The sequence below is a fragment of the Rana temporaria genome, chromosome 1 (genome assembly GCF_905171775.1).
Source record: "Rana temporaria chromosome 1, aRanTem1.1, whole genome shotgun sequence".
NCBI lineage: Eukaryota > Metazoa > Chordata > Amphibia > Anura > Ranidae > Rana > Rana temporaria.
The window spans coordinates 526,901,117-527,045,295 of NC_053489.1; the positions used below are offsets into that span (position 1 = coordinate 526,901,117).

Consider the following 144,179-nt stretch of genomic DNA (forward strand, 5'->3'; position numbering starts at 1 on the left):
TTCTACAGGTGGAGAAAAGGCCCGGAGTCTCTCATGTCCTGTGGGGATATGATTTCCGAACCTCATTAAGAGGTAAAAAAGTGAAGTATAATAAATGGGTGCGGTAAAAATGGTTACGTACAATGTACGTGGGTTAAACAACCCCAGTAAGCGGTATCAGGTACTACAGGAGATGAAGAGATTCTCGGCCAACATAGTGTTTCTCCAGGAAACTCACCTAAAAATAACATCAAAAACTAGATTAAATTCAAAGGAGTTCCCTACATGGATTCATAGCTATTCCCCTAATAAAAGAGCAAAGGGAGTAGCAATAGGGTTCGATAGAAACACACGGTTCTCCCTAGAAGCTACGGAAATAGATCCCGATGGAAGATACCTGTTTATCAAGGGTACTATTCTGAATATAAGATACACATTGGTAAATGTATATTGTCCTAATGTAAGGCCGGCTGTCTACCTGAGAAAAATTTTGAATAGATTAGAATCTTTTAGAGAAGGTATGGTGATCCTGGCAGGCGACCTAAACTTTGTATTTGATTCACTGTTAGATACCCAACCCATCTCATTGAGATCGGAAGGGAAATATCTTAGAATGGTTAAACATAAATTACATCAAATGCAAATGGTGGAAGCCTGGAGAATCCTCCATCCAAAAGTTAAGGACTATACATATTTCTCAGTAGTACATGGGTCATACTCAAGAATCGATCATGTCCTACTAGATCATCGGCTGCTTGAAGGACTGATAAGGATGGAAATAAAATCTATAACACTGTCTGACCATGCCCCAGTGGTAATGTCTTTAGATTCAGGGGAGATCCCGGCTGGATATCCAGTGTGGAGATTGGATGAGTCCTTAATAAATAATATTAAGATAGCCGATGATCTAGAAAAGGACATGAGTATATTCTTCAAAGAAAATGATATTGAAAACATCGCCCCAGCCACGCTTTGGGAAACGCATAAGGCATTTGTAAGAGGGAGGTTGATTGCTGAAAAGGTTAAGAGGAGGAAGATTAGGCAGATACGGAAACAAACACTACTAGAAGAAATACAGGCTCTTGAACGGGAGCATAAAGTAGTGCAGGAAGAGCAGGTCCTAAGTGTTCTAAATAGTAAGAGAGAAGAGCTCCGTGACCTCCTTGAGCAGGAAACTAAATGGATTTTCAATAAGGTGAACAACAAATTTTATGCCCTTGGTAATAAACCGGGGAGACTGTTAGCAAGGACCATAAAACCAAGAAACACACAGAACTCTATCCTGAAAATAAAAGATAGAAATGGAGAAATGAGACATTCAACTAGTGAGATAACTAAAATATTCTATGATTATTACCAAAACCTATACAATGTTAACAAGGGGCAAGGGGATACAGAAGTCCAGAATAGAAGAGAAAAAATTAAACAATATTTAGAAAGGGTCAAGACCCCTGGCCTAGTAGAGGAAGTAATAAGTGATCTAGAAAAAGAAATAACAAAAGAAGAAATAAGTCAAGTGATCAGGAGTATCAAAATGGGGAAGAGCCCCGGCCCTGACGGGTTTACATCATTATATTATAAAAGGTTTGGGGGGATACTAGTGCCATTTTTTCAGAAGTACATGAACTCAATAAGGGGGGGCATGGTAATGCGGAAGGAGGCCCTGAATGCCCACATAACGTTGATAGGGAAGGAAGATAAGGACCCTGATTTGTGTGCCAGTTATAGGCCGATATCTTTAATAAACGTGGACATAAAAATCTATTCTAAAATCCTCGCTGAGAGAATAAAACCGCTCTTAATAGACCTTATAGATAATGACCAAGCAGGGTTTGTGCCTGGGAGAGAAACGAGAGAAAACATTCTAAGAGTTATATTTTTATTACAGAAAGCCAAAAAGAATAAAGAACCAATAGTATTCCTGTCATTAGATGCCGAAAAGGCGTTTGACAGGCTGGATTGGGAATTTATGCTAGCAAACCTATCCCATATAGGATTTGGCCCAAGTATGCTCAGGTGGATAGGGGCTCTTTATTCTGGGCCCTCTGCTCAGGTGAGGGTGAATGGTACCCTCTCGGACAGCTTTTCACTTGGTAATGGGACCCGGCAGGGGTGTCCGCTTTCGCCTCTCCTATTCGTCCTATCATTGGAGCCTTTACTGGAAACAATACGGATGAACCAGGAAATAGAAGGGATAAAATTGAAGAGAAGGGAGCACAAGATATCCGCATTTGCGGATGACATGATGTTATTCGTATCTAACCCCAGGGAGACACTGCCCAAAATAATGTGGGAATATGAACAGTACGGTGAGATCTCTAACCTTAAGATTAATAAAGATAAAACGGAGATACTAAGTATTTCATTAAGCCCTCAGGAGCGTAGGGAACTTGAGGGGCTCTATCCATTTAAATGGAAGCAGAGGAGGATGAAATATTTAGGTATATACTTGTCCAGCAGGGAAAGATATTTCTATGAAGACAATTATATACTATTATTGAACAAAGTAAAATCAGACTTAAAAGGATATAGTATAGACAGAATATCATGGTGGGGAAGGGTGAGTACTATAAAAATGATGATCTTGCCGAAAGTTCTTTATATCTTCCAAACACTCCCGATAAAAATTCCAGAAACATATTTTAAAATCCTGGATAAGATAATAGGAGGATTCATATGGAGGGGGAAAAAGCCGCGTATAGCAGTGGAGACTCTGATTAGATCTAAAGAGGAAGGAGGAATACAGTTGCCGGACTTCAGAAGGTACTATGAGGCGGCAGTATTGAGGAGGATTACAGATTGGGCGCAGGGTGAGGTTGGAAGCAAAAAAAAGTGGGTAGAAGTCGAAGAAAGTCTAAGTAAAAAAGAGCTGGGAAATATAATATGGGTACCGAGGCAATATAGAGGATTACCCCTGGATATTCCTGTAATAACAAAAGAAACTTTTAGAATATGGGATAAGATCTGTAAGAAAAATAAATTGCCCTATAATAGCCCGCTGCTGCCACTTACAGGTACGGATTTCTTTCCGCCTGGCAAGGAGGGGGGATTATATCGGAGGTGGGCAACTTCAGACACTTTAAGACTGAAGGATATAACAAAAGGAAATGAAGTGTGTCCGGTGGGAGAACTTCAAGAGAAATATGGACAGTACCCAGGAGATAGGTGGAGACACAGACAAGTCCAACATTTTGTTGGTACCTTGTCGAAGCCCTTGCGAGCTATGAATGAACTAAATCAATGGGAAAAACTTATGACCCAAGGAGAACCTGGGAAAGGGGGAATATCAAATCTGTACAAGATGTTGACACCCAAGATAGAGCTAGGAAAATTGAAAATGATAGAAAGCTGGGAAATAGAACTTAATCAAACTATATCCAACAAGAAGAAGAGACAGGTGTTAGAATACGTCCAGGCTACAACGATGGACGCAAAAGTAAAAGAAACCAATTATAAGCTACTTACTAAATGGTACTATGTACCAATTAAACTGCACAGAATGAATTGTGAGACGTCCCCCTTATGCTGGAGGGAGTGCGGGATGGAGGGAACTCATGCCCACATATGGTGGCAATGCCCCCTCATACAGGTATATTGGAGGGAGGTATTAGGCCTGATAAAAAAAATCAGTGGATATGAGATAAGATATGATCCATGGGAATGTTTGTTCCACACTACGAGTATGTCCAGGAAAAAGTATAGGGGTTCCTTGGTCCCGTTCTTACTGAACGGAGCCAAGGCACTAATACCTAGGAACTGGAGGGAAAAAAGAGCACCCTCGATAGGGGAATGGCTCCAAGAAATTGATAAAATGAGAGTGATGGAGGAGCTGTGGTCCTTTCAGGTAGAGTCGGGACCAAGATACGAAATGATTTGGAAGGGATGGAGGGATTTCAGGGCGGGGGGGAGGGAGGGGGGAGATGAGGGGGTAGGGAATGGAGGGGAATAGAGGAGACCGTTGTTGGGAATCCTTCTAGAATCCCCTTCTCTCCTCGCGTATGTTTTTTTTTTTCCTTTTTTTTCTTATCTATATTTGTCGGTGGAGGGGGTCTATACTTCAAAACATGGGTAATATGCACAATAGGGGGAAATTATAGCCCCTATAACAGAATGTCCTTTTTGTTTATATTTTTTTTTTTTTTTTTTTTTTTTTTTTTTTTTTTTGGTTGTTGTTTTCTTCACATCATAGGGGTAATTGTCTTATTCCCCTTCAGATCTTGGGGTTTTTTTTTTTTTTTCTTTTCTCTTTCTTTCTTTTCTTTTTTCATTTATATTTTTTGGTCACTTAGTAATATACACAATAAGGGGAATTAACCCCTATATTTTTTCACTATATTTAAGATGGACTTAGTGTCTATCTTTTTTTTTTTTTTTTTTTTTTTTTTTTTTCTTGGTCACTTAAGTAATATACACAATAAGGGGAAGTAACCCCTACATTTTTTCACTATATTCAAGATGGACTTAGTGTCTATCTTTTTTTTTTTTTTTTTTTTTACAACTCCCCTCCTGGCTTAGTACACTCATGTAAATACACAATAAGGGGAATTAACCCCCTAAATTTTTCACCATATTTTAGTAGGACTTAGTGTCTTTTTTTTTTTTTTTTTTTCTCCTCTCACAACGCTTTTTCGTTTTTAAGTAAATACACAACTAGGGGAAATAACCCCTATATTTTTCATTATATTGTAGGGGGACTTAGGGTTTCTCCCCTTTTTTTTTTTTTTTTTTTTTTTTTGGTTGTTGTTTTCTTCACATCATAGGGGTAATTGTCTTATTCCCCTTCAGATCTTGGGGTTTTGTTTTTTTTTTTCTTTTCTCTTTCTTTCTTTTCTTTTTTCATTTATATTTTTTGGTCACTTAGTAATATACACAATAAGGGGAATTAACCCCTATATTTTTTCACTATATTTAAGATGGACTTAGTGTCTATCTTTTTTTTTTTTTTTTTTTTTTTTTTTTTTTTTTTCTTGGTCACTTAAGTAATATACACAATAAGGGGAAGTAACCCCTACATTTTTTCACTATATTCAAGATGGACTTAGTGTCTATCTTTTTTTTTTTTTTTTTTTTTACAACTCCCCTCCTGGCTTAGTACACTCATGTAAATACACAATAAGGGGAATTAACCCCCTAAATTTTTCACCATATTTTAGTAGGACTTAGTGTCTTTTTTTTTTTTTTTTTTCTCCTCTCACAACGCTTTTTCGTTTTTAAGTAAATACACAACTAGGGGAAATAACCCCTATATTTTTCATTATATTGTAGGGGGACTTAGGGTTTCTCCCCTTTTTTTTTTTTTTTTTTTTTTTTTTTTTTTTTTTTTTTTTATAACCCCTTCCTGGTTTGCACACATAAGTTAATACACAATAAGGGGAATAAACCCTTACACTTTTTATTATACCTTAGTAGGACGTAGTGTGTTTCCTGTTTTTTTTTTTTTTTTTTTTTTTATATCCTCCCCCTCTCTTCTCCTGTCTCTCTCTCTCTCCCTCTCTTCTATATGTCCTCCCCCCCTCCACTCACTGTAGGTATAGGTTGTAAGGCCCTATCTCTGGGTATCTCCCAAGGAGAGTGGAAAGGGAAGGACTGGCCCTGGGGTGAAATGTGGGAGAAATACAGGCGCAGTACGTAGTATTGGTAGAAGAAGATATAGTTTTTTTAAGGTCTTTTCAATGAAAAGGATACACTTTGAGACCATATATGTCAGTCTGTATAGTGATTTTATGTTGTATTAATTGTACTGTTTTGTAAAAAATGAATAAAAGATATAAATGGAAAAAAACAAAAACAAAAATAGAGCGACAATTTTGAAAAAAATGCAATATTTTTTACTTGCTATAATAAATATCCCCCAAAAATATATAAAAAAAAAACATTTCCTCAGTTTAGGCCGATACCTATTTTTGGTAAAAAGAATCGCAATAAGCGTTTATCGATTGGTTTGCGCAAAATTTATAGCGTTTACAGAATAGGGGAACGTTTTATTGCATTTCTATTAATAATTTTTTTTTACTACTAATGGCGGTGATCAGCGGGTCCGCAGGTCCCGCAGCTTTGGACCGGGTCGCGCGGGCCCGTGACCCACGGCTTTTGCAGAAAAACGTGAGGAAGCCATGATGGAAGGTGGAGTGGAGGACAATTGTGAGCATAGAGGGGAAGGAGAAGAGGCTGGACGGTGAGAGTCTGGAGTGTGGTTTTGTGGGTTCTAATGGCGTTGCTTCCACTGGGCTCGGTAATGGGAGGCCAGGTGCCTTCTTAAGGCTGTCGTCCCTAGGTGAGTGTTGGGCTTACCACGACTTATGTGTTGACTGCAAAGGCTGCAGATGGCAACACTATTGTCTACAGCGGACACGTTATAAAAATCCCACACTGCAGAGCCATGGGCCAGCGTCCTGGGAGCGCCAGATGTGACCGTACATGGTTGATGGCTCGCTCCTGATACATTAGGAGTCTGGTTTGTCCCTCCTGTGCAATGTAAGTTCGACCTGCTTCTACTCCCTATCTGCTGGTCCATCTCTCCCTCTGAACTCCCCTCCTCTTCCTCTGTTGTGGGCACCCACGTGACGTCTGTAGACATGTCATCATCTACGTCACCCTTCCCATCACCAACAATAGAGATCTAGGAGTAGGCAGCAACAGCGGGCACCAACCTCCTTGGGCTGATCTGAGTACTGTCGTCAGACTGCTGAGTGCCGGCTGTTGCTACCTCCTCTTCCTGATCCAATGCCAAGAATTGATGCGCATCCGAAATGTCTTCTGATGGATCGGAAAATAATTCCTGTGACTCAAGCGGAGGGTATATGGTGGTGGTGTTGGTGGCGAGCCACTCAACCAAGTCTGGGCGTCCTTTGACGTAATCGAACGAACATTGTGCCACTTCCCACTTTGGCTCCAGCCTGGTGCTCCTGCCCTACCCCTACCACCCCTGCGGAAGGGACTGCCTCTTCCTCTGCCTGTCATTTTTTAAATGACCCTATGACAACAAAAGTCTCCAGAGAAGTATATAACAAAATCTGTCATTTTGGGGGGCCACAGGTTTATCGCACCAGTTACGAAACTTTTTTTCAGGATTTTTTTTTAATGTGTGTAGCAGAGGTAACGCAGTGAAAGAGGCAAATATTAAGTAGTAACCAAATACACCGCCAGTCACAATGCTGCAAATACAAATCCACTATAATTAGTTTTTTTATATTCGAAAGTATATTATAAGTGTATATTACACCTATATACTGCAGAGCAAGTAGCACTCCTATACCAGTGCTTGAAAGGACTTTTGTGGACCTGTTAGGTAGCGATTTGAGTCGCTAAAGTCTGTCCCTGCTGGAAACGCCAACCTCTCCCTACACTGACAAAAAGTGTATGAATGAATGTATTACACACCTATGTATGGCAGAGCAAGTAGCACACCTATACTAGTGCTTGAAAGGACTTTTGTTGACCTGTTAGGTAGCGATTTGAGTCACTAAAGTCTGTCCCTGCTGGAAACGCCAATCTCTCCCTACTCTGACAAAAAGTATATGAATGTATTAGACACCTATATACTGCACAGCAAGTAGCACACCTATACTAGTCCTTAAAAGGACTTTTGTGGCCCTATTAGATAGCTATTTGATTGAATACAGCCTGTCCCTGCTGGAAACACCAACCTCTCCCTACACTGACAAAAAGTATCTGAATGTTTTAGGGGCGGATCCAGAGTCTAATCTTGGGAGGGGCACTGCCAAAATTTCTGCAGGCAATTTGTAGGGGCAATGGCTGGTGTTGGCGCTTCAATCATCACGGCACCGTGGTTAATAAGCAGCCAGGTGGAGGGGGGGACAGGGGGGTTGCAGCCAGGTGGAGGGAAGGAAAAGGTGGTTGCAGCCAGGTGGAGGGAAGGAAAATGTGGTTGCAGCCAGGTGGAGGTGGGGACAGGGTGGTTGCAGCCAGGTGGAAGGGAGGACAGAGGGGTTGCAGCCAGGTGAAAGGGAGGACAGGGGGGTTGCAGCCAGGTGAAGGGGAGGACTGGGGGGTTGTAGCCAGGTGGGGAGGACAGGGGGGTTGCAGCCAGGTGAAGGGGAAGACTGGCGGGTTGCAGCCAGGTGAAGGGGAGGACAGAGGGTTTGCAGCCAGGTGGAAGGGAGGACAGGGGGGGTTGCAGCCAGGTGAAGGGGGGACCGAGGGGTTGCAGCCAGGTGGAAGGGAGGACAGGGGGGTTGCAGCCAGGAGAAGGGGAGGACAGAGGGGTTGCAGCCAGGTGGGAGGACGGGGGGTTGCAGCCAGGTGGAGAGAGCCTGTCAGCAACGGCTGATGGGGTCGGCATCAGCACAGCCTGCAGTGCAAACATTTTTTCAGGGGGGGGGGGGGCAATTGACATGCACAGCAAGGCAGTTTAAAAAAGCCTGATTAAAAAAAAACAAGCGCGTTTGACATGATTGTCTCGGGGGGGGGGGGGGCAATTGCAGTACAGTGGGCAGCCCTACATTTTCGCCCACTGCAAATGTTCCTATTAAAAATATGGGATCACAAGCAGGAGTCCTTGGACACTCAGGTTCTAATACCAGCAAAGGTAAAAAGAACCCTATTGTGGTGGAGGACAGTAGAAAATTTAACCAAAGGACGGCTGTGGACACTTCCCATTTCCCAGTTCCTTACCACAGACACAAGCGGCGTAGGATGGGGAGCGCATCTAGGCTCCCAGGTAACACAAGGGACGTGGGAAAAGGAAGAGAGGATGAGATCATCCAACTGGAAGGAATTGAAAGCAGTAGGGCTTGCTCTCCAATCCTTCCAGAAAGATTTGAAAGGACATCACTTATAGATCAGGTCCGACAATGCATCAGTCATCGCCTACATAAACAAACAGGGAGGAACAAGAAGTGGAACCCTGTGGGCGTTAGCAGAGAATATCCTGAAATGGGGAGAGAAAAACATACATTCTCTGTCAGCAGACCACTTAACAAGGGATTTAAACAGAGTGGCAGATTTTCTCAGCAGGAAGCAAGTGAGAGAAGGCGACTGGGCGTTAAACCAAGAGGTGTGCAAACAAATTACGCACAAATGGGGAACACCTTAGGTAGACTTATTTGCCTCAAGAGAAAACAAAAAATTCAGAGCGTTCTTTTCTCTGAAAAGAGAGGACAGGGTGCTAGGGGTGGATGCGTTGGCACAGAGGTGGACATTCAAAATATGTTATGCCTTTCCTCCACCAGCACTAATACCAGCAGTAATAAGAAAACTCTGCATAGAGAACACAACATTGATTCTCATAGCACCTCACTGGCCCAGGAGACCGTGGTTCTCTATGCTGAAAGAACTCGCTATAGAGCCCCCCTGGTTACTACCAGTCCAGGAAGATCTACTCTCCCAGGGCCCAATATACTGCCCCCAAGTGAAAAGGTGGAACTTGGCAGCCTGGTATCTAAGGAGCAGCTGCTGAAAGCAAAAGGGTTCTCAAGCCGCTTAATAGCGACTTTGCTAAAAAGCAGGAAAGTTGAGACACGCAACATCTACCAGAGAGTGTGGAAGTGCTTTAACAATTGGTGCACAGAAAACACCTTCAACACACAGAGCTCAGTGGCAGTTTTAGAATTTCTACAGGGTGGTGTAGAGAAAGGACTAAGCCTTAGTACATTAAAGAGTCAGGTGTCGGTTTTTCAGGAAAAAAGATTTGCATCCGATCCATGGATAATCAGACTCTTCATATCCCTGAGCAGACAAAAACCTATACAGAGTACAGTCTTTCCAAAGTGGGACCTGTCATTAGTGCTGCAAACTTTGACTGCAGACCCCATTGAACCACTAGAAAATTGCAACCTAAAGACGCTGACACTTTTTTTTTTTAAATACTCTTTATTGAATTTGCATGAAAAAACAAACAAAAAAAAACAAAGTTACATATTACAGCCTCTGGGCATACCCCGGCTGAGGTAACAACCATTAAAGGGTCACTAAAGGAAAACAATTTTTTAGCTAAATAGCTTCCTTTACCTTACTGCAGTCCTGGTTTCATGTCCTCATTGTTCGTTTTTGCTTTGATGTTGCTGTAATTCCTCTCTGTTCTGGACACTTCCTGGTTGTCTGTTTCCTGATCACCACAGTACTGGGAGATTTCTCACTGTGGTGACTAATCAAGGAGGTGTGATTACTGTGTGTCTAAAACCCCTCAGCACCAATCCAGTTTCGTTTTGCAAAACCTTCACTGCCCTCTATTGGCTCCCTGGCTCTGTACATCAGAGAACCAGGAAACAACAGCAAAAACTAAACTAAACTAAACTCTAGGTACATTATATGATTGGTTTTTATCTATTTTTAATCATTTTTAAAAGGAATCAGTTAACTATTATGTCTCTATACCCTGTAAACAGTCATTTGAGCAAAAAATGTTTTTCCTTTAGTGACCCTTTAAGACAATCTTATACATTTATCACATCTATATAACCACTACAACTTAAACTACTTGTGTCATTAAGATTGGGAGGATAGGGAGAGGATAGTGTGTCATGTATTTCAGGTGACCACATCGAGAGGAGCTGCTGAGGTTGAGGATAGCGCATTTAGCAGAACCGTCAGATAATGGCAAAACTAGGGCCTCACTCCTACAAAACTGATAGCTGAGATAGACAGTCAACGGGAACAATATCAATTGTGTTGCGATCGTGATGTTTGAATCAACCCATACGCTCCAAATTTTGTCAAACTTAGCTGGGCAGCATCTGGCGAGATAGGCCTCTTTGTACAGTGGCACCGCTGAGTTGATCAGCGATTTCCATGTATTCAAAGAAGGTACCTCTGTTTCCATCTAATGCAGGGGTCTTCAAACTACGGCCCTCCAGCTGTTCAGGAACTACAATTCCCACCATGCCTAGTCATGTCTGTGAATCTCAGAGTTTTGCAGTGCCTCATGGGATGTGTAGTTCCGCAACAGCTGGAGGGCCGTAGTTTGAGGATCCCTGATCTAATGAGTAGAGCCTTCCTAGCGTAATGAAATAGAAGTCCTATTAGCGCTCTGGTTGCTCGGCGGTGGGCCAAGGAGCCCACCAGACCAAGCACACAGACCGATACATTCAGGGGAACAGGAATCAAGGTCAAGGTTTCAATGAAGGTCGTGACCTCCACCCAGGAGAGCTGGATTCTGGGACAGGACCACAAAGACACTGACACTTAAAGCAGTCTTTCTGGTAGCAATTACCACAGCCAAAAGGGTCTGTGAGATAGAGGCCTTATCAATCAGACCCCCCTTTTGTCAGATTTTTGTGGACCACATCATTTTTAAAATGGATTTCTGTCTAAAATAGTCTTGAGATTCCATAGAGAACAAGAAGTTGTGTTACCTTCATTTTGTCCAAACCCTTCTTAAGAACAAGAAGTAAAGTTACATCATTTAGACGTCAGGAGATGCATCTTGCATTATTTAGAGGTAACAAAAACACAGAGGAAGATGGATTCCTAAGGCCTCGTACACACGACAGGACATGTCCGATAAAAACGGTCCGCGGACAGCGAACACGGTGACGTGGCCGCGCCGTCGCCGCGACGATGACGCGGCGACGTGCGCGACCCTGGAAGGTCAATGCTTCCACGCATGCGTCAAATCACTTCGACGCATGCGAGGGCTTTCGGCCGAGCGGACATGTCCGATGAGTCGTACAGACGACCGAACATGTCTGACGGACAGGCTTCCAGTGGACATGTTTCTTAGCATGCTAAGAAACATTTGTCCACTGGAAACCTGTCCGATCCACCGGAAAATTGTCCGGTCGGCCGTACAGACGACCGAACATGTCCGCGGAAACTGGTCCGCCGGACCAGTTTCAGCGGACATGTTCGGTCGTGTGTACGAGGCCTTATTTATTTTACATTCTGGAGCTAAGAAAGGGCACAGGGCCACTAGACGCACCATAGCGAGATGGCTAAGAGAAGCCATTGAACAGGCTTACAAGTTAGGATGCATACAGATCCCAGAAGGTATCAGAGCACACTCCACAAAGTCAATGGCAGCCTCACAGGCAGAAAGAGCTGGAGCAACGCCGGAACAAATTTGTAAAGCGGCGACATGGTCCAGCTTTGCCACCTTTGTAAGACACTACAGGGTGGATCTTTGGTCAGCTAAAGATCAGACCTTTGGATGCAAGGTCTTACAGGCTGTGGTCTAAGGGTCTAAGGGTAAGTGCTCGGTTATCCTCTCAGGTGGCTGTCCTGAAAGACGATTAGGGGAAAAACGAAGTTACTTACTGGTAACGTTCTTTCCCGGAGTCTTTCAGGACAGCCAGGTACCCATCCAAATGTATATTAAAAAACATAAGATTTCCTTACAGGAAATGTGATATAGTTATCTATTTGTATCATATATTCTTGTGTCTCCCCAGCGACTGGAGGTGCTCTTTAAGAAACTGAGGAGCCAGCAGGGCAGGAGGAAATTTATGGAAGGCTAGCGCAGTGTTTTCTACGGAGGGGAGGAGCCAAGGTCTCTCAGGTGGCTGTCCTGAAAGACTCCAGGAAAGAACGTTACCAGTAAGTAACTTTGTTTTTTTCTTTTAATCAGCTCTGTAAACAAACAGATCCTCGTTCTGTCAGGGGAGTAGAGTGAGATTGTCTGTTCCTAGTGATCAGGAACAGCAATCGCTTTCTACTCCCTGTCAGTCCACTCCCCCCACAGTTAGAAAGCACCTCCCTAAGAAACATTTAACGCTTTGCTCGCCCATGGTGTTGACCCCTTCCCTGCCAGCATCATTTATTCAGTAATCAGTGCATTTTTATAGCACTGATCGCTGTATAAATGTCACTGGTCCCAAAAAAGTGTCAAAAGTGTCCGATCTTTTCGCCGCAATGTTAAAGTCCCGCTAAAAATTGCAGATCACGGCCATTACTAGTAAAAAATAATAATAAAAATGCCATAAATATATCCCCTATTTTGTAGACGTGATATCTTTTGCGCAAACCAATCAATATAAGCTAATTGGGATTTATTTTACAAAAAATATGTAGTTTTTGGATATTTATTATAGAAAAAAGTAAAACATCTTTCTCTTTTTTTCTAAATGGATGCTCTTTTTTTGTTTATAGCGCCAAAAAATAAAAACCGCAGAGGTGATTAAATACCACCAAAAGAAAGCTCTATTTGTGAAAAAAAAAGGACATAAATTAAGTTTGGATACAGTGTTGCATGACTGCGCAATTGTTTGGTAAAGCGACAAGTGGTTAAAGCCACTGGCATTGCTATGGGGGTGCAGGGGGGGGCCGCACCAGGTGACACCCGCCAGAGGGGTGACACCGGGGCAGCTGCCCACTGCTTTACGCTGTACTATATTGCTTCTGTTTGCAGAGCTGCAGGGGAGCAGAGTGAGCAAGGGACCAAGCCGTGCGGGGGAAGCTGCCTGTAACACTCCCCCGTCTTGAGCTGTCCTTCTGGTATGTCCAATATATCTGGAGGCAGCTGGAGTTGGTCGGCGGAGCTGGGGGTGTGGCTGCCTCCTCCACTCCTCCCACAGACTCCTGCACTCTGGCTGATCCCGAAGATGGAGGAGAAAAAGGTGAGAACACAGCAGCCCCCGGTTGTCTTTATCTCCGGGCATGCTGTAAGTTACTGCACACTGTCTCTACATAGAGTCCTAACCTGCCCTATGACACCCCAACTTGCCCTATGACACCCCAACCTGCCCTTTACCACCCCTGCCTGCCCCTTACCACCCGACCTGCCCTATACCACCCCAGCCTGCCCTATACCACCCTAACCTGCCCTATACTACCCTGACCTGCCCTAAACCACCCTATATCATTTACAGGGGCAGTTTGGGGTGTGCCCTGTGACTTTGTGCTGCCTGCAAAGTGCTGGGCAGGATAGACAGAAGAGGGGTGACACCATGTTTTGCCGCACCAGATGACACCAACCCTAGTGACACCACTGGTTAAAGCTCAAATCTAGGTATTCCAACCACCCCTTGCCGTGCACCAGCAACATCTGCGAAAGACTGCGCAAGAAGTTCAGCTGGATTATTTAAAACTGGAGCTGGGCTTTAATTATGGTGATGCAAACAATATGCTATGGTATGTTATTCTATATTTTGGACCTCACAGCTGTATCCTTAAAGTATAAGTACTGTAAAGGCAGAACTTTTTTTGTTGAGTAGACAGATTAGAACATTTATCAGTTTTTTTCCTATTGCTGCCTGTGGGAGATTCACCCTCTCTATCTGTCATGTTTACCATTATCACCAAAAGTGAAAGAAAATCACAAATTTTAAGCTATCCCCAGAACATGAACAGAGGGGAAATCTTCCACTAGTTCTGGTGTTCCCTCACTTTAGAAGGATTAACTCTAACTTCCTGTTATGCTTATGGGACAGTAAAAAGATAACTCTTCCCAATCGGACACAGATGGCAAAAAATTAAAACCTGACAGAGGTGTAGCGCTCACCCCCGAAGGAGCCGCTGGTTAGATTTTGGGATGGCGTGTTACCTCTATGAGCGTCTAGGGGTAGATAGATGAGAGCAGCAATGATGGAATGTCCAAACAGCAGGTGTCTTTCTTGTGCTTTTATACTTGCCCAACACGGCAAACAATAAACTTGAGGTGGCCTCCAATCCCTCCATCGCTTCCCCCCCAGTCGTGAATCTGAGCAACTGAACTGAGGTGTCACTCAAATTCAGCTGCAGATCTCGTTGAGGGCCTACCACCCTCGCAATATGCTGCAACTGGGAGGCCAGGTAGTAAAGCCAGGGATTGGGCAACGCCAATCCACCGGCCTCCTTTGGACATTGCAGTTGCTCAAGTTTAACCCTAGGGGGTTTCGTGAGCCAAATCAGGGAACGAAAAATTGAATTAATGACCATAAACTTTTTCAGAGGGATAACTATTGGGGAATTGTGGAGAACGTAGAGTAACTGTGGCATAAGGATCATCTTTATCAAGTTCACCCTCCCAACCGGTGACAGTTTTAACTTGCTCCATACCTTGACCCGATTGCGGCAGCGATTGATCAAGGGGGTGAGGTTGAGACCAACATAGTCCAGTGGGCATGAGGTAACCTGAATGCCAAGGTAACGAAACGACTCAGAAACAGGGATGTCCAGTATAGTCCTTGTGGGCGCTGGGGGCCGACGGTCAAGCAAGAGGAGAGAGAGGACTTGGTCCAATTGATAGTCATACCCGAGTACTCCCCGAAACGTCGCACTACATTCATGGCCTCCGTTAGCGACTCGGAGGTATCTCCCAGAAGCAACATGGTATCGTCCGCATATAGCATGATCTTCTCATGAAGATCCCCGTATTGGAATCCCTGAACCAAAGGATCGGCCCGAATCATGGCTGCCCCTGTGTAGATCAAAAGTACGCCAGACCCTCCCTCCCTTATCGCCGCCACCGGGGATGAGTATAGGAGCTGGACCCATGTAATGAATCCATCCCCAAACCCAAACTTCCGCATCACCGCCCAGAGATACTCCTATTTGACGCTGTCAAACGCCTTATGGGTGTCTAGAGATAGCAAGGCTCTGTCCCCCATGTTGTCCACCCTAGATTGCATATTGAGAAAGAGTCTCCTCAAGTTTATCGCTGTTGATTTCTGCGGCATAAACCCGGATTGGTCAGAATGAATTATGGTGGAAATGGCCCCATTCAGTCTGACAGCCAGGACCTTGGCGAGAATCTTTATGTCATTTTGTAAAAGGGAAATTGGTCTGTAGGATCCCGGGTCAAGAGGGTCTTTGTCAGGTTTCAAGATCAGAACAATGTTCACCCTGGTCATAGACAGGGGAAGAGTGCCTTGTAGCATTAAACACCTTCAACAGGTGTGGGAGTATCAACTCCCCATATTGTTTGTATATTTCCACAGGAAGACCGTCATCTCCGGGGGCCTTCGAGTTAGGGAACAGGCTGGTCGCCATTTGTAATAAACCAAGGGTCAAAGGGGCATCAAGCATCTCCCTATTGGAGGCTGACAACATCGATAGTTAAACGGGGTCCAAGTATTCCGCCAGAGAGTCTAGCGTGTATGTTCTCTTGGAGTCATACAGGGAGGAGTAGAACCCCACTAGTTCGGAGAGGACTTGGTCAGGGGAGTTAGTCACCCCCCCACCAGAAGTGCGCAGCGCCCCTATAGAGGGAGACAACTGCTAGGCGTGGGCAATAGTTGCTAACATGTTCACCCTCCTTACAGAATGCCGCCTTTTGGAAAAAAACGTTTCCTCTCCGCCCCCGAGGTCGTGACCCGGTACAGAGCATCCTGCGCCGAGAGCCACGCCTCCCTATTCGTGTCAGATGGGTCTGCAATGAATGTGGCCTCCAGATTTTTCCGCCATCCGTTCCACCCCCTCTCTTTGTGCATTTGTCCGTCCCTTGATGGCCTGAATCTCTGTGATAAATAAGCCCCTCAGGACAACCTTAAAGGCCTCCCAAGTGACAGCCATGTTGTCCAGGTCAGCATGGATACGCCAATATTCCTCAATGCGGGCCTCTATGTGTTTGTGGGAAGGGAAAAGGCTCAGCCAGAAGGCGTTCATCTTCCATGGGGCCTTGGCCACCGCGGAAGAGGGACGCACCTCCAGGGATACAATCAGTGGAGAATGATCCGAAACGCTTCTCAGACCATACGCCACATCTAAAACATACCTCTCAGCTGCATGAGAACACACACAAAGATCTATCCTAGATAAGGATGAATAGCTTTTAGAAAAACATGAAAATTGTTTCTCCCCTGGGTGTCTAGCACACTCACCCCCCTTGAGTACGAGGTGTGAGTGGAATGATACGCCGTGCCCACCCACCGATATCCCAAACAGGACACAGAGTCAGGGGTTAAATGAGTCTCCTGGAGGGCACAAATAGCTGGCAACTGTTTCCTCATCAGAGATGACACCATAGTGCGCTTCAGCGGATCCTGCAGTCCCCGAACATTCCACGATAACACAGTAACTGCTGCTATCAGGGGGGTTGAGGCATAACTCCGGAAGGGGAAAAAACACCACCACCCCACCCACCCGCCTCCCACCCAGTTGAAGGTGCTGGAATGGTAATCCGGGCTGACAATAGGGACAGGGCAATCAACCAAGTGCCAGAAAAAAAATGTGATCTCCCACAGCTAGAAAAAGAAAAGTGGAAGTGGGCTCTGGAGTAGCCTGGAATCAGGTAGCAATCGGAGATGCACAGCCGTGCATCAATTAAACCTGCGGATCTCTCTCGTAGCAGGCCATTCGCCTGTAAAGGGGTATACTCCCATCTGCTCATAGGCCCTTTGTGGGCTCAAACTCTGGGGCGCCAACAGGCAGCCCCGGCAACCGTGGGACAACAGGTCCCTTAGATCTTCAAGGTGGCCAACAGATGTGGCAACAACTTCAACAATCATCTTCGCTGGGTGCGGTAGTAAAAGCATTTCCGAACTCGCATTGCAGAACAAAAAAAGAAGGGTATTGTGTGTTTCCGGCAGTGCCCTCGTCCGAGGAAGCAACTAAGCAGGGCAAATGGTATTCAGTCAGAGTGTCAATCATCTTCCGCAAGTGGTCTCCGAGCCTGTCGGAGTGCCCCTTCGTTAGCATCCAGCCAGTCCGAGGCATCAGCAGGGTGTTCAAAAAAGTGGGCCTGGCCATTCAGAATGACTCGAAGTCTCGCTGGGTACAGCATAGCATATGGTGCCTGCACCTTCTGCAGGCGTTTTTTTATTTCAGTGAACCGGGCATGGCTCTTTTGTACTGCGGCAGAAAAATCAGGATAACATGAGACCCGCGTGCCATTGAACTGGACATTCCTCTTTTCCCTGGCTAGTCTCAATATTATTTCTCTGTCTCTGTAATTTAAGAGACGGGCCAGGATCGGGCGGGGAGGGTTGCCCGGCGGGAGAGGCCTAGTTGGCACTCTGTGGGCTCTCTCAACCGCATATAAATGTGTAAAAGCGTCTTTGCCAAACACATCGGCCATCCACTGCTCCACAAACTGCGTGAGGTCCCGGCCCTCCACCTTCTCTGGTAGTCCCACTATTCGCACATTATTGAGCCTTAGGCGGTTCTCAAAATCTTCATGCGCGCATATCCACGGCCCTGGCGAGCCGCGAGGTAGACTGGGTTTCTCTGATTAGTGGGGGCAACTTGTCTTCTAGGTCACTAATCCTCCCCTCCGCAGCTGTGGTCCTCTCCCTCATTTTCTGTATGTCGTGCCTGATCAGGCCCACCTCCTCCTCCAAACTCCCAAACCTGAGCTGCAGGCCATTCACCGACGCTGTGCATTTGTTCACTGCCTTTAGTATGGCAGCAAGCATGGGCTGTTCTCCCCCCTCTACCTCAGTGTCATTGGCATCCCACATCAAGCTGGAGCTGCTCCCAGCCTGTTCTAACATGGCCCCTGCTCCCTGCACACTCTCCCCCTCCTCCATTTCAGTGTCACTGAGGGGAGCACAATCATCCAGGGGCAGCGTGTTCGCTATGCTGGGCTTCCCTGCCAGTTTCTGGGCATAGTACCTCATGTCTTTGGGGGGGTCCCTGGGGACCTCTTTAGCCTTTTTCAGGGTCTTACTCACCCCCTCCTTCACCTTGTCCCCTCCGCGCGCCTTCTGTGCTAATGGTGGAGCGGCGCCATCTTGGGAGTCCTGCCTCGAGCCGTCTTGCTTCTGTCCCCGGGTCATCATGCCCTCCCGCAGCGGTCAGATAGCATACATACAACCTCTCAGTGTCCGGGCACCCCGATCCCCGATGAATTGTCGGGGCCCTGTTGGATTGCCTGAATCTCTTGGCTCTCCTCAGGCTGACTCCTCACCGAACAGCTATCTCGGTTGGAATCTCTCCTCAGAACTTGGGAACCCAGTAGGTCACTGGGGCCCAGCCATCGCTTCAGTTGTCCTGGGCCAATGTGGTCCTGGAACCAAGAACTCCGCGTAGCACGTGCGCCCCGGCCTGGTAGGCCATATTGCCAGGGCCCGTGATGTGTGGTCATCCTAAAGGTGGGCGCCACACCCAGAACAAGAACTGGAATCTTGCCTAATGGCGTCCGCTCAAGAAGTTCCCTCCCCCAGCATGCCCCGCGAGGGAAAACCCCTCCTGATTGGCTGCTGGCAAGAGGCACTCCAGCCTGAACTCCACTGCCGCCCTGGGGTTGAAAAGCACCTCAGGAACACAGAATGAACCGACAGCACAGCCCAGCTAGAACAGAGGCCCAATTTGAATAAAATCACTTGGATGAGAGTTAACTAACTCTCTCATCCCCCTCTAAATTTAAAATAGCACCCGGACTGAAAGTACACAGGCGCTACAGAGGTTATAACCCTCCCTTACCCTGTCCAAAATGGAAAACAAAAGTTTTGCCTTTAGTATTACTTTAAATGTGTTTTAAATGTGTTTTTTAACATATTCATGGTGTGCCAGGTACAAACCAGTGAGTCTAAACATCTAAACTGCATCTCAATAGGCAGAAGAAAATGTCAACGTGACACCTGGTAGAAAGCTGGGGAATATTTTTTTAGACACATCCAAATTATTTTGCCATAGCTATTTATCCCGTGACTGCATCTCTGATTTCAGTTTTTTCTTCCTAATTCAGTTAAGCATGAACTGCTGGAATCCAGTACTTAATTCGCCGGGGATTGAACAGAGGTCATAGTTGTAGAATTTGACGCACTTACTTTTGCAAGAAGAGGAGACGTCTTCCATAGAGCTTGTTATTATTTTGTTTCAGTCTACTCCAATTCTTCTTCTGGGATTTGAAGCAAGCGTTTCATAAGTTCACTCTTGAGACCTTTTTCTTCCCGCATTTAATCTAAATATGTGGTTTATATATCTGCATTTTTTTTTACAGTGTATCAAGCTTGAAACTTTCAAACTTTCAAATAGGTACAAAAAAAATCTCTGTTAATTAGTTCCCTGGTGTCCACATAACCCATGGTGCTTATGTCCAACTTTTAAAATGCAGTTTTCTAACTCTACCTCCCAACTATGGTGATCTGACATGTACATCTGTGTTAACTAAATTATTTATGTTACTCGTTGTGTAATTAATTTATGATCCAAAATAAAATGAGACTGGATTAAAGGTAACTGTAACAGCCCTGGTTACCACAGTAACTGATATTGAGGTGTCCACTGCAGAAGAAGAGTACAAGTAATGCAAAGCCCAAATGCATCTAAAACTTTTTCTCTAGTTTTCTCATGTGACATGAAAGTACACACTGCATACACAGAACAGAGCTTCTAGATGTTTTTCCCTAACATATTTTTGGTTGTGTGTCACCATTTGAGGTATTTCCATCTACTGCTTGTCCCTCTGACTACCACGAACCAAAACAAGAAGTGTGGGGAAAGGAAATTTCCCCAACCTAAAACATGACAGAGGACCTAACCCTTTTCACTCTACCTAAAAAAAAAAAATTGGGCTTAAAAGGACAATCCATTGGACTATACTATAGGGATATGCCATTACTGACGTTTTAAGGTACAAGCTTTGGGGCATTTATACTTATCCTTACTTTTCTAAATGAGCCAATACAAGAATATAGCCAGTGACGTGTCTGGACACCTTGTATGCACATTCTTCTTTAAAAAGAAACTCAACTCTCAAAAATTAAATGTCAGCAGCTACAAATACTGTAGCTGCTGACTTTTAAGAAAAAGACTCATACCAACCCTTAGAGTCCTTCACTGTCTTCCTATAAACCGATTCTTAACTAGGCTTTGGCTCTTCAGTGCCATCATCTAGGTCAAGGGTCTCCAAACTGCGGCCCAGGGGCCAGATATGGCCCTTTTCCTGCCTTTATCTGGCCCTTAGGACACTATTTATCCCACTGATATGAGATACTATTCTGCCCTCTAACACCAAAAATGAGGCATAATTCATGCCACCAGCACCAACAATACCTATAACAACCTTTAAGGAGGGTTGGGCTCCCTCCAGTCATCTGCCCTTCATCTATCCATCAGCATACATGTGCTTCCACTGTAGAGACTCTTTAAATTTTAGACTTAGGGTCTGCAGAATACAGGGAGCTATGATGGGGCCTGCAGCTTATGCATGTATTTAGAAATGTGTGCAACTATACCCCTGTTTTTAACTGTTAGACAGGTTAATTTGGTGGTTGCTGGCTGGTTGGTAAGGTGAGCATGCAAATTCTATGGTTTTATTTGACATGTGTTTGCCCTTCCAGTGCTCCTTGCTGTGAAGACCAGTTATAGGTAGGGGCAGTGGCCTTTTTCTGCACCTGTCTGCCTGGTTGCCACTCAACAGGGCTTGTGACCAGACTCCATACCACCACTGGAAGGACTCCGTTGTCTACAATCTACAGCTTACTAATGCAGCTTCCTGGCATCTGCGCCCATCCCCCAGTGTCCTAGCAGTGCCTGTCTCCACTACCAGGGGTCAGTATTGCCAACCACCCGTTAATTTACGGGCAGCCCATACATTTCAGACCATTTTCGGGCTGCCTGTAAAAGCCCAATACGGGCAGCGGCGATCATAAAAAACACGGTTGCGGACCGACCGTTCAACTGTGCATGCGCCGTTCCAAAGCCTGCCGGGATCAGAAAAGATCGTACATGCTCGGTCGGGCGGCGCATGCGAAGTTAAGTAATGTCACCGCCTGGCGCCATTTTTAAATGAAAGACACTTGCACAGGCACAGTGAAAGCACAGCGACATTATGGCGGACACTTCGGACAATTTTGACACATTTTTGGGACCATTGTCATTTTCACAGCAAAAAATGCATTTAAAATGCATTGTTTACAGTGGAAATGACAGTTGCAGTTTGGGAGTTAACCACAGGGGGCGCTGAAGGAGTTATGTTTCACCTAATGTGTGTTTACAACTGTAGGGGGGTGTGGCTGTAGGAGTGACATCACCGATTGTGTCCCCCTATAAAAGGGATGACACGATCGATGCAGTCGCCACAGTGAAGAATGGGGAAGCCGTGTTTACACGTGGCTCTCCCCGTTCTTCACTTCCGGGGACCGATCGCGGGACCCCAGCGGCGATCGGGTCCGCGGGTCCCGCGGTCCCGGAGCTTCGTACCGGGTTGCTGGAGTGCACCGCGCCCGCGACCCACGGCTGGGTTCATGTACAGGACGTACCTGTACGTACATGTGCCCAGCCGTGCCATTCTGCTGACGTATATGCGCAGGAGGCGGTCCTTAACTGGTTAAACACATTGCTAATGGCACTAACTATATGTTTATAGTTTAGATATTGATATTTGCACTGTTTAGCATTGTCGTTTTAGGTACTTTTTTTGCAGTAAAAAAATGTGGCTCTGTCAGTAAATATCATGATTTTTGCCAGTTTAAAAAAATTGTTGACGTTTGTAAATGTTGGCGTCCTGCAAGTAAATTTCACTTCAAAGGGGTTGGCAACACTGCCAAGGGTTCTGGGACGGGAATTGTGCAAGAGGCCACCCTTGTCATCTCCGGCACCAGGACAGAAATTGAGCTAGAGGCCACCCTTGTCATCTCCAACACCAGGATGGGAACTGCGCTAGAGGCCACCCTTGTCATCTCCGACACCAGGACCGGAATTGCACTAGAGGCCACCCTTGTCATCTCCGGCACCAGGACAGGAATTGAGCTAGAGGCCACCCTTGTCATCTCCGGCACCACAGTCAGGTACACTAAGAAAACTTTCCTCCCACCTGCAGAAGATTAATGGCATGATCTCAGCCTAGGCAAAAGACTGGAGCTCGAAAAAGGTTTTTGGAACAATATAAGGTGGAGCTTTTGAAAAATTATACTATTACCATATTTTGTGACATGTCAGAAATGTATGTGCAGTAAAGTTACTGAAAGGTCCACTTTAATGTTTTATGTCTTTGTTTATACCAGGTTCACATTAAGTAGAAAATGTAGAATTTTTTTTTTTTTTTTTTTACCATGGCTGTTTTTCTAATTACTTCCTAGATTGAGTGCACAAGTGAAGTTGAACAACACAGAAACATGAGTTGGAGCTGCAGTTGCACCCGGAAACACATCTGCTTTCAAGAGATTAAATAGAACTCAGATTAGCATAAACTGAGAGGCTTGTCGGACTTTACAGCTGTTGTTTCATGGATCACATTAGTAGATCACTGATTGATTTTCCCTGTTGCCTGCTTTTCAAAGCATATCTCAAGCCCTTGTAATATTGTAAGTCAGGGTAGTGATGCCATCCAGCTTTTAAAACCGTATTTATTATCCATACTGTTCAATTATGCTTGAACAATCTATTATACCCAGTAAAAAAATAATTGATCTTGTTGTTTCACAAGGGAGAACCTACCGTGTTTCCCCGAAAATAAGACACCGTCTTATATTTATTTTTCCTCCAGAAATCACACTATGGTTTATTTTCGGGGGATGTCTTATTTTTTTTACCGGCAAGTATGGTACAACAGTATGGAGCCGACCTTACCGTATTTATGGGGCTGCCGACACCTCTCCGGTCACTTAGAGATACTGTGGAGCAGATAAGAAGGGCTGCACGACTTCTTTACAGCTCCTGAGCTCCGCACCAGTACAGTACGCCTATCACGTCTTGTTTTCCCGCCCGCGCCGCTACGCATACGACACGCCATCGCTATGTCTTATTTTCGGGGATTCGACACGCCATCGCTACGTCTTATTTTCGGGGGGGATGTCTTATATTTCGATCTTGCGTCGAAATCCCGCTACGGCTTATTTTCGGAGTACGGCTTATTTTCGGGGAAACGCGGTATGTTTCCAATGTTATAATCAATACTTCATAAGCCCATACAAACAAAGGAGAGCCCCAAAGTAAATAAACGCTATATTAATTAAAGTTAATTATTTAGCCATCCTGACTTGTACTTTCAAACTTGACAGGAGGAGAGAACTTTAACCTGTTATTTTGTTTAATAACTGTATCTTACTGTAATGAATACATTATTCTATAACCGTGTACTCTAAACAACAAATTTTGTATTTTTAGCAGACAAAATGATCAGATCAGACGAAAAGCATAGATGTAGGTTTGACAGATGCATTTATCAGTTTGTGCTATTTTGTGGATATAAACAAACACATTAACAGTACCCTGGGAAAAAGGAAAGTTGTACAGTCTGTCAACAGAGCAATAGATCATACCTTAAAAAGATGACTTGTACAGGTCTACACTATATGGGATGTAATTTGTCAATGACAATGCTGAAGGAATGAGCCAAATACATTTTCTACCTAATTTGTCAAGTCTTAATACTGTAATAAGATAGATCTGAGTCATGATGTCAGTCTTAGCTCTGGCACAGCAGGATTCAATTGTCTTTTGTTTTTTTTTGCGCCATTTAACACACTTTTTACCAGATCACGCAGACAGACATTTCTTCTTATTTGATTTGGGAAGGGTTAGAAGTGTTCTTAGGCTTTTATTTGCTGTGTGTTTACCTTGTTGGAATATTTCCGCTTTGTCAGTTAGGTACACAGTAGTAAAAACGCAGATGAAATTGCGCGCATTCCTGACCTTCAGAGATATGTGCTGCGCTTTAGCAAATGCACAGGGGTGCCATTAATTCATTTTTTAAACAGCGATTGAGGGTCAGGGACTTCTGAGCGTAGGGCAGCACATTTAAATGAATGGGCTGCCCTTCACACAAAACACAGCCACATAGGTCTCAACCAAGCCTAATGCCACGTACATACGGTAGAAATTTCCGACAACAAATGTTCGATGTGAGCTTGTTGTCGGAAAATCAGACCGTGTGTATGCTCCACCGGACATTTGCTGTCGGAATTTCCGACAACAAATGTTTAAGAGCTGGTTCTCAATTTTTCCAAAAACAAAAGTTCTTGTCGGAAATTCAAATCGCCTGTAGCCAATTTCGAGGCGCAAAAATCCTACGCATGCTCGGAATCAACTCGACGCATGCTCAGAATCATTGAACTTAATTTTTCTCGGCTCGTTGTAGTGTTGTACGTATCTGTGTTCTTGATGTTCGGAATTTCCGACAACATTTGTGTGACCATGTGTATGCAACACAAGTTTGAGACAACATTTCGTCTGAAAAAAATCCATGGTTTTGTTGTCGGAATGTCCGATCGTGTGTACGCAGCATTAGTAGATATGTCTTAAATCCAGGTACCACCACTGACGTTTGGTAAACTAAATTAATATATTTATTATATATTAATATGAGTTCATTTTATAATTTCTATTGTTCTCTGCTTTATAATTTGAGTGCTGGATTTTGGGCATACAGTAGAGAATTTGGAGGATTCTGTTCTGGCATTTTTAAATAATATTTTGAAGTTCTTATCAGCATGATAGTGTAGTTTTCATGGTAATAATAATTTTAACTCTGCAGATGATAGGTTAAAGCTTAGGCAGGCCATACATTATCTAATTTCCTTTAGCTTTACCAAAAGCCATATAATACGAGGTCAAACTTAGACACTTTAAATATGTATTCAATCAGGCAGGCCCTTGCACTACATAGTTGAAGGTAAATCTAAAGGAAATTTTATAAAAAATTATCTTGAGTATGGTCAGTTCAACCACTTAAGCCCCGGACCATTTGGGTGGCCACAGACCAGGCCACTTTTTGCGATTCGGCACTGCGTCACTTTAACCGACAATTACGCGGTCAGGCAACGTGGCTCCCAAACAAAATTTACGTCCTTTTTTTCCCACAAATAGAGCTTCTTTTGGTGGTATTCAATCACCTCTGCAATTTGAATTTTTTTGTGCTATAAACAAAAATAGAGTGACAATTTTGAAAAAAAGCTATATTTTTTACTTTTTGCTATAATAAATATCCCCTAAAAATGTATAAAAAAACGTTTTTTTCCTCAGTTTAGGCTGATACATATTCTTCAACATATTTTTGGTAAAAAAAATCGCAATAAGAGTTTATTGATTGGTTTGCGCAAAATTTATAGCGTCTACAAAATAGGGTATCGTTTTATGCCATTTTTTATTATTATTTTTTTTTACTAGTAATGGCGGCAATTTTTATCGTGACTGTGACATTATGGCGGACACATCGGACACTTTTGACGCCATTTTGGGACCATTGTCATTGATACAGCGAACAGTGCTATAAAAGTGCACTGACAACTGTAAAAATTACACTGGCAGTGAATAGGTTAACCAGTAGGGGGCACTGAAGGGTTTTAAGGGGTTGTAAAGGTAAAAAATGTTCTTCCTAAATAGCTTCCTTTACCTTAGTGCAGTCCTCCTTCACTTACTTCATCCTTCGATTTTGCTTTTAAATGTCTTTATTTCTTCTGAGAAATCCTCACTTCCTGTTCTTCTGTCTGTAACTCCACACAGTAATGCAAGGCTTTCTCCCTGGTGTGGAGTGTTCTGCTCGCCCCCTCCCTTGGACTACAGGACACTCTCTACGCTGCAGATAGAGAAAGGAGCTGTGTGTTAGTGGGTGTCCTGGCTCTCTTGTAGTCCAAGGGAGGGGGTGAGAACGACACTCCACACCAGGGAGAAACACCAGGGAGAAAGCCTTGCATTACTGTGTGGAGTTACAGACAGAAGAACAGGAAGTGAGGATTTCTCAGAAGAAATAAGGACATTTAAAAGCAAAATCGAAGGATGAGGTAAGTGAAGGAGAACTGCACTAAGGTAAAGGAAGCTATTTAGGATTTTTTTTTTGCCTTGACAACCCCTTTAAGTGTGTCCTAGGAAGTGCTTCTAACTGTAAGGGGGATGGGCTGTGTGTGACACGACACTGATCACCGCTCCCGATTACAGGGAGCGGTGATCAGTGTCCTGTCACTAAGAAGAATGGGGAAATACGGTTTATCTGTGACACAATATCTTTGTCCTTCCTTGGTGTAAACTACAGGGGGTCAACTACTATTGGTGAGTTTGGTCCTAAGGGGACACGGGTGAAGACATAGTTAGAACTGTTTGGAGGATACACATTATTGCACAAGTCACCTTATTTCAGAAGAAATTTCAGCAATTTCTGGATTGCACAAATTGCACTTTTATATTGGACTGCATTTTATGGATACAGGAACCTTCTTTATTTGTTGATTTATGATAGGGTTTGTTTTGTATATATATGTAAAGGATGTCTTAGGAATTGTTTGAAAGAGAGTCTTTAATATTCTTAGGTCAAGCACAGCTTATACACATATACACTATATAAATTTAAACTGTTATTGTATTATTGTAAGCCCAATTGAACCCAACTTTGTAGAGCCTTAGATATTACCAGTATGTCATTTTCATTCTAGTATATCCCATGAGCAGCTAATTTGTGCTGATGAGACCCATTTAACAGTGAGGCTGTGTGTGGTTACTCCCGAGGTATAAAGAACACTCCTCATTTAACAACTTTTTCTCCACTGAAAATAGAATACCGCTTTCTGCTGTTAGAGAGTAAAAAAAAAAAAATCACACTGGGCCCAATAATTTGCGCAGCACGTGTGCAAACATTCTATTGAAATCGTCCCTGTATGGAAAACTTTACACACAATTTTTCGAAATGTCTTCATTTTGGTTTCCCACAAAATTAAAAGACGTTAAAACAACTCTTCTGTTAAAAAAAAAAAAAAAGACGTTGAAACTTTTTGCAGGAGTTATGTAACTTGAGATTTGGCTTGTTGATATGTTTTCTTTTTTGAAATTGAAGAACCATTCCGCTTGAACACTCATCAGGATTCAATACTACAAAACAAAATACATATATTATATTTAGATTGATCTACTTTCAATATTCACTTTAGTACATGTTTTAAAGAGAGCAATAAAAAGACCATGTCAACAGACTCAAAATATTGCAGGTAAAAGCACAGAAAAATCAAGTATTACAAATGCTTATTTACAGCATTTTTTTTTTTTACGTGTATTTTTGTGTGTGTACTTGAGAGAGGAGCCGGACTGCAGGAGTTGGGAGTAGGCAGGCCTCCCCCAGAGGCAATCTGCCACCTTTCTCCATGCCCCGGGTGGCAATGGCGGGTGTGTGAGGGGGTCCTCCCACACAGCCCGCCCTACCTGCTCCGCTTTGAAGCCCAACGGGGGAAAAAGGGACTCCCTATAAGGGAGTGAGAGGATTTGCCCGCTCAACCAGCCCCGTTAGTCCTTCGCCTCTTATTTTTAGAGACCGCGTGGTCAAAGTGCATGCATGTTAACCCAATTTCAAGTGCGTGTAAGTGTGGTGGTTTTTGTGGGGGGGGGGGCATACTAAGCGCAGGCTTACCTCGCATAGCACACCCACCGGGAGCCGGGCTGAGACCACCAAACTCAATTCACATGTAGCCGAGACCGGGATCCGAACCCTTAGCTGCAGAGGTGAATGGCTTGTCAGCGCAGTGCCAATCGCGTTGAGCCACCGCAGCTCCCCTTTTCTTTTTCATGGTTTATTTTTCATTGCAATGTGCTCACTCCAGAAAGTGTAATTTCCCTAGTATAGTGTCCTCCATCTCCAACCCCCTTCTGTTCTGGAAGTGTCTAATTACTGTCTGTGCTGACCCAGCGACTCTGTCCCTTCCATCACATCTCTATATATACTGTAATTTTGTGTAGGGAGAATAGTAAAGGGGAATACCACAATTATTGTCATTTGAGAGTCTGCTGGTGCATACATCACATCCAAGATGGCAGAACCCAGCAGCAGTCTCAGGGCTTATGGATGTTTATGCAAGTGAGATACACTATATTGTCAAAAGTATTGGGTGACCTGCCTTTACACACATTTGAAGCCCCTTGTTATGCACTTGGGGGCTAAGAATATGCATGCATCATACATACTAGGGGGAGTACAACTGGGGGGATCTGTAGTGGAGAAGGATCTGGGGGTTTTGGTAGATCATAAGCTCAATAATAGCATGCAATGCCAAGCTGCGGTTTCCAAAGCAAGCAAAGTCCTTTCTTGTATTAAGAGAGGTATGGACTCCAGAGAGAGAGAGATATCATTTTGCCCCCCTGTACAAATCATTAGTAAGACCTCATCTGGAATATGCAGTTCAGTTTTGGGCACCAGTTCTCAAAAAGGATATCGGGGAACTGGAGAAAGTGCAGAGAAGGGCACCCAAACTGATAAGAGGCATGGAGGAGCTCAGCTATCAGAAAAGATTAGAATAACTGAATGTATTTACTCTTCAGAAGAGGAGAATAAGGGGGGATATGATCCACATGTACAAATATATAAGGGGTCCATATAGTGAGCTTGGTGTTGAGTTCACTTTACGGTCAACACTGAAGACAAGGGGGCACTCTTTACGTCTAGAGGAAAAGAGATTTCATCTCCAAATACGGAAAGGTTTCTTCACAGTAAGAGCTGTGAAAATGTGGAACAGACTCCCTCCATACGTGGTTCTGGCCAGCTCAGTAGATTGCTTTAAGAAAGGCCTGGATACTTTCCTAAATGTACATAAAATAACTGAGTACTAAGATTTGTAGGTAAAGTTGATCCAGGGTAAATCCTATTGCTTCTCGGGGGATCAGGAAGGAATTTTTTCCCCTGCTGTAGCAAATTGGATCATGCTCTGCTGGGGTTTTTTGCCTTCCTCTGGATCAACTGTGGGTATGGAGTTGGGTGTATAGGATTGTATTGTGTTTTTATCTTGTTTGGTCATTTTCTTTGTGGTTGAACTGGATGGACTTTTTTTCAACCTGACTAACTATGTAACTATGAACTTTAAAAGGCGTCCCAGTCTTAGTGTGTGGGGTTCAATATTGAGTTGGCCCACCCTATGTAGCTATAACAGCTTCAACTCTTCTGGGAAGGCTGTACACCAGGTTTAGGAGTGTGTCTACGGGAATATTTAACAATTTTTCAGGAAGCGCATTTGTGAGGTCAGGCACTGATGATGGTCAGGAAGGCCTGTCTGGCAGTCTCAGCTCTAATTCATCACAAAGGTGTTCTATTGGGTTGAGGTCAGGACTCTGTGCAGGCCAGTCAAGTTCCTCCACACCAAACTCGCTCATCCATGTCTTTATGGAACTTGTTTTGTGCACTGGTGCACAGTCATGTTGGAACAAGAATAGGCCACCCCCAAATTGCTCCCACAAAATTGGGAGCATGAAATTTTGTCCAAAATGTCTTGGTATGTAGATGTCTTAAGAGTTCCCTTCACTGGAACTGAGGTGCCAAGTCCATGCCCTAAAAAACAACCCCACACCATAATCCTCCCTCCACCAAATAATTTGGAGGGGTGGCCCAATACATTTGGCAATATAGTGTGGATGAGCGAGTTTGGGGTGGGGGAGCTTGACTGGCCTGCACAGAGTCCTGACCTCAACCCGATAGAACACCTTTGGGATGAATTAGAGCGCATACTGCCAGACAGGCCTTCTTGTCCAACATCAGTGCCAGACCTCACAAATGCGTTTCTGGAAGAATGGTCAAACCTTCCCATAGACACACTCCTAAACGTTGTGGACAGCCTTCCCATATGAATTTAAGCTGTTATAGCTGCAAAGGGTGGGCTAACTCAATATTGAACACTACAGACTAAGACTGGGATGTCATTAAAGTTCATGTGCGTGTAAAGGCGGGCGCCTCAACACTTTTAGCAATATAGGCCCAGATTCACAGCAGAGATACAACGGAGTATCTCAGATACTCCGTCGTATCTCTCAGAGTATCTATGCGACTGATTCATAGAATCAGTTACGCATAGATAGCCCTCAGATCCGACAGGTGTAATTGTTTTACACTGTCGGATCTTAGGATGCAATACGCCGGCCGCCGCTGGGTGGAGTTCGCTTCGTATTCCAGCATCGGGTATGCAAATGAGGTTTTACGGCGATCCACGACGGTTTTTCGCGTTCGATATGTCGTCGCTAGTCTAGTTTCCCGTCGCAATTTTAGTCGTGGTTTTACCTGCCCTAACTTTACACAGCCCACGTATGGGCTGTTTAAAGTATGGCCGGCGTTCCCGCGACGAAATTTAAAAAAAAATAATTCTTGCGTAAGACGTCCGGGAATACGAAAGTACGCTATGCACGTCGCCGTTTGAAAAAAATTATGTCACTTCGTGCAAAGCACGGCGGGAATTTCAAAACGGAGCATGCGCAGTAGGTTCGGCGCGGGAGCGCGCCTAATTTAAAAGGCACACGCCCCTTTGAATTACGCGGGCTTACGCCGGAGGCAGCCGGCGTAAGTTTTCATGCAAGTGCTTGGTGAATCAGGCACTTGCGATGAAAACTTGCGGCGGTGTAACGCATCTACGATACGTTACGCCGCCGCAGTTCTATGTGAATCTGGCCCTATATTACTACTTTTGTTGGTGTTAAAAGCCAATATATAGGTCAAAAAAGCACTGGTTTAGACATTTTCTACATATTAGACTTTCGTTGTCCCTATCGATTGTCCACCAGGCTGCTGCGGGAATGTGTCCTTTGCTGTGTGCTTAAAGATGTACCTCTTTATCATCTTGGAAATTTGGAAGGTATGATCCACCCATTGTAAAAATAAAAATATAGCTCTGGCTGCAAAAATTTTCCCCACTCTTGTCATGTGACCTGCAGAGTCACCTGTTTCAACATTAGTCCTCCTATTTATTTATTAATTTTATTTATTACAGCTATTGATATATGACTGTCAATACTGCATACTGTAGATTGAGAGCAGTCCCCGTCCTCGAGGATCTTACAATCTAAAATCACCATCTTACAAACATACATGCAACACATATTAGAATGGGCTCATTTTTGATAGCCCACACTGTATATATAGTATAGAAAGCTTTCCTCTTTTTTTAAGTTTGAATAAAAAATATTGAAGCACCTTTCTGAATTTCTAAAGGCCTGTACACATAATGGGATATTCCGTCAACAATTGTGTGATGGAAGGGTTTTGTCGGATAATCTGACCATCTGTATGCTCCATCGGACAATTGTTGTCGGAATTTCCAACAACAAATGTTGGATAGCCATGCTCTCAAATTTTCCAACAACAATTGTGTTCCGTCGCATTATCTGATCGTGTGTACAAAAATCCAAAGTACAAACACGCATGCTCCGAACCAATGCTAACCATCAGACAATATTAGCAGAAGTTGCCCAAAGGGTGGCGGTAAGGAGCTAAAAAAACACCTAGTTTTGTGTATGTTGGCTGAAAAAGTTCTGCAGTCTGTATGCAGAACACATTCACGGCCAACGCCCTTCGGACAAATATCCGCGGATTTGTCCGATGGAAATCCGATCGTGTGTACAAGACTTTACTGACACAAATTTGGGTTTGGAGCAGAGGTCTGTAGATATATATATTATATATATATATATATATATATATTGTATAAATTACTGAAAATACAATATCAGCATTATGCAGCATGGTTCATTTGAATACTGTCAGGAAGGCTAAACTATTGATCAAGACAGCAATACCAACTAATTATTTAATCAATATAAGACAGCGCCTCCAGCCTTCCACCGTGCCTTCTTAATAAGCATTAAAGGGGTTGTAAAGACAAAAATATTTTCCTCTTAAATTAAAGTCTGGCAGTAGCTGATAAAGTAAAAAGTAATGTTTTACATTATAACTAGTTTGATACCTGTTGAAATCGAGCTGTTTTATTCACCTCCATCACTCCTGAATCGTTATTCTCACTGACTTCCTGGTTTGCGGTGCGCATTTATTCTTGCTACATCACGGCCTAATGGGAACTTCAGTTCCCATTAGGCTTAGTCTCCATGCCTGTGAGGGATAAGAGAGCATCGTCACGCAGGGCTGTAGTCATAGGGAGGGGGTGAGCACATTCTGCTTTCCACCATGCAAAACGGCTCAGATGCTGGTGGAAAGCAAGAAGAGGAGAGACAGGAAATGGCATTTTCAAACCTGGATTACTGTATTTTGGAGGTCAAAAGGAAAAACGAGGTAAGTGATATTTAAATGCTCTAGCTTACAGCAATCAATTGATCTAATAAAAAACAAACCTTTAGTGTTCCTTTAAGTAAATTAAAGGGTCACTAAAGGAAATTTTTTTTTTTGCTGAAATGACTGTTTACAGGGTATAGAGACATAAAAGTTAACTGATTCCTTTTAAAAATGATTAAAAGTAGATAAAAATCAATCATACAATGTGCCTCTAGTTTCACTTTCACTTTAAACCGGCTTCATGTTTCTGTGAAGTAGAGAGACACACAGAACAAAAACAAACAAATCCAGGGCAGTGTTTTGTTTTTAAAATGAATCTGATTGGTTCTGGGAAGTTTTAGACACACAGTAATGACAGCTTAGACCACCGTGAGAAAGCTCCCAGTACTGTGGTTATACGGAAACAGGCAACCAGGAAGTGTGGAGATCACAGCAGAATTACAGCTACTTCAAAGCAAAAACAAACAATGAGGACATGAAACCAGTACTGCAGTAAGGTAAAGGAAGCTATTTAGATAAAAAAAAAAATCCCTTTAGTGACCCTTTAATTAAACATAACACATAGTGACATTTTTGCACAGTAAAGTTTTCGATGCAAGTATGGATTACGTAACAAGAAAACAAATTTCAAATTATTTACCGTCACGTTACTAACAATTATATATGTCTAATTTATCGAGATATACAAAATCACAGTTATATCAATAGCACATTGTTTTAGCAGTAATGAGTATAACTATAAATTGGGATTTAAGGCTTAAGAAGATTCCCTATTTTTCATTCAGTAGGTATAGTCACCACCATCTCGGAATAAAAGTAATCTAGGCTATGCTGCTAGACAACAAGGTCCACCCCAATCAGTCTCTCCCTTTGAATTCTCTGCAGTAGAGTGCGCGGATCAAGTCTATACTACTAGGTACAGTGACAGCTCGACTTAAATACTTATAGGTAGATTCAGTAACATTGCCGCAACTTTGCGGCGGCGTAGCTTAAGAAATTTAAGCTACGCCGCCGTAAGTTAGTGGGGCAAGTACATGATTCACAATGTACTTGCCTGCTAAGTTTACGGCGGCGTAGCCTAAAGCGGCAGGGCGTAAGGGCGCCTAATTCAAATGTGTTGGAGGGGGGCGTGTTTTATGTTAATAGTGCTTGACCTTACGTTTTTTTACGTTTTTTTCAAACTGCGCATGCGCCGGGCGCCTACATTTCCCAGTGTGCATTGCGGCTAAGTACGCCGCACGGGCCTATTGATTTCGACGTGGACGTAAATGACGTAAATCGCTATTCGCAGACGACTTACGCAAATGACGTAAAAAATTTCGAATCTCGAAGCGGGAACGGCGGCCATACTTTAACATTGCTATTCCATAAATTCCTAAATGATGGAAAAACTTTAGGCCTGATAATGGCTTACGGAAACGGCGTAAAAGTACTGCGGCGGCCGGGCGTACGTTCGTGAATCGGTGTATCTACTCATTTACATATTCTACGCCGACCGCAATGGAAGCGCCACCTAGCGGCCATCCGAAATATTGCAATCTAAGATAGGACGGCGCAAGCCGTCCTATCTTAGATATGTTTAAGCGTATCTCTGTTTGAGCATACACTTAAACATAAGTCGGCGTAGATTCTGAGTTAGGTCGGCTTATCTACTGATAAGCCAGCCTAACTCTTACTGAATCTACCTATTTGATTCCTTAAACCACAGGTGTCAAACACAAGGCCCGCGAACCAAATCTATTATATTGCAGCTTACCAATTCTTAGATTTGATGGTTGTATTAGTTTCCTTTTTTAGGAAATTTTCCTTCTTTCATATGGTGACCTGGCCAGTAAGTCTGTTTTTTTTCAATAGAAACGCTATCTTGCAGTTACAGGGATGACACAAACCATTTAACATTGACAGGGGTGTGTAAAACGATTTTATTTTATTTATATATGTAGAACCTTTATCCCCCCCAAAAAAATAGAGAAAAAAAAGAAGTTGCTGTAACTTGTTATAAAGTATTCAGTGGAGTTTGGCTTCATGTTGTTAGTCTATTTAAATCTATTAGAACATCTAACACTCCCCTTCCCCCAGACTGACAATGCCACTGTCCAAAGGTGCCCCTGTGTTCCTTCATCCAGAGTGGGAGCACTGTAATACAGGAGTTGTGTTACTGGCCAGATCACCAGGTGAAAACAGAGGACGAATAGACTAATGCCGCGTACACACGATCGGAAATTCCGACAAGAAAAACTTGGATTTTTTTCTGACGTACAACACTACGATGAGCCGAGAACAATTAAGTTCAATGATTCCGAGCATGCGTAGGATTTTTGTGCGTCGGAATTGCATACAGACGAAGAACTTTTGTTGTCGGAAAATTTGAGAACCAGCTCTCAAATTTTTTTTGTTGGAAATTCCGACAGCAAATGTCCGATGGAGCCTACACACGGTTGGAATTTCCGACAAAAAGCTCACATCGAACATTTGTTGTCGGAATTTCCGATCATGTGTACGCGGCATAATGCCCCTTTCACACATTGTTTTCACGGACGCTGTTTGCTCAGCGGGGATCGCTCCGTTGATCCCCTCTGCGCCGGTGGATGACAAGTCCATCTCTGCTCACTGTGGAGAGATGGACCCTTTCAGATCTCTGCTCTCTATAGGGGATCGGATGAAAACAGATCCACCTGTTATTTTTCATGTGATATGATCCACCAGATGGTTTTGAACACTATACTATTCCATGGGGTCCAGGGGGTCTCTGTCCTGTTTATTTGGAAATGGTTAACAGTCAATCAGAATAGTGGGGGAAAAATCACTCTAATTTGACTTCTCTCCATTTGCAGCAAAGTTACAGAGAACTTTCACTCTGTTAATAATTTGTGGAGTGCAAACTCAGTTTGTTAGCAGTTATGTAGGCTGATACAGTGAGAGTAGCTGATATAATAATGAGCATACAAGGTTAGAGGTTGGTGGGGACTGAGGGCTCTTAGAGGGTTTGGGGGCACTGTGGATCAAAATGGGAGGTTGGGTGGCCCCGTGGAAGCTGGGAGGCACTGTGGTAATTTAGGGAATCCTCAGCTATCTGGAGGCCAGAGAGAAAGAAGCTCAGCAGTGGTCCACTGCCTGATGGTTGAGAACCACTGCCCTAGACTATACTGATTTATATCAAGCAGTGATCAACTATTCATAAGAAATTCAATAGCTGTGATCGCAGCCATTTATGTAAAAAAAAATGTACCCTTCTGCTGCCATGTAGTGTGCCCTCTGTGTGCTATAGATCCTCTGTTGTCCCCTGCCTCAGCTGACTCTGTCATCACTCCATGCAGTACTACTCTCCCCCAGGCTTTGTGTGCCCACCAGTTGTTGGTCTTCCCTCTCACCTCCCCATCCCTTAGGCTGGGTTCACACTACTACACTACTTTCATCCTACTTTGCTCTGCTACATTGGTCCTACATTTATCCTACATTGGTCCTACATCCATCCTACTTTCATGAACAGGATACTACTTTGGTCCGACTTCAATGATACTCAATGGGCCTGAAGTAGGATCAATGTAGGACCAAAAGTAGTACAGGGAGCATTTTCAAAGTCGGACCGACTTGTGTAGGACGCTACAAGACGCTCTCATAGGGAAACATTGAACACAGAACAAAGTAGGATGAAAGTAGTGTAGTAGTGTGAACCCAGCCTAACTGGCAATGAGACCAGTGTCCTGGCACCATATCAGTATTATTGCTTGCTTTTCTGTTTAGGATGTTGAGCAATGAGATATTGGCAAACTTGCTTCTTATGTTTATTGATCTCCTTTAATTCATGAATGAGCACTGAATAGCATAGTTCCATGTTCAGTTTAGACCACAGAAATGTTTCCAGAGAGGCACAATTGGTGTACATACTATCACCAAAGGTCTTATCAACTGCCAGTGATGCTAAAAAACATAAATTAAAAAGCATATAGCGTAAATACACTCACATAAATACACAACCCCCTTCACCCACGTACTCGCACATAAAGTACACTTTGGTGATGTTCACTCCTTTGCAAAAATACACAAATATTTGTTATATATTACCTTATGCTTTAGATTTAGTAGGAATTTTGTAAGTTCTGAAAACTAATGATGAACTTAGTTTATTTTTTATCTAAAGAAATTTGGGATAAACATTTGTGCAACTATCGTACAACACATTAAATCAGCACCATCCTTTGTAGGAGAGGACTTGCAGGGGTTCTACACTGAAAATTGTAAGTCAACCTCTTCGTGCCTATGGGTAAAGCAAATCTTAATGCTTAAAGCGGGAGTTCACCCATTTATTTAATTTTTGCCCTTGTCCCCTTAGATTCCTGCTCGTTCGGTCTAGGGGAATCGGCTATTTGTATTAAAATATGATCCGTACTTACCCGTTTTCGAGATGCATCTTCTTCCGTCGCTTCCGGGTATGGGTCTTTGGGAGCGGGCGTTCCTTCTTGATTGACAGTCTTCCGAGAGGCTTCCGACGGTCGCATCCATCGCGTCACTCGTAGCCGAAAGAAGCCGAACGTCGGTGCGGCTCTATACTGCGCCTGCGCACCGACGTTCGGCTTCTTTCGGAAAATCGTGACGCGATGGATGCGACCGTCGGAAGCCTCTCGGAAGACTGTCAATCAAGAAGGAACGCCCAGTCCCGCAGCCCATACCCGGAAGCGGCGGAGAAGATGCATCTCGTAAACGGTAAGTACAGGTCATATTTTAAAACAATTAGCCGATTCCCCTAGACAAAACGAGCATTAATCTAAGGGGACAATGTGCTCTCTGAGGGTGAACCTCCGCTTTAAAGTGGAGGTTCACCCGGAAATGAAAATTTTTAACATTAGATTGAGGCTCATTTTGTCAAGGGGAATCGGGTAGTTTTTTTTAAATCTAAGCAGTACTTACCGTTTTAGAGATACATCTTCTCCGCAGCTTCCGGGTATGGGCTGCGGGACTGGACGTTGATTGACAGTCTTCCGACAGGCTTCTGACGGTCGCATCTATCGCGTCACGATTTTCCGAAAGTAGCCGAACGTCGGTGTGCAGGCACCGTATAGAGCCGCGCCGACGTTCGGCTTCTTTCGGCTACTCGTGACACGATAGAAGCGACCGTCGGAAGCCTGTCGGAAGCCTGTCAATCAAATAGGAATGCCCAGTCCCGAAGACCATACCCGGAATCGGCGGAGAAGATCGCTCTCTAAAACGGTAAGTACTGCTTCGTTTTTAAAAAAACTACCCGATTCCCCTAGACAAAATGAGCATCAATCTAATGTTAACATTTTTTTTTAGGGTGAACTCCCGCTTTAAGCACAATTTTGCAACTTTGACATGTGTTAGTAAAACTGTGCATATCATCACAACTACTTTGTGCATCCAGGTGGATTATACCTTTTTTTTTTTTCCAAGACGATTTGGGCTTTCATTTGGTGGTGAATGGTAATGGATATAAATGTAGAAGTAGTGCTGCGCAGCACTACTTCTACATTTATACTTACCTGGGTCTTGATACTACCTTCAGTGCTTGCTGCAGTACCCCAGCTTTTAGACTTGGCCAGCGCAGGAATATCTTTTTATTACTAAATGGTAATGGATCGCTCCTGATTTGGCGAAAAGGGAAAACTGTCCCAAAACAGTAAAAATGTCAAAATAAATAAAAAATGTAACTGTATATTTGTTGATACTACCATAACCTACCACCAAAAAACAACCCACAATAAATTCTCTTGCTCCTGATGATTGCAGCAATACCACGTATGTGTATGTTAGTTGTTGTTTGTACCCGTATTACAGCTCAAAAACAGTAGTGCACATTTCTAAAAAAATACTGACCCTGACCTTTGACCTTGACCCAAACACTAACCCTGACACTGACCTAGATCAAACCTTGATCTACAGTATGTATTTTTTTATTATTTTTTTTTTTCTTCACACACTTTATTTTATTTTTTATTTTTCTATCTCATCAAGGACAGAAAATGATACAATGTATCTGTCTCATCCATTCACAGAGACGGCAAACACGGGGGCGGGCTTCACAGTGACTGATCACTGTGATAGCCAATCAGAGGCTGGAACTGGCTTTTCCGGGTCCCGATCATTAGAACGGGGCCCGGGGGTCTCAGTGAGACCCCGGTCCCTGTGCTGGGAGCGCGCATGTGGCGTGCTCCCAGCACAAAGGGAGATATGCAAATACGTGTCCGCTTGGAAAAAAGCCCAGTCCAGTGGGGCTGCATATTTGCATACAGTCAGCGTGATGGGGTTAAAAATGATAAAATAGTGAAAATTTACAAAATTAGCCTGAGATATAAAATAGAGATCAATGCCTGGCAGCAGAAGGGTTAAAAATATCCCTCTCCTAGTTCAGATATAGATGGCTTTTTTTCCCCCACCTTTCCACTCTCATACTAACTGATCTATTTTTCTGTAATGTTGACTTGGATGAGCACGGAGATTGTTCCAACATATAAATCAGATGCTTTTATTAGTAAATTGATTATACTGAAAATAACCCGAGCTTTATCTGGCTGCAGATCTCCTTGGAAGATACTCAAAGCATTAAATCTCAGTAAGAGAATTGTCTATTGTGGAATGCCTACCCGCCTACTTATGATATAGTGCTGATGGTGCTGCCTGTAGTGTAGTTAAAAGATACAGTACATATTATTTGTATTTTATCTTTTCTGAATAAAGGTAAAAATAAAAGGTAAAAAAAATATGCCATTTACATTGCAAGTACTGGAGACGCCATGTTCTTATTGGCATTTCTGTCTGGTCCAGAGACAGCAGCACAATGCTAATGGAAGGATGCTATACAGGATGCAATTGACTGTGCACCAGCCTGTGCTCCAGCAATCTTTATAAAATAATTGCTTAGCAACAGGGGTGCGCTCTAGATGGAAGGATTGATTCTGTCCTTAATGAATCCCATGGAGGAGGTAGGAGGTTTGAAAATTGCCTGGAAATACAATGAGGGTGCCAGCCTCTCTCGTTGCTGTTTTCACAGACACAAAGCAAGGTCCTATATATCTGTATTTTGTAGGGTGATATAAAAATTGATGCATTTTATTTTTACTGAAACAAATAATATTCAAATTAATAGATAGAGATGTCAAGTCATAGTTAAGACTCCACTCAGGTAAAAATCTCAGAATCACCCTTACTGGTATTCTTGTTTCTATGACAGCCTACTGTGATTGCTCGACGCAACCTGATTGGGAAGGAAACACACAGAGAAGATCAAAAGCCCCAAGCTCACCTCTTCAGTATTTGAACATAACCTACTTATGGCACTGAGCTGGATACTGGTTCTCATGGCGGAGTCAAGGAAACAAGATGATCAGTAAACCTAGCCATAGACAAAAATGGATTTGACCATATATACTGTACAAAGAAATCAAATGGATTCATGCATCTAGATAACAGAGTGGATGGAGCAATCTCCCCTGTATTTAGACACCCACAGCACCTGATTGGATGCAGTCACTGTCCAGCCAACAATAGTCCTTAAAAATGTCAGTCAAATTTTGTTGAGCCAGGTGGTGATGATAGGGCCTCCTCCATGACAGCCAAATGAGACCTAGCTATTAATCCTTCAGGGTGGGTCCATGGCTGATTTTTGTACTTTGTGTCCAAAGGACAAGTTTAGGTTTATTAACAGATCCAGCAGTTTTTGTCTGGTGAACAAACAGGTCAGGATGTAACCTCATAACATCTGAGCAAGCTTTCTCCTACAACTCACAAGCAGGGTACTGACTTAAAGCGGGTGTTCACCCAAAAATCAACTTTCTGCCATTAGATCCAGCATACTCCAACAAATCTCATTCAGAAAGCAGGAAGTGGTGGAGAAGGTGCGTGCTGTCAGATCAGGAGAGGCTGCAGCTTGTGGTCCAGTAAAGAGAGAAGCTAGGACTGGAACGAGTCCGGCGCCTGTGGAGTAGGGTTGCCACCTCATCCCTTTAAAAAGGAACACATCTGAATTACACAGATTCTGAGGCTAATTTAATGCAGATAAGGCACCAAGTGAGTTTAATTACCACCTTAATCAGCCACAGAACCTGTGTAATTAATATGTGTTCCTTTTTAAAGGGATGAGGTGGCAACCCTACTGTGGAGATAGGTACCCTGTCTTATCATACTGCATCTGAGGGAGGATTTTCTGTGGCAGAGAGAAGCTAGGACTGTAACGAGTTCGGCGCTCGTGGAGATAGGCACCCTGTCCTATTACACTGTGTAAGTTTACATCCACTTACCTAGATAGAGGCTCCCTGGTGGTGACAGGACTATACCATAGTGTCTTTGCTTGTATTTCCCACATGCACGGCGCAAGATTGAGACCCACCAGACTCATCCATACACATCCCAGGAAAACACCCATCCACTGAGAGGTTGAATCAACATTTACTGTTTTGGCTTTATGTGATAGATCTGAGGTAAGCTGCTAGGATCACAAACGGTGTGGGCTGCACGTGTTCTGGATTCGCTGCGCTGCGTATTTTCACTGACCTGGCTCTGGAACCCTCACTTTAGACTATTCACCTACCTACCAACTTACTCGTTTCACCTGGATTCCTGGTTTTTCTTTTTGATGTGAAATTGGGACTGACACTGAACACTTACTGAATTGTATATCCATTTTGTTTTTTGTTTATGAATTTGTACCTTTTATGTATTCACTCACTTAGTCACAAGTGTGTAGGTTTTATTTCCCACTGTGTACATTACACTTTCCCATCCCTTTGCCCCTCGGGCCCATCTGTGCCCCCCCCCCCTTTCCCCTTTTCACCACACTCCCCCCACTTCACTAGTCCCTCCTCCTGCTATTATTGTTTGTTCCAGTAGCAGTTCCTCACAGCGCAGACATCATATATATTTTCTGCATTACCATTTTGTCTATTATAGGATAGACCTTCTTTTGTTTGCTGCCGTGTACACACTCCATTTACTATCCACGCCCCTCCCTCCTCCCCCCCCTCCCCCCCTCCCCCCTATTTTTAAGTCACTTATCCTAGACAGCGCAGGAGTTCCACTTACCACCAGATCCAGCATACTGCTGACATCTGCAGTATGCTGTTTTTTTTTTTTTTGTACTTATCGTTATATCAGCTGTTGTTATCCGGCTCCGAGCGGGGATTTCTGCGGGGAATGGGCGTTCCTAAGCCAAGCGTATTTGATTGACGGGCTGCTAAAGCGAAAATACCGTTAGTGACACTCGGGTGTTTACGGCACTATACGGCGCATGCCGTGTAGAGCTGACTGCGCAGGCGCCGTAAACACCAGAGTGTCACTTCTGGTATTTTGGGAAGGCGTGACGCGCTTTAGCACCCCGTCAATCAACTCCGCTTGGCTTAGGAACGCCTATACCCGGAAGGAATCCCCGCTCGGAGCCGGATAACAACGGCTGATAAAACGATAAGTACAAAAAAAAAACCACCATACTGCAGATGTCAGCAGAATGCTGGATCTAATGGCAGGAGGTCCACCCTTTAATTTTTTTTAAAAACATTTGAAAAAATAAAAAATGTTTTACTTACCAGAAATGGCTGTTGCTAGGCAGTCTTCCTAATCTGCCACTTCCTTCTCCGCGGTGCTCCTCGGTCTCGTCCTTGCGTTGCCTCCTGGGAAATGGGGCACACTGTCTTCTGGGACCTGTGCAAGTCTTTTTGGGTATTTCTCTACCAGCTTTGCAAATGAAGAGAGTGAAATTGTCGTCAATTCTTCTTTGCAAACTAGCTCAAGCTCTGTCAGATTGGATGGAGAGCGTCTGTGAACAGCAATTTTCAAGTCTTGCCACAGACTCTCAATTGGATTTAGGTCTGGACTTTGACTGGGCCATTCTAACATATGAATATTCTTTAATATAAACCATTCTATTGTAGCTCTGGCTGTATGTTTAGGGTCGTTGTCCCACTGGAAGGTGAACCTCTGCCCCAGTCTCAAGTCTTTTGCAAACAGGTTTTCTTCTTATGCCGCGTACACATGATCAGTTAAACCGATGAGAATGGTCTGATGGACCGTTTTCATCGGTCAAAACCGATCGTGTGTGGGCCCCATCGGTTATTCATCCATAGGTTAAAAAAAAATCTTGTTTTAAATTTAACCGATGGATTCCTAACCGATGGGAAAAAAACGATCGTTAGTAGGCACAACCATCGGTTAAAAATCCACGCATGCTCAGAATCAAGTTGACGCATGCTTGGAAGCATTGGACTTTTTTTCAGCACGTCGTTGTGTTTTACGTCACAACGTTCTGACAAGATCGTTTATTTTTAACCGATGGTGTGTAGGCGCGACAGACCATCAGTCAGCTTCATCGGTTAACCGATGAAAACCGTCCATCGGTCCGCTCTCATCGGATGGACCGATCGTGTGTACGTGGCAGAAGATTTCCCTGTATTTTGCTCCATTCATTTTCCCATCAACTCTGACCAGCTACCCTATCCTTTCTGAAGAAAAGCATCCCCACAACATGATGCTGTCACCACTGTGTTTCACAATGGGGATGGTGTGTTTAGGGTGATGTGCAGTGTTAGTTTTCCGCCATACATAGCGTTTTGCTTTTAGGCCAAAAAGTTCAATTTTGGTCTCATCTGACCAAAGTACCTTCTTCCACATGTTTTCTGTGTCCCCCACATGGATTCTCGCAAACTGCAAATGAGACTTCTTATGGCTTTCGTCTTGCTACTCTTCCACAAAGGCCAGATTTTCGGGTTCTTAAAAATGAAGTTTTTTTTTAATGTCATTAAAAAACGATCGTGTGTGGGCTTCAGAGCATTTTTTGGGTTCTGAAAAACGGGCAAATTTGTATTTCAAACATCCTCTATTTTTTCACAACGTTTTTAACGTTGTCGTTTTTCGGGTTGTAAAAAATAGTCGTGTGTGGGCTTTAACGACGTGAAAAATCCGCGCATTGCTCAGAAGCAAGTTATGAGATGGGAGCGCTTGTTCTGGTAAAACTACCGTTCGTAATGGAGTAAGCACATTCATCACGCTGTAACAGATAGAAAAGCGCGAATCGTCTTTTACTAACACAAAATCAGCTAAAGCAGCCCAAAGAGTTGCGTTATCTGAATGGAACTTCCTCTTTATAGTGCCGTTGTACGTGTTGTACGTCACTGCACTTTGCTAGAGAATTTTTTTTCACGATCGTGTGTAGGCAAGACTGTTTTAATGATCAAGTTGAAAAAATGTTGTTTTTTACAACCCGAAAAATGATCGTGTGAACGCGGCATTATAGTTGCCCTGTGGACAGATTCTCCCACCTGAGCTGTGGATCTCTGCAGCTCCTCCAGAGTTACCATGGGCCTCTTGGCTGCTTCTCTGATTAATGCTCTCCTTGCCCGACCTGTCAGTTTAGGTGGATGGCCATGTCTCGGTAGGTTTGCAGTTGCGCCATACTCTTTCCATTTTTGGACGATGGATTAAACAGTGCTCCGTGAGATGTTCAAAGCTTGGGATTTTTTTTTATAACCTAACCCTGCTTTAAAGCTTTCATCCGTTTGCGGATGAAAAAGGGACATACATTGGTCCCTATGTGATTGCGGGTGTCAGCGGATAAACATCCGCTGACACCCGTAATCACCCGCCTCCGCAAAGATCCTTTTTTTGTGGACGGAAGAAAACCCTATTTTTTCTTCCGTCTGCGGATCGGAGAGAGCGGAGAAAAGACAGGGCGGTCCCTGCACAGTGTGCGGGAACCGCCCTGTCAGCCGCCGGCTCAGCTGGGATATACGGAGCGATCCCCGCTGAGCTTAGGGACACACGGAGGCGGATCATTACTGATCCGCCCCGTGTGAAAGGGCCCTTACAGAACAGCTGTATTTATACTCAGAATAAATTACACACAGCAGGACTCTATTTACAAATTAGGTGACTTCTGAAGGCAATTGGTTCTACTAGATGTTAGTTAGGGGTATCAGAGTAAAGGGGGCTGAATACAAAAAATGTTTACAACAATTTCCTTTCCACTTCACAAATATGTGCCACTTTGTGTTGGTCTATCACATAAAATCCCAATAAAATATATTTACGTTTTTAGTTGTAACATGACAACATGTGGATGATTTCAAGGGGTATGAATACTTTTTCAAGGCACTGTATGTGCCAAAAAGCAACTACCAGGTTATAGATCCTATGGAAAATTAATTAAACTTATGTGATAAAGGTAATGTAGCAGTAGAAGTAGTCAGTCTACTAATAGCCCAGAATGTCACTGGTTTGCCTTTTTCACTTATGATAAAGTAGACTGGAGACAGGAGACAGATCAGGTTTTAATAGAAAAGTTGGGACTGTTTGTTTCACAGGATCAATGGGCCTAATCCTCAAAAAACTGGCGCAACGTAACTTTTTCCATTTAAGTTACACCGCCGCAAAATCTCTAACTAAGTGCCCGATCCACAAAGCACTTACCTAGAAATTTTGAGCGGTGTAACTTAAATCGGGCCGGCGCAAGGCTTTCCTCTTCTCCAGGGGGCGATTACCATTTAAATGAGGCGCGCTCCCGCGCCGGCCGTACTGCGCATTCTTGTGACGTCATTTTCTCGACGTGCATAGCGCGAAATTATGTTACGTCGGGCTTTGTGGATTGCGACGGGACAATAAAGTTGCGTCGGGTAAAAAAAAAAATACGGCGCCAAAAAAAGAATTTGAAATTTAAAAAAAATCGCGTCGCGAGCAAGAAAGGTTTGTTTTTACAAGGTGTAAACAGTTTACACCTTGTAAAAGCAGCCCTAATTTTGCGTTTGCAAAATAAAACTTACGGAGAAAAAACGAAGCTGAAAAGCTTCGTGGATCTCCGTAAGTCCTAATTTGCATACCCGAGGCGGCATTTCGACGCAAAATGCCCCCAGCGGCGGATGCGGTACTGCATCCTAAGATCCGACAGTGTAATTCAATTACACATGTCGGATCTTCGTCCTAACTATGGGAAACTGGGGCCAAATCTTCAAAGGAGATACGCAGGCGGAACTGCTGTTCAGCCTGCGTATCCCTGTGGCTATCTTTGGAAACGATCCTCAGAAGGATTTTTCCAAAGATAGTCAGAAGATCCGACATCTGTAAGACACTTACACTGTCGGATCTTAGGATGCAGTACCGCATCCGCCGCTGGGGGCATTTCGAGTCGAAATGCCGGCTAGCGTATGCAAATGAGTACTTAAGCAGATCCACAAAGCTTTTAAGCTTTGTGTTTTCTGCGTAAGTTACGATTTGCTTGCGCAAAATTAGGGCTGGTTTTACAATGTGTAAAGTTAGTACACCATGTAAAACCAGACCTTTTTTTCGATCGCCGCGTTTTTTTTTAAATTTTGATTTTTTTTTTTCGGCGCGTAACCTTTTTTTTACCCGTCGCAACTTTATTGTCCCGTCGCAATCCACAAAGCCTGGCGTAAATTACGTTCGCGCGCTGCCCGTCGGGAAAAATGACGTCACACGCATGCGCAGTACGTCCGGCGCGGGAGCGCGCCTCATTTGAATAGGAATCGCCCCCTCGAGCAGACGACTGCCTTGCGACGGAGGCACTTAGGTTACACGGCGTGTAATTTCTAGGTAAGTGCTTTGTGGATCGGGCACTTAGGTAGAAATTTAACGCCTGTGTAACTTAACTGCTGAAAGTTAAGTTAGGCAGGTTTTTTGAGAATTTGGCCCCTGATTCTGTGGATCAGTTCCATAGTTAGGACCAGGGATACGACGGAGTAACAGCAGTTACTCCGTCGTATCTCTTTTGAGGATTTGGCCCAATGTACTTAGTCCATGGAAGAGTGGCTGGTAGAAATGTGGAATGTGTGGAAGAACTAAACTGCTCTGAAAAGACATGGGGCCAAATTCTCAAAAATCTTGCTTAACTTAACTTTAGGGAGTTAAGTTACACTGCCGCAATTTTCCGAAATTAAGTACCGATTCTCAAAGCACTTACCCGGAAAATTGCGGCAGCGCAACTTAACTCCGTCCGTCGCAAGGCGTTCCTAGTTTAAATGGGCGATTCCCATTTAAATTAGGTGCGCTCCCGCGCCGGACGTACTGCGCATGCGTGTGACGTCATTTTTCCCGACGGGCAGCGCGCGAACGTAATTTACGCCGGGCTTTGTGGATCGCGACGGGACAATAAAGTTGCGTCGGGAAAAAAAAATACGCGCCGGGAAAAAAAATTTAAATTTAAAAAAAAAACGCGGCGATCGAAAAAAAGGTCTGGTTTTACATGGTGGACTAACTTTCCACATTGTAAAACCAGCCCTAATTTTGCGCAAGCAAATCGGAACTTACGCAGAAACCACAATTCTTAAAAGCTTTGTGGATCTGCTTAAGTCCTCATTTGCATACGCAAAGCGGCATTTCAATGAGAAATGCCCCCAGCGGCGGATGCGGTACTGCATCCTAAGATCTGACAGTGTAAGGCCGAGTACTCACGATCAAACATGTCCGATGAAACCGGTCCGCGGACCGTTTTCATCGGACATGTCTGCCCGGGGACTGCCCGGGGACTTCTGTTCGATTGCCGTACACACCATCGAACAGGGGTCCGCGCGTAAACAATACACGGGCGTGTCCGCGGTGTCGCCGCGTCGATGACGCGGTGTCGCCGCGACAATGACGCGGCGACGTGGGCGGCCTGCCTTTAAAAGGCTTCCACGCATGCGTCGAAGTCATTTGACGCATGCGAGGGATGGCGGGCGGCAGGACATGTACGGTAGGTCTGTACAGACGACCGTACATGTCCGGGCGGACAGGTTTCCAGCGGACTGTTTTAAAGCAAGTCCAGGAAACAGTTGTCCGCTGGAAACCTGTCCGATCCGCCCGAAAATGGTCCGATCGGGCCTACACACGGCCAAACATGTTTGCTGAAACTGGTCCGCGGACCAGTTTCAGCAGACATGTTTGGTCGTGAGTACGGGGCCTGAGTGTCTTACAGATGTCAGATCTTCTGCCTAACTTTGGAAAAATCCTTTTGAGGATCGTTTCCAAAGTTAGGCACAGAGATACGCAGGCTGAACAGCAGTTCCGCCTGCGTATCTCTTTTGAAGATTTGGCCCATTGTGCTGCCTCACTGAAATTTTTGAGCTTCGTCAAAGCTTAAAAAAATGCTTGTGTGAATAATTTTATTTTTTACATCAATATAAAAATCCACTGCAACACATTAATGAGAATGCTAACACCCACATAGTATTTCTTCAATGTGATATTCCTAGCCTTCTGCTTGGTTGGCTCAGCCCTTTGCCATCAAAATAGCTTAAAATGCTTGTTTAAACCATATGGGGATTGACAAGCTTAAACAAACTTTTTTTTTCTAACAACACCCATAAGTATGAACTCTAAATTTACTTTTTTTACCATGTACTCTCATTAAAGTGAGAGTACATTTTTTTTTATGTCACAATGTAGAGTATAAGATTTCCTATCATCTGTGCCCAGTCTTGCCACACAGAGTTAATCCAGCTCTGAGCAATCCTCTTTTATTGTTCAGTGAAAATTAACAGACTTCCAGATAAAACCCTGTCTAAATACCAAGTGCCTTCCTCTCTCCTTGCTTTGAGTAACAGGTTATTTACATATCTAGCTTGGACATGTTTATCATATGTTATGTTAAGTTTATCATAATATGAGGTGATCCACAGGTCATTGTATATTTCCAGGATGTGTTATGTGGGGGAGGGGTGGATTTCTCACTTTTTATATTGTGGATCACCTCATATTATGATCAACATAACATAACATATGATAAACATGTCCAAGCTAGATATGTAAATAACCTGTCACTCAAAGCAAGGGGAGAGGAAAGGACTTTGGGCCAGATTCACCAAAGAGATACGACGGCGTATCTCCTGATACGCCGTTGTATATCTGTTTCTATCTATCTATGCGACTGATTCATAGAATCAGTTACGCATAGATATCCATAAGATCCGACAGGTGTAATTGTTTTACACTGTCGGATCTTAGGATGCAGTACCGCGGCCGCCGCTGGGGGGAGTTCACGTCGTAAACCAGCGTCGGGTATGCAAATTAGGAGTTACGGCGATTCCCGACAGATTTTCGCGTTCGCTACGTCGCTGCTAGTCTAGTTTCCCGTCGCAAAGTTAGTCGTCGTTTGACCTGCCCTAACTTTACTTAGCAATCGTATTGCTGTTTAAAGTATGGCCGTCGTTCCCGCGTCGAAATTTAAAATTTAGCGTCGTTTGCGTAACACGTCCGGGAATACTGAAGTACGCTACGTGCGTCGCAGTTCGAAAAAAAATGACGTCACGGCGCGCAAAGCACGATGGGAATTGCGAAACTGAGCAGTAGGTCTGGCGCGGGAGCGCGCCTAATTTAAATGGCACACGCCCATTTGAATTGGCCCGCCTTGCGCCGGAGGCCGCCGGCGTAGGTTTTCATTGCAAGTGCTCTGTGAATCAGGCACTTGCGATGAAAACTTGCGGCGGTGTAACATATCTACGATACGTTACGCCGCCGCTCACCTACGTGAATCTGGCCCTTTGTATTTAGACAGGGTTTTATCTGGAAGTCTGTTAATTTTTACTGAACAATAAAAGAGGATTGCTCAGAGCTGGATTAACTCTGTGTGGCAAGACTGGGTACAGATGATAGGAAATCTTATACTCTACATTGTGACATAAAAAAAAAGAAATTGGGGTTTACATCCACTTTAACGTTGGGAAAAAAAAACTTATTACAAACAAAACTTAACTTTTTGCATTATAACACACAATGACCAGTGTTTCCCTTTTGTAGAATGGACCTGATTTCCACGGACAATGCAAGTTTTTAGAGAACTGTCATTGAGATTTTTGCATCTAGACATGCATTTTCTAACTATGACTACATTTTTAATAAAATCCTGTTTTTGTACAAATGTTACATTCATTCATTACAATTGCCATATATCATCTTGTCTAAGAACAAGTTTAGGAAGAAAAGATGTTGGAGGTATAGTGTAGTAAATGACACTTACCTCCGTGTTCCCTTTCCAGAGATTTATTGTACAAAGTGCAATTCCCTGTCAGCTGTGCTCCCCAATCTACTGCCCTTTACAGGCAGATAATTACATGTCAACTCCATAGATGTCTATGGGGATTTCACTGATAGCCGGGTCATCACAAAGCAGCAGACAAGGGAGCACAGGTGCCACGAGCTGCACTTTGAAGGTCTCTAGATTGGCAGCACTAAATTTCTAACACACAAACAATCCAGAGATCTCTTATTCCTGGACCTGCATTAAAATTAATATTTTTAAAGAATAATATTTAAGCTTCACTTAATAAAAAGAATGCCATGAGTTTCATGGTACTATGGTACTTCTAGACAGCCTCAGTAACTAGTTTCTGTACGTTGTTTTAGCTCTGCCTTGGAAAAGTATTTTTAAATATTGATTACTGTATGTGTATGGGTGGGTGTTATGGTCCCAGGCATCACATCTAAAGATGCTAAGACAGTGGTGCCCAACCAGTGGCCCGGGGGCCACACGTGGCCCGCTGAGCCCCCTGATGTGGCCCGCGACTAGGGTTGCCACCTCATCCCTTTAAAACAGAACACATATGAATTACACAGGTTCTGAGGCTAATTTAATTTAGATAAGGCTCCACTTGAGTTCAATTACCACCTTAATCAGCCACAGAACCTGTGTAATTCATATGTGTTCTGTTTTAAAGGGATGAGGTGGCAACCCTACCCGCGACCTCCTGCTCTGGGATGGCTGGTTGGCAAGCCCAGATTGCAGGTTGCCGACCTTCCATCTGAGAGCATCAGTGTTGTAAATAAAGCCGGCGGTAGAGGAAACAATAGGCTTTTCAGAAAGTGCACCACACCTGCAAGATATAATAGACGTCTATGAAAAAGTGCAGCTAACCGCGGGAAAACCACAGGTACATTGCGCCGCATTAGACCACAGACCATCAGTATAAAAGCAGCCTTAGGCCACTTTCAAGCGATGGGTCCGACCCAATCGGACCCTCCATTCACTTCTATGGATCGGCAGATGTAAACAGACTTTTGTCCGTTTACACCTGCCTACCTCCAATTCGATCTGCTAAAAAAAACAGAAGTGGATCTGTCCCCCTTGCTCTGATTGGATCAGAGGGCCCATAGAGTAGATTGGGCTGTGTCTGCTTGGCATATGCAGACTGGACACAGACCTGTCATCTGCCCACTCCACTCATTGTGGCCCGCGACTGGTTACTAAGGGCCAGATTCACAAAAGAGATACGACGGCGTATCTCCTGATACGCCATCGTATCTCTGTTTCTATCTATGCGACTAATTCATAGAATCAGTTACGCATAGATATCCATAAGATCCGACAGGTGTAATTGTTTTACACTGTCGGATCTTAGGATGCAATACCGCGGCCGCCGCTGGGGGGAGTTTGCGTCGTAAACCAGCGTCGGGTATGCAAATTAGGAGTTACGGCGGATCCACGACGGATTTTCGCGTTCGCTACGTCGCCGCTAGTCTAGTTTCCCGTCGCAAAGTTAGTCGTTTTTTTTGGTGTCCTAACTTTAGTCAGCAAGTGTATTGCTGTCTAAAGTATGGCCGTCGTTCCCGCGTCGAAATTCAAAATTTAACGTAGTTTGCGTAAGCCGTCCGGAATATACGGAAGTACGCTACGCGCCGTTCGAAAAAATGACATCACTTCACGCAAAGCACGGCGGGAGTTAGGAAACGGAGCATGCGCAGTAGGTCCGGCGCGCGCCTAATTTAAATGTTAGCCGCCCATTGTCCAAAGACATGCTGGTAGGTAAATTGGATCTTGTCCAAATTGGCCCAGTATATATATGTATATCTGTGTGTATGACTGTGTGTCCCAAGCGTGTCGTGATCCTACGGGGTAAAATGACCGCACCAGCCAAGCAGACACTGGCTGGAAAAAGCGCCTAGAGGCGATTCAGTTCGCATGAGTAGCGCTATACAAGTCATTCATTCATTCATTCATTCGATTAGGCCCGCCTTGCGCCGGACGCATTTACGATACACCGCCGCAAGTTTCCAGGTAAGTGCTTTGTGGATCGAGCACTAAACCTGAAAACTTACGGCGGTGTAACTTAAATGGCTTAAGTTTCCAAAGGCGCAATTGTACGTGAATCTGGCCCTAAATCGCCTTCAAAAGGTTGGGCACCCCTGTGCTAAGACATGCCAGCTAAATAGCAATGTACCCCTTTAAATAAAAAATAGACAACTATGGTACTATGTCAATTATTGTCCTGTTCTGCCGTTTGCTCTCCACTAGCTTTCCTTTAATGTTTCCATTTTAACTTATAATTCATAGTCACTTAGACAACACACTACCCTAGGAACACACAACTGATTTCTCACTTTGTGCACCTTTTTGTTACATGGTTATTCGTGCAAAAACAAAACAAGAATGTGATGCTGGACTACTCGAGGCAGGATGCTGTCTGCTTTACATGCAGAATTACTAATGAATGTAAAGAACACAAAATAAAAGGCATACAATTTTATGCTTCCTGAGCTACAAAATGTCTTGTGACCTCTCTCAACAGCTTTTGCACATCCTTCCCATTATAGTTATTTTGCTGCTTGCAGGCAGCAATTACCTAGAAATGTCTAGAGGCAGTTAGACTTGGGGGGGGGGGGGGGGATCCAGTGATATTCACCCATCACATCTTCAGGTAGCCATTTGATTTAAAGTTGTGTTAATTATCTGTAATTTTTTAAAGGGGTTGTAAAGGTTTGTTTTTTATTTTCTTAATAGGTTCCTTTAACCACTTCCGTACCAGGCACTTACGCAGCTTCCTGCCCAAGCCAATTTTCTGCGCTGTCGCACTTTGAATGACAATTGCGCGGTCATGCTACACTGTGCCCAAGCAATTTTTTTTATCATTTTGTTCCCACAAATAGAGCTTTCTTTTGGTGGTATTTGATCACATCTGCGATTTTTATTTTCTGCGCAACAACTAAAAAAAGACAGAAAATTTGGGAAAAAAAATAAAGTTTTTATTTTTTTCTGTTCATTTTTTTGTAAATAAGTATGTTTTCTTTTTTAATTACGGGCACCGATGAGGTGGCACTGATGGGAACTGATAGGTGGCACTGATGGACACTGATAGGCGGCGCTGGTATGCGGCACTGATGGGCACTCATAGGCGGCACTGATGGGCACTCATAGGCGGCACTGATGGGCACATATGGGTGGCACTAATGGGTGGCACAGATAGGTGGGCACTGGGCATGGATGGGCACTGAGAAGTGGCACTGATGGAAACTGAGGGGTGGCACTGATGGACACTGAGGGGTGGCACTGATGGACACCGAGGGGTGGCACTTGTTTATTTACAATTTTTCCAATCAATGCCCATGTTGCCAGTCAGTGCCCATTTGTGGGCACTGATTGGCATCTATTGTGCATATTTTTTACATGTGGATGGCCATGGGGGAAGTACCTGGCCATCCACATGTTTCCTCCAATCCCTGGTGGTCCTGGCGGCTTTTCTGTGGTCTAGTGTGGGCAACCGAGGGGGGCTGTGCTGATAAACAATCAGCGTGAACCCCCCCTGTCAGGAGAGCCGCCGATCGTCTCTCCTCTACTCGCGTCTATGAGACGCGAGTGAGGAAGAGCCGATCAACGGCTCTTCCTGTTTACATCATGATCAGCCGTGATTGGACACAGCTGATCACGTGGTAAAGAGCCTCTGCCGGAAGCTCTTTACCGAGATCGGAGATGCAGGGTGTCAGACTGACACCCCGCACCACCGATCGGCGCGCACCGGCATGAAATCCTGCAGGACGTCAACAGACGTCCAGTCAGGATTTCACACCCACTTCCCGGACGTCAATTGTCCATTGACCGGGCGGGAAGTGGTTAAGCTAGTGCATTGTTGGTTCACTTACCTTTTCCTTCCATTTCCCTTCTAAATATTTTTTTTCTTTGTCTGAATTTCTCACTTCCTGTTTCTCCTCAGTAAGCTTGCCCCCATCATCCATGGGGCTTAGTCAGACAGAACAGCTTACTGAGGAGGAACAGGAAGTGAGAAATTCAGACAAAGAAAACAAAAACAAAAAACATTTAGAAGGGAAATCGAAGGAAAAGGTTAGCGAGCCAACAATGTACTAGCTTAAAGGAACCTATTTAGAAACTAAAAAACAAACCTTTACAACCCCTTTAAGTAATTTTATTTATAATTTAAAGGTATAATAAAGGCATTTTTTTTGTTTTGTTTAAAAATAAAAAATATGTCATACTTACCATACAAGTTGGTGGAAGCATGTGAAGGTTGATGCACCATTTGATCTATAGTTCACAGATGGATATGTTCACTATTATCACTTTTTTTTTGTACTTTTATGGACTCATGGAATTTATATGATTGTCTTTAAAGTGATATTAAAGGCTTTTATTATTTTGTTTTTAAATAACAAACATGTCATACTCACCTGCCCTGTGAAGTGGTTTTGCACAGAGCTGCCCCGATCCTCTTCTTCTCGGGTCTCCCGCAGGCGCTCCTGACCCCTCCCTCCAGCCTAGTGCCCCCATAGCAAGCAGTTTGCTATGGGAAGACCCAAGCAGGCTTGCTCCTGAGCTGCTGCTCTGTGTGTCCACTCAACCACGGAGCTCAGCCCTGCCCCGCCCCACCTCCATCCTTCTCATTGGCTCACTGGCTGTGATTGATACTAGTGAGAGCCAATGGCTACCTCTGCTGACTCAGCCAATGAGGAGGGAGAGACTCAGGAGAGCTGAGGCTCTCTTGGAACATCGCTGGACCAGGATCGGTCTCAGGTAAGTATTGGGGGCATAGAGTGCATGAAGGTTAAAAAAAACTTTAGCCTTTTTTAACCACTTTAACCCTTTCACGCCGAGCGTACGCATATATGCAACCTCGGCTTTCAAGGGGTTATACCGGGATGATGCCGGTACCGTTGTTTAGAGCCGGCGATTGGCTATCCAGACATAACAACCGATGCGGCTGAAAGCCGGAGGAGCGGGAGGGGACATTTCCCCCCCCCCTCCCGCCACCTCTCACCACTATTTACTCGGCGTAACATCATCTTTCCCATTGTGCAAAAAAATTGGGCAAACTTTACGTTTTCATTTTTTTAAAATTTATGAAAGTTAATTTTTCCCAAAAAGTTGCGTTTAAAACACCGCCGCACAAATACTGTGTGACATAAAATATTGCAACAATCGCCTTTTTTATTCTCTAGATTCTCTGCTAAAAAAATATATATAATGTTTGGGGGTTCTAAGTAATTTTCTAGCAAAAAATACGGATTTTAACTTGTATACACCAAATGTCATAAATAGGCTTAGGCATGAAAGGGTTAATCCCTAAAAATAGCTATAATTTTTAGCTGGTGTGAAAATAAATAACACTTAGATATGTTTAATGTGTATTAAAGCTATATTTGAAAAACAGAAACTGAATCATACTATTTAATTATAATGTTTATTTTATCCATAGTTGTCTAATAAATAAAGTTTATATAGAATTTTTTTATATAATGTGGCAAGGAAAGGTGAGTTAAGAACCAAGGCCCAGATTCACAAAGGAGATACAACGGAGTATCTCAGATACTCCGTCGTATCTCTCAGAGTATCTATGTGGCTGATTCATAGAATCAGTTACGCATAGATATCCCTAAGATCCGACAGGTGTAATTGTTTTACACTGTCGGATCTTAGGATGCAGTACCGCGGCCGCCGCTGGGAGGAGTTTGCGTCGTAAACCAGCGTCGGGTATGCAAATTAGGAGTTACGGCGATCCACGACGGTTTTTCGCGTTCGCTACGTCGCCGCTAGTCTAGTTTTCCGTCGCAAATTTAGTCGTCGTTTTGGGTGCCTTAACTTTAGACATCAAATGTATTGTTGTCTAAAGTATGGCTGTCGTTCCCGCGTCGAAATTTAAAATTTGACGTCGTTTGCGTAACACGTCCGGGAATACGGAAGTACGCTACGCACGCCGCCGATCGCAAAAATTACGTCAGTTCGCGCAAAGCACGGCGGGAATTTAGAAACGGAGCATGCGCAGTAGGTCCGGCGCGCGCCTAATTTAAATTGTACCCGCCCATTCGATTTGGACCGCCTTGCGCCGGACGTATTTACGATACACCGCCGCAAGTTTCCAGGTAAGTGCTTTGTGGATCGGGCACTAAAACTGAAAACTTGCGGCGGTGTAACGTAAACGGCTTACGTTACACGGGCGCAATTGTACCTGAATCTGGCCCCTAGTCCAGTCAGGTGGGTTCAGGCTAGAAGCCTAGCTTGTTCCTAATGCCAATTTAGCACCTTACTAATATAGTCCCTATAAAGTCAAGAGCCCTATAATGGAAAATGCAAATAAAAGAGTAAACAGACAAGACAAAAGCTGCAAAGGGAGACATTGCTAAAGACCGATTGGCTGTAGGCAACCAATGTGACATCTGCCACTCTGCCAGTCAATCTGAGCAAGATTTTAGATATGCATGCACATCTAAAGGGATTCTAATGTGCCATAACCATCAATGATATCTTCATCTCAGATTATTTTAAGGGCATGTCTGTTTTGAGACATAGCCATCTAGTGGTAGCCAATTGTAAATGCATGTTACCTTGTGTTGAACTTATTTTCCTCTTCTAGAGTGGACAAGCGATGTTCTGTAATTAAATTTAAAAAAATTTAAACTCCGGCAGACAGAGAAGTAGAAATATGCTAAGTACGCTGTAAGCATAGAGATTGCTTATACTCAAATCTGTGAATGAAACAAACTAAAATATACAGTGAGTTAACCAGAATTGCATCTAGTTTATTATTATTTCATACACTGAAAAGGTGGGTCCAGGCCAGAGGAGCAAGGATCGAAAATTTGATATCCTGCTTCTGCTTTCCTGCTATACATACTTATTTATTAGAATTCTACAGTTTTGCAAGCTTTTGGTAAGCACTAGTAGCTTTACAGAAAATTCCTATCACAAAGATGTCTATAGTAATATGAAAGTTTATATACTGACATTCCAGAGGACATTTCTACGCTTATATTTATCAGAAATGCGTTAAAAAGATAATTAGTCTTGGGGTGCTTCCGGATACTATAGACAAATACACGAAGACGTTCCTGCATGAGACCTTGTTCTCGGTGCGGAAGGTCATTGCTCGGAGCTGGATGCGACCCGTACCCCCTAGACTTGTGGAGTGGAAGGTGGAGGTCAATAATAATCTTCATGTACATTAACAGGGAATGCCCGACCAAATATGATAAAATTTGGGACCGTTGGTTACAGGACCCTGATACTTGTACGTGAGGCACCACAGGTCTATGTTGCCAGATGGGTGGCCTACACCTGGCTGGGGACTCCGATGCGGGTCTGGAGTACCTGCATGGTGGGCACTAGACTGCTCTCTTTGTTTGCCCTGTGCATTGTAAAATGTCTCTTTGTTGGCCATGACACCGGCTTTGTACTGTTGGTATTCTGAATGCTGCACACCCTTATATCATCATTGACACTTTAGATGTATGTAATGACATGTATGCACTCTCTGTTACAATAAAGTTGTTTGGGAAGGGGAAGAAAAGGGAGAAGAAGAAAAAAAAAAAAAAGAACACTCCACTACCGAATCCGGCTATGTTAAATGTCACATTTTTCATGCTAAAATTCATGTACAAATGCTAGTATGATTGTACGACTGTTACTTTTGATTATATATAAAACTTTGTTTCGAAAAAAAAAAAAATTAGTCAGATAAGTTATATTCATACAAAACCGTTTACCAAACCTCTCCCCTTGCCCTGCTTATCAAATTTTGGAACAAAGATGCAAGTGTGCTTTGATATTGCTGCGCATATACCAGATCAGCCAGGGATCAGCCATTAAGAACAATGGTCACCTCTGTCTCCAGCTTGGTGCATGTTTCCAGAATGTAAACTTTCTCCATGTAAACTATTTTCAGACTATGCTAAAAGATATATACACCGCCTGGCCTTGAACAGGTTGCAAAAAGTTTGATTTGTCTGTGGTCTGTGCATGCATCTCTTGTATGATAACTAAGGTGGACAGAGAATATTGTACTTTGTATGAACGTACATCTACTGCTTAGAAGGACAGATTATAGTGGAATTAACCTGCAAACATAAAGTTCCTCTGCTTGTACAGGAAAGCAGTAAATACCTTGTGGTTAGGTTAGGTGGTCAATAAATAATGGACGGTAACTGGGGTCAAATAATCTTTTGAGGTCTCTGTAAAGAACCACATCAATCCCTAATCTTGAATGTGAAGTGGCTAGTTGTGACACTAGTGTTACCCAGGGGTAAATGGTCAACTCTCAGTGAGAGCTGCTATGAGTTGTATCTATTTACTATGTTATTACTAGACTTTTTAACCAGCTGCTTTGTGTTTAGTGTCTGTGACTATTCACTGTTGCCCTACTGGGAAAGATATACTGTACATATGTGTTAGAGAGCCTATCAAAAGACCCACCTCGAACTCTGTTGGAGAGCCACTGAGTACGTCCCTCTTAAACTATGTTGTAGAGCTTGTGAGTACACCCCCACTTAAACTCTGTTAAAGAGCCAGTTCATTCACCTCACTGTGACCATTCACTGTTGCCCTACTGGACAAGATATTCATATGTGTTAGAGATCCAGTCAGAAGGCCCACCTCAAACTCTGTTGGAGAGCCACTGAGTACGTCCCCCTCAAACTCTGTTGGAGAGCCACTGAGTACGTCCCCCTCAAACTCTGTTGGAGAGCCACTGAGTACGTCCCCCTCAAACTCTGTTGGAGACCCAGTGGCCCGGATTCAGATACATTTACGTATCTTTCGGCGGGCGTAACGTATCTCATATACATTACGCCGCCGTAACTTAGGGCGCAAGTTCCGTATTCAGAAAGAACTTGCGCCCTAAGTTACGGCGGCGTAGTGTAAATGTGTCGGTGTAAGCCCGCCTAATTCAAATGTGGATGATGTGGGCGTGTTTTATTTACATTTTTGTGACCCCACGTATTTGACGTTTTTTTTTACGAACGGCGCATGCGCCGTCCGTGAACATTTCCAAGTGCGCATGCTGCAAATTACGCCGCAAACTGTCAATGCTTCCGACGTGAACGTAACTTACGTACAGCCCTATTCGCGAACGACTTCCGCAAACGACTTACGCAAACAACGTAAAATACGACGCTGTTTGGTCGTTTCCGACGTCCATACTTAACATGATTTACCCCTGCTTTATTAAGGGTAACTTTACACCGGAAAAAGCCTTACGTAAACGACGTAAAAAAATGCGCCGGGTAGTCGTACGTTTCTGAATCGCCGTATCTACCTAATTTGCATATTCCTCGCATAAATCTACGGAAGCGCCACCTAGCGGCCAGCGTAAATATGCAGCCTAAGATACGATGGTGTAAGAGAATTACGCCGGTCGGATCCTAGGGAAATCTATGCGTAACTGATTCTACGAATCAGTCGCATAGATAGAAACCCCGCACACTCAAGAGTTACGACGGCGTATCCGGAGATACGCCGTCGTAACTCCTATCTGAATCCGGGCCCCAGTGAGTACACAGGAGAGCCAATGAGTACACAAACCTCAAAGTCTGTTTGAGAGTCAGTGAGTAGAGCCACCTCAAATTCCGTTGAAGAGCAAATAAATAAACCCACTTCAAATTCTGTTTGAGAGCCAATGAGTGAACCCACTTTAAACTCTGTAGGAGAGCCAATGAGTACATTAAATAGAATCCTATTTAAAGTGGTTCTAAAGGCTCAAGGTTTTTTACCTTCATGCATCCCATGCCAGAAGCGCCAGCAAGGGACCCAAGAAGAGGAGGATTGGGGAAGGTGAATATGAAAGTCTTTAATATCACTTTAACCACTTCCCGCCCGGCGGGTTTTTACGGCCACAGTGTGGCTCTTAATTGCAGGGAGGCCGTCTATATACCATAATATCGCAATCCTGACAAAATTCGCAGATCGCCGCCATTACTAGTAAAAAAAAATAATTAAAAAAATGTCAGAATTCTATCCCCTATTTTGTAGCCACTATAACTTTTGCGCAAACCAAGCACTATACGATTATTGATATATTTTTTTTTTTTTACCAAAAATATGTAGAATACATATCAGCCTAAACTGAGAAAAAAAATTGTTTCTTTTTTTAAAATGGGATATTTATTATAGCAGAAGGTAAAAAATATTGTGTTTTGTTTTCAAAATTGTCGCTCTATTTTTGTTTATAGCGCAAAAACTGCAGAGGTGATCAAATACCACCAAAAGAAAGCTCTTTTTGTGGGAAAAAAGGACGTAAATTTTGTTTGGGAGGCACGTCGCACGACAACGCAATTTTAATTTACGCAGTGCTGAAAGCTGAAATTTTGCCTGGGCAGGAAGGGGGTATATGTGCCAAGTAAGCAAGTGGTTAAGTGTGTTTAGCGATTGCATCCTCATAGAGACAATCATATAAATTCAATAAAGAATAATTCCTTGTAATGACAATTCAATTATAAATTTAAGAAATCATTAATCTATAAAATATGATAATAGTGAACATATTCGTTTGTGAGCTTTAGATCCAATGGTGCATCAACCTTCACATGCTTCCACCAACTTGTGCTTGCACCATCAATATGCACTTACCAGATTAACAGACCTCTCTGTACAAAGATCAAATCACGTTAATCAAATAAATCCTCAAGGCTGGTGGCTCAGAAGAACTTTGCTGCATTTGGAAAACATCAACCTTCATCTTGCAAATTGTGAGTATATTTTTAATTTTTTGATAAACGGATCAGATTTTACTACACTATGGGGCTTGTTTCCCTTCCATTTCACTGAATGGCATATGGGGAATACTGGAAACATAAAAAAGTTTGCCTCGTCTTGACAGTAGTCCACCTTTGTATGAAAGTTGGTGTTTTCCAAATGCAGTAAGGTACTTCTGAGCCGCCAGCTTTGAGGATTTATTTGCTTAACATGATTTGACCTTGCTACAGTGGGGTCTGTTAATCTGGTAAACGCATATTCATGGTGGAGGTGTTAGCGGCACAAGTTGATGGAAGCAAATGAAGGCATCATTGGATCTATAGTTCACAGATGGATATGTGCACTATTATCACTTTTTATGCATTTATAATTTATTGAGTTTATATTATTGTCATTATGAGGATATAATAGGGCAAAGGAATTCTATTTATTTTGTACCAAGGTTTAAGGTATTTGTGAATGCAGCTGTTGTTTTTGTGGTCAGGGATTTGTGTGATACAAAGTATAGAACTTTAGCACCTAGCTCAATTTTCTAAGTTCTTTTAACATCAACTTCAAACTCTGTTGGAGAGCCAATGAGTACGTTCACCTTAATCTCTGTTGGAGAGCCAATGCGTACGTCCACCTCAAACTCTGTTGGAGAACCAATGAGTACGTCCACCTCAAACTCTGTTGGAGAGCCACTGAGTACGTCCACCTCAATCTCTATTAGAGAGCCAATGCGTACATCCACCTCAGTCTCTATTTGAGAGCCAATGAGTACGTTCACTTCAAACTCTGTTGGAGAGCCAATGCGTACGTCTACCTCAAACTCTGTTAGAGAGCTACTGAGTACATCCACCTCAGACACTGTTGAGTGTCAAAGAACTCATTATTTTGCATTTTCTGCATTATATCAAACCATAATGAGGACAGTATTCATAAGAATATTATTGTCCTGTATTATGATTATTTTAAAGCGGGAGTTCACCCGAAAAAAATTTTTAACATTAGATTGATGCTCATTTTGTCAAGGGGAATCGGGTAGTTTTTTTAAAATCGAAGAAGCACTTACAGTTTTAGAGAGCGATCTTCTCCGCCGCTTCCGGGTATGGTCTTCGGGACTGGGCGTTCCTATTTGATTGACAGGCTTCCGACAGGCTTCCAACGGTCGCATACATCGCGTCACGAGTAGCCGAAAGAAGCCGAACGTCGGGGCGACTCTATACAGCGCCTGCGCACCGATGTTCGGCTACTTTCGGAAAATCGTGACGCGATGTATGCGACCGTCGGGAGCCTGTCGGAAGCCTGTCAATCAAATAGGAATGCCCAGTCCCGCAGCCCATACCCGGAAGCGGCGGAGAAGATCGCTCTCTAAAATGGTAAGTACTGCTTCGATTTAAAAAAAAACTACCCGATTCCCCTTGACAAAATGAGCATCAATCTAAGGTTAAAAATTAACTTTTCGGGTGAACCTCCACTTTAAGTACTTTAATTTAGTCTTTATTAAACATTTTCTAAAATACATGTTTGGGAGGTTGTGAACAACCTGAAAATTACATAATGCAGGGGTTGATAAGCTGGGGGGTTTGGGGACTCCAGGTCTATATGGTAGAAATTCATGAAGAATTTGGTATATAAAGAAGAAATACCTAGCTGCAGTCTGCATCCAGTGTAGCACAAATGTGATAAACTGCATCATTTAATAAGCTTAATGAGTTGTATACAGATGACAGATGTATTTTAATTACCCCTAACATGATTGTAATGTGTATGAACATTCATTTACAAGATAGATATATTGGAAATGTGTTTTGTTTTTTTCTTCTGAGATTCAGGTTATGAATCACCAGGAGCCACTAAGTGCTAAAGTTCTATGAGCAATAACTTGCCATAAAGAAAAGTACTTGCAGCACACCATGTTGTCCTATTATCTGACAAAGCAGAATTACAGGCCTCTGGAGAGATAGACAGTATAAAAGCACATACCTAAGAGACAAAAATGAAAATAATGTATCCATAGGAATCAATGTGGAGGATGAGAAGAATAGAGCACTCTGAGAAGACATGAAAACAGCACATACCCGGCCTGGTACATAAAGACCAGGTAGAATTTGTGCAGATGCGTGAAGCCCTGGACAATACGATTCAGACTCTGAATTTAGTCCATTTGGTGGCCTCATCCCGAACCCCATGTGTCTTTCTAGGGACAGATGCAGAAAAAGCTTTTGATCGCATAAATTGCAATTTATGTTCCTGGTATTGAGACACATGGGGTTCGGTAATAAGATGTTACAATGGATTTTGAGTGATTATACCCACCCGACTGCCCAGGTCAAAGTGAATGGAGTACTTGTTGTAATATTAATATAGATGGGTAGGTATTTAAAATATTATGTTTTATATATATATATATATATATATATATATATATATATATATATATATATATATATATATATATATATATATATATATTGTATGAGTCCAGCATATACAGGCCAGATTTCAAGGTTACACATCAAAAGGTGTTTGCCGACCAAATCTTGTGGCCAAACGACACATATCAAAAAGGTACAGAGGACCGTTTGATGTGTTAATCTTATCTAAGATGACCTAGGTGTGTGAGAAGGCCTGGTAAGGAAGGAAGTATTTATTGATGGTAATTAGACTTGAGGGAAGTTTTCATTCAATGAAACAGTTGATTGACCTGAAGGAACCCCTCCCTTTTGAGTGTGAGACCATAATTTGAGACACTCAAGCTGGTATTCAGGTAGTGTAGTCTTGTCACTATGATGAATATTGCACAGGTCTAGGAAAAGATGGGATTCTGAAATACTCTGTTGGATCTTTGTATCGTCTGTGGACTTTGGACTTTGTATGTTATTGGAAGTTAATTAAATTTGCGTTCTCTGGAGAGCCTGGTGTGAGTTGCTGCGAAACAACTTAATTTATGGTCATACTAACATCTAAAATATTAATTATCTGACCGGACTACTGGGCACTATACATACACCATACTAGATCACTACATTTATTGGACAAATTAGATCACTACAGTACTGTCCCCTTTTTTTAAGTTATCGAATGGGACAAGACAGGGGTGTCCGTTATCCCCACCTTTATTTGCTTTGTCGGTGGAGCCCCTATTGAGTAGGATCCGATTGAATCCAGATATTAGGGGGGTGTCTGTTGGAGGTACAGAATATAAGATTTCAGCATACGCGGACGATATGATGTATAATCTGACCAACCCAATGGTATCCCTCCCTAATCTGCTTCAAGAATTGGAGACATATGGGAAGTTAGCAAATTTTAAGATTAATTACCTAAAGTCTGAAGCGATGGGAGTGGCAATTCCCAAGGGAGAACTGAAAACTTTGAAATCTAACTATAAATTTAAATGGACAGACACAGCTTTGACGTACTTGGGGACCTCCATCCCGGCAGGTCGAACACAAGTATATAAGCTTAATTTTTTACCATTGTTAGCCAGGGTGTGGATCCTCCTGGATGGATGGCAGAAGGGGTTCCATTCCTGGTTAGGGAGGTGTAACATTATTAAAATGAATATCTTACCGAAATGTCTGTACCTTTTTCAGACACTCCCCATCGCTATACCTAAAACATTTTTTAAACAGGCACAATCTTTGTAGCAGATTCATATGGGCAAATAAACATCCAAGAGTTAAGGGATGCACATTGTCATTATCTAAATGAGACGGAGGTATGTCAGCCCCAGACATTTATAGATACTATCAGGCGGCTTTATTGGGCCGTCTGATCGACTGGAGTAGACATAGTGAAGAGAAAATATGGCCAGGGCTGGAGCAGGCTCAGTGTGGTAGTATGCTCCAGCGAGCAGTATGGTGTTATAGGGAGCTCCCGAAAGATATGAAGAGGCACCTGTTAATAGGCCCTACTCTTCAGATGGGATATGGTTTATTTGCGAAGGGAAAATTATTAACATTAGATTCACCTCTTTTCCCCATATTGGGGAACCCACAGTTTATACCAGGATTAATGAAGGGACGTTTTAGTAAACTGGTAGAACAGGGGCTGTTTCAAGCCTCTCATTTTGTGAAGGCGGGAGTATGGCCTATGATTCAGGAGATGATAACAGGAGGCACACCCTATCACTTGGATTTTTGGAGGGCAATGCAACTGAGGCATTTGTTTAATACGTTGAATTTACCGAGCAGATATGAGCGAAAGTTAACAAAGTTTGAGGAGTATTGTAACGGGAGCGGAATGCTTCAACACACTGTCCAAAATTAGCGAATTGTTGAATACCCCCGCCAAGGATTTTCGATTACCTTCCTTTAACAGATGGGAGGTGGAGCTGGGCAGGACCTTTACAGAGGAGCAAAAGAATAAGATACTACGAAATGTATTTGAGTCCTCAGTCTGTGTAAGGATGCAAGAGATGAATTTTAAAATTTTATCTCAGTGGTACAGTTTTAAATAGATGTTATTCAGATATACCAGATAGATGTTGGCGGTGTTGGAGAAAAGGAGGGACATTAATACACATATTCTGGACATGTCCCAAAATACAAGGCTTCTGGAAGGAGGTGCGGGAAATAGCACAAAATTTTAGCGAGGAGGAGTTACCAGGGGAGTGGACATTTTACCTGTTAGGCCTCGTACACACGGACGGACTGTCCGATGAAAACGGTCCGCCAGACCGTTTTCATCAGACATGTCCGCTGCCGGATTTTGGTCTGATGGTTGAACACACCATCAAACCAAAATCCCCAGGACGATGACGTTTGCGACCCTGGAAGGTCAATGCTTCCACGCATGCGTCGAATCACTTTGACGCATGCAAGGGCTTTCGGCCGAGCGGACATGTCCGGTAAGTCGTACAGACGACCGAACATGTCCGATGGACAGGCTTCCAGCGGACATGTTTCTTAGCATGCTAAGAAACATTTGTCGGCTGGAAACCTGTCCGATCCGCCGGAAAATTGTCCGGTCGGACGTACAGACGACCGAACATGTCCGCTGAAACTGGTCTGCGGACCATTTTCAGCAGACATGTTCGATCGTGTGTACGAGGCCTTACAGGAATTGGATATCTCGGTCAGACGGTATAAAAAGTCTGTAGTCAGTCATCTCTTGAATGCAGCAAGAGCCTGCATCCCAGTTATGTGGAAGCAGACCCAGCCTCTGTCAGTAGGGATGTGGCTTAAATAAGTAGAACATCTGAATAGGATAGAGGATTTGGTCTGGATCTCTCGGCAGAAACGGGGGGTCTATATGGAGACATGGGCAGAATGGAATCGTTTTAAATATTCAGAGGAGGGGAAAACTCTCATAGAAGTAAACTGAATAGAGGAGGAAGTGGAACCTGGGGGTGCGGAGGAGAGGGAGCGGTTGCCTGGGGGTTTCCCTTTTTTTGGGGGGGGGGGAAGGGGGGATAAGGGGTAAAAAGGCTAACTGAAACAGAATGAGATAGATTAAGAGAGGGGTAGAAATCCCCCCCCCCCCCCGGCTCGAGGACAAGAGGAGTCCTTGAGGGGAGGGGGACTAGATATCTAAATGTTTAAATGTGTGTATTGGGTAATCTTAAGGATTAGGAATTTGAGTAATATAAACAGGAATGGGCCAAGGACAGTCAATAATATGAAGAATTAAGAGACTGCAGAGGGTAGGGGACGATATATGATGAAAGGAAGGTATAAACTGAACCTCTGATGTTGTCATTGGTATACACCTGTAATGTTTGTTCATCTTTTTCTGTTCTCTGTTTGTTTTAAAATCAAATAAAATAAAAAAATAAAAAAAAAGGTTGAAATGTAAGACATACATACTATTTTTCTTTATGTTGTTCATCCATTTGTCTAGATCTTCCATCTCGATTTCCATTACTGATGGGGTATCTTCTTCAAAGATAGGGCTGGGACATGGAAATAAATAAAAAATGTGTTGATTCTGAATAATTCATAGAAATCCACACAGGTCTTGAAATGATTTAGTTGTATGTCTTATCAACTGTAGATACTGCCTCAAGCAGAGGAAAAGATGCTCATACGAGGAACTACAAGAGAAGAACCTTTAGCTGTACATGTGAAGATATATAAAGAGATGACCTTTTTTTTTTCCTGAATTTACAAAATCCATGTGGTATTGTAATGAAATACAGATTGACATGTCAAGGGACGCAGCTATTATTTAGTGAGCAAATCACATGAGCACCCCATAGGCTATGGACCATAATTCTGGCTTAACTTCTCACTCGCAAAGAAAGGATTTGGAGAGTTGGAGAGACAATTCCGGCTTGGATGATTATTATTACATCTAATTTTTATGTCCTAATGTTAGCTATGTAGATTATGTTATGTTTCTGCTTCTTAAAAAATAACCGAAAGCAAGTACAAAATGGAGTATATTGCAGTTTACCGATCCTTATATTCGGTGCATTAGTTTTCTTTCTTAGGATAAGAAAATTTTCAGCAAGTATAGAAAATGCCTGTTGATCTTGCCTGAATTTCAATGTGCTTGGAACTTCCTGTGCAATGAACTGTTTATCTTAAAGGGGTTGTAAAGGTTTGTTTATTATTTTTTAAATAGGTTCCTTTAACCACTTGAGGACCACCGCACGACGATATACGTCAACAAAATGGCACGGCTGGGCAAAGGGGCGTACATATACATCCCCTTTAAGAGCCCAGCCGTGGGGCACGCTCGCGACCCGGTCCTCTCCTCCGTGACCGTCCCCGCGAGAACAGCGGACCCGATTGCCGCCGGTGTCCCGCGATCGGGTCACAGAGAGGAAGAACGGGGAGAGGTAAGTGTAAACAAACCTCTCCCCGTGCTTCCTTTTTTTTATAGGTAAATTTTATTTATTTTCAGTACACAATATACAACAAAAAACAAACACATACATGGAGCGAACATCGCCCATTTCATTACAAACAACTGTTAGCTGGTAAACATTTGAGATATGCATAGCAACCAAAAAATTCTATGTCAATTTGCCCAATAAGGACCAAGGGGCAGATTTCAAGGAGCAGGTGGTACGGTGCTCTCAGAGATAACCCAAGGGCCCCAAACCTTTAAGATTTTTTTCGGGCACCCTCTAGCCTCATATGTCAGCTTGTATAGCGGTATAGCATGGTTAATGGTAGTAAGCCAAAAGGCTATGGTGGGTGAGGATTGAGACTTCCAATGGAAGGTTATCGATTTCTTAGCATAGAACAATACTATCCGCAAAAAGGTTTGCATATTCTTAGATATACTATCATCATCATTATAGCCCAGTAAACACCTCAGGTGATTACATATATTGGGTAACTGTGTTAGGGAGCTAATGAAGGCTGTGACCTTTGACCAGAACTTTCTAATCAGAGCACAGTCCTACATCAAGTGAAAAAATGTGCCATCAGCCATGCCGCATCGGGAGCATAATGCAGAGGGTAATCTATTTAGTTTGAACAGTAAGCATGGTGTAAAGTAGGATCTGTATAGCAATTTAGTCTGTATCACCTTGTCACAGGAAGAAATGACAGAGGGGATCTGAAGGGGAAGAACATCCTGCCAGATGTCCTCCGTCAGCTCAGGGATGTCAGCTCTCCAGCTATTGGCCACACTGCTAAGCCTATGAGTTGTGGAGTGTAGAAGGGACCCATAGTATGTGGAAACTAGTTTGGTGTGAGAGGAGTCAGTCAGTAATTGTCCCAGCGGTGAGAGTTGAACAACTATACTTTGGAGGCCGAACTGCGTTGCTGCAGTATGGCGTATCTGCAGATAAAGGAAGTAGGCTGTGCGGGCTAGATTATAGTCTCGACGAAATTCCTCAAAAGGACGAAACATGCTGTCCGAGAACACATGCATAATGATTTTCACCCCCCCCCCGTTTTGACCAATATCCCCCATCAGATCTGCGGAAGAATTCTGGTAGATTCGGATTCCCCCATAGTGGGGTGTTTGGCGAGTACATATTACTGTCAGTGGAGGACTGTAGTTTAGTGAGTCTAAAAATCCGTAGAGTCTCCCTGTGCTTCCTAGTGTGGCTGTCACTGATCGTATGTTCCCTGTGTTAGCGCACAGCCATGCCCCCCCCCCCACAGTAAGAACACTCCCTTTAGGGCACACTTAACCCCTACAGCGCCCCCTCCTGGTTAACCCCTTCACTGCCAGTGTCATTTTCACAGTAATCAGTGCATTTTTATAGCACTTTTCGCTGTGAAAATTACAATGGTCCCAAAATAGTGTCAAAAGTGTCCGATGTGTCCGCCATAATGTTGCAGTCACGGAAAAAATCACTGAGCGCCACCATTACTAGTAAAAAAAAAAATTATTAATAGAAATGCTATAAAACAATACCCTATTTTGTGACTTTTGCGCAAAGTAATCAATAAACGCTTATTGCGATTTTTTTAACCAAAAATATGTAGAAGAATACGTATCGGCCTAAACTGAGGAAAAAAAAGTTTTTATATATTTTTGGGGGATATTTATTATAGCAAAAAGTAAAAAATATTATTTTTTTTTTCAAAATTGTTACTCTTTTTTTGTTTATAGCGCAAAAAATAAAAACCGCAGAGGTGATCAAATACCATCAAAAGAAAGCTCTATTTTTGGAAAAAAGGACGCCAATTTTGTTTGGGAGCCACGTCACACGACCACGCAATTGTCAGTTAAAGCGACGCAGTGCCGAATCGCAAAAAGGGGCCAGGTCCTTTACCTGCATAATGGTCCGGGTCTTAAGTGGTTAAGCTAGTGCATTGTTGGTTTACTTACCTGTTCCTTCGATTTAAATGTTTTTTTTCTTTGTCTGAATTTCTCACTTCCTGTAAGCTTGTCAATATCATCCGAGCTGTTCTGGCTGAGGGTTATTCAGCGTGCTCGCCAGGGCTCAAGTCCTGCGGGAACGCGTGGGAACGGAGTTCCTGCACCTTTTTCACAGCAGGAACTCGGTTCCCTTTGCAGGACTAGAGCAGCCAAGCCGCCCGTGCCAATCCTTCACTAAGCGGCGATGCCCAGCTTGAGTCACTGTCAGGGGCAGGCAAACCTTAGTAATCCTTTATGTTATCGCGGGATTTAGAAAAAACATGCGTTTAGTAATTATGCATATGAGCGTATCATTTATTTTTTTTGGTGGGGGAGTGGATCTTGGGTGGGAGTTCCCTCACTTTTTTCCCCAGGACTTGACCCCTGGTGCTCGCCCCCTCTCTTGGGACTACACCCCTGCTGGGAGATGCTGTGAAAGTTAACAGCGTCTCCCGGCAGGGATGTAGTCCCAAGGGAGGGGGCGAGCACACTGACTAACCCCCAGCCAGAACGGCTCAGATGATGGGGGCAAGCTTACTGAGGAGGAACAGGAAGTGAGAGATTCAGACAAAGAAAAAAAACATTTAGAAGGGAAATTGAAGGAAAAGGTAAGTAAACGAACAATACACTAGCTTAAAGGAACCTATTTAGAAAATAAAAAACTAACCTTTAACAACCACTTTAAGCAATATTATCAATTTCCCCACTTATTTTTTTGTGATCCACAAAAAGCCTACTCCCTATATAATACAAATAAGTAGAGAAGAAGGTGTTCCATAGTCCTAACACTAATTGTCTTAGGCTAACAAAGCTGCTCCACAATAGAAACAGTACAGCAGTACAGTGATTGTTATCACCATGGCACAGGAAGGGGGCTACCGGCAAGAGCATCAGGTGACGATAAAGAAAAAGGTCTAAGGATTGCTAATCTGTAATATATTTTTGTTATTGGATTTATATACACTGTATTACCAAAAGTATTGGGACGTCTGCCTGTATACACACGTGTAATTTAATGGCATCCCAGTCTTAGTCCGTAAGGTTCAATATTTGGTTGACCCATCCTTTGTAGCTATAACAGCATCAACTCTTCTGGGAAGGCTATCCACAAGGTTTAGCAGTGTTTCTATGGGAATGTTTGACCATTCTTCCAAAGACACATTCTCTGCTCTAATTCATCCCAAAGGTGTTCTATCAGGTTGAGGTCAGTCAAGTTCCTGCACCCCAAACACGCTCATCCATGTCTTTATGGACCTTGTTTGTGCACAGGTGCTCTGTCATGTTGGAACAGGAAGTGGCCATCCCCAAACTGTTCCCACAAAGTTGGGAGCATGAGTCCAAAATGTCTCGGTATGTTGACGCCTTAAGAGTTCCCTTCACTGGAACTAAGTGACCAAACCTAACCCCTGAAAAACAACCCCACACTATAACCCCCCCTCCATCAAATGATTTGGACCAGCGCACAAAGCAAGGTCCATAAAGATGTGCATGAGTGAGTTTGGGGTGGAGAAACTTTACTGGCCTGCACAGAGTTCTGACCTCAACTCGACAGAACACCTTTGGGATGAATTAGTGAATGGAGACTGTGAGTCAGGCCTTCTAGTCCACATCAGTGCCTGACCTCACAAATGAGCTTCTGGAAGAATGGTCAAACATTCCCATAGACACACTACTAAACCTTGTGGACAGCCTTCCCAGAAGAGTTGAAGCTTTTATAGCTGCAAAGGGTGGGCCAACTCAATATTCAACCCCATGGACGAAGACTGGGAAGTCATTAAAGTTCATGTATGGGTAAAGGCAAGCATCCCAATACTTTTGGTAATATAGTGTACAAATATCCACACAGTTTCAACAAAACTTTCCATATTCTGTGTAATATATTTATAGCCTAAGACAGTGATGGTGAACCTTGGTACCCCAGATGTTTTGGAACTATATTTCCCATGATGCTCATGTGCTCTGCGGTGTAGATGAGCATCATGGGAAATTAAGTTCCAAAACACCTGGGGTGCCAAGGTTCGCAATCAATGGCCTAAGATCTTAAGTGCCATCTAGTGGCAAAAATACCACATTATGAGGTATTTTTAAAACTTACATATTACACCAAATATGGCAAGTTTTGTTGGCGCTGAACGATTGTTTGTCGCATTTTGTTAATTGTTTAATGCTGTCACAATTATCTGTCAGAGGATTGTTTTATAGAATGTTGCATTTCTGTATTTACAAAATTTACTGCACTGAAGAAACTGTAAAGACATTTTATTCAATGGTCATCCAGGGCATGATTTCAAGCCAATGTTTATTGTGCATGTATTTTGCCTTCCCTGGTTTCTCCTTTCCCCCCTCATCAACATACTTTGTTTTTATTATATCTTTTTTTTATATGATGTTGTCACCAGATCCCTGTGCTTCTCTATGTAATGCAGGCAGATCATGGGAGGGTCTAGCTAGCTCCCTGGAAACACTACAGCACCCTGTTTCAGGATGCTGGCTCTTCGGAAGAGTTTTGCAGATATCATAAGGCCTTAATGGGTGAATGCCAGTGTGGAGGAGTAGGTGATCCTAGGCAGGCTGTTCTTGCATTTTGATTTCCCTAGGTTGAGCCTCCATGATTGAAAAAACTGAAATATAATAAATGAAAGGGGCGGGCCTGGGAGAATAAGGCCCCATTTCTTATATGACATATGATGGCAGGTGTTTGGCATATGTGCAATTTATTGTTCTATACACATAAGGCATCCCATTAGTTTCAATGGGCTGCCCTATGCATAACCAACACAACAAAGTAGCTCATGCACTTCTTTTAGCTTGAAGCTTTGTGCATTTTTTAGCAGCACATTTTGCTGTGTTTGTAAGGAAAAAAGACATGTGTCTGCTTGCGCCGTTTGGGGTGCAATTAACAACGAATAGCATTACAGACATGTAAATTTGCTACTTTGGCACATTTGTTACACATTGGGTAGCATGGAAAGATGCACAGGTGCAAATAAGGCCTAAAATAACTGATCAGACAAAAATGTCTGTTCACGCTCCACTAGGTGTGAACGGGGCCTAGAGAAAAGTAGGAGGGAATCCCTAATGCGGCACATCCACTTTGTGTGATGCTGATAGAGACCAGGGCTCAAGTCCTGTGGGAACGCGTGGGAACGGAGTTCCTGCACTTTTTTCACAGCAGGAACGCCGTTCCCTTTGCAGGACTAGAGCAGCCGAGCCGCCCGAGCCAATCCTTCACTAAGCGGCGATGCCCAGCTCAAGTCACTGTCAGGGGCAGGCGAACCTTAGTAATCCTTTGTTACTGGCCGCTTCCTGTATATGGATTCATCATGTAGTGTGCGGGTATTCCGTCACTTCCTCGATGCCGCAATGGCTCCTGGGAGCTTTTGTCATTGTTCCCAGGAGACATTGCGGAGGTCTGCCACGAGTTATCGCGGGATTTAGAAAGAACTTGCTTCTTTCTAATTATGCATATGAGCGTATCATTTTATTTTTTTGGTGGGGGAGTGGATCTTGGGTAGGAGTTCCCACACTTTTTTCCCCAGGACTTGACCCCCGATAGAGACAGGGCTGGACTGGGACAGAAATTTGGCCCTGGACTTCATCCAGACTGGTCCACATTGACAGGTCTCTCCCATGGCAGCCGGGCAACTCCCACACCCCCTTCCCCAGCCACCCAAGCCCCCTCTCCCTCTTCACTAGCCACTAGCCGTTCTACTTTTATTAGAGTAGAACGGCTGGTACTGGTCCTCTTATAGGCAGTACCAGTGGGGAAGCTAGACATTATTTAACCCGGGGCAAACAATCAGTTCCGTGCCCCCCTTATGGGACAAGATTAGGCAGAAGTGAGAAACTCCCAGGCCATAGCTGTTGAGTCAGCTGTCTGTCCCGTCCCCCCTCTGCTCCTCTGTCGTCCCCCTGCTCCTCTGGTCCTCCCCCTGCTTCTCTGTTCCCCCCAGGTGAACGCTGCGGGGAGGGAGAGGAGGTGAGCGCTGTAGGAAGGGAGAGACAGAGGAGCAGAGGGGGGTGGCATTCCGCTGTCACTGAAGCCGGCCCACTGAGCCATCGGCCCACTGAGCTGTCGGCCCACCGGGAAACTCCCTGTAGTCCCAATGGCCAGTCCATCCCTGGATAGAGACAACCTCTGCCTGGCATCCCGCCAGGCCACGTCACCAATGCATTTCACTTTGCCTCCCTGCCCGCTCCAGAGCTTAGTCATGGGGATGGAGATCCTATGTGTGTGAGGCAGTATAAAAGCATCATTGGCAGTCACTAATAAGGGCTGGCAGGTGCATGTAATTGATCATCCTGGGCTGTGAAGTGGGGATGATGGAATTGAATGTGGAAAAAAGTAAAAAAAAGCAAAAGGAATAAGGATGTGCGGGGAGTGAAAAAATGTAAAGTGAAAATCAATATAAGGCTGGAAAGTTGTAAAAATAAACAATGTGAATGAGCGATAATGATGAATGGTGCAAAATATACAAAAACCTGGGAGGATTAAAACCGTAGTGAGAATGGGGGTAAAAATATAAATATATAAACTTAAAATAAAATATAAAAAATAAAAGTGAATGTTTAGAATAAAAAATGTAGAAAACAGATATAGATATAAATGTGAAAGATATAATAAAAGATACATTTAAAAATAAGAATGTAAAGAGAAACAATAGAAGAAATGAAGGTGTATAAAGAAAGCCATAGCAGCATTTATATAAAAAAATTAATAACACTACATTTAAAATGCATGATACAGGAAGTACCCCCCCAGGAAAAAACATAAAAAACACATAAAACGTAAAAGCATGAAACACACATGAAATGTCCACTTGTCGTGTGGAGCAGCCCAGTGTTGGTAAAACAATCATTTGTATATAAGGTAAACGCCATAAACAAAGTACAACAGAAGGGAGAGGCTATGCTGAGCATGACTGGAACCTGACACAAAACCTCTGGGCAAAGGAACAATTCCTGTTCTGTCTTGTAAAATACAAAAGGGTGGAGGACATAACACACAGGGAGTGCATTTACAGAGAGCCAATCCTTCCAACATATAACACACAAATCTTATTCACCTTTTAATATCTTCTTTTGGTGGGTCATCTGGAAATAGAAAAACATTTTTTTTTAGAAAAGATAACATTCAAAAAATCTGAAACATAGAATAGTGATGGCAGAAATAGAACCAAGAAATAGAAATAGAACCAAGCGGAGCATCGAGGCTGTCCCATTATTTCTTTTTCATTTCTTGTTTTACCTTTTTGTCTGAGTATAGATCTATATATGTCCAAAGCATGTTTTTATTCATTTATTGTTGACTGACTCACTGCCTCTGCTGGAAGTCTACTAAAAGCATCAAATGCTCTTTTGGTAAAATAATTCTGCACTTTTCCATATTATTATCCATATTTAATCACTTCCCGACTGCACTATAGCTGAAAGATGACTACAGCACAGTCCTCCCAGAACCCTGCCTCCCATGGGCCCCCTGGGGTGCGCTCCATGACCGATGTGTGCTTTGGACACAGCTGATCACAGTAAAGGGCCAATCACAGCAGCCCTTTACCATGTGATGAGCTGTGTCCAATCACAGCTGATCACATGTAAACAGACTTGCCGTCATCAGTGCCCTGATTATCTGTGCAGTTTCATCAGTGCCTATCTGTGCCACCTCATCAGTGTTCCCTCAGTGTTCCCTCATCATCACACACATCACACATCGATGAAGAAGAAAAATGACTTATTTGCAAAATTACAGAAAAAAATGAAACTAAGAAAAATGTTCTCTTTGTTTTCAAAATGTTCAGTCTTTTTTTATTTGTTTAGCAAAAAATAAAAATCCCCAGTGGTGATTAAATTCCACCAAAAGAAATCTCTATCTATCTAAAAAGAATTAATACAAATTTCATATGGGTACAGTGTTGCATGACCGTGCAATTGTCATTCAAAGAAAAGCTGAAAAGAGGCCTGGGTAGGAAGGGGGTGAAAGTGCCCATTATTGAAGTGGTTAAAATCAGAAGTCCAATCAAACAGAGCTTCTCAAGCACTGCTCTATACATACAAATGGCCGCTGCTGACACCGAATTACATCCTGAACCCCACATGTCTGCAGCTTTATGTTGCCATTAGTTCTACAATACATGCAAACTAGACAAATCAGGGCTCGTTTACACTTGCCGTTATAACCACTGCAAAGTCAATTTTTTACCATCTCTGTTGCATTGGGGAGATTTCTCTTCATTGCCCGTCCCAGAGTCAAAACTCGAAGTGAGAGAAAAACCCTCTAAAGTGATGGAATCCTTTGTTGTCATCAGGGTCATAAGACTAGTGTGCCCATTGGAAGGTATCCCCACTATTCCTGTTTTGGGGACAATCCATAATTTAATTTTTTTAATTTCACTTTTAGTATTAAAGTTAAACTAATACTTGTGTGGGACCTTCCTTTTAGCACCCTGGTCTCGGTTCGAGACAGACTGGTGCAATTTAAAATTGTCCACAGGGCATATTTCACCCCACACAGACTTCATAAGATGAACCCGGTGCATTCCCCGGAGTGCTGGAGATGCAGCGCCTCTCCCGGCGACTTCTCCCACATTTTCTGGAAATGCCCTGCAGTGAAACAGTATTGGGAAGAGGTGCTAGAATTGACTAATAAAGTGGCGGCAACTCAGCTGCCCCTGGCAATGGAGGTCTGTCTCTTGGGTATCATTGAAAACATTGTCTCATCATCCGCCAAGCGTACATTGATCAGCCTGCTCCTTTTTTATGCACGTAAGAATATTGCTATGCACTGGAAGAAACCCACGCCCCCCTCCCTGGTGCAGTGGAGACGTCTGGTTAACGCCAGCCTCCCCCTGTACAAAGACACATATTTTAATCGAGGCTGCCCGCAGAAGTATGACAAAGTCTGGCGAGCTTGGTTGGCGGAGTCCGAAACTGCTGGCTAAACGTTTCATGCAAACCTTATTTCTCTCATTTAGCCTGAGTCCTACTGTTGGTGTATGTCAAACTATTGTGTCGGCACGCGGAGATTGTGTCATGTCAGTGACTGGGTGCGCCCCCCTGCTCCCCAGCAGTCCTTACATTTGTTATTGAAGCACACTGTAACAATGAATCGTAACGCATATTCTCTTTTACACTGTATGCACATTTGAGCTGTGTAACTCTCTGTCCTATCTGTTTTATTTTCTTTCTGTACTGTCTGAAAACTTTAATAAAAACAATTTGAAAAAAAAAAAAATAAGTTAAACTAATACTTACTTCCAGTGTGCAGTTCGTTTTGCACAGAGTGTCCCCGATCCTCCTGTTCTGGGGTCCCACAAGTGGCTCTCACGGGTCCTCCCCGCAATAGCTAACCCCCTCTGGGAAGCTCTCTCCCGAGGGGGTTACCTTGTAGGCGCGCTCCCGTGTAAAAAACTCCTTGTCCATAGACGCCGAGTGTAGGACTCGGTCCCCCCCTCTGGCAACCGCATCACTGGATTTGATTGACAGCAGCGGGTGCCAATGGCTGCGTTGCTATCAATCTATTTTAATCAACGCTGAGACTCAGTGGAGAAGAGGACGCTGGGGATGCGCACAGCAGGTGAACGGGCTCAGGTAAGTAAAACGGGGGGGGGCCATGTTTGCCAGGTGTTTTTTCACCTTAATGCATAGGATGCATTAAAGGGGTTGTAAAGGTAAAAAAAAAAAACAACTAAATAGCTTCCTTTACCTTAGTGCAGTCCCCCTTCACTTACCTCATCCTTTGATTTTGCTTTTAAATGTCCTTATTTCTTCTGAGAAATCCTCACTTCCTGTTCTTCTGTCTGTAACTCCACACAATAATGCAAGGCTTTCTCCCTGGTGTGGAGAAAGCCTCTTGAGGGGGCGAGCAGGAGTGTCAGGATGCCCACTAACACACAGCTCCTTTCTCTGCAAAGTAGAGAGTGTCCTGACCCTCCTGCTCGCCCCCTCCCCCTCAAGAGGCTTTCTCCACACCAGGGAGAAAGCCTCGCATTACGGTGTGTAGTTACAGACAGAAGAACAGGAAGTGAGGATTTCTCAGAAGAAATAAGGACATTTAAAAGCAAAATGGAAGGATGAGGTAAGTGAAGGAGGACTGCACTAAGGTAGAGGAAGCTATTTAGGTAAAAAAAAAAATTACATTTACAATCCCTTTAAGGTGAAAAAACACAAACCTTTACAACCCCTTTAATGGTAAACAGGACAAATGGAGAGGGTGATTCTCTGTAACGGGAGAGTGCAAAGTGGCTGATAAAGGGAAAGTGTGGAACGAGCAGGGCCCTCTGATTCTTCCTGTATTAAATTGTATTGTAATTGTACTGTCTGCCCTCAGGCACAGGAAGAACATGCAAACCCCAGGCAGGCAGTGTCGTGGGTTGGGATTCGAACCAGTGAACCTTTTTACTGCTAGGCAAAAGTGCTAACCACTACACCACTGTGCTGCCCATTAGGGTGTTTTAGGGCTGATCTGAGTTCTGAGAACACAATCAAATCAACCTGAGGTCGGAAATGTATTAGGGCTAATCTGAGGTCTGAGCACAATCGAACCAACCTGAGGTCAAAAATTTAGCTGACTTTTAGCATAAAAATTATTTTTAAGGTAGGGTCAGGTGATCAAATAAAGATGAGTACTACATTTTAAATTAGACCTATGCTCAGATCTAAAGACAGCAATTCATGCAAGTATGTTTGGGAAAAAAGAAGCATTAAAAAAGGAGTTGATTGGTTGGAGGCCTCTTGCACTCTGACAGAAAAAATACAGCATTTGTTACCATGTAGCATTTTATTTATTTTTTGAACACAGGTACATTGTTGTCTATGGGAAAATGCACACAGCTTTTCAAAGATCTGTAATGTAGCAATGCAATCAGAGCTGTAAAATCAAATAAAATTAAAATCTTATATTTGAGTGCAGTGCAGTGATTTACGCGTCAAGTCTGAATCAGCGCTTAGAGGACAAAGAAAGCAATTAGCACCAAAGAATATTTTGCCCAATTCCCCTCAGTGTATGTAAAGAAATATGGGTGTGGAGCTAAACTAAATTTAAAAAATTATTTACCATTCTTCAGTGCAAAAAAAAATTAAAAATACCGAACAAAATTCACAAAAAAAACATAAATGTGAAAAAATATTGCACAAATATGAGACCAATCAATAGTCCATATATCATTTAGGGTGACCACATTTCCAAACTACCATTACCTTTCCAAAAATCAGCTTGTGCTGTAATGAATTACAGCACAGTGATTGGACACAAGGCGGGATTTATGATTTCTCCAATCACAAGCAGGGGGCGGGATTGTGCTCCTCCAGGCAATCCCAGCCACGGAAAATACTGTCAGTGAGTAAAGCGGTGATGTGGCATCCTTTTTTGGGGGCATCACATTGGCCCTTGGGGGAGGCTGTGTCAGTTTCATTCTGGGACACTGTATTGTCCTGGAATGAATGTGCCCGGGACAGACCTGCAAAATGCGGGACTGTCCCTGGAAATCCACTGTGCCAAAATCATGGCCAGCACTCTGCAGAACATGTGGCTGCCAAAAGTTATAAGCACTCTATGTAATCACCCAGATGACAACAGCTGTCTCATGAAAGCGGTCCCTGTAAACTGATCCACTGACCAGATCTTCACAGTCCAAGGTGCATGAATATAGAGTGTGGCTGTATAAGATAGATGCTTACCAAACAGAGCCAGATATAACCTCCATGGTGTAGTATTTATGTAATATCTCCACATGCAGTATAAAACATAGGTTAAAAAAAACAAACAAAAAGTCGTCAGTAATCCATGTGGTGGCATGACGTCAGCACTCTAAAATCCACAAAGAGTAAGTTACGGCGGCGTAGTGTATCTCTCGGCGCGCAAATTCAAATCGGCGGGTAGGGGGCGTGATTCATTTAAATGAAGCGCATCCCCGCACCGAATGAACTGCGCATGCTCCGTTTCGAAATTTCCCGCCGTGCATTGCGCGAAATGACGTCATTTTTTTAACTTAGACGTGGACGTGTTTTGCGCTCTTGCGCTTTCTCAGGGGTAAAAAAAACAAAACATCCATGTACAAGAGGCCTAATTATATTGTGCTTCCAAAAAACATGCTGATAGGAAGAGAGAGCACAGTGGCAGATGACTTCTCAAGTCTGCTGATTCTCTTTCACTGTCCAGTCATAGCCCGGGAAAGAAAAAATTCCTAGTTGTATTACTTAACTGGAGTAGAGAAAAGTCAGGTCTCCAGGTAAGCACAGTTTATTGTATAAACTAGCCCTGAACTAATCCTTTAAATATATTCTAAGACATGTAAAAGCTGGCTGCATGTTTTGCAAATTAACTTCCAGCCAAAAGATTGGGGGCAAATGGATAATCATAAAGGGAATACATCACAGTTGTGTGTACATTTTCTTTCATTATGATCAGAGCTTAAAAACATTTTTTTTTATATACTAATAATAATAATAATATTATGCTGTTTTCTATCCAGCCAGTAGATGGAGCTCCAGTTTCCTTTACACATGGAAAGCAATTTCAGCTATTGGATGTGCTAAAATAAGCCCCTAGGGCCAGATCCTCATAGCGAGTACGCCGGCGTATCTACTGATACGCCGGCGTACTTTCAAATTACCCGCTTGTATCTTTAGTTTGATTCCTCAAACCAAGATACAACGGCATCTGGGTTCGATCCAACAGGCGTACGGCTTGGTATGCCTTCGGATCGTAGATGCAATAGACGCCATACTGCAGCATCAGTGTTGTGAATGGTGGTGGTAAAGGAAGAATACACAATAGCACTGCTGGAGTGTTTCCCCCTATCTACCCTAAGGCTCCATGCACACAGAAGCTAAAAAAAGCTATAAAAAACGCCAGTAGCTTTGCAGGGAGCCTTTCAACGTTTTTTTAGCGTTTTTGTAATAGCGTTTATTAGCGTTTTTCAGTGTACATTCTTACCTCTGCTTACAGATTTAAAACAGAAGACATGGCACCATGTTTCTTTCTCAGCAACTTATAGTCTACTGAGATTGGGCAGGGGTGCCCTAATTGGTCACCCAGCGCAGTCTCATTTACATACTTTGAAAAAAATGTCACTGATTGTGTATGCAATACATGCTACAAAAAAATTACGTTTTGGAGAAAAAATAAACAATTCCCTCGCAGAGGAGCTATGCTCATACTGCACATGTAAACTGCTAATTTTGTCTTGGGCTGAATAGAAAGCTTATACTTACCTAATCCTTTGTTCCATCGGAAACCGGTGCTCCCCTGTGGGCCAGCAGTGGACTGTTCCTGGTCTATGGAGCCTGCTCTGGGCTTGATGATGTCAGGAACAGTCCACAATTCATGACTGCTGGAGCACTGGGGTGCTGGATCGGTCTTGTTCAGGGAGTATTAGGTAAGTACCGTATATCTCCTTTTTCCTCTCCCCTAGACAAAAATCAGCAGTTAACATGAGCAGTGCGGGCACATCCCCATTTTTTCCTGGAGATGGGCTTTAAGAACTGTTGACAGGCTGACAGCAGGTCCCAAGAGCTTTACCTGTGGGTATATGTCCAGCTGCAAAAACCTCTAGGATGCACAAGGTTAAAGCTAGCTAAGCTAAGGACAGCCAGTTATAACTGGGCTTATGTAAGGGCAAATTAGAAGTGAGAAATGACTAGAGATCTAACAAATATGATCCTTTAAACAAGGGGTGGCCAACCAGTGGCCCGGGGGCCACATGTGGCCCGCGGAGCCCTCTGATGTGGCCCACGACCTCCTGCTCTGGAATAGTGGGTTGACAAGCCCAGATCGCAGGTTGCCAACCCGCCATACTGCAGCATCAGTGTTGTGAATGGTGGTGGTAAAGGAAGAAAGCGGCTGCGGAGCTGAGCTCCATAAGCCGATGCTTTCTCTACAGCTAGTCTATGACAAAGTTAAGCTAACCCGCAGGATAGACACAGGTGCATTATGCTGCACCCGAGTTGTGGGTAAACCGCAGCACATCAGGGTGAAAGCAGTTTTAGGCCCTTTTCACACGATCAGCCCAACCAAATGGGACCCTCAATTCACCTCTATAGAGCGACCGATGTCCGTTTAGAGTAGCCGTGACCTGTCATCCGCCCGCTTCGCTCATTGTGGCCCACGACTGGTTACCAAGTTGCTTAAGTGGCCCTCGCTCTTCAAAAGGTTGGGCACCCCTGCTTTAAACTAACTGTCATTACTTTAGGTTCACTACACTAGGCTATAACAATCGTTATTTGCAACTATATATATATATATATATATATTAAGCAACTAGAGTAAACGAGTGCTGAAAGTAACAGTCCTGTGGCTAAATATAATGCACATTATGGCAATAACCCATATGTTATTCTGTAGCTTAGGGAATGAAGCAATTGTCTCCAAACAGCTGAGGGAGTATACCAGTATCAGATAAGAGAGCCTAGGATCAATAATGCTAGGTTAAATGATTATACATATTTAATTAGTAAGCCTACACAGTGATAATTTTGTAAGGCTAAATATTCAGATTTTTTTTATAAGACCAACCCTTAATAATTCTCTTTGACATGCAAAGCTGCAATAACCAGTACTATCATGACAAATGCAATTGACATGTTTTTAATAAACTGTAGAGTATACCTTTTTCAAACATTTTCCTTCTTTTGTGCCTGATGATGCAAAAAATAAGAGGTAATAGAAGAAGCAGTATTAGAATGGGAGAAGCACATATGAGGATAGTGTTGAGTTCCAATGGACTCTCAGATGGGTCAGTCTCTTCAATATCTGTGTCATTTGTACCATTTGTACCTCCATACACAGTATGAAATACAGTAGACGCTGCACTTGGCGTAAAGGGAAGTTCTGTGCTCTTCAGATCTGTTTCGTAAGTCGGATCTGTGGACATCAGCCTCCCTGTAAAAAATAAAATGATTCAGAAGGTTTGTTTCCTATACATGCAAGCATGGTTTTACAAAGAAATATGTGGTAGATTATTGGGCAAGAGAAAATTTGGCTTAATCATGCTACCCAAAGCTGGAGGTTAGATAAGCTGTCCAATCTAGTATATTACACCAAGAGTTGATTTGTACTTCCTGTTTCTGTATAACTTTATGCTTTCGGAACAGGCTGATCAGATAAAAACACAGGGGCAATAGTCATAATCCGCTTCAACTAGGTGTGGACTATGCAGTGTGTGTGTGTGGGGGGGGGGGGGGGGCATTCCACTGCAAGGAAGGGTTTTTAGATTTCCTGGAGTTGGTCTTTTAAAAATGTAATTCAGTTTTCTATGTGGGGACTGACTGTGGCTGGAACCCCAATTTGCACAGTTTATTAACAGAAGGAACTACTCCTTACAGCATGTGTCATGGACTCCCTCTGACTTTTTTCCCCTTCAGTCTGCTACAGGGAAACTTTTTACTGCCTTACCCACAATCTACAACAGGTCACCTTTTATCCTTACCATAACAGGACTTCCTTGTAACTTATCCCCCCACCTTTGCTGTTTATGTCTAGGGTAGAGCTCTTCCATGATTCCGTCCACTTTTTGGTAAAACAGATGAATTATGGGAATATGGCCCTAGGCTAGATAGCACAGCTCCCCCTCCCACCTACATCCTTTGGTTCTACGTTGATAAGGATTGGACCAATTTTGCTATCCTGCTGCTTTACTAGAGGAGCATAAAGAATGCATGTGGATGTGTTGGCTCTTCTTGCTAATCTCTAAACCAATGTTTCCCAGCTCCAGTCCTCACCCCAACAGGTCATTTTTTTCAGCTTTCCATTATTTTCCATAGGTGATTTGATCAGTTTCACTGCCTTAGTAATTACCACAGCCATTTCATCTGAGGGAAATCCTGAAAACATGACCTGTTGGGGCACCTTGGAGGACTGGAGTTGAGAAATACTGCTCTAAACTTACTTCATTCATTGTGGTGGAATGAAGGCTGCATAATGTGTTCACCTTGCCTAGCGAGAGGGTGGGATTAGTTAAGCCCTGTACACACGATCGGATATCTGATGGAATCTAATCCGATGGATTTTTTTTGTCAGATATCCGATGAAGCTTACTTTCATCAGTCTCACCTACACGCCTTCAGTCAAAAATCCTACTGTGTCCAACGCGGTGACGTAAAACACTACGACGTACTGAGAAAAATTAAGTTCAATGCTTCCGAACATGCGTCGACTTGATTCTGAGCATGCATGGATTTTTGACCGATGGACTTCCACACAGACGATCGTTTTTTTTTCTATCGTTTTTTTATCCATAGGAAAATTTTAAAACATGTTCTATTTTTTCACCGATGGGGCCCACACACAATCGGTTTGTCCGATGAAAACGGTCCATCGGTCTGTTTTCATCAGACAAACCGATGGTGTGTACAGGGCTTTACAAGACAATAATAGGATTTTTATAACAGCTTACCTGTAAAATCCTTTTCTTGGAGTACATCACGGGACACAGAGCTGCATATTCATTACTATGTGGGTTATAGAGTCTACCTTCAGGTGATGGACACTGGTGTAATCAATTAAACAGGAAGTTCCCTCCCTATATAACCCCTCCCCTACTGGGAGTTCCTCAGTTTTTGTAGCAAAGCAATAAGTGTCCCAATATCCCCAAACAAGAGGGGTGGGAGCTCTGTGTCCCGTGATGTACTCCAAGAAAAGGATTTTACAGGTAAGCTGTTATAAAAATCCTATTTTCTTTATCGTACATCACGGGACACAGAGCTGCATATTCATTACTATGTGGGATGTCCCAAAGCAATGCTTACTGAGGGGAGGGAGACACCAACAACGCAGACCGCCATCAGACGTGAGGACCTATAATGCTGCCTGCAGCATACTGCGCCAAAAAGCTGCATCCTCTTGCCGTCTTATGTTCACCTGATAGGAGTTAGTGAACGTAAGCACAGATGACCAAGTTGCGGCCTTGAAAATCTGCGTCATAAAGGCTTGGAAATGCATTGCGCATAAAGCGCTTACCATCCTGGTAGGGAGCACCCCCACAAAAAAAACAGGGGGAATCCTACTCTAACCACAAGCCTGAATAATAACCTGATGAATCAACCTTAAAAACAGTTGATTTTAGACGCTGCCTGCCCTTTCCTGGGGCCTCCTGGTAGCGCAACAACATCAGTTTTCCGTATCCGAGCAGCCACTTCAGATAGGCCTAGACCCTTCTTACTCCAACGAGAGAGAGAGTGTAACCATTTTAATAGCTGACCTGAACACTGCCTGCCCATCTAGGGTCTTCTGGCAGCCCAATAAAAACGTCAGCTTTCTATATCTGAAACCTCTCAGGTATTTAACTGCTCTCATCTCAATTGAGAGAAAAGCAATAACCTTTCCTTCCGTGAAACAAGGTTTTGAAAAAAGGGAAGGTAAGAATATCTAGATTCAAATGAATACTAGATCCTTCTAGTAAATAAGGTTGGGTGAGGATGAAAATCACTCTACTTGTAAGAATAATTGAGTATGGCTCTATACCAAGAAAGTTGCCAATACTGAAACTCTTGGAGGCTACCACAACCAAGAACACCAATTCCCTTGTTAAAGGATGAAGGGAAATATGGTGCATCGGCCCAAGGAGCTGACCCTGTAAGCCGACAAAACTAGAGCCAATCCTCCGAGCACAAGGGCGACCTAACTGGTGGACTTATACAAGGGGTGACGTGCATAACAGCTCGGACCAAAGAGTGTGAAGTAATCGACCTTTGGAAGCAAGGCCGAGATCGGATCCTTGGTATAACTTAAGGCTAGCTCCGTCTCCTTTCCAAATGTAGGAAGGCAGGAATTTTACCTTTGACAAACTTCCACAGATGCCACCATCTGGTTTCACACCAGGAACATGGGCCTTCCAGACCGTAGGCTATCTGGTCCTGGAGGCCAGCTCTCTTGTATGAATCAAGGGAATTGCCGCTGATTCTGAAAGCCCCGATCCTCGAGAATGTGGTCTATAATAGCCAGACCATTAATTCACCTGTTGCAAGGCAGAATGTAATACCCCCTGCAAAGTAGGCCTGGACAAGATGTAAGGGACTGTGGGTCCTCTACTACCACCCTTACTGTTCCTGCACCGAGAGGTCGTCAGGGTTATGCCGGAGTAATCAGGCCAGCTTCCGTTCTCCTCTAAATGTTGCATAGAAGCCACAAAAGTCGCGGCACTGGGGGGAGAGACACAACCAGTGACAACTGGTCCCCCCCCTCGGATTAAAAACACATCTGCCCCGCATGCGGGTGGATCCTTTATCCTTGACCCCAAGCTGTTCAATCTCTTGTTGAGCCTGGACGCCAATACATCTTATGTACAGGGTACTATTTCTGTGACATTTGGTCAGGAAAACAGTCGGGGTGTAGAGGTCATTCTCCTGGAGACACTTGTTGACGGCTCCAGCGAATCGCCTGTCCAATTCTGCATTTCATGAAATGACGAATGCCAATAGGCAAGGCACAAGCTCCTCCTTGGTAAATTAAGTAAATCACTAGTATGGCATAGTCTGATTGTACTCTGACAGAACCAACCTGCCACCTGAACGTTCAGGCCCCTAAGCCAGATGCTCCATCGGTAGCTCTAGCTGACAGATAAGGCTCCCTTGGAGCTTGACTACTTCCCCTGGGCCATGGTCTCTTCCTGACCTGGCAAACCCTTTTAGTTAAGAATCACCAAGAGGAATTCCAGCATATCTCTGGGACCGGGTTCTTTGGATAATGCTAGGTCAAGATCCACTCTTTCTAGGCCGACAAAATACTGTTTATAACAGCCCTGAATAAAAGTTAGTATAGGGAACTGTCTTGAATGAAGCCAGCATCTTCCCTAGTGCCTTAATCAAAAGGCCAAAAGTAAGGAACTGTTCCTTGCCGTGACCACATAGACCAGTTTTCTTATAGCGATGGTCTTGTCTGAGGCCAAAAAAAAAACTCTCCTTTTTGGACTGTGCCAAACATACCCAGCTTCTTGTCAAATGAAAGAATGTATCTTTAGAGTTCCAGATACTTGACCATGCTGGACACCCTTAGGTCCAGCCATGCTACTGACTGACCCATCAGCAGGAGTTTGCTTCGGTATGCCATTACTGCTATACCCTGGGCCTACAGACCTGCTAGAGGCGGGCCCTAGCACCCTGACAACCCAGGCACGGAGGCTAACCCAAAAGGGCAAGACCACCAACTGGAGATAGTGCTGTTCCCCTGCGAAACGCAGACAACCTCTGCAGACCCAAGTAAATAAACACATATGCGACTGGCTCCCCATGTGTGTATGTGGCAAGTGTTAAAGCCATATGCCTCAATGGAAGTGTGTGTACATGGCAGCGTGTGTTCCTGGAAGCATGAATTCATATAAATATGTTTTAAGAAAAACATGCATATAGCATGTGTGCTCTGGAACAAGCATCTTGCAAGCAAGCATGCGATATAAACGTGTTATGCAACAATGTGCAACATGAACCCATGCAGACACATATTTCTATGCAAACACAAGGAATCCTGTATTGCTTAATTAGGCCGCCATGTACAACTTTAAAGTAATCATGCATCCTTATGCGATTCAGCATCTTCCATGCGATCAACATCTTATGCATTTTAAGCACTACTGTGCGGACAAGAACCCTTGTGTGACCAAGGACTCTTGTGTGACCAAGCACCCCTGTGCGATCCAGCATCCTTATGCACTCAAGCATCTTAATGCGACTTTAGGCATTTCTGTGAAACAAGCCTCTCTATGTGATCAAGTATCCTTGGGTAATCCAGGACGCTGTTGATCCGACAACCATGTGTGATCCAGCTTATTTTTGCATTCAAGCATCTTTAAGCGATCTTTAGGCATTCTTGTAGAAACAAGCCTCTCTGTGCGACCAAAATATCCTCGAGTAATCAAGGACTTGGGTGATCGGGTAATCATGTGTGATTCAGCATTTTTATGCCTTCAAGCCTCTTTATGCGATTCTAGGCATTTCTGTGGAAACAAGCCTCTTTGTGTGACCAAATATCCTTGGGGAATCAAGGACTTGGGTGATCAGGTAATCATGTGTGATTCCAGCATTTTTATGCATACAAGCATCTTTATGCGAACTTAGGCACTTCTGTGGAAACAAGCCTCTCTGTGTGACCAAATATCCTTGGGTAATCCAGGACGCAGATGATCAGGTAACCATGTGTGATGCAGCATCTTTTTTGCATCCAAGCAACTTTATGCGATTTTAGGCATTTCTGTGGAAACAAACCACTTCTGTGTGACCAAACATCCTTGGGTAATCAAGGATTTGGGTGATCAGGTAACCATGTGTGTGTGATCCAGCATTTTTATACATACAAACGTCTTTATGCGATTTTAGGCCTTTCTGTGGAAACAAGTCTCTCTGTGTGACCCAATATCCTTGGGTAATCCAGGACTTGAGTGATCAGGTAACTAGCATCTTTATGCACTCAAGCATTTCTATGCAACTCTAACAAACATGCAACACCATACAGACAGAAACATGTATCCTTATGCGATCCACAATAAAACATGCTTTGTTACTTGTTTTTATCCCACATGCATTCCAAACTCATGTATCTTATGCAACATGCGGACTGGTAAAAAGGAAGTTATCCTCTGTAGATGTGCGTTTCCTCAATTAAGAGACGTTAGCAATGTGTACCAGCAACTGTGCATCCCTCAGATGTGCATTTGGTTAGCCTGAAGCCGACACCAGGCTGAGGACCATATGGAGGTCTTACTAGCCACCTATAGGAAAACCTCTCTTTACACTCTAAGGAGAAGATAGAGGCTTTGGCCGAGTAGGCAGAGGGAAATTATATGCAGCATGAATCTCTGAAAAGACTGCAGGTGCAATCAGAACCTGTAGGGCTATTGATAGCTTCTCCTCGTTAGGCTGCAGCTCCTGTCTCCTGTCCTCTGACAGTGAACCTTCATCCCCAGCTCTTCTAATCCCTTTGTTTAAGGATTAAAGCAGGAAAAGGGACCCCCCCCCTTTTTTTTTTTTTTTTTGCTTCTTGTGAGGATGCTGCGAACATAGCAGTTAACCTCTTGTAGAACAACAAATGTGATGCAAAAAACAAAACACATGCAGAGTGGCTGCAATGTTGGGGGAGGCTGCATTGATTGCCTGACAGGTCTGATGGCTCAATCTGTGAGCTGTCTCTACAGGGGAGAATAAGGGGCCACCAGGTTCAGGTGGCGATTCCTTTTTATATTCCTACCCCTGACCTTATTCAATGGGGAGACCAAAGTCCTAAGCTAAAAGCAGAGGAGCTTAACCCAGGTGCATCAACAGCTGAACATAGTCTGGCAGCAACAATGCCTGCTAATCTGCACAGCTAGATGCGGAGTAGGCGTCTTAGATGAATCTGTATCCAACTCACACAAGGTGCTTGCGTTTGTGTCCCCCTAGCTTTACAGAGCTCTGACGTCTGGGCCTTTTTGAAGAGCCCTCTCTGCGACTGCACTGAGAGGGCGTGCGACATGGTAGAGCCTGAAGCTGAGGAAGTGGGACGCACAATAGACCAGCTAACACTTAAGCTTCCGTCTTTGGAAAGCATGGTAAGCGAAAACATCAGGCATGTCTTTTACTGCCCATAGTAGTGGAAAAACAGATAAGACTTGCAGCTACTCATGGAAGACAATGCTTTGCATAGGATTAAGGGCATTTTTTTTTTTTTATGTACCAGCCCCTTCAAGGGGAGATATATGGGTACTACAGCCATCCTGTCTGAACAGACATAGTGGCCCAGGCTACATGCCGGCTAGGGGAGGTATATGGGTGCCCTGAGCAATCCCGTCTCAAAAGACATTGTGGTTTACCTTAGACACTGATGAAAAAACTGAGGAACTCCCAGTAGGGGAGGGGTTATATAGGGAGGGAACTTCCTGTTTAATTGATTACACCAGTGTCCATCACCTGAAGGTAGACTCTATAACCCACATAGTAATGAATATGCAGCTCTGTGTCCCGTGATGTACGATAAAGAAAACCTATATTATCAGCCAGAAGGATTAAAGTGACCCAGTCTATCCCTCAAACAAAACTAACTGCCAGGTCCCTGCAAAAGGAAAGCTGTGTGGTGGAAGAATTCCCTTGGGCTTTGTACGCAAATCCACACCGCGCCAAAATGTGCACTTTTTTTTTTTTTTTACAGCGTCTCAATGCAAACAAAGCACCAAACAATTCCTTTGTGCTTAAAAGCACGTTTGTATCAAGCTCTTTGGTACAAGGAATGTGAAGTACTTCATGGCACCAGGTAGAATCAGAAACAATGCTGCTTCAAACTGGAATCTCAAGCTTCTGTGGCTGGGCACAGAAACTCAGGTTATTTTATTCAAAGGAAACCAAAGAATAACAAAGCAGGGAGTGATGGCCCCAACAGCCAATCACTTCCCTTAATACAAAATCACATGACAGGAAATGACAAACAGTAAAAGGGGAGGGCACTCAAAGAAAGGCAGGGGGAGGAAGTGCACACACCCCATCTTAGCCAGCATGGAGCACAAACAGATATTGTTCAAAGTAAAACAATATCTAAATTAAGATCATTCTACTTGTTCTTACAGGCTTGAGACAATCTGCAGGGACACTGCCACTGCTGTTGTCAATATACGGTACAAGTACACCGACAAGGCAAATATCAATGTCAACTCAAACAGATATGTATCCATAAGGGGATAACGAAGTCCGCAAGAGAGATATAATAGGTTTCTCTCGTTATGCGGACTTCGCTTCTCTAATGTGTATAGTCATTGGAAAGCAAGCAGTCCAGCGCATTGCGCTTGATATCTACTAACCAACAAATGCCCACACACAAAGAGAACACGTTTCAATCCCATAAGAAGGTTTTCATACTGACCGTTTTTAACGCTGGTCTCGATTCAACCCAATTGCGCTCTGCTAGAGCGCTCCCCGATTAAAAATCAGACCCAGGGAGACAGATGATAATCTATAAAACACACATCCTAGAATAAAATGTCCACATATATAAAAAATTCCACAACAGCTATTATACATATCTCTGTGGCATTTCTCCTGCCCCCTTATGGTGAAGTGCTGCAGCCTCAGTCAGAGTCTTCAGCATTTGACACTTCAGGTAGTGTCAGATGCCTGAGTCCCCCACTCTGTGTTGTGGCTCCATCCTCCAATCCCTATGACACTGTAGGGATGAGCTTCGAGTTCGACTCGAACATTGCCTGTTCGGCGAACAACGAACAATTTGGGGTGTTTGCGGCAAATTCGAAAAGCCACAGAACACCCTGTTAAAGTCTAAAGTCTATGAGAGAAATCTAAAGTGCTAATTTTAAAGGCTAATATGCAAGTTATTGTCCTAAAAAGTGTTTGGGGACCTGGGTCCTGCACCAGGGGACATGTATCAATGCAAAAAAAAGTTTTAAAAATTGCAGTTTTTTTTCAGGAGCAGTGAATTTAATAATGCTTAAAGTGAAACAATAAAAGTGAAATATTCCTTTAAATTTCGTACCTGGGGGGGTGTAAAGTAAGCATGTGAAATAGCGCATGTTTCCCATACTTAGAACTGTCTCTGCACAAAGTGTCATTTCTGAAGGAAAAAAAGTCATTAAACCGGACTCGCGGCTATAATGAATTGTCGGCTCCCAGCAATTCAGAGAGAATTCATTTATAAAAAAAAAAAAAGCGTGGGGTCCCCCCAAATTCAATTACCAGGCCCTTCAGGTCTGGTATGGATATTAAGGGGAACCCCTTATTCGAGCACGTAACCTGGCCAGCCGCAGAAAAGAGGGGGGACAGAGAGCGCCCCCCCTCTCTCCTGAACCATACTAGGCCACATGCCCTAAACATGGGGAGGCCTCATCCCCACAACCCTGGCCATTGGTTGTGGGGGTCTGTGGGTGGGGGGCTTATCAGAATCTGGAAGATCCCTTTAACAAAGGGGACCCCCAGATCCTGGCCCCCCCTATGTGAATTGGTAATTGGGTACATTGCATCCCTACCATTTCATGAAGGAAGTGTAAATAGTTGTAAAAAACCACACACACTCACCGTGGTAAAAAGTCCTTTATTAAAAAAAAAATAATCCAGCGGTGGTAATCCACTCGGTCCCAGCTCCCCGCTCCAACGTTGTCGGTATCCAGCGACGGGTGATCTCCTCTCTGGTCCAGCGATGAGAAGATTGTCCGGGATCCAGAGCGCAGCATCGCCGGCCGCCTGTCTCCACCGGAGACAGCCCGGCGAATGACGCTGCTGAAGCTGTGACATTTCTTATAAAGGCGAGGCGGGGCCACCCGTCACGTGACCCCGTCCCTCTCTGACACACCCTCTGCTACGTCACTAGAGAAGCCCAGGCTTCCCCTTGCATCAGAGGGGCGGGGTCACGTGACGGGCAGCCCCGCCTCACCTTTATAAGAAATGTCACAGCTTCAGCTGGGAACGAGTGGATTACCACCGCTGGACTTTTTCCACGGTGTGTGTGTGTTTTTTTTACAACTATTTACACTTCCTTCGTGAAATGATAGGGGTACAATGTACCCCATTACCAATTCACATGGGGGGGGGCAGGATCTGGGGGTCCCCTTTGTTAAAGGATCTTCCAGATTCTATTAAGCCCCCCGCCCGCAGACATCAACATTAACATGGGGACAAGGGTCTGAAATGGATATTTGGGGGGAACCCCACGTCATTTTTTTTTAAAATTGACGAAGGGGTTCCCCTTAATAACCATACCAGACCTGAAGGGCCTGGTAATCGAATTTGGGGGGACCCAACGCTTTATTTTAATTTATTTTTTTATGAATGAATTCTCTTTGAATTGCCGGGAGCCGACAATTCATTATAGCCGCGAGTCCGGTTTTAAATAACTTTTTTTCTTTCAAAAATTACACTTTGTGCAGAGACAGTTCTAAGTACGGGAAACATGCGCTATTTCACATGCTTACTTTACACCCCCCCCCCAGGTACGAAATTTAAAGGAATATTTCACTTTTATTGTTTCACTTTAAGCATTATTAAATTCACTGCTCCCGAAAAAACTTCAGTTTTAAAACATTTTTTGCATTGATACATGTCCCCTGGGGCAGGACCCAGGTTTTCAAACACTTTTTAGGACAATAAATTGCATATTAGCCTTTAAAATTAGCACTTTAGATTTCAAACTTTCGAGTCCCATAGACTTTAACGGGGTTCTAAAGTTTGCACGAACGTTTGGTGTGTTCGCAGGTTCTGGTGCGAACCGAACAGGGGGGTGTTCGGCTCATCCCTATGACACTGCTGTGTCCTGTACTGACAAATTGGTTGGAGGAAGAAGCATGCAAGTGGCTAGTGGTGTCGAATACTGAAGATTTCAGTGTTTGAACACAGTTATAAAAGAAACAGTCTGCCAGAGAAGAGAGTATATTTGCACTTCTATTGCAGGGACCGGACAGTCGGTATGTTTAGGTGACTGATAGAGTCACTCTAAATTATATGGGCAATAACACTGAATGGCATGCCACAAAATGTATTCTTAATTCCCACGGGTAGTCATTTTTTTTTTTTTGCTTAGCTTGTTTTGGTTGAACAAGACTGATACAATACTGGTTATCACTTACCAGCATATATATAAAAAAAAAATAGAGCTATAACTTTGTTTTCTTCATTGTTGAGGCAATTTGCTACAGTATTATAAGGTAGGATCAGATAATAATTTTTAACCCATTTTGTTCCTAATTTTCCAGCACTAGCATGAATTATCTGCAGTGATAAAAGTTTACAATGTTTTTATTGCCCATTTGGAAATATGGACATCCACAGCACACAGGAGTCTGCAAACATCTAGCATCACCTACAGATTACTGTAGACGAGAGCTGCTGAGCACTGTAAATATCAAATGTCAGGATTTTTATTTTATTTTTTCAATTTAGAGTCCCCAATCAGTGCATTGAGGCTTTAGACAATTATAGAAAGGATCTCATGGCAACAGAACAACAAAACAAGCAGCAAACGCTATTTAAGCCAGAGTAACCTAATAATAATTTATGAAAGGAAATGTTTGTCACAATTATGTCAATCTAAGATAAAGTTGCGATTGTGTGAAGATAATATTTTACTTCCTGTCCATTAATTCCACTAAATAACACTGCATGTGGGGGTGGATCAGCCATGACAAGGAATGCAGTTGAAAGGAACATGTTAAAACTGAAGTTTTGCTGTGGCACTTTTTACATGGTCACATTGCTCCTATGTGAACCAATGTAAGTATGTAGGTGTCATACCAGTGGGATCCCAATGAACATCACTTTAGAAGGCACCACTACTCCAGTGATCTCCTGTAGCTTCCAGATCCCATGCTGAGAAGCTGCCCTACTGCTTACTGTACACAGGAGGTACTGGCGCCAGTCAGGGAACATTTGCATTTGCTCAATGAATTCAAATTGTTATCTTATTGGATGAGGCAGAGATCATGATGTCACTGCCTCACCTCTCCACCTTGTTCACGGGACCCGAAAGCTAGTGCAAAACACAGAGGCAGTACAGCGATTTCCAACTTCCACAAAGAACCCACAAGTATGGCACATAAATACTAATTAGGGCTGTTACTGATCAAAATGTTTGTGTTCGATTAATCGATTTATTTTTTTAATCGATTAATCGACTAATTTCGATTAATTATAACGCACATACAAATCCAACTACTTTTAGCTGATCTCCTTGCAGGCTGATTCCCAGCTACCAACCACTGGAAAAATGGATAGCAGGATACAAAAAACACACAAAGGCAGTGCTCGATGGGAATAGCATTAAAACTTTTATAGTCATCAAGTAGGTAACAAAATAAATATTGCACTGGAGATAAAATCGATGCAGCTACATAAACTGTAAAAATGGTGCGAGTAATACCAAACGGTAGCAAAAGCAGTCATAAAAACATGTAGCCAAGTATGATACTGGTATAAAAATGTGTACAACGATGCCACTGCTGAATCCAGATGAGGAGGGGTTAACATCAGTCCTTTGGCATGTAGATGTCCCGTGAAGGGAACTATCACACTTCCCTCTATCAACCTGGGATTCTACAACCATCCACTGGGAGTTGTAACAGCCCTTGCGTGCAGGGCCGCCATCAGGAATTATGGGGCCCCTTACACAGCTTCAGGCATGGGCCCCCTGGAGCAGAGAACCGGGGGGGGGGGGGGGTGCTGCCGCCTTAAATTGAGAAGCGGGAGGGGGCTGCCGCGGATTGAGAAGCGGGGGGGGCCTTTACACAAAAATGAAGAAATAAAGAAAAAAATATATAAAAAAAGGGGGGTAGCCATCCGGGGCCCTGGGGACCTCTGGGCCCTTTAATAAAAATTAAAAAAAAATATAAAAAAATATATATATTCTTTTTTTAAAAGGGGGTTGCCATCTGGGGCCCTGGGGACCTCTGGGCCCTTTAATAATATATATATATATATATATATATATATATATATATATAAATGTATGTGTGTGTGTGTATGTATATATATATATATATATATATATATATATATATATATATATATATATATATATATATATATAAAGAAATTGCAAAAAAAGGGGGTTGCCATCCAGGACCTCTGGGCCCTTTAATAAAAATGAAAAAAAGAAACCTCTGGGCCCTTTAATAATAATAATAATAAAAAAAAAAAAATATATATATATATATATATATATATATATATAAAATTAAAAATAAACATTTATGAAAAAAGGGGGGTTGCCATCCAGGGCCCTGGGCCCTTTAATAATAAAAAAAAAAATATATATATATATATATATATATATATAAAAAAAGGGGGGGGTTTGCCACACATGGGGCCCTGGGGACCTCTGAGCCCTTTAATAATATATATATATATATATATATATATATATATATATATATATAAATATAAAAATATATAAAGACAAAAAAAATATATATAAAAAAAATATATTTTTTTTTATAAAAAAAGGGGGGTTGCCATCCGGGGCCCTGGGGACCTCTGGGCCCTTTAATAATAATAATAATAATAATAATAATAATAATAATAATAATATTATATATAAATGGGGACCTCCGGACCTCTAAAAAAAAATGGCTCTTTATTAAAAAATAAAATAAAAATATATATAAAAAATATTTTTTTTTATAAAAAATAAATAAAAAAAGGGGGGTTGCAATCCGGGGCCTCCGGGCCCCTGGGGACCTCCGGACCTCTAAAAAAAAAAATTGGTCCTAAAAAAAAAAAAAAAAAAAAAAAATTTTTTTTTTTTTTTTTTTTTTTAAAGGGGGTTGCCATCCGGGCCCCTGGGGACCTCCGGGCCCCTTACAGGTGTAATGCCTGTACCCCCCTGATGGCGGCCCTGCTTGCGTGTGGCAGATAGTAAGGTCCCGCCGGCATGCAGATATGAAGGCACAGCAAAGGAGCCCTTCAGATGGACACGGCAAGCCCCGCCGGTGTCCGTGACGTCACCGGATCTCCGACGAAACTCCCTGAAGGTCCGGAAGCTGGCGGAGAGGTGAGTACCAATCAAAATAATTTTGATCGATCCAAAAAATTTGGATCGATCAAAAAAATTAAAGATTAAATCGATGAATTAATAGTTAATTTCCACAGCCCTAAAATACTTACATTGGTCCAATTTGGGCCAATAAAAACTATGTAAAGAGTTCCATGCCTAAACTTCAGCTTTACCAAATTTGGGGAAAGGCATCAGACATTTTTTTCTTGTTGCTTATTTTTAAGCGATTAGGGCCAGATTCACAGAAGAAGTACGCCGGAGTATCTGCTGATACTCCGGCGTACTTTCAAATTTGCCGCGTCGTATTTGAATCCTCAAACCAAGATACGACGGCTTTTGGCTTCGATCCGACAGGCGTACGGCTTCGTACGCCTTCGGATCGTAGGTGTAATACTTCGGCGCCCGCTCGGTGGAGTTTGCGTTGTTTTCCGCGTCGGGTATGCTAATTAGCTGTTTACGGCGATCTACGAAGGTACGCGCGGTCGTCGCATTCTCTTACGTCGTCGCTAGTCGGCTTTTCCCGGCGTAAAGTTACAGCTGCTATTTCTTGGCTTATATTTAGACTTGCCATGTTAAAGTATGGCCGTCGTTCCGGCGTCGAATTAAAAAAAAAAAAAATTGCGCAAGTCGTCCGTGAATAGGAAAGGACGTAACGCACGTCGCCGTTCAAAAAAATGACGTCGGTGCGACGTCATTTTCGCGCAAAGCACGGCGGGAAATTTGTAAACGGAGCATGCGCAGTACGTTCGGCGCGGGAACGCGCCAAATTTAAATGATACACGCCCCATATGAATTAGGCGGGCTTGCGCCGGACGGATTTACGCTACGCCGCCGCAAGTTTACAGGCAAGTGCTTTGTGAATCAAGCACTTGCCCGTAAAACTTGCGGCGGTGTAACGTAAATGCAATATGTTACGCCGCCGGAATTCTACCTGAATCTGGCCCTTTGTATTTTAGGTTCAATGGCCCAGAAGTGGCTTAAATGTTTAAAAAAATACTGTGAAACATTTGTAAACCAAGTACATGGATTGATTACACCCAAAAACTATTTTCTTAATTTCAGATACAGCTAGTAAGGCCCCGTACACACGATAGAATCCATCCGCGGATCGGTTTCAGCGGATAGATTCTATGGTGTGTACATTCCTGCGGATATTTATCCGCGGAAATTTCCCAATTCCAGCAGATAAAAATTTGTAGACATGTCTACAAATCTATCCGCTTGAATTGGCTCCCGCAGATCGATCCGGTGGTCTGTACAGACTCACTGGATCGATCCGTCCGAAGGGATCCCCCGCATGCGTCGTAATGATTCGACGCATGCGTGGAATTCCTTTTATGACAGCGTCGCGCACGTCGCCGCGTCATCATCGCGGCGACGGCGCGACACGTCATCGCGAGGGGATTTCGGCGCGGATTTCGATCCGATGGTGAGTACACTCCATCGAATCCAAATCCGTGGACCGTATCCGCGGATAAATCCTCTCGTGTGTACTAGGCCTCAGGGTTCATATCACTGCCTCTTTCCCCTTTGGAAACATTTTCCTTTATTTACTGTCCTAAAGAAATTAAATTGAATAATAGGAGATCTCACCTTTGATGTGCATCCCCATTATGTGCATTGGAATAATTTCCCTTTAAACTAAAAAAATATATATATATATTTCCTGCTAATGTTCTGGACTAGTGACAGTGGTCATCAGGACAAATTGTGAGGGTGGGTCTCCCAAAAAAGACGGAGACAATAATAAAATCCTAACAAAGGATTCCTTGAGTAGTGAGCAGTGGCAAATTGATCTCCTGACATTTATTGTGTATTTTTTAATCTGGGGTCAACCTCGCAGAGTATCAGAGTGTGGGATCAGTGTCGTCTCTCCCTTCTGATAAGTATCCACTGACACCAATAATCTTTTAGCTGTCTGTAAGGGTGACAATCTTTGCACTGACCACCAAAGTAAGGGGCATTTTTCCCACTGACCCCCAATGTAAAGTAGCCCATCTCTCCCTGACCACCACTGTAAGGGATTACTACCATGACTACAAACATGAAAAGGACCTTCTCCAACTGGCCCCCAGTGTAAGGGGGAATTTCCACTGACCTTCAATATCCGGGAACACTAAAGTTTTCACCGTCTGCTTTTATTTTCTGAGCAATTTTATCTCCCTAATAATATCTTATGATTGTTACTAAAAATTATTTTACCATATAGAGCAGGAGGATATTTAATGATCCACATTCATGTCAACTCTAGGTACACAATTTTATTTATTATTATATCTACAACTCATGCTATAAATTATTAACAGGGTTTCTGCAAACCTTGCCATTACTTCAAGGGTTCCTCCATGGTGAAACGGTTGAGAAAGGCTGTTCTTCAGTCCACACAAAACTAAAAACAAAATGTGTTTTATCTGAGGTACTATTTTAACTTTTACTTCTTGCATAACACATATGTGTGGTGGCAAGGAGGGTGGGCCTTAACACCCACTTGCTACACCTATGCGTTCATGGCGTCTGACGTTTCTGTACTGAGAGCGCGCTTCCCAAAGGGCATGCCAAGGGGGAAAATTAGCTTTTGCTTTGTGAAGTAAACCAAGTGTGGGAATCTAGTTTTTAACCACTTGGGATCCGCGCTATGGACGAAAGACGTCCTGTTGTTGTTGTTCCCCGTGCGCGCCGCTGGGGGCGTGCAGCGGGGAAACAATGTGCCCGGCGCATCGCTCGGGAGCCGATGCGTGTGCCTGGTGGGTGCGATGTCCGCCAGACATCCGCGATCGTCGGTGACACAGCAGGACGTGGAGCTCTGTGTGTAAACACAGAGCTCCACGTGCTGTCAGGGAGAGAGGAGACCGATCTGTGTCCCTTTACATAGGGACACAGCATCGGTCACCTCCCCCAGTCAGTCCCCTCCCCCCACACATTAAGAACACACCCAGGGAATACATTTAACCCCTTCCTCACCCCCTAGTGTTAACCCCTTCACTGCCAGTCACATTTATACAGTAATTAGTGCGTTTTTATAGCACTGATCGCTGTATAAATGTGAATTTCAATTGTCATTCAAAATGCGTCAGCGCTGAACGCTGAAAATTGGTCTGGGCACGAAGGGGGTTTAAGTGCCCAGTAATGAAGTGGTTAAATCCAACTACTTCTGCCAGTTTGAGATAGATCCTGACTGTTAACTTTCTCCATTGCAGTGACAAGGCTGGGATTGGATATTGAAGTAGCAGCAAATCAATAATTAGGTTATAAGGCAATTAGGCAATAATTAGGCTAAGCATCATTTGTTAAATTCACAGCATTGTGCAATAGTTAGCCCCAGTTCACTCTATGACCCATATATGAATTGCAGAGGAACCAAACTGTGTTCCTGTTCAATTCATATTCGACTCAGTGCAGTGCGATTTGGGCACATTCATTTTGAATGGGATCAAATCGCACACCATCACACCAAAGTCATGCATGTACCAATTTTGGAAGTGCATTGCAACCGGATTGCGCGGTCGTTTTGTACAATATCCGGTGTAAGCAAACGCACTGCGTTTGCGACCTGCGTTTCAGATGACAAAGGCAGTTCAATTTGATGGCTCTCAGACCTTCTTCCTATTTTTATATCCCGGACCAAGAATACATTTAATTTTAATTTTAACTTTTTTTCTGGATAATATAAGGTGCCAAATAAATAGATTGTGAGCATCCCGAGTAAATAACAGGGAACTAAACTTGATTGGACAAATTTGAACATGTGGTCCATAGTAAGGGTATAAATGCTCTTAACCAAAGCGGAGGAATTAGAACTTCCTGATGATGGCCCATTTGACAGGCTGAAACGCGTTGGTTTGATTTGTGTCATCGCAACATACTTCCGCCCACCATATGTTTCCAGAAATCGAGCATCTACCGTGGCAGCGTTCTACCATTGCTTATGGGCCGATTTCCCGAAAATTCACCTGCTATTCACACCGGGTGTCGGCCACAGGCACCCTTACATGTGAGTTGAATATTATGATTTAAAATTTTGATTAAACCTTTTTAAACTATATTGCACAATGAAGTTTCTTCGGTCATATTTATTCATATGAGTCATATCCATCCCAGGATCCATCAGAAATCTGTAGGGGTCTCCCCACACATGCACTTGACCATACTAGAGATAGTTGGTCCATACTGAGGGGTGAGTTCACATCTTTGAAGCCAAAGAAGCACGGATTCTTTCATAATTTTTTGAGCACAAGCATTTTACTGGGACTTTAAAATTTAGCGGCTTTATGTCGCCATAACATATTACGGTGTTTTCTTTTTATGCCTGGTATATTTACATGTAGCATTTAGTGCGGTTTCTCTATTTACTAGTTAAATTTGAATGCGGTGCAGCAATTGCGCACTGACCAGGGTTCTCCCGCACTGCATTCTAGTGTGAACATAGGCTAAGTCCTGATTAGCTAACATTACTATTTCCTCCTTTCCCAGCCTGAATGATGATGTTCAAGTACAGAAGACTGGTATAAAAATCGAATGAGGAATTTGAAAACGTAAATGTGAGTATTTTACCTGAATATGCAACTAAGCTAAATGGGGAGTCTTTTATTCAGTATCTGCCTAAAGCTTTTAAGCGACATTAAACCCAAAAACAAAAATGAAAATTGTATACTCACCTTTCCGTAATTTTTCTTTTCTGACGCATCTTCATGGCAGCACACACTGGGTTGTGACTCCGCCCCCACAATAGGATTGGTTAGCTATACATTTTAGAAGGAGAGACCCGCAGCATTCTCTGTATCTATCACCTAAGAAAGGGCGGGATCTTTGTGCTGCCATGAAGATGCGTCAAGTAAGGAAAAATACGGAAAGGTGAGTATACAATTTTCTGTTTTCCTGAGAAATAACCCGCCAGTCGGGTGGGTGCTAGAAAGCAGGGGCGGACTGACCATTGAGTCACTCGGGCACTGCCCGAGGGCCCCATGCCACTAGGGGGCCCCATCCGGGTTGCCAGGCTCAGTAAAACCAGGGACAGTATGTAAAAATCTGTGTTTTTTTTAGATCTGTCCCTGATATGTCCGAAAATGACATGCTTTTAATGTGAATATCCCAAGATTTTAGCTGCCCGCCTCTGCACTACCTCCTGGCGTGGTGGTCATCTGTAAGCCAGAGGGGCCCCATAATCTTCTATTGCCCAGGGGCCCCATGAGTTGTCAGTCCGCCCCTGCTAGAAAGTATAATTTATTAACATGGAAACGAAGAGATGGCTTGAATAACCGTTCTTCCGAATTCCACAGTTGTTAACTGAGCAAAATCCCCTTTATAATATGAAATAAATGAGATTCTCGATGACCAGGTTGTCAATTTGCATATTGTTTCTGGAGATACTCTGCAATATGCTGCCCAGGAGGTTGCTACTGGCCTAGTAGACTGAGCCTTGAGGCCATTGGGTATAGGGAGATGCTGAACTAAGTATGCCTTTTTTTTGGTCTTGACTAGCCATAATGCGATCGTGCGTGTTGATGCTTTTTGAACCTTTCTGAGACCATGAGGGATAATCAAGGTTGTCCATCTTTCTGAAGGCGCTTGTGGCTGAAATATAAGCATTGATAGTAGATTTTACATAAAAGGATGTGGCTCGCCTTGATTGTCGAGGAAGGTTGGTAGGCTTATGTCTTGATTAAAGTGAAAAGCAGATGTTACCTTGGGAATAAAGTGGTCTGATGGTCTTAGGACCACTCTATCTGGGTAAGATACCAAGTAGGGCTCATTTATAAGTAATGCTTGCATCTTGGAAACTCTTCTTGCCGAGGTTATAGCGATGAGGAACGTAATTTTTACCATCAAGTCCCATAAGGAAATTGAATCTGCCGGATGAAAAGGGAGATGTGAAAGTGCCTCTAGAGTTACAGCCAGGTTCCATGTAGAAAATGTGGGTTTTCTTGGAGGTCTGATCTTCAAGCTTGCCCTCATGAATTGAATGACAAGGAGGTGCAAGGCCCATTTTATCCCCGTTTTGGCAAATAAGGCAGACACTTGAACTTTCAGTGTCCTTGAACTTAAGCCTTTCTCTAGACTTGTGTTGTTAGTGGTGTTTTTTCTGGCTTGTAGCAAGGTAGATATCACCTCCCAAGAACAACCTTGTTCTAGAAGTCTACTCCTCTCATTTTTCAAGCCATCAGGTGTAGTCTCTCCGGAGCTGGGTGCACTGGGTGCAGGAATTTGCCTTGAGATAGGAGGTCTGGTGTAACTGGAAGAAACAACAGGTTCTTTATGCTCAGTTGTAGAAGGGTTGTGAACAGCGATCTTCTTGGCCAAAAGGGAACCACCGCTATCACTGTCGATGCCGACCTCCTGAGTCTGGATAGGAACCTCACAATCAGAAGTGTTGGGGGAATAATATAGCACTGCTGGAAATCCTATGGATGGTGACGGCAGTCTATTCCCTCGGCTGAGGGGTTAAAAGCTCTTGCTAGGTATCTCTGACACTTGGTATTCACTGGTGTAGCTACCAGGTCGATCTCTGGAACTCCCCAAGTCTTGGTCAGGAGGGAAAAGGCTTGCTGACTCAGGGACCATTCGTTGTTTGACACAAAGTTCCTGCTCAGGCTGTTGGCTGAAAGGTTCTGTGTTCCTGGGACATATATGGCTCTCAAATCTGCTAGGAGTATTTGAGTCCAATATAGGATAGAAAGAACTTCCTTTAAAAGTGTATGACTCCTGGTTCCCCCATTTCTGAATGTAGGCTACCTCTACTTTGTTGTCAGGGATGAAGCTAATGTAGCGCCCCTTTGCTATTAGCATGGGCGCTACGCCTAAATTTAGTGAAGAAGGGAGAGTTACTTTGCTCCCTTCTATGTGTTTGTCTAAATTTTGGACCTCTGTCGTTTCAGAAGTCCACTGGGTCAGACTGTGGTCAGGGAGTGCAATGCCACCTTTGGTCAGCAGTTGGCACCAGAGGGGTTCTGACGGAGCAGATCTTCTCCTAGCGGCCAATCAGAGGACGTTTAGTCTCTCGGGGCATGCTGGGAGAGGGTATATCCGTGAGGGAGGTCAGGTGTCCGTGTGCTCTTTTTCCCGCGGGGTTCCCGTTCTAGGTGCGGTACCCACCTTCAGGGTACGTGCATCCATGGACCCCGCCGGCATGGCCCTCCTGGCCAGGACCGAACCTTGCAGTGGATCGCAATCTAGAGAGGGAGAAAGTTTCCACGCTTCGCTGGCTTCCAGGACTTATTGACAGGATCCTTGTTTGGGATCGGGAGTCCGGCAGCTGACAGGTATGCTTACTGTCATCCAGGGACTTTCTTTAAATCAGCCTACTGGGAATGTTTTCACTTACTAAAGTCTATATATTGAAGATGGCCTATGATGGGGCCTAGAGAGAGGTCTGTGTTTTAGACCTGTTTATCCCAGTGTTATCCAGAGTGACGCTCCGGCTGCCAGGCCTATCATAGGGGTCTGCCCGGGGGGCACTTTACCCACTCCGAGTAGAGTGGCGGTGTGTTCTCTAATTGATTTAACGCAGAGCAAAGAATTGCTCAGTTCTACATCCAGGCCTGATACCGCATGGTTCTTTCTTTCCTTCATCAACTTTGATCTCCCTGCATTGTGTTGATTTTGGCCGTGTTTGGCCTGAGCAATAAAGCATAGAAAATTCTTTATTGAATGTCTGGACCTCCATTCACTCCTGCTGTTCTCACAAATTGCACCCCTAGACATTGCCAAGGTGACCTAGCAGGCCGATCCCAAAATCAACCAGCGGCTCCTTCGGGGGTAGTGCTACACTAACAACAGAAGTGCCTGGAAGACTGCTCTGAGTTCCAGTATATTCAAAATCACTCCGTGTGATTGCAATCACCACTGTCCCTGGGTCGCTTGGTATGGATAGTAAGCATCCCATCCTTCCAGACTGGCGTCCGATGTGACTCTCTCCAGTTGCAGAGGAACTATAGTTTGATGTCTTCTGTGTGCCATTGGGCGCATTGGACCATAGGGAAAATGGCAGTCATGGAACTCAGTTGGCTGGTAGAGAATATGCTGTTTGTAGTAGCTTAATTTTTTGGACGGTCTACTTTCTCCTGAGGAAGTTCTATTATATTTGCCTCTGTGTTCAACTCTGCACCCAGGAAGGTAATTTTTTGGGAAGACTGAAGATTGCTGTTTTCCCAATGTATTAGCCAAGTAGCCAACCGAAGCGTTGAAGCTTCATGATCAGTATTTTTCGATGTCGGATGAGTCTTTGTTGACTGTCGGCCAGAAGAAGAAAGTCGTACAGATAATGGTGGATTCTCAATCCTTTCTCCCTCAAGAAGGCAATTACTGGTAATAGGATCTTTGTAAATGTTCTGGGAAAAAAAGCTTTTTTTTTCCCAGACGAAAACCGCAATGATTTCAATGAAAATCGAACATTGAGTTCACGTACGACAACATTTTTATACTCTGCACATCCAGCTTTTGTCGGACTGTCAAAAGCACCGTACTAACGATCCGAAAATCGGCAGATCGTTCATCAGACAAAATTTTACTTCCGATTATTATATCGTGTGTATGGGCTTTTCGATGCACTAGCAGAGTTGGAGGACTTTAAAGGGGTTTTAAAGCTTCCTGTTTTTTCACCTTAATCCTTGCATTAAGGTGAAAAAACACCTTGCACTCTCGGGCCCCCCAACCCCCCGTTTTACTTACCTGGGCACGATCCCATGATGGTTTCCCCCAGCTTGAGGCGACTCTTCATTGGAGATTGATAGCAGTGCAGCCATTGGCTCCCACTGCTGTCAATCAAAGCAATGACACGTGCAGTGCGTAGGGCCGAGTTATACAGTCGGCGGCTATGGCCGCCGACTGTATCACGGGAGCGTGCCCACAAGCTAACCCCCTTGGGAGAGAGCTTCCCAGAACGGGGGTTAGCTGTTGCGGGGAGGAGCCGAGACAGCCGCCAAGGGACCCCAGAAGACATGGATCGGGGCCACTTTGTGCAAAACGAATTGCACAGTGGAGGTAAGTATGGTATGTTTGTTATTAAACAGAAAAAAAAATACTTTTACAACCCCTTTAACCACTTCCATACAGGGCACTTACGCACCTTCCCGCCCAAGCCAATTTTCAGCTTTCAGCACTGTCGCACTTTGAATGGCAATTGCGCGGTCATGCTACACTGTACCCAAACAAAATTGGCGTCCTTTTTTCCCCACAAATAGAGCTTTCTTTTGGTGGTATTTGATCACCTCTGCGTTTTTTTTTTGCGCAACAACTAAAAAAAGACTGAAAATTTTGAAAAAAATATACGTTTTTATTTTTTTCTGTAATTTTTTTGTAAATAAGTAAGTTTTCTCTTTCAATTACGGGCACTGATATGGCGGCACTGATGGGCACAGATGAGATGGCACTGATGGACATCGATGAGGTAGTACTGACGGGCACAGATGAGGTGGCACTGATTGGCGGCGCTGGTATGCGGCACTGATGGGCACTCATAGGTGGCACTGATGGGCACACATAGGCGGCACTGATTGGCACACATAGGCGGCACTGATGGGCACTCATGGGCGGCACTGATGGGCGGCACTGATGGGCACTCATGGGCGGCACTGATGGGCACTCATGGGCGGCACTGGGCACTCATAGGCGGCACAGATGGGCACTCATGGGCGGCACTTATGGGTGGCACAGATGGGCACTGTGGGGTGGCACAGATGGGCACTGTGTGGTGGCACTGATGGACACTGTGGGGCGGCACTGATGGACACTGTGCGGCGGCACTGATGGACACTGTGGGGCGGCACTGATGGACATTGTGGGGCGGCACTGATTTACTTATGTTGCCAGTCAGTGCCCATTTGTGGGCACTGATTGGCATCTTTTTTTTTTCCAGACCTTTTTTTTTCCAGACTTTTTTTTTAGACTTTTTTTGCCCCCTTTTTTTTTTCTTCCCTGGTGGTCCATGTGGCGATCTGATGGGGGGCTGCGCTGATAAACAATCAGCGCGAACCCCCCCTGTCAGGAGAGCCGCTGATCGGCTCTCCTCTACTCGCGTCTGTCAGACGCGAGTGAGGAAGAGCCATCAACGGCTCTTCCTGTTTACATCGTGATCAGCCGTGATTGGACAAGGCTGATCACGTGGTAAAGAGTCTCCGTGAGAGACTCTTTACCGAGATCGGTGTTGCGGGGTGTCAGACTGACACCCTGCAACAACGATCGCCGCGATGCGCGCCCCCGGGGGCGCGCATCGGCTCAGAATCCTGAGGACGTCATATGACGTCCAGTCAGGGTTCTACAACCACTTTGTCGCCGTCAATATGTCATTGGCGGGCGGCAAGTGGTTAAGCTTGATACACACAAGCTGAAAATCGGCCAGTTCAACAGAAACCGACTGAAATTCGGCCCTTGTGTACACCAACCTGTCTGACAGAAGCCAGCTAAATGGAAAACCAGCACCCAAACGGCATCTGATCGGCATTGGCAGTCAATGACTGAGAGCGCTGACTGGTGTGTTCTGGCGGGGTGCAGTCTCCTTGTTAGAACAAAATAGCTCAGTGGGGAGATCGCTGTACTAACATTGGATACTTGGTACAGCAAGCTCCTCCCGAGCTCCTCAGTCTTTTTTCGTTTAGCCTGCTGTATTGAACGAAAAAAAAAATTATAGGGCCAGATTCACACTGGACTTACGACGGCGTATCTCCACGTACGCTGTCGTAAGTCCGAATGTGAGCCGTCGTATCTATGCGCCTGATTCTTAGAATCAGTTACGCATAGATTTGGCCAAGATACGAGCGGCGTAAGTCTCCTACGCCGTCGCATCTTGGGTGCATATTTATGCTGGCTGCAAGGGGCGCTTCCGTAGATTTACTCGTTGAATATATAAACTAGGTAGATACGCCGATTCTCGAACGTACTTGCGCCCGCTACGCTGTTTACGTTAGGCTTATGTGTCCGGCGTGAAGTTACCCCTGTTATATGAGACGCAGCCAATGCAAAGTATGGACGTCGGCAAGCGTATCTTTTTACGCTGTTTACGTAAGTCGTACATGAATGGGGCTGTGCGTAGGTTACGTTCACGTCACAGGCATTGGGCCTGGCGTATCTTATGGAGTAAATTCGACGTGATACTGAGCATGCGCGCGCATGCGCCGTACGATCGACGCTTCATTTGCATGGGGTCACGGCTCATTTTAATAAAACACGCCCACCTCTTCCACATTTGAATTAGGCGGGCTTACGCCGGCCGATTTACGCTACGCCGCCACAACTTACGGAGCAAGTGCTTTGTGAATACTGCACTTGCCTGTCTAAGTTGCGGAGGCGTAGCGTAAATAGGATACACTACGCCCAACTAAAGATATGGGGCCAGATTCACAAAGAGATATGACGGTGTATCTCCAGATACACCGTCGTATCTCTGACTTACACTGGTCCTATCTATGCGTCTGATTCAAAGGGCCAGATTCACAAAGAGATACGACGGTGTATCTACAGATACACCATCGTATCTCTGACTTACACTGGTCCTATCTATGCGCCTGATTCATAGAATCAGTTACGCATAGATAGGGCTTAGATCCGACAGTGTTACAATGTGTTACACTGTCGGATCTTATTTTCGATTTAAAAAGGGCGCCGGGGGCGTTCCCGCTGATTTACCTTGAATAATATGTAAATCAGCGAGATACGCAAATTCACGAACGTACGCGGACCCGACGCAGTCTTCTTACGACGTTTCCGTAGCGGCTTTCCCGTCGTATACTTACCCCTGCTTTTATCAGGCGCAGCCAATGTTAAGTATAGCCGGCGTTCCCGCGTCGAATTTGAATTTTCTAACGTCGTTTGCGTACGCCGATTCACAAACACGCACGTCGCAAGTCACGCTCACGTCGAAACCACTGACGTCCTAGTGACGTCAGTGGGAGCAATGCACGCCGGGAAATTCCCCAGACGGCGCATGCGCATTTAAATCGGCGCGGGAACGCGCCTGATTTAAATAGTACACTCCCCCTAGCCGCGGAATTTGAATTCCGCCGGGGGATTTAGGATCCGCCGCCGCAAGTTTGGAGGTAAGTGGTTTGTGAATTAGCCACTTGCCTCTCAAACTTGCGGGAGCGGATCTTAAATCACGTAGATCGAGCGGATCTATAGATCCGCTGATCTACGTTAATCTGGCCCATAGAATCAGTTACGCATAGATATGGCTAAGATCCAACAGTGTTACACTGTGTTACACTATCGGATCTTATTTTCAATTTGAAAATGGCGCCGGGGGCGTTCCCGCTGATTTACGTAGAATAATATGTAAATCAGCGAGATACGCAAATTCACGAACGTACGCGGACCCGACGCAGTGTTCTTACGATGTTTCCGTAGCGGCTTTCCGCGGACTTTAAATTCCGCCGGGGGTTTTACGATCCGCCGCCGCAAGTTTGGAGATAAGTGGTTTGTGAATTACCCACTTGCCTCGCAAACTTGCGGGAGCGGATCTTAAATCAGGTAGATCGAGCGGATCTAAAGATCCGCTGATCTACGTGAATCTGGCCCAGGCTCTCCATTTCTTGTGAAAAAAAAGATACGCTCTCCTGCGTGAATCTGGCCCATAGTGTGTATCAGGTATAGCTAATAAAAAGAAAGCCAAACTCCAGCTAACACTTTTTAGGATAAAGTTGTTTTTTTTTATAAATGAATAAAAGCTGACCATTGTAAGCATCCCTGTCAGTGGTAAATGGTTTGTCTCAAACCTCTTACCTCCGCTCAACAGCTTGTTCTAGGCTCTTTCACATGTACACCTAAATTCTAACAGGCCATACACATGCTGCAGTACTTTCAAGTAGGCTTGCATATATAAGGATTGGTGAACTGAAATGTAATTCAGATTTGTTTTTAGGTTTAACCACTTCAGATCCGCGCTATAGTAAAAATACGTCTGCAGCGCGGACCTGAAGTGCCAAGTGGCCGTTTTTAAACGGCCTGTCGTTTCTCTGCTGGAAGCGCGTCCCCGCGATCGCGCTTCTGCAGAAAACTGTGTTGGCCGTGTCCCTCGGACACAGCCAATCACAGATCGTGCTGAATGGCCAATCACAGCGGCCATTCAGCATTCGATCTAGCCGTCCAATGAGAGATGATCTCGAATGTAAACAAATGAGATCATCTCTCATCGCCGGCTTTCTCTCCTTACACACAGACCGCGTGTGAGGAGAGAAAGCCTTTTACAGTGCAATCCATCGTTACAGTCTAAAAAAAAAAAACAGTGAGTGACACAAACACTACCCACAGTCCCTGCCAGTGCCACCTTCCAGTGCCACCTTCCAGTGCCATCAGCCAGTGCCACCAGCCAGTGCATTTATCAGAGCCACCTGCCCCTGCCATCAGTGCCACCTGCCCCTGCCATCAGTGCCACCTGCCCCTGCCATCAGTGCCACCTGCCCCTGCCATCAGTGCCACCTGCCAAAAGTGCAATCTGCCAAAAGTGCAATCTGCCAAAAGTGCAATCTGCCAAAAGTGCCACCTGCCAGTGCCACCTGCCCGTGCCATCTGCCCGTGCCATCAGTGCCGTCAGCCATCAGTGCCACCTGCCGCCAGTGCCACCTGCCCGTGCCACCTGCCCGTGCCATCTGCCCGTGCCATCAGTGCCGTCAGCCATCAGTGCCACCTGCCATCAGTGCCACCTGCCGCCAGTGCCACCTGCCCGTGCCATCTGCCCGTGCCATCTGCCCGTGCCATCAGTGCCGTCAGCCATCAGTGCCACCTGCCATCAGTGCCACCTGCCATCAGTGCTACCTGCCATCAGTGCCATCTGCCATCTGCCCGTGCCATCTGCCAGTCCCATTTGCCGTCAGTGCCACCTGTCAGTGTCATCAGTGCCACGTGCCATCTTTTGTCATGGCTAAAAGATCTTTTTCACTTACGGAGGCATACGAAATTATTGCGGCCGACGAGAGCAACGGGGAGCTCTGCGATTCGGATTCCTCCGCAAGGTCAGACGCCGGATCTGATGTTGACTATGAGCCGATAGTTAGCAGTGAAGAGGAAGAGGAGGAAGAGGAGGAAGAGGGGGAAGATGAGGAAGAGGAGGAAGAGGGGGAAGATGAGGAAGAGGAGGAAGAAGAGGAAGAAGAGGAGAAAGAGGAAGAAGAGGAAGAAGAGGAGGAAGAGGGTCCGCCCGCCAGACGAAGGCGTATTGCTAAGGAGGCAGTGCCATCCACCAGCACTGCTGTGCCATCCACCAGCACTGCTGTGCCATCCACCAGCACTGCTGTGCCATCCACCAGCACCGCTGTGCCATCCACCAGAACCGCAACACCTCGTCAAGCAAGGTCACGTACCAGTAGGTCCCATGCCAGCCTTCCCTATTCCCTTCAGTACCCCTTGTGGCTTCCTCCTAATTCAGGAGAAGCCAACATTCCCCCTTTCACTGCCCAGCCAGGAGTCCAAGTGGACACAGAAAATTTTGCCCCAATAGATTTTTTCAGTTTAATTTTTACTGAGGACTTGCTTTCCTCAATTGTTTCCCAGTCCAATCTCTATGCCCAACAATTTATTTCCAGTCACCCCACATCCTATTATGCCCGTCCCTTCCAATGGAGACCCCTTACAGTGGAAGAGTTTAAAATTTTTTTGGGCCTCGTATTCTGTATGGGACTAAACCACAAAAACGAAGTACGTTCATATTGGTCAAAACGCCCCATATACCACATGCCCGTCTTTTCCTCAAAAATGCCCAGGTCCAGATATCAAATGATCATGCGATTCCTACACTATAGTGACAATACCCAGTGCCCTCCCCGAGATGACCCAAATTTTGACAAACTTTATAAGATTCGGCCACTACTAGATTATTTTTCCCAAATTTTCCCCCAGTTGTTTACCCCGGACCAAAACATCTGTGTTGACGAGTCACTTGTCAAATTTTCTGGCAGGCTCGGCATAAAGCAATTTATGCCCTCCAAAAGGGCCCGCTATGGAGTGAAGCTCTACAAATTATGTGACCGTGCCACCGGATATACCTATGCCTTCAACATATATGAAGGAAAGGACAGCCAGCTACACCCCCCTAATTGCCCAGACTACATAGGAACCAACGGGAAAATTGTTTGGCAACTCCTAAACCCGCTCATGGAGAAAGGCTACCACTTGTATGTGGACAATTTCTACACAAGTTTGCCCCTTTTCCGAAACCTGTATAGAAAGAAGACACCCGCATGCGGCACCGTACGGTCGAACCGGAAGGGCTTTCCTCAAAGCCTCGTCACCAAGAAGCTAAGAAAAGGGGAGACGGCGAGTGCACGCAATGAGGAAGTTCTGGCCGTGAAATGGAGGGACAAAAGGGATGTGTACGTGCTTTCTACCATCCACAACAATACATGCGTTACCATCAGAAGGAGGAATGGGCAAATCCAGAAACCTAAATGTATCCACGAATACAATAAGTTCATGGGGGGTGTCGATTTCAATGATCAAATGATCGAGCCCTACCTTTCCACAAGACGATCATACCAGTGGTATAAAAAAGTTTCAATTTACTTATTCAATTTGGCCATATACAACACGTACGTATTATATCGAAAATCCACTCCAAGACCCAAATCCTACCTGTACTTCCAGGAGGAAATCACCACTGCCCTTTTATACACCAGCAACCCACCAGCAACCATTCGATCCGATGTGGTAAGCCGACTCTACGAGCGCCACTTCCCAGATAAAATCCCTCCCGGACCAACAGGCCGAAATTCCCAAAAAAAATGCCGGGTGTGCTCCAAAGATGGAGTGAGAAGAGACACCCGTTTTTATTGTGCCCAATGCCCTTCCCAACCAGGCCTCTGCATAGACGGCTGTTTCCGCCGTTATCATTCCTTACTAAATTATTAGTCACTTCCTGCCATTTACCTTTACACCCCTTATGCCTCTGCTTGCTCTGTATTTGACCCTGGCTTGTTATTTGACCACGATTCTGCCTACCGATTTTGTTTATACCTCTGCCTGATATGGAACTGACCCTGGACTGTTATTTGACCACGCTTTTGCCTACCGATTCTGTTTATACCTCTGCCTGATATGGAACTGACCCTGGACTGTTATTTGACCACGCTTATGCCTACCGATTCTGTTTATACCTCTGCCTGATCTGGAACTGACCCTGGACCGTTTGACCATTCTTTTTGCCTGCCTCTTGGACTGATCTTTTACCCTGCCAGTGGACTAGTGGGATTCAAAGCACAGGGGTCTCACATGTGAGGGGCTCCAGAATTGTTTTTCTGGATGAAGAAAACGATTGTTTTTGTTTTCTCATTCTAGATTAGGGTCTGGTTGCCCGGAGGCTTCAAAGAGATTTGGGTGGGAGAAGCCTCTACCCCTGTCCCCATTCTGTCCTGAACGAGGCCCTACTTCTGCCTGCTGCCTGTAGGACCTATGCCATCATGCCTGTTGCCTGGACAATTGCATTTTCTTTTGCTGACCAAGTCCCTGCCTGCTGCCTGGACCAGTGCTATCGTCCCGTGGACAACTGCGCTACTAAAACCACAGGTACATTTTTTGTTTACCCTTTGCTTAGCATAATGTATTTTGGTGTGTAATTCTTGTCATGTGTATGCTATGTGTCCCTAGAACACCGGTTGGTCTTCCTTGCATGTTGGGCCTCTGTATGTGGTCAGGCTGTGAAAAAGTCCCACACATGTGGTATCGCCATACTCAGGAGGAGCAGCAGAATGTATTTTGGGGTGTAATGTTTGCTATGTACAGGCTATGTGTTGGCAATATCTTATAAATGGACAACTTTGCATAAAAAAATTGCGTTTTCATTTTTTTTCCACATTTTCCAGAAACGTTTGGAAAAAAATGAATCGTTCAAAAGACTCATTATGCCTCATAGATTATATGTTGGGGTGCTAGCTTTCCAAAATGGGGTCACTTTGTGGGCATTTCCATTGTCCAGGTGCTCTAGGGCCTTCAAAAGTGTAATAGGTAGTCAACAAGTTAGATGTGTAATTTATGCTCCTAGAACACCTGATGGTGCTCCCTGCATATTGGGGCTCTGTATGTGGCCAGGCTGTGAAAAAGTCCCACACATGTGGTATCGCCATACTCAGGGGGAGTAGCAGAATGTATTTTGGGGTGTAATTTTTGCTATGTACAGGCTATGTGTTGGCAATATCTTATAAATGGACAACTTTGCGTAAAAAAAATGCGTTTTCATTTTTTTCCCACATTTTCCAAAAACGTTTGGAAAAAAATGAATCGTTCAAAAGACACATTATGCCTCATAGATTATACGTTGGGGTGTTAGCTTTCCAAAATGGGGTCACTTTGTGGGCATTTCCATTGTCCAGGTGCTCCAGGGCCTTCAAAAATGTAATAGGTAGTCAACAAGTTAGATGTGTAATTTATGCTCCTAGAACACCTGATGGTGCTCCCTGCATATTGGGGCTCTGTATGTGGCCAGGCTGTGAAAAAGTCCCACACATGTGGTATCGCCATACTCAGGGGGAGTAGCAGAATGTATTTTGGGGTGTAATTTTTGCTATGTACAGGCTATGTGTTGGCAATATCTTATAAATGGACAACTTTGCGTAAAAAAAAATGTGTTTTCATTTTTTTCCCACATTTTCCAAAAACGTTTGGAAAAAAATGAATCGTTCAAAAGACTCATTATGCCTCATAGATTATACGTTGGGGTGTTAGCTTTCCAAAATGGGGTCACTTTGTGGGCATTTCCATTGTCCAGGTGCTCCAGGGCCTTCAAAAGTGTAATAGGTAGTCAACAAGTTAGATGTGTAATTTATGCTCCTAGAACACCTGATGGTGCTCCCTGCATATTGGGGCTCTGTATGTGGTCAGGCTGTAAAAAAGTCTCACACATGTGGTATCGCCATACTCGGGAGGAGTAGCAGAATGTATTTTTGGGTGTCATTTGTGGTATACACATGCCATGTGAGAGAAATAACCTATTACAATGACAATTTTGTGAGGGGGAAAAAATAAATAAAAAAAATATTCATTTTGCAAAGAATTGTGGGAAAAAATTACAACATCAAAAACCTCATCATGCATCTTACTAAATACCTTGGAATGTCTACTTTCTAAAAAGGGGTCATTTGGGGGGTATTTGTACTTTCCTGGCGTGTTCAGGGCCCCAAGAAATGAGATAGGCACCGGTACAACAGGTGTGATATTTTTTTTATGATTTGCACCATAGCTTGTAGACTCTCTAACTTTCACAAAGAGCAAATAATATCCACTAATTTGGGTTATTTTTACCAAAGACATGTAGCAGTATAAATTGTGGCCAAAATTTATGAAGAAAAATTAATATTTTGCTAAATTTTATCGCATAAACTAAGAAAAATTCATTTTTTTTCAAAATTTTCCGCCTTTTTTCATTTATAGCGCAAAAAAAAAAAAGTCCAGAGGTGATCAAATACCACCAAAAGAAAGCTCTGTTTCTATGAAAAAAAGGACAAAAAATTCATTTGGATACAATGTTGTATGACTGAGTAATTAACATTCAAAGTGTGAGAGTGCTGAAAGCTGAAAATTGCTCCGGGAACGAAGGTGGTTTAAGTGCCCAGTAAGCAAGTGGTTAATACCTCTTTAACTAATGCAAATTCCTCTTACCATCATGAGCACACCGTAGGCTGCCAATAGTCCTTCCCAGAGCTTTTTTTCTCATAAAATGGGTGCAGGAACTCAACCACGACCCCATTCAGTTATCACAAACAGTAGAAGGGTCTTAAAGGGGCATTAAATACCAGGATTGCATTACATACAGAGTGCAGAGTTCAGGGGGGGTTACACACAGAGTGCAGAGCTGTCACTTGTAAACACAGAAACCAGACTTCTGTGTTTACAAGTGATTGTGGCGAGCAGGCACCAAAGGGTCTGAGCCAGAGGTGGTGGAACTGAGTTGCACCAAGTTCCCCCTGAATAAAGCCCTGGTCCTTCCACTAAATCAGAGTACATGCTTGCCCCTTCCCTTAGCTATTGATTTGGAAGATACAGCTTGTGTTCTGGCCACTTTATGTCCTATGTACGTCTTTCAGAATATGACTGCTGTCAGAAGACAAGAAATATGCTAAAGCATTATTCCACATGTACAGGCACTGCCAACACCAATCATACTGTCATCCCCCAGACATATACAGTGTTAAATAATGGAACCGTACAAGTACTTACCATGATAGAAAAATCCAACAAAAAGTAAGAGTCTACATAAAGCACAGATGTTTGACCTCATATCAATATCGTATCCTGCCCTCTGATCTTCTGCACTTCTTTATTTATTCTGCAACTCTTTCTCAAAGGAACTTCAACATTTCCTGTTTCCTTTCAATGTATCTGTGAACATTTTCTCATCACACGGCTAAGGAGATATGTCGAAGTGTGTGTTTAGGAAGTGATGTAACTCACTCCAGGCTTGTTGAAACAGCTACATACCAAGAAGAAAAAGGTTACGACTAGCACCTGGATCACCCACTGGTCAGAACTTGAAGGGTTTTCTTTTTTGAATAGACTTTTCTTTCCTTTGTTTTGCTTGCACTCTAGGATCAGTAACCTACAACATGCCTGAGTACTCTTCGGTATGGCTATGTTCTTAGAAAAAATGCTTCCAATATACTTGAATTTAGGCTGGGTTCACACGTATGCGCTTGCAGACTTTGCATGTGATTCGCACCGCATTCCTGCAATGTCTGTGCGATGCGACTTCAGCCATACAGTTTATTTGGCTGACATTGCATTGCATTTGCACCGTAATGCTACAGGACACTTTTTTTGGTCCGCACTGGAATCAGATGAACACCCATGCGATACGATTCCATCCAAGTCCACAGTTCTGCAAACTGATTTGAGGGTGTCATTATTTTTATATTTACACCTGCAGAGGTTCACACAGTGCAGAGTGAACTGCTTGCAATTCAGGGCCAGATTCACAAAAGAGATACGACGGCGTATCTCCTGATACGCCGTCGTATCTCTGAGATACGATTGTCGTATCTCAATGCGCCTGATTCATAGAATCAGGTTACGCATAGATAGCCCTAAGATCCGACAGGTGTAACTGTGTTACACCGTCGGATCTTAGGCTGCAATTCTAGGCCGGCCCGCTAGGTGGCGATTCCATTGCGGTCGGCGTAGAATATGCAAATGACTAGTTACGCCGATTCACGAACGTCCGCTTTGCCCGCCGATCTAAATTTACGTCGTTTCCGTAGAGATGCGTCACGTAAAACTAAGCATGCCCTCTAGGTGGTCTAAGCAATGTTAAGTATGGCGTTCCCGCATCGCATTTTTAAATTTCACGTTGTTTGCGTAAGTCGTCCGTGAATGGCGCTGGACGGCATTTACGTTAACGTCGAAACCAATGACGTCCTTGCGACGTCATTTAGCGCAATGCACGTCAGGAAATTTTAGGGACGGAGCATGCGCAGTAGGTTCGGCGCGGGAACGCGCCTAATTTAAATGGTGCCCGCCCCATTTGAATTAGGCGGGCTTGCGCCGAGCGGATTTGCGCTACGCCGCCGCAAGTTTACAGGTAAGTGCTTTGTGAATCAGGCACTTACGCTGTAAACCTGCGGCGGTGTAACGTAAATGGGATACGTTACTGCCCCTCAGATGCTATCCAAGGAATCGCTGTGGTTCCTGCAATGCACCAAGTTGAACCTAGCCTAAATCTGAAATACTAGAATACTAGAAGTTTTGGAATAATATTTTTAATAGAGTTGTCCTGATACCACTTTTTTAAGACTGAGTACAAGTACCGATACTTTTTTTCAAGTACTCGCTGATACCAATACTTTTTTTTTTATCTCATGTGACAGTAGCACGAGTGTCAGTATTTTTATTTATTTTTTACAATTTCTTTTGTTATTTTTTACAATTTCTTTTTTTTTATTAATATTTTTTTTTATCGGCCCTGTTGGGGGGCTTTGGTGAGATATCAGGGGTCTTAACCAACCTCCGACATCTCCCCTTTAAGACAGGAAAAGGGACTAAGGACACAGATTCCCCAGTCCCTTTCTCGGCAGCCTCAGCTGCGCTGAAAATGAATGGAGAGAAGACAGCGGCTCCTCTTCATTCATAAACTGAAACATTCTAAACACAGTTAACGATGTTTCAGTTATGTGAATGGACAGAGTCAGTGATTACTGACTCTGTACATCCCGAATAGTAAGGAGCCGGATTTACCGGCTCCTACCTCCGCTCTCCATTCCTGATAGATCGAGGAAGTGGAGGAGGAGACAGCAGAACAGGGGGAGAGAGCAGCATGGAGGGGGACACAGAGGGAGACCGCAGCATGGATGGGGACACTGAGGGAGACCGCAGCATAGAGGGGGACACGGAGGGAGACCGCAGCATGGAGGGGGACACGGAGGGAGACCGCAGCATGGAGGGGGACATGGAGGGAGACCGCAGCATGGAGGGAGACTGCAGCATGGAGGGGGACACGGAGGGAGACCGCAGCATGGAGGGGGACACGGAGGGAGACCGCAGCATGAAAGGGGATACGGAGGGAGACCGCAGCATGAAAGGGGATACGGAGGGAGACCGCAGCATGGAGGAGGACACGGAGGGAGACCGCAGCATGGAGGGGGACACGGAGGGAGACCGCAGCATGGAGGGAGACTGCAGCATGGAGGGGGACACGGAGGGAGACCGCAGCATGGAGGGGGACACGGAGGGAGACCACAGCATGAAAGGGGATACGGAGGGAGACCGCAGCATGGAGGAGGACACAGAGGGAGAGCGCAGCATGGAGGAGGACACGGAAGGAGAGTGCAGCATGGAGGGGGACACGGAGGGAGGGAGACAGCAGCAAAACGGAGGGGGGCTGGATGAGGATACGGGGTGATCAGCAATGATCGTGTGTGGGGGAGTTACAAGCACTGATCACCGTTGATTTTAAAGCAGCTGAAAGACGCGCGGGTGGGAGAAGCGGAGAAACAACTTTTTCGAGCGTTGTCTCGCAAGACGAACCGGACTCAAGCCTCTGGGGTGTGCAGTACCGCATGTGGCCAGAGGTGACGCTTGGAGACACTCGGTTTCCAAGTGTCTCTGAGTGTCTGTGAGCGGTCTCCAAGCATCTCTGAGTGTTTCTGAGTGTCTCAGGCGTACCCGCACCTCTGACCACATGCGGTACTGCATACACCAGAAGTGGCACTGGAACGCATTATCTGAGTTTCCATTGATTCCTATAGGAAACTCGTTATGATATACGAGTCCTTTGTCTGCCGAAAACAGGTCACAGGGGTGCAAAATTAACTGCACTTCTGTGATCCACAGGAGAAGTACAGCCAAATGAGCTTTGGCTGTTCTTGTCCTTTAAAACATTAACCACACAAAAAATAAGTATTAAAGCTAAACTCCCAGCACAAACATTTAAGGAAAAGTACAGCCAAAGCTTGTTTGGCTGTACTTTCCCTATGGATCACAGAAGTGTAGTTAGTTCTGCACTCCTGTGACCCGTTTGGTGTCACTGTGCCGGTCCAGGCTCAGGCAAGATTGCGAAATGAGGCGCAGGCCCACATTCCTGGACCTGCACCCAGCTCAGCCTCTCAGTGAGCCCAGAAGAGCCTGAGCCGGCCGCTCCCACCCCTTCCACAGAACAGTGCTCCAGTGAGCAAGGAGGGGAAGAGAAGACAGCAGTGACTGCCCAGCGCTCTACTTAGGGAGCCCTGAGAATCGAGCGATCAGCAGTGTTTGATCGCTCGGTTCTCAGTGTTAGAGCAGGCGATGGACAGATGCAGCATCCACCTAGGTAAATATGATTCCGGGTAAAAACTCCATACTTCTCTAATAGCCACAACGGATAGACAGGTAAATTAATTTTGTGTGCACCAAATGCCTTTCCAAACTCGGATATAATTTTGGAAATGTAGCAGTGACATCTTCACTATGCTGTACATAGCTTGTGTATAGAGCAGGGCTGTGGGAGGTGCCCAGCAGGAGCTGCGGAGTGCTGAGACAAGACCAGTCCCCTTGTACAAGGAGAGAAAGCAGCAGTAAGCAGATTGTATTACAAGAAGCTCCTGCATAGGGGTAAAGTGTCACACTGGATTATTGCCAGGATCTGGAACAGCGCGCTAAGTACACGATTGCAATGCACATATTCGCCAAAACGCCATGGATCATCAAATATCGTCTGAAGCTTTTATTGTAGAAAGATCACATCACAAAGGACCAAGTGCAATGTTTCAGAGCCATGCAGGACCAAGGCTAAGAAACATGTCCGCTGGAAGCCTGTCCGTCGGACATGTTCGGTCGTCTGTACAGACTGACCGGACATGTCCAGACTGACCGGACATGTCCGCTCGGCCGAAAGCCCTCGCATGCGCTCGAAGTGATTCGACGCATGCGTGGAAGCATTGACCTTCCAGGGCCGCGCACGTCGCTGCGTCATCGTGACGGCGCGGCCACGTCACCGCGTATCGTGTCCGCGCGGATTTCTGTTTGATGGTGTGTACAACCATCAGACAGAAATCTCCGAGCGGACATGTCCGATGAAAACGGTCCGGCGGACCGTTTTCATCGGACAGTCCGTCCGTGTGTACGAGGCCTTAGGGGTTCTCCATGGAGAGGTGGTTAAAGAAAGAAATGTCTGCGCCAAACACCCAGTCTCTTTTTCTCCCTTATCCAGAGAGGGTTTTTATTAAAGCAAACTTCAGAAAAGAGGAATGGAGGGTTAGGGGAGATTCAGGCATCTTACTTGCGAATCACAAATATTCTCTTACGTCCAGAGGAACAACTGTCTCCACTCTGGACTCAGCAACCACAGCAACTAGCAGCCGGTGCGAAGCTCGATCAAAGATAGTCTCTGCCACAGACCTGATGAAAATAGAATTGTCTCAATGGTCTCTGCCACAGACCTGTGTAACCGCGCTATGGGTTAAATTCTGAAGGAAAAGAACACCGCTCACAGTGCCAGGATCTCTCAGCCATTCCGGCAGCACTGTGAGGTAATTGTTGATCCTGATGCATCCTTCAATTTAGGACCATCCCTGGATTAGTAGGCCCCAAAAGCTCCTGGGCCTTCTTCTCTGTAACTGAGCCTTAGGCCAATGTGTCCCCGAGGCGAGAAACGCCAACACATCCCTTAGGCCAGGAGGGCTCTCAGATCCGGAAAAACCAACCCCACAAAATGGTGTCTGCCCATTAAGTACCCTCTCCCAGAATGCACAGCAGGTTGACCACTCCCTCTGAGCCACTTCTGAAAAAGGAGTACCCAATACATTCAACCTGTTGCATTTCCAACCTTGACCAGTGGTGACAGTGACACCTACTGTCAAGTGGAAAAACGTGCAACCACAATTTAAATACAATCTTTCTGAGCCAAACTTTTGCTCCGACAAACTATAATGTTAACATATTGCACCCATTCATTGGGAGCAGGGTGCTACATGTGTATTATTGATTGATAGTTGACAAAAGTCATTTATTATTGTATCATTTGGGCAGCACAATCACCTAGGGCCAGATCCACATACAATTGCATCGGCGTAGCGTATCAGAGATACACTACGCCGCCGTACCTTACCTGGTGTATATTCGAATCCTCAGCGAGTTCGCGCCTTAAGTTACGGAATCGCTAATTTGCATACCCAACGCGGAAAACGCCACCCAGCGGACGCCGAAGTATTGCATCTTAGATACGAAGGCGTACGAAGACGTACACCTGTCGGATCTAACCCAGAAGCCGTCGTATCTTGTTTTGAGGATTCAAAACAACGATACGACGCTGGAAATTTGAAAGTATGCCGGCGTATCAGTAGATACGCTGGCGTACTTCGTCTGTGGATCTGGCCCCTACTCTACATTTTCTCATAGCAGCAACCATTAATTAGATAATTTGGAACGTGTGGAAAGGGAATATTGACATGCACATTGGTGCGCCATTTGTTAGGTTAAAACAGGCAGTGAAGAGGTATATATATATTAAATTGTTGGACCTGTTCTAGAGACAGTTTGTCATATCCACATACCCAGAAAACATTTAAGAAAAAAAGGAGATTGGGAGGACACTACTCTCCCAAAGGTGATAGGACTAACGGATATGTCACTGTCATTGAGGTAAGCACATACACAGTTTATCATAAAAGTATGAATTTATTACAAAAAGCATAAAATATTGTTTTTTTTTAACATTAAACATAAGATTATATGGAACATTGGCCACAATTGATACTCAATCCAAAAAAATCTTAAAAAATGCCTGTGCATCTGGTAAGCCAACGCGTTTTGCAGAATCAAAGACTGCTTCTTCTGGGCAACTGTACAGACATCTAAATCGTCAATCAAATTACAAAAAACATCATAGAAATAACATTAGTATTTTAATTTTTAACATGTGTGTATATATATATATATATATATATATATATATATATATATATATATATATATATATATATATATATATTTATATCATAGGTGTGTGCAGCCTATTGCATTAGGGTGTGCACCCCAAAGCTCAAACATATTTGCATGTGTATATACAGTATACTGATGGTATCAGCAGAGCGGTGGACGGTGTCAGTAGGGAAGAGGACAGTGTCAGTATTTTTTTTTTTTTTTTTTGTCTTTCTAGGAGCCCCATTAGGGAGCTTTGGTGAAATATTGGGGGTATATTTCTGTGCATTACTGCATGTTTAACGCACTATATTCCAGTGTGTTACTGCACGTTTAATGCAGAATATTTCTGTGCATTAGTGCATGTTTAAAGTAGTATATTTTGGTGTGTTATGTGCCGTTTAATGCTGTATTTTTCTGTGCGTTAGTGCCAGTTTAATGTAGTATTTTTTGGTACAATGTGTACCACACAGGGTGATTAGGGTGTGCCCAGGCACACCTGGCACACCCTGTGCACACGCCTATGATTTATATATATAGTACAATATCATTATTAGAGGTATCACACCGCCTCCTTGCCACCAGCTCTGAAAAGCAATCTGAATGTGGGTCACTTTTCAAAGGTGAGAAGGTTTAAATGCAAGTCTAAACGTAGCCAGATATCCATTTTTTACATAGCTGTATCTAATGGAAATAGCACCTATGGCAAGCTCTGAACTTGCGCCCCATCCAAACATCTGACACCCATGTTTTAGATCATTTTATCATAATATCAACGAAAAATGCAAGTCAAGATTCAGTAATCTTTTAATAATTTAAGGCACTACATGAAAAAGCATTGACCCATTCATGCTCCAGGCTTCGGCCAGTTGACACTCACACTTCATTGTTGAGAGCATCACAGCTCCACCCTGTCTGCAATTTCCTTAAAGGGTCACTAAAGGAAAAAAAATGTTTTGCTGAAATGACTGTTTATTGGGTATAGAGACATAAAAGTTAACTGATTGCTTTTAAAAATGATTAAAAATTGAATTTAATCTATCATATAATGTGCCTCTAGTTTCACTTTCGGTTTTAAAGGACATACATGAAGTTCCGGGTGAGAGGTGAGTCGGGAAGACTCACAGAACAAAAACAAACAAATCAAGGGCAGTGTTTTGTTTTTAAAATGAATCTGATTGGTTCTGAGGAGTTTTAGACACACAGTAATGACAGCTTAGACCACCGTGAAAATCTCCCAGTACGATGGTTATAAGGAAACCAGGAAGTGTGGAGATCACAGCAGAATTACAGCCACTTCAAAGCAAAAACGAGCAATGAGGACATGAAACCAGTACTGCAGTAAGGTAAAGGAAGCTATTTAGCTAAAAAAAAAATTCCTTTAGTGACCCTTTAAGTTGGCAAACTTTCACAGACCCACGTAACTGCAAACGTACAGTACAGTAGGTGGCATCTTGTAAATGTTTGCACCATCCCCAGGGCCGCCAGTGGAAATAATAGAGCCCCGCAGCTGTCACTTTTTCCATTCCCTTGACCCCTACTTATTACAGCAGTGATCAGCAGTAGGGATGGGGTTTGGGTTTACGGCAGTTCAGACTTTGCACCAATCCCTGCCTTGTTTGTGTTTCATGGACTAGGTGAACTATCTGGGCTATTTGTTTGCAGAAACCTACTGCTGTTACTGCAGCAGGAAGTAATTAAAGCTGAACTCCCTGATAAGGAAATATATGTGTTCTTCCTTGAATCTTGGTGTGCTTTGTGTATTTGCTTCAGATCTGTACAGTAATCCAGTGTGAAACTTTACCTCTGTGCAGGAGCTTCCTGTAAAAAAAAAACTGTCACTGCTGCTCACTCATTGTGCAGTGTCACTGGTCTGGACTCCATCCCTCTGTAGCTTTCTGCAGGCAGCGTGTAGTGGGTAAAGTCTACATGACCCCTCCCACAGCTCTGCTACTTTTACAAGGTAATATCTGAGTTCACAAAGGCATTTGGTGATGGTAATACTACTGCTAATAAATGACAACTTCCCGCTGTTGGTTGCTAGGAGGCCGCCAGCTGCTGGTGGCTTAGCAACCACTATTCAGCTGCCTGTCGGTTTGAATTAAATTGTATACAAGCTGGTGGCCATCCCAGGTGACATCTCTAAGCAAATATGGTCATGGTCATATTTGGTCAGTGAAATTAGGTAGCTCCCAGCACCTTTGTTTATATCTAGCAATAGGGCCTGGAGCTGTCATTAGAGTCCACGCACATTTGGAATTTTTCCTTTCCAGAAGTCGCTGGCCATGTACATTGTGATTGGCGGTGGATCTGCATTCTGATTGATGGGGCATCTTTGTTTATTGTTTTTTTTTTTTTTTTAAACGTTTCAAAGTTGCGTGTGTTTATTCACATTCTAACCTTTTTCAGTGAATGAGTAACCAGAGGTAACCATTGCTAATTTACATTGCAGGGGGCCACATATTTTGGGGTCATCCTTTGGTAGACCTCCACATTCATGGGGCCAATCATGTGGGGAAGTGGCACTTGTTCTCACAAACATGGGGACTAGGTGCTTTGCCATGTATCCTCCCCATTTTGAGGACAGGTGGCATGGTATAATTGAGGAGATGGGATGGAGAGGGGCAAGGGTTGCCATCTCATCCCTTTAAAACCGAACACATATGAATTGTGTTCTGTGGCTAATTAAGGTGTTGAATAAACTCACTTGGTGCCTTATTAAATTTGCCTCAGAACCAGAGTAGTTCATATGTGTTCGGGTTTAAAGGGATGAGGTGGCAACCCTAGCGCCGCGGGGCACACACTTGCTACATTCCACTCTTTCTTGGCCAGCCAAGCTACATGCTCAGATAGTAGTCTGATGTGAATTTTGGGAGCAAGCCCTGTGATTGCTGTGTCCTTCAGACTCCGTGACAGGGGTACAGACCAGTCCCAGTATCGCCATACAGGCGCAAGCCAGCAACAGTGTACTTAATCGCTGCCATACCAATCCCAGTGTTGCCAGACTAGCGTAGGCCAGCAGCAGTGTTTCTGATTATTACCACACCCATTCCAGTTTCACCAGACCAATGCAGCCAGCAACAGAATTCCTGATCACCTCCAAACCAGCCCCACTGTTGCCAGATCTTTGTAAGCCAGCAACAGTGTTATGGCAATTGATGGCAATTAGGAACACTGTTGCTGTGTTTCACTGGTCTAGTGACACTGGCACTAGTGTGGCAGTGATCAGGAACTTTGCTGCTGGTGTACACTGGTCTAGTGAGGTGGTGATCAGGAGATTAGACCAGTGAAACACGGCAACAGTGTTCCTAATTGCCATCACACCAGCAGCCACCAACAGTGTTCTTGATCACTGCCATACCAGTCCGGGTGTGACCAGACCAGTGCAGTCAGCAACAGTGTTCTTGATCACCATGGCTGCCAATCAGGGGGGGTACAGGCATTACACCTGTAAGGGGCCCGATGGTCCCCAGTGGCTCAGTCGCCCACCCTGTTTTTTTTCTCGCCTCCTTCCTTTAGCAACTTGCGGCAGGAGAGAGAAAAGAAGAGATGACCACCCCCCCGCGCTTATCATCTCGCGGCAGGAGAGAGGAGAGCCCCCCCTCCCCCTGGTCCTCTGCTCCAGGGGGGCCCTGCCTAAAGCTGTGTAAGGGGCCCCAAGATTTGTTATGGCTGCCCTGTTGATCACTGTAACAGTGTTACCAGCAGAAAGTAAGCCAGCAACACTTATCCTAATTGCCACCACACCAGTGACAGTGTCACCAGTTCAGAGTAAGTCAGCAGCAGTGCCCTGATTAATGCCACACAGTTTTATCAGACTAGTGTAAACCAGAAAAAGTGTCCATGATCACATCAGTCTGTTTCACCAGACCAATAAGAGCCAGCAACAGTGTTGTGGTCATCGCCACACCAGTCCTAGTATTACCAGACCAGTGTAAGTCATAAACAGTGTTCATAATCACTGTCAAACCAGTCTGTGGGTGGGGCCAATCACCATGCATATGGGAGTAACTTTTCACACTTTTAGTACCGGTGCTATTTTAAATTTAAGGGGCATGAGAGAGTTAGTTAGCTCTCATTCAGTTGATTCGTTTAAATTGGGTCTCTGCTTCAGCTGGGCTGTACTGTGGGCTCATTCTGTTGTTGCTGGGGTGCTGTACCACCCTGGAGCGACAGGTGGCGCCGGTGGAGTCCAGGCTGGGGTGCCTCTTGCCAGCAGCCAATCAGGAGGGGTTTTCCCTCACGGGGCATGCTGGGAGAGGGTACTTCTGGAGCAGACGCCATTGGGCGGGGTCTTGTTCCTGGTGTGGCGCCCATCTTCAGGGTGACCACACATCACGGCTCCCCGGCGAGATGGCCTACCAGGCCGGGATGCGCTTGCAACGCTGTGTTCCTGGTTCTGGGACCATGTTGGCCCGGAACATTTGAAGGTGTGGCGGGGCCCCAGTAATCGGCTGGGTCCCCAAATTCTGAGGAAAGATCCCAAGCGAGATAGCTGTTCGGTGGGGAGTCAGCCTGAGGAGAGCCAAGAGAGGCAGGCAATCCAATAGGGCCTCGACAATCCATCGGGGATCAAGGTAACCGCACACTGAAAGGTTGGATGTCAGCCACCTGTCAGTCGGTGACCCAATTGAGAACTACCTGAGGGAGATCCAGGCACAAATACTACTGAGGAGGACTTTCCTCCATGATCCACGTTCTAGGGAAGGGTCTGTGGCAGAGACTTGTGTTCCCTCAAGGTTCCGAGTGATACCCTGGCTGCCAGGTCGGTGTGAGAGGCCTGTCCAGGTACACTATACCCACTCCGGCTGGAGTGGCAACGAAGGTAAAGTGTCGTTGGAAGCAGCACTGCTTCTATACTGTTGAGCCTGAATCTGCTATTTCTTCTCCTCTTACATCTCTGCTGTCTACCTCAAGTTTTACTGTTTACCGTGTTGGGTAAAATGAAAGCACAAGAAAAGACACCTGCTGTTTGGACATTCCATTTGCTGAAGCTCTCATCATCTACCCTAGACGCTCACAGAGGTAACACGCCATCCCAATCTATAACCAGCGGCTCCTTCGGGGGTGAGCGCTACATGTGGGGGCTCGTCCGGGATTGGCTGTTGCCTCTGACAACGGAACTGTGAGATTTTATTTCTGCCATTGAGAGCCAGGAATTGTCGTGGTGTTGGACTGTGCAGTGAGGAAGAAGTTAACCTCAGGTAGCAAAAGTCTGGGCGCACGTGCAGCGGAGTGACGTGTGCCTGCAACGTGCCCAAAAAAGAAGTTTAAGTGGGAGGAGTTACCCACCCCTGCGTGAGACGTAGGGCGAGTTTGGCGCCAAGCAGCAGAGTGATTTCCCGCCCACGAGAGAGAGACGCGTGCAACATGTCTGTACCCCCGACACCGTTTGAGAGGTTAGGACCTCCGATGTCTACTGTTGGAGTCCATCCGATGCCTGCTGCCGCTGAAGTACCCTTGACAGATACCGGGATCCGAATGCGGACCAATGGGAATTTTGTGCTGTTCTCGAGCGGAGGTGTGGAGGCCCTCGGACTGTCCTGCCCCCGCTGCTCGGAGCTGGCCATCCGGATCATGCCCTTTGCTTGGTGCAAGAGGTGCCGGGCCTAACTGTTCCAAATCGAGCCACCGACCGAAACTCCCTGGGAGTACAAGGTGGACTGGATCGCTGGGACTGTAACCGCGGAGGAGGAGGCCCCATGGCCGGAACCCCCCCCTAACTACTGTGGTCGCTGAGCCGGAGGTCATGACCGTCTCGTCTACGCTTACCCTGCCATCGGCTGTGTCCTCAATCAGATCGCCGGAGGTAAGCGAAGTAGAAGAGAAAGAATTTGTGACCAGTGTGACCAGTGTGCAACCAGATGCCGTACCGGAGGCTACGGCTACCAATGTGGTCTCCGTATGGCGCGCCATTGCCAAAGTGGGCCCCGCACAGGCTTCCCGGCTGCGGTCGAGGCCTGCCTGCCCAAACAAGTGACTTGACTAACGTCCCTATTGGGGGACGCAACTATCTGCCTGCGGAGGAATATGACACCTCCAAACTGGAATCATTGTCCGACGGTGGGGATGACCACTGGTTCGAGCCCGAATTTCCCGAGTCTCAATTTGGTGGAGGTTCCCGAATTAATAAGTCTCAGAGGCGAAAGAAATGCTCCGGCCGGAGCGCACCAAATACAAGTGTCCCGCAACTCACATGGGGAGTTGGTGCATCCAGCACCAGTGTCGCCAACCCCATACCTGCCACAGTGCCTGTTCTGAAAAAGGCGCCTGACGCCATCGTGCTACCAGGATTCGGAGATCCACGTGTTCTGCCTAGACTGGCCCATCTGCAGCGCATTGTTATGCGAAAAGTGACCGCTGACTATGGATGGGAATATCCCTATGTACCTCCAGCCCTTCTGCCCGTGATTGAGCAAGCAAGAGAGAGCTGGTATAGGGATGCTATCTGGGAATATCTGAATGTCCCAAAGATTGACCGTGAGATGGAGTATGCCTTTCTCTGTGTAGGCACCAGACTTGAAGGCTGTTTGAAAGATTGGAGCCCTGGCCGGTACATCTTTAGTGATAAAGTGGTCCTTAAGTGTCCCGGGAAAGTGGATCAAGTTTTTTCTGTTACCACTACCAATTCCAGAGGGGACATTATCGCTTTGCCGGATCCACGGTTTTACAGGTAGACCTAATGCCTGTGTGGTCACCTTTGATATTGCTTTTGAAGAAGTTACGGACAAGAACTGTTGCCCCTTTCCAGTTTGTGTTTTCATCCCTCCGGATCCACATTTTGTTGCTTGTGCAGAACTTTGGGGGGTTTGGTCAGTTAGAAAGGATAGGGTCTTGCCGGCTTCTTCACAGCACCAGGTAAAGGAAAAGAGGAGAAGATGCCATTTTCTACATCTCCCTTTTGCTGCTATTTGTTCTGAAGTGAACAGTGGACTGCCTTTGTAGTACCAGCGCACTGACCGCTAGGGGCAGTGTTCTCCACTTTTACTACCGCAGAAAGACTAAGGCCCTGTACACTGTATTACTGTAAATATTTGTACAAAATAATGTTTTATATCTCAAAGTTCTATATCTTTTCTATCTTTCTCTTAGGCCCCGTACACACAAACGAACATGTCTGCTGAAAGTGGTCCGCAGACCAGTTTCAGCGGACATGTTCGTTCGTCTGTATGTCCGACCGGACAATTTTCCGGTGGATCGGACAGGTTTCCAGCGGACAAATGTTTCTTAGCATGCTAAGAAACATGTCCGCTGGAAGCCTGTCCGTCGGACATGTTCGGTACAGACTCACCGGACATGTCCGCTCGGCCGAAAGGCCTCGCATGCGCCAAAGTGATTCGACGCATGCCTGGAAGCATTGACCTTCCAGGGTCCTGCACGTCGCCGCATCATCGGCGCAGCCACGTCACCGTGTATCGTGTCCGCGCGGATTTCTGTTTGATGGTGTGTACAACCATCAGACAGAAATCTCCGAGCGGACATGTCAAACTAGCTGGTGGGGAGTCAGCCTGAGGAGAGCCAAGAGAGGCAGGCAATCCAATAGGGCCTCGACAATCCATCGGGGATCAAGGTAACCGCACACTGAAAGGTTGGATGTCAGCCACCTGTCAGTCGGTGACCCAATTGAGAACTACCTGAGAGAGATCCAGGCACAAATACTACTGAGGAGGACTTTCCTCCATGATCCACTTTCTAGGCAAGGGTCTATGGCAGAGACTTGTGTTCCCTCAAGGTTCTGAGTGATACCCTGGCTGCCAGGTCGGTGTGAGAGGCCTGTCCAGGTACACTATACCTACTTCGGCTGGAGTGGCGACCAAAGTAAAGTGTCATTGGAAGCAAGACTGCTTTAATACTGTTGAGCCTGAATCTGCTATTTCTCCTCCTCTTACATCTCTGCTGTCTATCTCAAGTTTTACGGTTTACCGTGTTGGGTAAAATAAAAGCACAAGAAAAGACACCTGCTGTTTGGACATTCCATTTGCTGAAGCTCTCATCATCTACCCTAGACGCTCACAGAGGTAACACGCCATCCCAATCTATAACCAGCGGCTCCTTCGGGGGTGAGCGCTACAATTACCAAAAGTATTGGGACACCTGCCTTTACTCGCACATGAACTTTAATGGCATGAGTCTTATGGCCCGTACACACAATCGAAAATTAACGCTTTTGATGTGATCATATCATAATTAGATCGTTAGTACAAAGCTATCAAAAGCCGATCACGACAGTTCATCCGATATTATTTTATCAGACATGAATAAAAAATGTTCTCGTATGATACCAGATCATATGATTTTCGTTTAATCAGTACAGTTGTCATCCGAAAATACACTACAACACATGACATCACTTCCGATATTTTATTCTGTCGTACGAGAATTTTCGTAACTTCAGTAAACTCTTCAGGTTCGATATACAGTATACGACTAGCATTTTCGGATTGTGTGTATGGGGAATTAGTCTGTAGGGTTCAATATTGAGTTGGCCCACCCTTTGCAGCTATAACAGCTTCTACTCTTCTGGGAAGGCTCAAGGCTGTCCACAAAGTTTAGATGTGTGTCTATGGGAATGTTTGACCATTCTTCCAGAAGCGCATTTGTGAGGTCAGGCACTGATATAGATGTAGCACCCTGTAGCTTAGGCAGGGAGCGCCTCACAAATTTACTTGCCAGGAGTAGTTATCCTGGTTGATTGATAGAGATCCATTGATTTCTCCCTAAGTTTGGCCTTGTTGCACTTTTCTCTTCACTTGTTGGTACTAGATATGAGAAGGGCAACCCAAGGTCAGGTTATGGGTATATGCAGTATACCAGCCAATGGGCAGGGGTTTTCTTTAATCCCTTGGCCTGCTGGGAGCACAGTGATAAAAGCCACAAGCAGAAACTGCAGAGGTTCCAGGTTCAGATCTGGGTTGTGACATTGCCCCACAAGTCCCAGGGTAACCAGACTAGTGCAGCCAGTAATAGTGTTTATAATCACATCACATGAGTCAAATTGTCACCACACAAGCATCCAGCAACAGTGTTCCTGATTGTTGCCACACCAGTTCCAGTGTCACCAGACCATTGCAGTAAGCAACATTGTACCTGTTAGCCCCCATACCGGTCTCAGTGTCACCAGACCATTGCAGTAAGCAACATTGTACCTGTTAGCCCCCATACCGGTCTCAGTGTCACCAGACCATTGCAGTAAGCGACATTGTACCTGTTAGCCCCCATACCGATCTCAGTGTCACCAGACCATTGCAGTAAGCAACATTGTACCTGTTAGCCGCCATACCGATCTCAGTGTCACCAGACCATTGCAGTAAGCAACATTGTTCCTGATAGCCCCCATACCGATCTCAGTGTCACCAGACCAGTGCAGCCAGCAACAGTGTTTCTGATTGCTTCCATACCAATGCCAGTGTTGCCAGACCACATTAGCCATCAATAGTGTTTCGGATTGCGGACAGACCAGTGACAATGCCACCATACCACATAGTTGCCAACATTTTAAAAAAAATTCCAGGGACACTTTGCAGCACAGCTATTAATTAATTACCACACTCACTTCCCCGAAGCTCCACCCACTCCGCAGTATGTACAGGAGAGGAGGAGTGCAGAGGGTATGATGGGGGCAGTATGTAGAGGAGAGGAGTGCAGAGGGTATGATGGGGGCAGTGTGTACAAGAGAGGAGGAGTGCAGAGGGTATGATGGGGGCAGTGTGTACAGGAGAGGAGGAGGAGTGCAGAGGGTATGATGGGGGCAGTGTGTACAGGAGAGGAGGAGGAGTGCAGAGGGTATGATGGGGGCAGTGTGTACAGGAGAGGAGGAGGAGTGCAGAGGGTATGATGGGGGCAGTGTGTACAGGAGAGGAGGAGTGCAGAGGGTATGATGGGGGCAGTGTGTACAGGAGAGGAGGAGGAGTGCAGAGGGTATGCTGGGGCAGTGTGTACAGGAGAGGTGGAGTGCAGAGGGTATGATGGGGGCAGTATGTACAGGAGAGGAGGAGTGCAGAGGGTATGATGGGGGCAGTATGTACAGGAGAGGAGGAGGAGTGCAGAGGGTATGCTGGGGCAGTGTGTACAGGAGAGGAGGAGTGCAGAGGGTATGCTGGGGCAGTGTGTACAGGAGAGGAGGAGTGCAGAGGGTATGATGGGGGCAGTGTGTACAGGAGAGGAGGAGTGCAGAGGGTATGATGGGGGCAGTGTGTACAGGAGAGGAGGAGTGCAGAGGGTATGATGGGGGCAGTATGTACAGGAGAGGAGGAGTGCAGAGGGTATGATGGGGGCAGTGTGTACAGGAGAGGAGGAGTGCAGAGGGTATGATGGGGGCAGTGTGTACAGGAGAGGAGGAGGAGTGCAGAGGGTATGATGGGGGCAGTGTGTACAGGAGAGGAGGAGGAGTGCAGAGGGTATGATGGGGGCAGTATGTACAGGAGAGGAGGAGTGCAGAGGGTATGATGGGGGCAGTGTGTACAGGAGAGGAGGAGGAGTGCAGAGGGTATGCTGGGGCAGTGTGTACAGGAGAGGAGGAGTGCAGAGGGTATGATGGGGGCAGTATGTACAGGAGAGGAGGAGTGCAGAGGGTATGATGGGGGCAGTATGTACAGGAGAGGAGGAGGAGTGCAGAGGGTATGCTGGGGCAGTGTGTACAGGAGAGGAGGAGTGCAGAGGGTATGCTGGGGCAGTGTGTACAGGAGAGGAGGAGTGCAGAGGGTATGATGGGGGCAGTGTGTACAGGAGAGGAGGAGTGCAGAGGGTATGATGGGGGCAGTGTGTACAGGAGAGGAGGAGTGCAGAGGGTATGATGGGGCAGTATGTACAGGAGAGGAGGAGTGCTGAGGGTATGCTGGGGCAGTGTGTACAGGAGAGGAGGAGTGCAGAGGGTATGATGGGGCAGTGTGTACAGGAGATGAGGAGTGCAGAGGGTATGATGGGGGCAGTGTGTACAGGAGAGGAGGAGTGCAGAGGGTATGATGGGGCAGTATGTACAGGAGAGGAGGAGTGCAGAGGGTATGCTGGGGCAGTGTGTACAGGAGAGGAGGAGTGCAGAGGGTATGCTGGGGCAGTGTGTACAGGAGAGGAGGAGTGTAGAGGGTATGATGGGGGCAGTGTGTACAGGAGAGGAAGAGGAGTGCAGAGGGTATGAAGGGGCAGTATGTACAGGAGAGGAGGAGTGCAGAGGGTATGATGGGGCAGTATGTACAGGAGAGGAGGAGGAGTGCAGAGGGTATGATGGGGGCAGTGTGTACAGGAGAGGAGGAGTGTAGAGGGTATGATGGGGGCAGTGTGTACAGGAGAGGAGGAGGAGTGCAGAGGGTATGAAGGGGCAGTATGTACAGGAGAGGAGGAGTGCAGAGGGTATGATGGGGGCAGTATGTACAGGAGAGGAGGAGGAGTGCAGAGGGTATGATGGGGGCAGTGTGTACATGAGAGGAGGAGGAGTGCAGAGGGTATGATGGGGGCAGTGTGTACACGAGAGCAGGAGGAGTGCAGAGGGTATGATGGGGGCAGTGTGTACACGAGAGGAGGAGGAGTGCAGAGGGTATGATGGGGGCAGTGTGTACAGGAGAGGAGGAGTGCAGAGGGTATGCTGGGGCAGTGTGTACAGGAGAGGAGGAGTGCAGAGGGTATGATGGGGCAGTATGTACAGGAGAGGAGGAGTGCAGAGGGTATGATGGGGCAGTGTGTACAGGAGAGGAGGAGTGCAGAGGGTATGCTGGGGCAGTGTGTACAGGAGAGGAGGAGTGCAGAGGGTATGATGGGGCAGTATGTACAGGAGAGGAGGAGTGCAGAGGGTATGATGGGGCAGTATGTACAGGAGAGGAGGAGTGCAGAGGGTATGATGGGCACAGTTAGTACAGGAGAGGAGGTTGGAGGGTATGGCGGTGGCAGTATGGGGAGGGATTTCTTGTGTCTATGGGGTAATCAGGAAGTGATGTTGGGAAGGAAAGTGACCATGGAATGATGTCCCTCAGCTGGGGGGGGGGGGGGGTAGGAAGCAGCTCGGAGTGATGTCTGTATGATGTGATCTGGGGGTGATGCAACCTGGGGGCAGTATGTACAGGAGAGGGGGACTGAGAAGTGGTCAGATAGCGATGTATATAATAAAAAAAAGACTCATCCACTAAAAACATTTAAAACAATGAATCATACAACAGTACTAGATGTAAGTACAGATCTATGTAATCCAGTTTATAGCACTCTGTATCCAATCCAATTGCTCAGAGGAGATAATGTGGAGTCATTTATAGCCATTCATGTAACCTGTGTGTGTATGTGGTGAGTTCACACTTCTGATTGCACAGACTCAGAACCTGTATACATGTACAATCAGAGGTGTGAACTCACCACATACACACACAGGTTACATGAATGGCTATAAATGACCCCACATTATCTAGTCTGAGCAATTGGATTGGATGATGTTTGCACAGAGTGTTCATGCTTAGAAGTGATCTGTCAAAACGTGTTTGGGCTGCAGACCTCACCCTGCCCCCCTCCCCCACACTCAAACTCACTATCTCCCCCGATTCTTCTCCTAAGAAAAAATCTCCTTGAAAGTTTGTACTACTATGCACCCTAGGAAACTTCTCCCAGAAAAGTTCAGCTCACTCACCTCCTCCCTTCCTCTGGCCAGCCGACAGGAGCTACAGTAAGCTCCGCCTCCCAGGTCTCACAGCACACCGCGCTGCTGATTGGAGGGGGAGGCTGAGTCAGAGATAACAAGAACCCCGCACAGCACGAGACTGGAAGGAGGGGAGGGAGGGAACAGAAAGGAGCTTTGCATCCCAAACACACACCGCAGGCTCAGGTCCCTGCTGAGACCCAGAAGCCGCACCTGCCTTCCCCAATAGCTGTCAGAACCTGTACTCACCGAGACCGAGATGCTGAGGGCGGCTCACCTTTGCGACCCTGTGCAGACCACTCCCTGGAGTTGGGACAGAGGAGGGACGGCACAAGGAGGCACCGGCGCCGGGAGCTGGCAGGAAGACTTGGTGCAGCTGACAGAAGCAGGGCAGGTACAGAAGACTGGAAACAAGCGTTGGTCAGGCAGGAACTGGTAGGTGAGTCTGGTAGGGTCCACATTAGATGAGGGCAAATCCGAGTCACAAGCCGAGGGTCAAGGGCAGGAGAGTTCAGAGGGAGTCCATGAGAGCAAGCCAAGGTCAAGGGGCAGGAGACAACAGCAATCCAGGTAACGTTAGCCAAAGGGTCAGAGGTTCCAGGTGAGAGGAGAGTCGTCAGGAATTCCGGGTCAAAACAGGCAGGTACGGCAACAGGTAAACACATAGGAGCTGAAGACAAACCAGCAACCTGTTCAGGGAAGGCTGCTGGTTTAAATAGGAATGTCCGGCCTCTGATTGGCCCCAGGGTTGCCGCATACGTGCACGTGCGCGCTTCCACGCACACGGCGCGCTGCCGTACCGCGCATGCGTGCGCACAAACCACGCACAGGCAAGCGGCGAAATGTCATTCTACTGGGCATGTGCGGGAATCTGTCAGAGATGGAGCTAGTACCCTGACAGTGCCCCCCCCCAAGGGGCGGACTCCGGACGCCCAAACTGGTCATTAACTCCGGGTGTTCCAGGTGAAAGGCCCGAATCAGGCGAGGGGCATGGAGATTCCGGGAAGGCTCCCAAGAGTTATCTTCAGGGGGATATCCCTTCCACTTTATAAGGTATTGCAACTGCCTTCCTCTTTTCCTGCAGCTCAAGATAGCCTCCACCTCAAATTCTTTTTCACCCTCAATCTCCACTGGTGGAGGTGGCAGTTCTTCTCTACCGTTGAAGGGGTCAGACACAACGGGCTTAAGCAGAGAGGCGTGAAACACAGGGTGGATCTTGTAGGACCTGGGTAAAGCCAACTCAAAAGCTACTGGGTTGATTTCTCGCCTGATCTCAAATGGCCCGATGAACCTTGGACCCAGCTTCCGAGAGGGAATAGGTAACTTGAGGTTGATGGCGGATAGCCAGACCTTCTCACCCACTTTGAAGACAGGGCAATCCTTCCTCCCCTTGTCATGGAACCTCTTATAGTCCTGCTGAGCTTGCTGCATGCTTTCCTGTAACTTCTGAAAGTTTCGCTGGATGCAGGTCACACGTTCCTGGACCGCTGGCACAGATGTTTCCGGAATGGAGTCCGGCAAAAAGGAAGGGTGGAAACCGAAGTTAGCCCAGAACGGGGTTTGGTTTGTGGAAGAATGTATAGAATTATTGTAAGCGAACTCGGCTGTAGATAACAAGGAGGACCAATCGTCTTGGGAGACTGAGCAAAAGCATCGTAGATACTGTTCTAGCGTTTGATTAGTGCGCTCTGTCTGGCCATTACTTTGAGGGTGATAGGCCGAGGACAGACAGATCTTCACTTCCAAAGCTCTGAAAAGTTCCTTCCAAAATTTGGATGTGAATTGAGTACCTCTGTCAGATACTATGCTTTTGGGCACTCCATGGAGCTTGATAATCTCTTTAAAAAAGATTTTGGCTGTGTCTGCCGCGGAGGGCGTACCCACCATGGGCAAAAAATGCGCCATCTTGGACAGACGGTCCACCACGACTAGGATCGTGGTAAACCCGGCTGAAGGAGGCAAATCGACAATAAAGTCCATGGAGATGTCAATCCAGGGCCGTTCTGGGATAGGAAGGGGTTTCAGCAGCCCCCAGGTCTTCGTGTTTGGCCCCTTACTCCGCTGGCAGCGAATGCAGGAAGAGACATAATCCTTGCAGTCGGACCTCCATTTAGGCCACCAGAAGGAGCGAGAGATCAGTTCGGAAGTTTTACGGGTACCAAAATGGCCAGCCAATTTACGATCATGGAAGGTGCTGAGGATTAACTGTCTTGCCTCTGTTGGAACAAAAATCTTCCCACGAGACCACAGCAGGTCGTCCTTTTTCTCCAAGGAGGAAACCTCATGATCAGGGCACCGTTGGCATGCGGTCTTTAGAGCAGTCAACAAATCTGTTTGAGGGAGAAGCAAAAAATTTTGAGGTGACAGGATCGTGCTGGGCTCGGAAGTATCGGGCGTCTCTGGAAACATCCTGGAGAGGGCATCAGCTTTTCCATTTTTTGCGCCAGGACGATAGGTAATATGGAAATTGAAGCGAGCAAAAAAAAGAGCCCAACGGGCTTGTCTGGGCCTAAGGCGTTTTGCAGACCGTAAGTATTCCAGGTTCCTGTGGTCAGTGAAAATGATAATGGGATGCGCTGCCCCCTCCAGCAGGTACCTCCACTCCTCCAGTGCAAACTTTATGGCCAGTAGTTCTCTATCGCCTACGTCGTAATTGCGCTCAGGAGGACTTAGTTTCCGAGAGGCGTAGGCTACTGGGTGAAGAAGCGACTTCGGTCCCTGTCTCTGGGAAAGAATAGCGCCTGTAGCAGATTCCGAGGCGTCCACTTCTAGAACAAAAGGTAACGTAGAATCCGGATGAAAAAGTACAGGTGCCGAGGTAAAGGCCGTTTTGAGTTTGATAAAGGCCTCCTGAGCCTCTTGTGGCCACTGGAAGCGGTGCCCCTGGCGGGTCAACTTGGTGATGGGAGAAACAATTGATGAAAAACCGATGATGAATCGTCTATAAAAATTGGCGAAGCCAATGAAGCGCTGAACGCCCTTTTTGTCTGTTGGAGGTGCCCACTCCTGAATAGCACTGATTTTCTGGGGATCCATGGCTACCCCATGCACAGAAATGATAAATCCTAAAAATTGCACTGATGTCTTTTCGAACTCGCATTTTTCTGATTTGAGATAAAGCCGGTGTTGTCTCAAGATGGTGAGAACCTGCCTGACATGTTGCCGATGTAATTCTTTTGTGGCTGAAAAGATGAGAATATCGTCCAAGTAGACTACGAGGAAGTCATCTAAAAATTGTCGAAAAATGTCATTGACTAGATGCTGGAAGGTGGCGGGCGCATTACAGAGCCCAAAGGGCATGACCAAATACTCGAAGTGCCCGAATCTGGACCTGAACGCAGTCTTCCACTCATCTCCTGCCCTTATTCGGACCAAATTGTAGGCGCCCCGGAGGTCCAATTTAGAAAAAACCTGAGCTGATCGGAACCTTTGAAAGAGCTCGGGGATTAGAGGCAGCGGGTACCGGTTCTTGATGGTAATTTTGTTTAACTCCCTATAATCAATGCAGGGTCTAAGCGATCCATCTTTTTTCTCGACAAAGAAGATCCCCGCCCCCGCTGGCGAGGAGGAGGGACGGATGAACTTCTTACTTAAATTTTCTTCAATATAGACCTTGAGGGTCTTCAACTCAGTCTCTGACAAGGGGAATATGCGCCCAAAGGGAATTTCAGATCCGGGCAAGAGGTCAATGGGGCAGTCATATGACCGATGTGGTGGGAGACAATCGGCTTGTTTTTTGTCAAAGACATCCTTGAAGTCTAGGTAGGTTGGAGGAACATGCTGTAGGTCTTCAGGTGGAGTAGCTAGCGTGGAGCAGGCGACTGGAGCGGGTGCGAGACAGTGCTGGGAACAGTAGGTGGAAGGGAAGCTGACTTCTTTCTTGAGCCAATCAATGCAGGGCAGATGAACTTGTAGCCAAGGGAGACCCAGAATGATAGGGAACATGGGGGACGGGATCAAGTCCAAACAGAGGAACTCCCGGTGCCCAGAATCTGAGATGGCACAAAGAGGAAGGGTTTCCTGGGTAATCAATCCGGAACGGGGAAGAGAGCCATCAGCCAGATGAACTTGCAGCTGAAAATCCTTGGTACGGCAGGGGATACGCAGCTTTTGGGCCAAGGATGAGTCCAAGAAGCAGCTGCAGGCCCCGGAATCAATTATCGCCGGCAGACGTGTTGCCCCTTCCGGGAGCTGTAGGGAAAGAAAGAGGATAACATAAGTCTGAGGCAAACTGGTAACAGGGAAATTGATAGCAGATGGAGGTTTCGACTTACAAGGCCTTACTGGGCAAGTGCGCAAAAAGTGTCCGGCGGCTCCGCAGTACAGACAGAGGTTAGATTGACGCCTCCGGAGTCTTTCTTCTGGAGTCAGAGGGGCCCGTACTATACCAAGCTGCATCGGCTCTGGGTCGGGTAATGAGGTGTTTGGTGGAGCTGGGTGAGGCGGAGGTACTGGAGCATATCTTGGTGGAACCCAGTTAGGCCGGTTGGACTGGAACCTCTCCGAACGACGTTCTCGAAGGCGCCTATCCAGCTGAGTGGCGGTTTGGATTAAATCCTCCAGAGAGGCAGGGGGGGGCCGACCTTGCAAGCTCATCCTTTAGGTTCTCAGAGAGGCCCTGGCGGTATTGGTACCTGAGGGCCAACTCATTCCAGCCTGTGTCAGCAGACCACTTTCTAAATTCGGTGGTGTAGTCTTCCACCGGCCGTCTCCCTTGATTTAAGCTGTGCAGAGTACCCTCTGCGGTGGCTGCACGTAGGGGGTCATCGTATAATTTCCCCATGTGGGTGAAGAAGGTGTCCATAGAGTCAAGTATTGGACTGCGTTGTTCCATTAAGGAGTGTGCCCATGCTTGAGGCTCCTCAGAAAGGAGAGAGATTACGAATCCAACCTTAACAGCTTCGGTCGCAAAAGTTCTAGGTTGCAAGGCCAGGTAAAGGGAACAGGCATTCTTGAAAGCCCGATATTTCCGGCGGTCGCCTGAGAATCGCTCGGGCATGGAGACCCGGGGTTCGGGATTACTCCCCATCATGGCAGGGCTTGCAGGAGCTTGGGCAGCAGAAGGTCCGGGTGAAGAGGCTAGGGCCGCAGTGGATGGACCTGGGGAACCGGCCAGTTGTTGGAGGCGGCCATCAATCTGGAGGTAGCCTTCCTGAAGCTTCTGGACTGCCTCTGTTAAGGCGGAGACCTGTTGGCACAGCGTCTCAAAGGGTGAGCGCGCCCTGTCGGTCTCAGACATCTGGCTGGTTTGTACTGTCAGAACCTGTACTCACCGAGACCGAGATGCTGAGGGCGGCTCACCTTTGCGACCCTGTGCAGACCACTCCCTGGAGTTGGGACAGAGGAGGGACGGCACAAGGAGGCACCGGCCCCGGGAGCTGGCAGGAAGACTTGGTGCAGCTGACAGAAGCAGGGCAGGTACAGAAGACTGGAAACAAGCGTTGGTCAGGCAGGAACTGGTAGGTGAGTCTGGTAGGGTCCACAGGAGATGAGGGCAAATCCGAGTCACAAGCCGAGGGTCAAGGGCAGGAGAGTTCAGAGGGAGTCCATGAGAGCAAGCCAAGGTCAAGGGGCAGGAGACAACAGCAATCCAGGTAACGTTAGCCAAAGGGTCAGAGGTTCCAGGTGAGAGGAGAGTCGTCAGGAATTCCGGGTCAAAACAGGCAGGTACGGCAACAGGTAAACACATAGGAGCTGAAGACAAACCAGCAACCTGTTCAGGGAAGGCTGCTGGTTTAAATAGGAATGTCCGGCCTCTGATTGGCCCCAGGGTTGCCGCATACGTGCACGTGCGCGCTTCCACGCACACGGCGCGCTGCCGTACCGCGCATGCGTGCGCGCAAACCACGCACAGGCAAGCGCCGAAATGTCATTCTACTGGGCATGTGCGGGAATCTGTCAGAGATGGAGCTAGTACCCTGACAATAGCCGGGACAAGTCCCGGCAGGCTAAATTAGCTGGGACTAGGTCCCAAATAACGGGACTGTCCCTTTAAAAACGGGACAGTTGGCAAGTATGATACCAGTGCAAACAGCAAAAATGTTGCTGATTTTAAGTCACATCGGAGCTAAATGCAGCCATCAACACAGTTCCTGATTGCAGCCACATTAGTAGAGTGTTACCAGAGTAAAAGCTATTTTTTTTTTGGGGGGGGGGGGGCACCAACAATTGGTATTATCATACTTTACACCAGAGAGTGCTGCTGTTATTTCTTTTTACATTTTTTTGTCGTCTAACACTAAGTGCAGTTTTTATTTTATTATTAATAAAGATAATGGAAGGACAGAAATACATTTTTATTATAGAAGTGAAAACCAGTTAGAAAATAAATCCAAGCTCAATGATGGAAAGCTGGAACAGTGCTTGCATTACCTGACCCCTCCCAGATATGTACTGTATTATACTATATGCAGTGCGCACTCCAGCCAGCAGAGGGCGAGCACCCATGTGAGCCAGACCGACGGCCAGGACGTGTTAGTGGGAGATGACGTGTTTCTCTCCTCCTTTTTCCAACAGTGTTCCGGATCATAGAGAGAGAACCGCCAGCAAGACAGGCTCAGAGAGCGGCTTTACTTCCGGGTGTTACTGGAGGAGTTTGTCCCAGAGTTGTCATCTTCAGCCAGCCGGACACAGAGTGTAGGAGGTCGGGCAGAGCGGTGTGTAGAACTGTCCAGAGGAGAGACGGGCTGTCATTAGCAGGTGAGGGGGCTCTGTACATTGTATGAGAACACAGTGCTGCAACAGGTAGGCGGGGCACTAGTGGCTGCATAGACACCTGAGGGGGACAGCGCTGAGGGGTGCCCTGTGTGTCCCCCCAATACATGTGTCACTGTAAACTCTTCTCAACTTCCACGAGCAGTCACGTGATTTCTCTCCCCCCCCCCCCCACTCTGTGACATTTCCCTTCTGCACAGTACAACATTTATCCCATCTACATGTTCTATACTGCTTGTTTCTGTCACTTTATGATGGGCATACAAACTTAGATTTTATTTCCCAGTGGCCGTGCAATTCGATCACAATGATTGAATAGTCATAACTTCCCTTCTGACCTTCGATTAATCGCTGAAACTGAATCAAGCGGAATCGTTAGCCTGGGATGGAGAAGCTTCCATTGTTTATCAATCAGTTGGCAGAACTGCAATGTTTTGGTTATTTTATTTATTGCAGGTACTTATTTCTATCTCCCCAACAAGTTACACAGCATTTTACATATTGTACATTCACATCACTTCCTGTCCTCGAGGAGCTTACAATCTAAGTTCCCTAGCTGGCCACAAATGGATCATTAAAGGTTTATTTTTTTTTATTTTCTAAATAGGTTCCTTTAAAGTGGTTGTTAAACCCTTAGGCCCCTTTCACATGTGCGGACCGCATTTTCATCCATCCGTTGCGGATGAAAACGGGACATACATTGGTCCCTATGTGTTTGCGGGTGACACCCGTAATCACCCGCCTCCGCAAAGCTCCGCCTTTTCGGACGGAAGAAAATCCTATTTTTCTTCCGTCTATCTGATCGGGTGAACATGGACATACGGTCCGTGTTCATCCGATTCCCCCTCATATGGGAGAGCGGAGGAAAGGCAGGGCGGTCCCTGCACAGCGGTCACTGTCAGCCGACGGCTCAGCGGGGATTTTACGGAGGATCCCCGCTGAGCAAAGCGGACACACGGAGGCGGATCATTACTGATCCGCCCGTGTGAAAGGGCCCTTACAGACCACTTTGACTTACAGGTAAGCCTAGATTAAAGGGGTTGTAAAGGTAAATGTTTTTTCACTTTAATGCATCCTATGCATTAAAGTGAAAAAACATCCGACGGTAAAACGCCCCCCCCCCCGAACCCCCGTTTTACTTATCTGACCCCTCGAAAGTCCCGCGCGCATCCACGTGATCCTCTTCGGTTCCCAGCCTGCCCGTTGATTGGCTAGGCTGGATATATATATATATCAATCAATCAAACAAGTGAAAATATTGCGCTATACAGTGGTATACAAAATGAATATAAATATATATAGATATACATATATGTATAGGTGAATGAAAGATACAGAACGTGAAGGTGACACTTTAATGACAGTGAGTAACAGTGTTGAACAGTCCCTGTTCAGGGACACAACGCAAAAGGTCCAGAGAAACAAAGATCCAGCCGTATAAAGATACAGTTCATCAACACTTGATCCAATCGATGCAGCGATGTAAACTTAAAAAATATTAATAAATAATCGCTGCATCAATTGGATCAAGTGTTGATGAACTGTATCTTTATACGGCTGGATCTTTGTTTCTCTGGACCTTTTGCGTTGTGTCCCTGAACAGGGACTGTTCAACACTGTTACTCACTGTCATTTAAGTGTCACCTTCACGTTCTGTATCTTTCATTCACCTATACATATATGTATATCTATATATATTTATATTCATTTTGTATACCACTGTATAGCGCAATATTTTCACTTGTTTATATATATATATATATATATATATATATATATATATATATATATATATATATATCACTTCTTGTCTATTGAGGTAGACCTTCTTTATATTTGCAGCAGAACCCCTGTTTTTTGTCCCCTTTCCTTGCTCCCCTTATTTTAGACAGCGCAGGAGTTCACTTTACCTGGATAGATTGATAGCCATTGGTCGGCGGCAGACCCTCTAAGGAAGTTGGGTCCGTGTCGGCTTCGGTTGCTCGGTCCATAGTACCTCAGTCACCGTCTGGAGCCCAACGCCCCAGGGGATCAGGGTTTGGGTCCTTTTTCACAGGAGGACCACTTGACGTTGCACCCGTCTGCACGTTTTTGTGACCACTCTTTATGTGTGTGCACATTTTTTCTGCACCGGGTGAAGTTTTTGGGTGTGTTACACACGCCATAGGCTTTAAAAAAAAAAAAAAAAAAAAAAAAAAAAAGTCTCGCAGGCGCACGGAGCGTGCCGCTACTAACGGCATCATGCTGTTAGTGACGGCTCCCATGCGCGGGAGTGACATCATCACTGCTCCGGCCAGTCACAGCGCCGGAGCAGCGATACCAGGAGGTGTCCGAGGGCCGCTGCAGGGGGCTTCGTTCATGGGTAAGTATTTCATAATGAGCTAGTATGCTATGAATACTAGCTCGTTATGCCTTTGTCTTGCAGGGTTGTTTTTTTTTTTTTTTTTTTAAGAGAGGGTTTACTTCCTCTTTAAGCTAGTGCATTGTTGGTTCACTTACCTTTTCCTTCGATTTCCCTTCTAAATGTTTTTTTTCTTTGTCTGAGTTTCTCACTTCCTGTTTCTCCTCAGTAAGCTTGCCCCCATCATCTGAGCCGTTCTAGCTGGGGGTTAGTCAGCCAGAACAGCTTACTGAGGAGGAACAGGAAGGGAGAAATTCAGACAAAAAAAACTATTTTTTTAGAAGGGAAATTGAAAGAAAAGGTAAGTGAACCAACAATGCACTAGCTTAAAGGAACCTTTTTAGAAAATAAAAAACAATTCTTTACAACCCACAGAGCCCCAAAAAAATAAAAAAAATAAAGTTTCCTCCATCCATCATTGCATTGGGGATGGATGGGAGAATCCTCCCCTGCTCCGCTTTTGATTTATACGGTGGGGACCGTCATCGGAATACACAGATCAGCACTGATCTAAGCAAAAATATCCATCAAGCCCATTTGGAATTTTGATCCATCAATGGGCAGCTTTACACACATTTTAGGGCCAGTTAAAGCAGATCTTCACCCATTCCATTCACTCGATTCCTTTGCATCCCTACCACAATCCGCTGCACATATATTGAGTTCTTTTTTTTGTTTCTGCCCACTTGCCCGATTCGCCTGCCTAGGTCAGTAATGGCGAACTTTGGCACCCCAGATGTTTTGGGACTACATTTCCCATGATGCTCAACTACACTACAGAGTGCATGAGCATCATGGGAAATGTAGTTACAAAACATCTTAACATTTTATTTTTTTTCCGGCTCTTTGGCTGATCTTAAAGTGGAGTTTCATCCTGACCTAGGAGAACGATGTCAGTGCCTCCTGGAATATGTGATGTCCAGGAGCCACGCATGTCGCTCCATTCAATAATGGAGGAGGGGGATGGGCCTAGTTGTACATCATCGGAACCTGGCGCAGCCTCCTAATCCTTTTTTATTTTTTTATTTTTTTTGGCAGCTTGAGGAGAAAAGAATAAATCCAATAACTGTCTTCTGTTAGGCTTAATGTACACATGATGTTTAAAAACCTCTCCTGAAAAATTTTACAGCCTGTGACATCACCACCCCGCGCTGTCTTCTGGGAAACACTGTTCTCAGGAGAGAGCGGGGACCAATGATGGTGTGCCGCGATCCTCGCGCATGCGCAGTAGGGAATCGGGCAGTAAAGCTGCAAGGCTTCACTTCCTGATTCCTTCACCGGGGATGGAGGTGGAAGCAGCCGAGGACAGAGCGATTGCTCAGCCTTGGCTGCTGACATCGTGGGCGCGCCGGGCAGGTAAGTGTCCATTTTTTAAAAGTCAGCAGCTGCCGTATTTGTAGCTGCTGGCTTTTAAAAAAAGAAATCGTCCGAACCTCTGCTTTAAATGGGACTTTGAAGGCCACAAACACTGAATTGCGTTAGAAAAATAATAATTTATTGCATAAAAAGGTAGATCAGATAACAATGATCAAATAATAAAGCATGGACCATCATGTGTGGTATGCATGTAACAAACAAGGCAAACAAAAA

General features: G+C 44.9%; 2 protein-coding genes across 8 annotated transcripts in view; one reads left to right on the forward strand and one right to left on the reverse strand.

The window, feature by feature from the left end:
* Positions 1-26,950: 26,950 nt before the first annotated feature.
* TMEM154 (transmembrane protein 154) lies at positions 26,951-115,068 on the reverse strand. Of its 5 annotated transcripts, none has more exons than XM_040331912.1 (6): positions 114,694-115,065; positions 81,730-82,002; positions 74,192-74,219; positions 66,160-66,249; positions 56,228-56,273; positions 26,951-27,537 (listed from the first exon to the last, which is right to left on the reverse strand). In XM_040331912.1, exons 1-5 carry the CDS (start codon positions 114,752-114,754, stop codon positions 56,240-56,242), a joined length of 486 nt encoding a protein of 161 aa, XP_040187846.1. In that variant the 5' UTR covers positions 114,755-115,065; the 3' UTR covers positions 26,951-27,537; positions 56,228-56,239. The 5 variants fall into 5 exon arrangements, with proteins under 5 accessions (XP_040187846.1, XP_040187844.1, XP_040187842.1 ...); XM_040331910.1 differs by having other exon boundaries at positions 66,164-66,249; positions 114,694-115,062; XM_040331908.1 differs by lacking the exon at positions 56,228-56,273 and having other exon boundaries at positions 66,164-66,249; positions 114,694-115,068.
* Positions 115,069-139,955: 24,887 nt separating this feature from the next.
* Positions 139,956-144,179, forward strand: part of ARFIP1 (ADP ribosylation factor interacting protein 1) — a 140,036-nt gene continuing 135,812 nt past the window's right edge. For 2 of the 3 annotated variants that reach the window (XM_040331914.1, XM_040331915.1), the window contains exon 1: positions 139,956-140,173. The gene's annotated coding sequence lies outside the window, so the exon portion shown is untranslated. The remainder of the gene's footprint in view (positions 140,174-144,179) is intronic. The other variant, XM_040331916.1, reaches the window with a different exon arrangement.

Coding starts and splice junctions, on each gene's coding strand:
- TMEM154 (XM_040331908.1), bottom strand. CDS start 114,754: ATGAGGTCAAACATCTGTGCTTTATGTAGACTCTTACTTTTTGTTGGA. Junction 66,250..74,191: donor CCAAAAGAAGATATTAAAAG/GTGAATAAGATT, acceptor TCCATGTCCCAG/CCCTATCTTTGAAGAAGATA. Junction 27,538..66,163: donor GAACAACATAAAGAAAAATA/GTATGTATGTCT, acceptor TTTGTTTTGTAG/TATTGAATCCTGATGAGTGT.